The 123,926-nt window shown below is 43.3% G+C and overlaps 2 protein-coding genes across 2 annotated transcripts; one reads left to right on the top strand and one right to left on the bottom strand.

The window, feature by feature from the left end:
* Positions 1 to 9,952: 9,952 nt before the first annotated feature.
* Positions 9,953 to 31,503, top strand: tmem218 (transmembrane protein 218). The gene is made up of 4 exons (XM_033049998.1): positions 9,953 to 10,011; positions 16,932 to 17,052; positions 19,103 to 19,208; positions 28,587 to 31,503. Exons 2-4 carry the CDS (start codon positions 16,943 to 16,945, stop codon positions 28,719 to 28,721), a joined length of 351 nt encoding a protein of 116 aa, XP_032905889.1. The 5' UTR covers positions 9,953 to 10,011; positions 16,932 to 16,942; the 3' UTR covers positions 28,722 to 31,503.
* Positions 31,504 to 48,776: 17,273 nt separating this feature from the next.
* Positions 48,777 to 97,542, bottom strand: LOC116991388 (high affinity cGMP-specific 3',5'-cyclic phosphodiesterase 9A-like). Its single transcript, XM_033049997.1, has 18 exons — positions 97,476 to 97,542; positions 96,019 to 96,096; positions 88,792 to 88,835; positions 87,309 to 87,363; positions 86,418 to 86,488; positions 81,831 to 81,912; positions 80,124 to 80,205; positions 75,532 to 75,606; positions 73,772 to 73,858; positions 70,138 to 70,242; positions 64,433 to 64,515; positions 61,365 to 61,521; positions 60,032 to 60,145; positions 59,538 to 59,642; positions 57,835 to 57,963; positions 56,131 to 56,226; positions 51,692 to 51,747; positions 48,777 to 49,782 (listed from the first exon to the last, which is right to left on the bottom strand). Exons 2-17 carry the CDS (start codon positions 96,081 to 96,083, stop codon positions 51,700 to 51,702), a joined length of 1,398 nt encoding a protein of 465 aa, XP_032905888.1. The 5' UTR covers positions 96,084 to 96,096; positions 97,476 to 97,542; the 3' UTR covers positions 48,777 to 49,782; positions 51,692 to 51,699.
* Positions 97,543 to 123,926: the final 26,384 nt, after the last annotated feature.

Below are 123,926 nucleotides of genomic sequence, written 5' to 3' on the forward strand. Positions count from 1 at the left end.
AATAAATACTGGTTTAAATCAAGTATTACAACAACAAAATTGTAACTGAGAACTGAGATAAAGGAGAGCAGTGTAATGTATTCATACATATTCATGTGTATGTTAATGAGTTGGTGTTCAATATAAGCAGGGAATGCTGGGCAATAAATCTCTCTCTGTCATGATTCAGGCAACCAGTATGTAAGTCTTGTTCTTCATTCTGCCGTCCGGAATATAACAACCATCAACAATTGCAGATGAAAACAAATAACTCTTTCGGGATGGAGGCACACATCCCAAAAAAGCGAGCGTCACACTGTAATAAGAGTTTTGCCCAAACAGTCCGTGACTGATAGCGCTGTGGACGGTAGCGCTATGTTTAAAGCCCCATAGCGCTGTGGCCGGTAGCGCTATATTCAATGGCTGATAGCGCTGTGGCCGACAGCACTTTCGGCCGGTAGCACTATGTGCATTGCCTTGCGCGTCAAATCGGCGGCGGATAGCGCTGTACTCTCACGCAGTAGCGCTGCACTCTCTCTATTTTGTTCAGATTAGAGGAGGTGCCGGACCATCATTTACCAGAAAATCAGTGGTGGAACTGTAGCAGATTTAATAGAGTAGTAAGAGTTAATTTATTAGTTTGCATTGTTTGGGTTGTATTGTAAGTCTTGGGTTGTATTGTAATTTTGGGTTTGCATTGTAATTCTTATATTACATTCAGTTATTGCATACACTACGTTAGCATGTATACCAGTGCAATAGAAGGTCAGTTTACATATTAGATCAACAAACAAGATTGGGGGGATCTAATTTCTGGAATTTAGGTTGAATAGTTACCTTTTAGTTCTATAGACGAGTCCCACTCCAGTAGAAAGCTCATTAGAGGTACGATGTGACATTGTGATGGAACAATGATGCAACCTTTCTTGACATTGGTCTTCATGAAGATTGGGAACATATGTTTAGATAATAACTTCTATGGAATCATGAAACAAATATTAGATGTAGATGAATCTCTGTGGGCAGCAGAATCTGAGAACAATGCTCCACATTACGTCCTGGTAATGAATCAAAGGACATAGTGAGGTCAAAGAAGGCCAATACGATGGTTGATGCTGCTCTCTGAATTTATCTTGAAGCTGTTCCAGTGATAATCATAATGTTTGGGACAAAAACCCATCATTTTTTTTATTTGCCTCTGTACTCCACGATTTGAGATTTGTATTAGAAAAAAATTACATGTGGTTAAAGTGCATATTGTCAGATTTTATTAAAGGCCATTTTTATACATTTTGATTTCACCATGTAGAAATTACAACTGTGTTTATACAGCTGTAATTCTAGACGACCATAATGAGGCCGCGACTATTTCCCAGAATGTGGGAACTCCTCACGACCATGAAGGCGACTCCCCGGCAACCACCCGTGAACATGTGGCGACCATGTGGCGACTGCTTAGTCTCCTGCAGTTGCCTAAAAAGTTGCCTAAGTGGGACAGGCCCATAACTCTCCAACAGCCCTCCACATTCTCGACCTTCAAGGTCCTCCCCTTCTCGACAGCCTTCCTCTCTTGATGGCCCCCCTCACTCTCGATGACAATGCTCACCCTCCCTGCGGAGCCTCCCCTCACTCTCTGTGGCACTCCTCGCTCTTGACCTTGATGGCCTACCATGTTTTCCGACTGCCTTCTGCACTCTGGATGGGCATCATCACTCTCCGGTGGCCCTCGCCGCTCTCCAACGGCCTTCCTCGCTCTCGACCTCGGCGGCCTACCACTCTCTCCGAAGGTCCCATCGCTCTCGGGTATTGCTCAAGAGTCACTCCTCTCTCCCGTGGCCTGGGTCCTGACACTGGAGGCCCGGTTCTGACTTTGAAGTCCATGGTGGACGAGCAGGGCAGAGCGGATGGGTCCACTGTCCCCTTCTGAAAGGCTAGCCCCACTTACCGGGAATACTCCAACAGCCCTCTTCCCTTTCTGGCAGCTCTCTTTATTATCTGGCAGTCCTCCTCACCCTCCAGTGGCCTTCCTCGCTTTCCAATGGCCCTCTTCGTTCTCTGACGGCTTTCCCCAACGAGCCGGGGCCAGCTGGAGGGCTTGGCCCCACTTGCCTGGAACAGATCCAGCACGCTGCTATGAAGCTTCATGAGACAAGTGATGGCATTCATTAATCTAGCTTCCAACACAACCTTGATTCACTACAATTTGACTACTGTTGCAACAAAACCACATCAGGCACCAACTCCCTGGTCCTAAACTCATCTCTGGCACACCTAGGCAACAAGGACACCCACGTCATCCCATCGTACTTGGCCTACCCCGTTAATGGTGTCCCCCATCATTCTCGGCAGCACTTACTCTCCATCGGCCCTCCACGCTCTTGACCTTCACAGCCCTCCTCACTCTCGAACTCCTGGGCTCCCAACCCTGGCGACCGTCTTCGGAGTCTGCCCAGGCGAGCAGGGCATACCGAGTTGGTCCACTATCCCCAGCGGGCGGCCTGCGGCCTTCTTGAGGGCTAGCTCTACTGGCTGGGTACACTCCGAAGGTACTCCTTGGACTCAAGAGCAGGCCCCTCCGACGGCCTTCCTTGCTCCCAGTTGGCGCTCTTCACTATCCAGCGGCCCTCCTCACTCTTGACCTCGAAGGCCTAACTCACCCTCCCACAGTCCCCTCTTTCTGGACGGTTGCTTGTAGGTCCTCCCGTGCTCTCACAGCCTGGGACCAGATGCCAGTGGCCCAGATCCGACTTCGGAGTCTGCAGCAGGCGAGACGGGCGGGTCCGCGGCGGGCAGGTCAAAGGCCTGCAGGAGGGCTTGGCATACATTAAACTCAACAAAAGTCACCAACTCCCTGCTCCTAAACTCATCTCTGGAACACCTGGAGCAGTGATTCCAAAGTTTTCGTACCAGTTTACCCCTTTGTAAATTTTCGTAAGCATCTTGGACCCCTCGTTAAAAACTATATTCCATTGGAAAAGTCGATAAAATTGCATGCATTTTAATTTTCCACACACACTCACCCACCCCCACACACATACACACTCACACCCACTCAACCATTCGGTACCCGGATGGGCCGGGAAGGACATGAAGCCGAAGCCAAGAAGTGGAAGCCAAGATACCGAACGTACATCACACCGAAAAGCCAAGATACTGGACGGACATGACGGCTAAAGGATACGAAACCGAACGGACACGACGCCGAAAGGATACGAAGGCGAACGGACACGACGCCAAAAGGATACGAAGTCGAAAGGACATGACGTTGAAAATCCGTCGAATGGACATGACGTCTCCGGGGACGGGATTGGTCCAACAACTTGTGAGTCATCGACAAAGGTCAGCGATTGGTCTAGACTCCGCGTCCATCACTTCACTGGCCGGGGGGTGACGGGATTGTGGGGGGGGGGTCTTGATCTTGCGTTTGTAAAATGGTGGCAGTGACTCCAAGCTGCTACGATTGCCACAGAGGCTTTTCAACGTCATGTTTATTCCCCGTGAGATTTTAAGCCGAAAAAGAATTTGACGCCGAACGCACATGGAGCCGAAATGATAAATTGGTATGAAGCACTGAAACACAAAAAAAAATTATATATTTTTTCAGCTTTTTGACGTCATGTCTGTTTGGCATCAGATTGTTTTTCGGCTTAAAATCTGACGCGTACCCCGTGAAGACCTTTCGCGTATCCCTGGGGGTACGCGTACCCCACTTTGGGAAACACTGACCGAGACAATAAGAGCAACTACGTCAGACTCCTATTTATTGATTACAGCTGCCTTCAATACCATAAGCCCATCCAAACATCTCCAAAACCCTGGACCAAGGAGGTTCTCCATCAGTCCTCCATGCTCTTGACTTCCATAGCCCTCCTCACTCTCGAACTCAACAGCTTACCAGGTTCTCCGACGCCTTTTCTTCCTCACCGACGGCCCTCCTCGCTCTCTGGCGGCATTCCCTGCTCTCGACCTCAACAGTCATCCTCGCTCTGACCTCGTTCTCCGACTGTCTTCCTTACTCTACTCCTGGCTCTCGACCTAGACGGGTTTACTCACTCTCCGACAGTTCATTCGCTCTCAGTGGTTACTTGTGGGTCCCCATCGTTCGCAGCAGTTGCTTGTAGGTCCCCATCGTTCACAGCAGTTGCTTGTAGGTCCCCTTCGCTATCACAGCGTGGGTCCAGAAGCTGATTGCCTGGGTCCATCTTCGGAGTCTGGGGCGGGCGATCTGATCCTACCGAGCAGGTCCATTGTCCCCGGCAAGCGAGCCAAAGCCTGCTGGTGGGCTTGGCCCCGCTTGCCGGGACCACTCCCAGCATGCTGATGAGCTTCATGAGACTAGTGATATCATACCGTAATCTAGCCTCCCAGACTACCTTGATTCGCTGAAATTTGTCTAATGTCGCAACAAATCCACAGCAGGCACCAACTCCCTGATCCTAAACTCATCTCTAGAACACCTAGACAACAAGGATACCCACGTCATCCCATCATACTCGGCGCCCCCCATCGTTCTTGGCGGCCCTTACTCTCCTACGGCCCTCTTTGCTCTCTGACGGGCCTCTCACCTTTCAGGGCGACGCTCTCCATTGGTCTTCCTCGCTCTTCGACAGCCCTCCTCGCTCCACGGCAGACCTCCTCGCTCCACGACGGACCTCCTTGATCCCCGATTGCACTCTGCTCCCCAACGACACTCTTTGCTCCCCAATGGCCCACATCGCTACCCAGCCGCCTTCCCCACTCAGCAGCCCTCCTCGCTCTTGACCTTGATGGTCTACCATTCTCTGACGGTCCCATCGCACTCGGTGGCTGCCCACAGGTCCCTCCTCGCTCTCAGGGCCTGGGTCCTGATGCTGGTAGGCCTGGGCTGACTTCAGAGGGCAAGCAGGGCCTACTGGGTGGGTCCACTGTCCCCAGCAGGCAGCTGGAGCCTTCTGGAAGGCTAGCCGCACTTGCCGGGAAGACTCAGACGGCATTCCTCGGTCTCCAACAGCTCCCCTCGCTCTCTAATGGCCATCCTCACTCTCCGACGGCCATCCAGAGGAGGCCCCTCCAACGGCCAATCTCACTCTCCGATGGTCCCCTCGTTCTCAGCGGTTACTTGTGGGTCCCCTTCGCTCTCGCGGCACGGATCCAGATGCCGGTGGCCTGGGTCCAACTTCGGAGTCCACGGCGGGCGAGCCAGTGACTCCTGGAGGGCTTGGCGCCGCTAGTCTGGAACATTCCCGGCATGCTGCTTTGGGGGTTCAAGAGACTAGTGATGGCATACATTAATCTAGCCTCCAAGACAACCGTGATCACTGGAATTTGTGTAATGTCGCAACAAATCCACAGCAGGCACCAACTCCCTTGTTCTAAACTCATCTTTGGAATGCCTAGGCACAAGGACACCTACTTCACCCCATCATACTCGGCGTTCCCCGCGAACCGGGTCCCCCATTGTTCTCGGTGGCTTACTCTCCATTGGCCCTCCTCGCTCTTCGACGATCCTCCACGCACTCACCTTCGACGGTCCTCCTCACTCCCAACATCGACGGCCAGTCTCGCTCTCCTACTGTCTACCCCGTTCTCTGACAGCCTTCCTCGCTCTGGATGGGATTCCTTGCTCTCCGACAGCCCTCTTCACTCTGACGGCCTTCCTGGATCTACTCCTAGCTCTCGACCTCAAAGTGCTTACTCACTCTCCAACAGTTCAGTTGTTCTTAGCGGTTGCCTGGGGGTCCCCTTTGCTCTCCGACAGCTCTCCTCGCTCTTGACCTCGACAGCCTACAACTCTCTCCGACGGTCCAATCACCCTCCGCAGATGCTCATGGGTCCATCATCGTTCTCGCGGCCTGCGCCCCAACCCTGGCGGCCTAGGGCCGTCTTCGGAGTCTGCGGCGGGCAAGCAGGGCATACCGAGTTGGTCTCCCCAGCTGGCGACCCGCGGCCTTCTTGAGGGTGGGTACACTGCGAAGGTACTCCTTGGTCTCCTCTGGAGCAGGCCCCTCCGACGGCCTTCCTTGCTCCCAGTTGGTGCTCTTCACTATCCAGCGGCCCTCCTCACTCTTGACCTCGAAGGCCTAACTCACCCTCCCACAGTCCCCTCTTTCTGGGCGGTTTCTTGTAGGTCCTCCCGTGCTCTCGCGACCTGGGACCAGATGCCAGTGGCCCGGATCCGACTTCGGAGTCTGCAGCAAGCGAGACGGGCGGGTCCGCGGCGGGCAGGTCGAAGGCCTGTATGAGGGCTTGGTCCCGTTTGCCAGGAACACTCCTGGTGCACTGCTGTGAGCCTTCAAGAGACTAGTAATGGCATACATTAAACTAGCCTCCAAGACAACCTTGATTCACTGTAATTTGCCTACTGTTGCACCAAATCCACAAAAGGCACCAACTGCCTGCTCCTACCCGGGAAGGACAATAAGCCGAAGCCAAGAAGTGGAAGCCAAGATACTGAACGTACATCACACTGAAAAGCCAAGATACTGAACAGACATGACGGCGAACGGACACGACGCCGAAAGGATACGAAGGCGAACGGACACAACGCCAAAAGGATACGAAGCCGAAATGACATGACGTTGAAAATCCGTCAAATGGACATGACGTCTCCGGGGACAGGATTGGTCCAACAACTTGTCAGTCATCGACAAAGGTCAGCGATTGGTCTAGACTCCCGCGTCCATCACTTCACTGGCCAGGGGGAGGCGGGAGGGTGGGGGGGGGGGGGGTCTTGACCTTGCGTTTGTGAAATGGTGGCAGTGACTCCAAGCTGCTACGATTGCCACAGAGGCTTTTCAACGTTATGTTTGTTCCCCGTGAGATTTTAAGCCGAAAAACAATTTGACGGAGAATGCACATGAAGCCGAAATGATAAATAGGTATGAAGCACTTTAAAAAATGTATATATTTTTTCAGCTTTTTGACGTCATGTCTATTCGGCATCAGATTGTTTTTCGGCTTAAAATCTGACATGTACCCCCTGAAGACCTTTCGCATATCCCTGGGGGTATGCGTACCCCACTTTAGGAAACACTGACCTTGGCAATAAGGGCAATTACGTCAGACTCCTATTTATTGATTACAGCTCTGCCTTCAATACCATAAGCCCATCCAAACATCTCCAAAACCCTGGACCAAGGGGTCAGCACCTGCCTCTGCCACTGGATCCTTGACGTCTGACCCACAGTCCACAATTGGTAAGGAAAGGGGCATGACATATTTTCCACAATGATTTTCAATACCACTGCCATGCAAGGATGTGTTCTCAGTACCCTACTGCAGTATGCCCCCTTTCCGATCATGATTGTGTGGCCAAATTTAGGCCTAACTCAATGGTTCAATGGTCCTTTATTGATATGTGTACAGATGTACAGTGAAGTTTGATTTACCATAAAGTCATACCAAAAAAGCAACAAGATACAAAACTACATAAATTGTTAACATAAACAGCCACCATAGCGGCATGTGAGAATCCCTAGGGCACACAGCATAAGCGGAGACCCACAGTTCAATGTCAAGCCACACACGTTCCTTCACCATGATGTGACCAGATTTGTACCGACCGCTGTCACTCTCTCTGCAGTCCCTGTCCGCCCGAACAGTCAGAAAGCCGTCAACACTCGCACCAGACTTCAGGATGTTCTCATGGCGAGATGTCCCTGCAAACACCGAGATCACTGCACTCACGGCAATCCCTCCGAGTCCCCACCAGCGCAGGCAGCACGTCCATCTTGTTTTTTGGCAGCCTCACATTCCCCACTGTGATGGAAGGCGAATAACATTTACCTTTTTCCCTTTTCTCCCGCGGTTGGGGCGATAGAAACATCCGGAGTCGGGGCGATCGAAGCTCCCGCGATCGGGGCGGTAGAAGCTGCTGTGGTTGGAGCTCCCAAAGTCGATCCCTAACAAATGGACCGCCAACTCCACGATGTTGGGCCGCAGTGCGGAAAAAGTTGCATCTCTGTCGAAAGAGATAAAAACGTTTCCCCCAACTTCCCCCCCCCCCCCCCCTCCCTCCCCACACATAATACAAAACTAAGATACATTAAAACATACAAATAAAACAAACTAAAAACAAAAGAAGGGACGAGACAGGATGTCGGTGAGGATGCCACTTACGGCGCCACCCGGTGGTCTATCCACAAATTTGGAGATGACACAATTGTTCAAGTTACATTCACATGCACCAATTGGTACAGTGAGATTTGAGTTACCATACAGCTATACAATAAAAAGAACACAATACACGATAGAGTTTAACATAAACATCCCCACACAGCGGAATCAACGTTCCCACTGTGAGGGAAGGCAATAAAGTTGTGGGCTGAATGACGAGCATAAACGATGCCGAGCCAGAGTACCGAAACGAGATAGAGAACTTAGTAACATGATGTCAGGACAACAACCTCTCCCTCAATGTCAGTAAGATGAAGGAGCTATTTATCGGTTTCAGGTGTCCATGCCACAATCAGCATTAATAGTGCCGAAGTGGAAATGGTTGAGAGCTTCGTTCCTTGGTGTAAACATTACCAATAATCAACTGCACTGAAGTAACAGCCAAGAAGGGCACACCAACACCTTTATTTCTTCAGGAGACTAAAGAAATTTGGCATGTCTCCAATTACACTTACAAACTTCTACAAATGCACCATAAAAAGCATATTGTTGGGTTGCATCACCTCTTAGTTTAAGAACTCTGCCCAAGACCACAAAAAATTGCATAGTTGTGGATATAGCTCTGACCCTCACTCAGACCAGACTCCCCAAACGGCTTCTTCCCTTCTGTTATGGCCCTCACATAGGCAAGGAAGCAGTCCAAGTCTCCTCTACCTCTTTGTGGACATTGTACTTTGTCTCTAGAACTGTTGCCCTATCATGATTTGCATCGCCAGCAGTGACAATTCACATTACCGATTGCACTTGTGTTTGGCTTGATTACACTTATGTGTAGTATTATCTAATTTGATGGGATACCATGCAAAACAAATATTTTCACTTTACCTCAGTACAGGTGACAAAAATATACTTAAACCTTGTATGACACTGAGAACATTCACTCCGTGTATTGGGAGCATATCAAAATCCAGCATTAAAGGCAGAAAAGTCTTATGATCACAAAACTATCAATCACCTCATCCCCAACCAACTCACCACTGCCTCCTGCCCAACTGTGGCAGAGTCTGCCATTCCCACATTAGCCTCTCACTTCCAAACCCACAGAACAGGGTTGGAAGCATGAAGAAGTCACAAGAGACCACAGATGCTAGGATTTGGAGTAAAAGTTATTGAAGACATTTCTGTGGTCGAGCACCATCTGTGGAGGGAACGGGGTGGTCGACATTTCAAGTCGAAACGCTGCATCCAGACTGGAAGCAAGTCATCCTACGAAGTAGATATTATGTTATTTTGTATACATTTGTGGCATTTGATGTCACGGTGAACATTAGCAGACAATGTATGTCGGGTCACACCAGAGACTCTGTGTTTCTTATCGTCTCTCCCCTCAGACGCCCAAGGAGAGACACAAATGCTGGAGCAACTCAGCAGGTCAGGCAGCATCCCTGGAGAACATGGATAGGAGATTTTTCGGTTTGGGACCCTACCTCAGACTTCCTCAAGTGTGTCAGAGGTAAGGAAGGAGAGAAATGTAAAACCAGAGGGAGGGATATGAGGGAGGCAGGGGAAGGAGGCTCAGACTCCCCTCAGATGGCCTTCAGACTTGCCTCACACCGTCAGGCTCCCAACAAACTGATCAGACACTCCCCACACACATGCCCCTCACACAGACTCCCGTCCTACACACACACTCCCCTCGTACACACATTTCCCTCATACATGTACACACACTTCCCTCATACATGTACACACACTTCCCTCATACATTCACACACACTGCCCTCGCGCTATCAGACCCTCCGTCGCTAAGCGTTTGCGAACCTGCCAACGACGGTGCCTCTGATTGGTCGTGGCGCTGCATTGGCCAATAGCAGCGGCGTTTACTTGGCGGCGCGGGCAGCGCGTTGCTAGGGCTGAGGTGCCGGGGCGGCGGATCAGGTGAGCAACCACGATGGACGGTGCATGAAGTTGTAGGAATAATAAGTATTGGGGATGATGGGGAACGGCCCGGCCTTCACAGAGTAGCTCAGCGGGACAGGCAGCATTTCCAGAGAGAAGGAATGGGTGACGTTCGGTGTAAACCAGCATCTTCAGTTCCTTCCTACACATGTATCACAGTGTCAGGCCGGTCCGGCTACCCTTTACCACAGCATGTCCACCTGGTGAATGTTGGCACACCTGGTGAATGTTTGATTAACTCAGCAGGCCAGGCAGCATCCCAGACGTGGATTTAGTTTAGTTGGCTTAGTTTGTTGTCACGTCTACCGGAGAATCGTTAAAAGCTTTTGTTTCGTGCTATCAAGACCAGTCAACAGAAAGACAGCACACGATTGATTACAATCGAGCCACTTACAATGTTTGGATATCAGCATGGATATGTGTCTTTATGGGTTGGGATGCTTCTTCGGACTGATTGTAGTCGGGGGAGAAAGGTGGAAGAGAGGTGGGACAAAATGCTGAAGTAACTCAGCAGTCCAGACTATCCATTTTCTCCAGAGATGATGCCTAACCCGCTGAGTGTCTCCAGCATTTTGTGTCTATCTTTTGTTTTAACCTGAATCTGCAGTTCCTTTTTATCACGGGCAATGGGAGTTTACTTTGCAGGTGGGTGGGCAAAGGCTGGAGATGAAAAGGAGACAAAAGGGCAGAAATAAGGAACTGCTGATGCTGGCTCCAAGGATAGATACAAAATGCTGCAGTGGGGTCAGGCAGCATCCCTGGAGAAAATGGATAGGTGACCTTTCGGACTGGCACCCTTCCTCAAAAAGGTGTCAGATTCAGAGAGACAAGGTGTGAAATGTAAAGCAGAGGGAGGGATAATGGGGGTAGTTGGAATGGAATAGTGGGAGAAATTAGTGTGCATTGGGGGAGGGAGGGGGAGTGGGTGGAGGGCACAGGCAATAGCGAGTGCAGAGTAATTGGAGAATTCAATGTTCATGTTGTTAGGTTGTAAGCTACGTAGACGGAATATGAAATACTGTTCCAATTTGAGAGTAGCTTCAATTTGGCAAGGAGGAAACACAAGACAGAAAGCTCGGAATGGAAATGGGAGTTTAAATAGTTAACAATCAGCAGACCCAGTAGGCCTTAGCATACAGAGCACTGGTGTTTGATGGAATGATTGCCAATCTACCTACGCTTGGTCTCGCCAATGTAAAGTGGGTCGTACCAGGAGCAGCAAATGCAGTAGATGAGGTTTGAGGAGGTGCATGGAAACCTGTCTCACCTTGAATATCTGTTGGTGTCTGGATGGAAGTGAGGGAGGAGGTGTAGGTGTTGTCAGGTGTTGTGTTATGTCTCCAGCGGTTGCAGAACTGGGAGACACCAAGGGGACGTGGGTGAGGAATCCATCCACAATATCATAGGGGAAAACACATTTACTGAAGAAACAGGACATCTCAGATTTCTTGAGTGGAATGTTGCTGCTGTTGTTAGTATTAAAGAAGATAAAGAAATTACTGCCAAATGCTCCACTATCGAGAGTCATCGACATGAAATATGAAATCTCCCGCAGATGTTATATAGGAAAAGGATACAAAAGGATTCAAAGTAACATTAGCAAATTTGCAGATGACACAAAGCTGGGTGGCAGTGTGAACTGTGAGGAGGATGCCATGAGAATGCAGGGTGACTTGGACAGGTTGGGGGAGTGGGCAGATAGATATATCCTTTATTGTCATTCAGACCTTTCGGTCTGAACGAAATTATGTTGCCTGCAGTCATACACAGAATCAATAATAACAAAACATACAATAAACACCAAATTAAACATCCACCACAGTGAGTTCACCAAGCACATCCTCACTGTGATGGAGGCAAAGTCTTAGTCTCCGTCTCTTCCCTCCTTGTTCTCCCTCTGCGCTGAGGCGATCGATCCAGGCCGAAGATGCCGCTCTCCAGTCCAGTGGACCTCCGTGGTGATGTCGCCGCCGCCGAAAGCCGGAACGCCGTCTGCGCTCCGAGACGGCCCGCCACAGCATCAGCTCCGGGCAGCCGCCCCAGCTCCAGGTCCCGCAGTCTCCGCTCCGGGCCGCCGCCCCAGCTCCAGGTCCCGCAGTCTCCGCTCCGGGCCGCCGCCCCAGCTCCGGGTCCCGCAGTCTCCGCTCCGGGCTGCTGCCCCAGCTCCGGGTCCCGCAGTCTCCGCTCCGGGCTGCCGCCCCAGCTCCGGGCTGCCGCCCCACATCCGGGTCCCGCAGTCTCTGCTCTGGGCCGCTGCCCCAGCTCCGGGTCCCGCAGTCTCCGCTCCAGGCCGCTGCCCCAGCTCCGGGTCCCGCAGTCTCCGTTCCGGGCCGCCGCCCCAGCTCCGGGTCCCGCAGTCTCTGCTCCGGACCGCTGCCCCAGCTCCGGGCCGCCGCCCCCAGCTCCGGGTTCCGCAGTCGCCGTTCCAGGTCCCGCAGTCTCCGCTCCGGGCCGCCGCCCCAGCTCCGGGCCGCCGCCCCAGTTCCAGGCCGCTGCCCCAGCTCCGGGTCCCACAGTCTCAGCTCCGAGCCCCGCAGCATCAGCTCCAGGCCGCCGCCGAAAGCCAGAACGCCGCACCAGCAAGTCGGGCCACCGCTGCCTTAGCCCCAAAGACGGCCAGCCTCTCGTTGGTAAGTCCTGGCTGGCTCTGCCTCCGGAGCCTCGGGGTCGGTCGCAGGTTGGAGGCCGCCAGCTCCGCCATTAGGCCTCAGCGCAGACGGAGGCAGAGAAGGGGGATACGACACGAAAAAGTCGCATTCCCCTGAAGGAAGAGACAGAGAACATGTTTCACCCCCTCTAACACAACCCAACAAACTAAAACTTAACCAAAACAAGACAAAAAAAACAACAGAAAAAAGTAAAAACAGACGGACTGCAGGCGAGCCGCAGCTGTTAACAGCGCCGCCACTTCCGGACATGGCAGATGAAGTTTAATGTGGATAAATGTGAGGTTATGCACTTTGGTAGCAAAATCAGGAAGGCAGATTACTATCTAAATGGCGTCAAGTTGTGAAAAGGGGAAGTACAACGGGATCTGGGGGTCCTTGTACAGCAGTCTATGAAAGTAAGCACGCAGGTACAGCAGGCAGTGAAGAAAGCGAATGGCATGTTGGCCTTTATAACAAGAGGAATCGAATATAGGAGCAAAGAGGTCCTTCTGCAGTTGTACAGAGCCCTAGTGAGACCACACCTGGAGTATTGTGTGCAGTTTTGGTCCCCTAATTTGAGGAAGGACATTCTTGCTATTGAGGGAGTGCAGCGTAGGTTTACAAGGTTAATTCCCGGGATGGCGGGACTGTCATATGCTGAGAGAATGGAGCAGCTGGGCTTGTACACTCTGGAGTTTAGAAGGATGAGAGGGTATCTATTGAAACATATAAAATTGTAAAAGGCTTGGACATACTAGAGGCACGAAACATGTTCCCGATGTTGGGGTAGTCCAGAACCAGGGGCCACAGTTTAAGAATAAGGAGTAAGCCATTTAGAACGGAGACGAGGAAACACTTCATCTCACAGAGAGTGGTGAGTCTGTGGAATTCTCTGCCTCAGAGGGCGGTGGAGGCAGGTTCTCTGGATGCTTTCAAGAGAGAGCTAGATAGGGCTCTTAAAAATAGCGGGGTCAAGGGATATGGGAAGAAGACAGGAACGGGGTACTGATTGGGGATGATCAGCCATGATCACATTGAATGATGGTGCTGGCTCGAAGGACCAAATGGCCCACTCCTGCACCTATTGTCTATTGATATCCTGTGGGGTTTTCTGTAAATCGACAGATTTGGGGGTTGGAGGGAATGTATTCGGTGGTGGAAGAAAATTGGCAAAGTTACTGGGGTTAGGGTGTGAGATTAAGTTGAAGCGAGAGGAAATACAGCTAATAACGCGTGTTGTGGGGTGAAGGCTGCACAGTTTAAAAATAAGTAAGGTGTGAGAGTTGACATCAGCATTGCAGATGCAATGGTGATGGAGATACTTTAAATCAGAATAGTAGAGGTGGAATTGTGAGTCATTGGACATGTAGTAACTGAGGAGTCAAGCCCTCAGGCAGTCTGAGCAATGTTAGGGATCAAAATTAATTAATTTTAATCTAAGTAAGGGCAAGAGAAAGGAGCAGTACAGATGGAACCATTATTTAAAAAAACAATAAATACTAAATAGAATGAAAACAATATTCAAATATTGTTGCAAAAGGCAGGAATAGTTGAGCAGCTCCGCGCTGACTCAATGAGGGATGGAGAGAGCAATTAGGGGTGAAATTCTTGACATGTAACTGGACAATAGCAGGACAGCTACTTATTATTCATGCCTAAAGGAAGTCTGTGGAGCATATAATGGCAGGTTATTCACAATAGGTTATTTTACACAACAAAATTGCAATGTTCTTCCTTGTGAATCTTCAAGGAAACCAGATGATTGGGGTTAAGTAGAATTTGCTGAAGGTGAAGATGATTATGTCAGAATAATGATGGATGGAGATATGTAAAGATTAAACGGTGGGGTTGGATGGTTGAGAAAGAGATAAAACAAAAAAACAATGTCTTGACAGTTTGACAAACCTAAATGCTGGTCTTCCCCATGTTCTCGCAAGTCTTTTTGCATTGTTTTCTGATGCAAACTTGGAAATTACTACAAAATACCTCACACTCACTTTGATATTACCATGAAAAACAGTTAATTTGCCTCCTCGCTTTGACACAATTGTTTGCAAACAATTATTTTGAAGACTTTTAATCCTTCAATCCCTACCAACTTAAAAAAATAAATGTAAGGACATATAATAGTAACTAGACCCCTTGGGCCCCTTCCCCCAATGCGGGGGTGGCGATGAGAGTTTCCCTCCCGCCCGATTGACCCACGCTGATTCAGTTTGTGTGAGTTTATTGGGTCTAATGGCTTTGTGTTCTTCTTCCTTTCGTGTCCATCTTACAAATGGTGACCTCGCTGTCATCGTCCGTCCTGAAAAGGATGCAAGCTTCCGCGATAATCAGTGGAAGCCATCACTTGTCGCATTAGATGATGGTGGGAGCAGAATTAGCTCAGGATACTTCCAGTTTCCAGCCCCGCCACGTGGACCCTTCTGCTATGGGGTCATTCTTAATCATATTAATGTAACTAGTGTTTTCATATAGATTATTCATTTCTAAAGTATTAAAATTAATTAATTTCGAAATAGGCTTGAGATTATTCAGATAACACAGTGTCTACAAAAAGAGGTTGGACAAACTTGGATTGTTTTCTTTGGAATGCTTAAGGTTAAAGGGAAGACCTGATAGAAGTATATAAAATTATGAGTGGTATAGAGTGAATAGACATTCAAAAACTTTTTCACAAGGTGGACATGGCAAAAGACTAGAGGGCATAGATTTAAGATTAAGGGGTAAAGTTTAAAAAAGATCTGCGGGGCTAGCTGTTTACACAGGGTGGTGGATACCCAGAACGTGCTGTCAGAGGTGTCAGAGCAGATGCAGTAGTGGGATTTAAGAGGCTTTTAGATAGGCAGACAATGGAGGAATGTAGAAAATGATGTCGAGATAAACCGGAGGCAGTTAAAATTAGCCCGTCTTTTTTTTACACAAATCAATTTGGTTATCACCTTATCACCACCCAGTCTCTGTCTCTACCTCCACCCTGCCTTGCGCCATCTGCCCATCAACCACTTCTCACCTGGATACATTTGTTGCTTGCCAGCTCCTGCTGTGCCCTTCCCTCACACCTCTTTATGCTGGCTATCTTCCCTTCATACCTTTGAGTCAAAACATGACTACCCCTTTTCCTCCACCCATGTTACCTGACCTGCTGAGTCCTCCCATCAACTTTTTTTTTCGCTCCGGATTCAACCATCTACAGTTTCTTGTATCTATTTCATTCTTTGTACATTTGCAAACCTGGGTAATCAAGTTCTATTCAGTTTAGAAATACAGTAACAATCCATTAATAGCAGTCCTGTTTGGAAATCCCAATGGCTCAGCATCTGCCTCATCGAGTTTTGTTTGCCAACTGCTTTTAAACTCATCCCTGGGTCCTGTTTCAATGCTCCCTTTAAAGACAATGAGGACCAAGTTCTTGTGCCTCTTTTAAACACACTTGGGCCTTGTTTCCCATGTTCCCTTTAAATATACCACATTCCTGATTCCCATATACCTATTAGACTCACCTTGGCCCTGTTCTCCCTTAGTTTTAAACTCATAAGATCATATGTGATAGGAGCAGAATTAGGGCATTCGGCCCATCAAGTCTACTCCGCCATTCAATCATGGCTGATCTATCTCTCCCTCCCAACCTAATTCTCCTGCTTTCTCCCATAACCCCTGACACCCCTACTAATCAAGAATCTATCCATGCCTTAAATACTCCCCAGGGACCTGTTTACTGAGCTCTCTTTAAACATCTGATTCACTGTTAAAAATATTATTTCACTGTGCCACATTTAAAAATAGGAATTAAAAATGTCTTAATGTATTAATAAGAGTAATATCCTGTAGTTTGGAAAATCTACCAGTCCGAAGTTGCTAGGATCAAGATATATTTTCCTTAAAATCTATGTAACTAAGTTCCTTCCTGTTAGGATGATGTCAACATTGTAAACATATTTTCCTTCAGGCGAACTGCTAGTTTACAGCTTCTGAAAGATCAGAAGATGAGGAGACATATCTGGCTAATTGCATGCACCACTCATAGCCTTCTCAATATTCTTTGATACCTCTGTGTTAGTTAACGGTGCATTGCATAAAATAATTTGAGGAAAGAGAAAACATTTAATTAAAAAACATAATTGGGTGGAAAATCTAAGGAAGCCACTGAAAGGATGGACTAAGAATTATGGTGAGGCTGGAATATAAACATTTATCTACTGACATTTTTTTTTTCTTTCTAGAGCTAAAGCTCTTTTATTTTGCTTGCAGCAATCTTCACAATGGCTGGTATCGTGATGGGGGTAGGACCAGGGATTTTTATCCTTGCTGTCATTTGGGTTTTGTCTTTTTTGATATGTAACCTGCTGTCTCGATCAGGAGGCGTGGTCAGGTAAGGCACTATTTACTGCTCAAACCTTCCAGACAAATGTAACACACACACACACACACACACACACACACACACACACACGGAAATCGCTATCAAAACATGGGGGGGACAGGGGACACACCATTTGTTGACGGCCGCAAGCGCATGCTCACACACACACTCACACACACACGAGGCTTCGGAGGCTTCAGCCGTGGGCCCTATGGACGGTAATTAGTGATGGGTGCCAGCAGTCGCCGAAAAAATCGCGTAAGGCCCACATCCAGCGCGGAGAAGCAACGCTAAATGCAGCTCAACTCTGCTTGTCTCGCCGGGTTAACCTACAGCCCTGTCTGGACTGACGGGACACCAGTCCGGAGCCATGGAGCTAGGGCTGCTTCTCCGTGCTGGTTGTAAACCTGGGCCGTCGTTGGCAGGTAGAGTTGACAGGCAGAGTTGAGTTAGGTTTAGCGCTTCTCTGCGCTGGCTTTGGGGCTGGTGGCACCGTTCCCGCCTGACTACCGACGTCTCTGGCCACCCCCGGTCATGGGGCGGGGGGGGGGGGCACGGGTGGGGACGGGAATGGTCCAGTGGCGGTGCGGCAGCGATTGCAGCGCCGGAGTTCCGGGCTTGAACCTGGCTGCCGATGAGGCGCAGGTCTGTGTCCAGGACTGCCGAGAGTGTTTTAACTTGACGTGAGCATGCAATTCAAGCTCCGCTCTGATCTTTGCCCCACCAGGACGCCTCCCTCCTCCAATCACCAAGCTCTATCCTCAGTCCCACCCCCCTACTTCCGCCTCTGACCCACACCTCCCTCCTCCAATCATCGTGCTGAATGAACCAATGAAATTCGCGGTCAGCACCGGCTACCACCTACGAGAACCTTCAAGACTCTGCGACCTCCTGGCGACCCACCTACGGTTCGAGAATTCTTCATTTCTAGTCGCCGCTAATTTTTCAACATGTTTTTCAACATTTTCAACATGTTGAAAAATTCACGGCGACCATAATAAGGCCGTGACTAGTTCCCAGAATGCGGGAACTCCTCACTATGAAGACGACTCCCAGGCAACCACCCGCGAACATGTGGCGACTACATAGTCGCCTAAAAGTCGGCTAAAGTGGGACAGGCCCATTAGGCTAACCGTTTTTATTAGGTTATTGAGACACCTGTCCGAAATAGCTGATTTGTCCAAGGCTGAGAGCATAAACCAAGTTCAACATTTTGCACCAAATCAGATTCATTCTAAATGGTCAATGATTATTCATCATGAATCTATTTTTAAGCTATTTTAAACTTTTTTTGAGGCACAAGGCAAAACAAACATTCTTTCTTCCTTCAGTCCGATCTCTCTTTTTCATTTGTCTTTTGTGTAATGATGTTGAATGTTGCATAAGTTACACTCGACGAGCAATAGTGAATGGTTCTAGTCACGAAGCAAGGAGCATGGAGAGTGGGAGTAAGTAGGTCACGTTACAGAACAAGGAGCATAGTGAGCCCGAGAGAATAGGTCAGGCCACAGATTACGGATGGAGCATGGGTGACAATGGGTCAGGTCACTAAATATTGCTAACTAGCGGAAAACATGGCTACTCAACACTGTTCTGGCTGTTTGTATTATTTTTTTAGAAAAGCTCCTTAATATACTCTCAGAATACTTGTTAAGTACTTGCATTTTGTTTCACACATTTGCCACTGTTCAATATTCAAGTAAATTGCTTGCAATGATCTCTCTAGCTATGTTGCATGCACACACGAGTGCATACTAATCCACAGGCACAATTTTGCATTACAAATAGAGCAATAATTGCACAAAATATTAAAGTAAGATTGTATATATTGTACAAATGAGCAGCGATCATGTATTCAAGATTCTAGAAATGTATTAATTAGCAAGAATCAGTGCACCAGTGAAAGTTTACATTTGTTTGAAGTAAATTTGTCTTCCACTCAATAATTTTGGTCTCCGAGTACCTTGCATTGCCAGGTAGTTGAGAAACCTCTGAAATAAAATGGCTTCTGCAATATTGTCTGTTCTGTAATAAGGAATCGATGTGTTATTGTATGCAGCTGGCTTTCGATTGTATTGGTTTTCCTCCTGGCATTGATAATCACCATGATCCTCATCTTTTTTCCTCGAGCTAAGGAAACACCTGAACCAGTGACAGAAGACGTGGTAAGAACAGTGTTTGTGTCTAGTTTTATAACCTGCCTCTGAGCTTTTATTAAAAACAATGAACTGTGTGCAAGCAACAGAACTTTATCAAGCCTCGGGCAACCTCATTTTTCACATATGCAGTGCACAACATATTGATTTCCGTGTGAGATGAAGTACTGTACCTACAGCATAAATCCAGGAAAACTCCCAGAAGAATAAATCAAAGGTTTAAAGTAAAAACACAATAAACCCCAGCAGTAAAATAAATTCCCTTCACTATATCACAAGTTCGCTCAATCCATTTAATTACAGAGAATGATTTTGGGCTCTCATGTCATCCTCTGGTCAAAGAATCAAGGCTCACTTATTGAGGTCACCTGAATTGATGTGACCTCTGATCTTTGATTTATAAATTATGTCAGCATACTAGAGCCTCGTATTAGGATCTAAATTTTATTGTCATTAAATTTTTCTCGAATGATTTTCAGTTTCTAAAATTGCGAAAATTGGACCATGCTTATGCTGCAGGAAAAGAAAAATGGACAAAGAGAGCAAAGGCAAAATAAGAAGTTTAGTTTAGGTGATGTCACACAGTTTTTGTTAATAAATCATAGGAAGGGAAAAAGTGAGAATAAATACAAAGTTCCAAAACAAGTGTGGCACAGAAAAGAGGAAGAAAGGCACAGAGTATGTAAAGTTAACTTTACAAGTAATGTTTAGAGGGGCAATGATTGTAGAAGCATTAACAAAGTAGGAAGTTGGTGGTGGGGGTGAGGGGGGGGGGGGTTGTTTTGTGAAGGTGCAATCAGGATGAGGTGGGATTCACATGTTAGATGAGAAGCATGTCACACAATAACGCAGGTGTCGTAAGGAGGACAGAAACCTCCCGTGGAGCAGAAGGTCAGAATTAGGCCATTCGGCCCATCAGGTCTACTCCGCCATTCAATCATGGCTGATCTACCTTTCCCTCTCAACCCCATCCTCCTGCCTTCTCCCCAACCCTTTTTCTTTTCAAATTTTTGCATCTCCAAAAAGTGTTACTATTCCCATGGTAGCACCTCCCTCTTCTAGTTTGATATAATTGTCAGCTAAGGAAAAAAAATTGTCTTATGATTGTAAAAAACATATTTAATGAAGATAGTTTTTTTTTAAGTCAGTGATTGAACAAGAAAAAAGATGATGAAATACAATGAAATACTGAGATAAGTCTGACAGTGTTGGAATCTCATTGCAGAATCTCAATTTTAAAACATCTATAAATAATTAATGACCATTGAGGAGAATATATGAAGTTAGCAAGGAATAAGATCAAGTGTAGAATTTCATCTGAGGTCAGAGTAGAGATCATTTTCAACAATGTATATAAAGAGTCAAGAAATCACAGAGGGTGAAGTGATTTATTGATATGAGTAAGCTGAACAAACTGTAAAGAAATAAGAGAATCAACAATTTTATTAACTCATTAATTTGCTGGAATTCAAAAATTAAATGTTAATTTAATTACACTGCAGAGGAATGAGGATGGTTGCCTGAGGGTATGTGGTTTGAAAGAAGCTGCTGAACCTCGAGTCGAATCAGAAGCATAAGATTAGGTTGCATAATGAGTAGAGCTCATTGGTGTTGAAAAGGAACAACGTGACAGAGCCTGGAGGAATATTTGAGCTAATATAGTCTGAGGACTGAAAGCCAATTGTACAACGGATATAGAATTTCTTTGAGAGGAAATCCAGACAAGAGAACTTGGAAATACTCAATTGTAGGCCATGTTATGAAACACTGGAGTTGTTCAAGTTGATGACAGTGGAATTAACATGTTTGTGAGCTCTTTTCCAGATGTATTAAAAAAATTGCAGAATGTGACTAATGGTGTGGTTGTGCTAAAACAAATCTTGGTAATCATGTTTCTGTAATGCAATGCATGAGTTCCAAACCAAGCTAGCTGCCTTTGAGAGATTTGAGTGCTAATGGTCTCTAGCACTTATTAGCAGAATTATTTCAGTCATAGAGTTGTACTGCACAAAAATGCTCAGCCTACCACATCCACACTAATACCATTTTATGCATTAGGTTTGTATCCTTCTATGCCTTGCCTATTTAACTACATGTCTAAATGTCTCTTAAACATAGTGATTGTTTCTGACTCCGTCACCACCTCTGGTTCTCCGGCGTAAATGATACCTCAGATCACCTTTAAACCTTCTACTTCTCACCTTAAAACTATGCCCTCTAGTTTTTGATACCCTACCATAGGATGAGATTGTAGCTATCTACCTATCTATGTCTCTCATAATCTGAAATACTTTTATCAGATAACCCCTTCGGCTCTATCGCTCCAGTAAAAGCCAGCCCAGACTATAATCTTTACCTACAACTAAAGTTCTCCAATCAATGCAACATTCTCAGGAAAATATTTTAGTTGTGGAAAAACGCCCTTCGGCCCACCGAATCCCCGCACCGACCAGCGATCTCTGTACACAAGCACTATCCTACACATTAGGGACAATTTTGTACAATTTTACCAAAGCCAATTAACCTACAAACCTGCACGGCTTTGGAGTGTGGGACAAAACCAGAGCACCTTGAGCAAACCCACGCGGTCACAGGGAGAACATAAAAAATCCGTACAGACAGCATCCGTAATCAGGATTGAACCATGGTCTCTGGCGCTGTAAGGTAGCAACTCTAGTCACTGCGCCACCATGCCACCTCTATTTTAAGCACTCTGCTTACATTATTTTTTTTGGCTGGTATTGCTTTGGGATCAGAGTTGCATTTTGGTGTTGCAATTAATACCAATGGTATTAATTGAAAAATAAAAATTTTCAAAAGGTGAGTGTGACATGAACTTTTATAGCCATTTTTATAGTCAGTACTTCCAGTGGTCTCCGTTCACTGAGAGTTCCAGCAGTTTGCTTCCTCAGAGGAGGTTCAAAAACCCACCTTCTGACATGTTATAGGTGCTGATTTCAGGGAGGCAATATAAAGAGATATACTGCATCTGGGCTAGCTGCAGCTGCATAGAAGGAAATGTGCACGTTTGCCTTGCTTATAGATTGTTTCTGTTTGGTATTGGTGTCCATCGATTAAAAACAAGTTAGGAACAGGATGTCATAGAAAAATACACAAGATCTTAAAAATGATAGTCCCCTAATTTGAAAATAATTTAGCTGAGCTTGTATAGTTCACTAGATGACTGCAACACCACCCCCAGCTGATTAGATGTGAAATTTTACAAACCTGACATTAAAACGGAACTGTGTTGCAGTGAGCGTCGGCTAACTTCCACCTATGATCAAATAATAACTACCAGGATACCAATTAGCAGGGCACAGGGCAGGACCTCACGAACCAATGAACTATTAATATTACATGGCCCAAGCTCTCTGTACGGCTCACAGTACCAGGCCCCACTAATTGGCTCATTAAAGAATGAGGTGTGTTAAACGAGCACCCTGCTAGTCCACAGGAGATTTTGTTCTGCCGCTGAGGTGGAGTTTATTCTTCCTCAACATCTTTGTAGTGAATCAAGCTCCTTGTATTGCTGGAATAGAGTACACAGCCAAACACTCCTGGGGGGGCAATGATTACCATTCGTTAGCATTCTGTTTCTGTCTCTTTTTGGCTGTTTTCCTCTCAAACCTGATTAATATTTTAGACCGCACATGAAGTTGCAGATTTGCATGTTAACATTATTTAGATATTTGAGATAAAGCATTCTTTAAAACAGGATTGCAAGCAATTTTCAACGGCGAGAGCATGTAAATGGTTATAGAAATCTGTACTTATCACTCATAAACGGTAGATGATCAGAATAGCACAGGTATCTGGACATTGATGATTTCTTGTTAAATTTCATTTAGATTTTTAGGATTTGTGAAAAGTTGCGTAAAAAAATTATTGACATCTGTAGAGAAAATTTGCTATTTTGTCATGCTATTTCTGAATATCTGAAGCTCATCCACTCATTTGTTTCTCATTATTCTGAAATCTAGATTCCTTTCATTATTCAAAATGTTGATGAGGCTAAATTTAGAGTAACATGTTCAGCTTTGGCCACCCTGCTATAGGCAAGACATTGTTAAGCTGGAAAGAGTGCTGAGTAGATTTACGAGGATGTTGCCAGGATTTAAGATTTACGAGGATGTTTGCAGGACTTGAGGGCCTGAGCTATAGGGAGAGGATGGGCAGGATAGGACTTTATTCCTTGGAACACAAGTGGATGAGGGGTGATCTTATAGAGATATATAAGATCATGAGAGGAATAGATTGAGTAGATCCAGAGTAGGGGAATCGAGAAGCATAGAGCATAGGTTTAAGGTGAGAGGTGAAAGATTTAATTGGAATCTGAGGAGCATATGGTGGATATATGGAATGAAATGCCAGAGAAGGTAGTTGAGGCAGATACTATAACAATACTTAAAATACATTTGGACACATACATGGTCAGGAAAGGTTTAGAGGGATATGGGCCAAAAGCAGGCAGGTGAGACCAGTATAAATGGGGCAACTTGATCGGCATGGGTATTTTGGGACGATAGGCCTGTTTTTGTGCAGTACTACTCTATGAATCTATGTTCCTTTTTTTTTTTCTTTTTTTTTTTATAAAGGGCAGTCTCCTGGTCTCAACTATCCATCTGTTCCAGCTGTTGGTAGCACTCTATATTCAATTATGTTTTTCCATATTTTCTCATGACAGAGAAGGAAGTCAAATTGGCCCATCGAGTAATTTCTTTCCCAACAGTCATATCAACTCCCTCATAGATTCTGCCACACGCCCACACACTAGAGGCAATTTACTGTGGCCAACTTACCTACCAACTAGCGTAAATTTGTGATGTGGGAGGAAACAAGAGCATATGGGGAAACGGATACAATTACAGTGAGAAGTGCAAACTCTACACAGATTGTACCAGAGGTGAAGATTGAAACCAGTTTGCTGGAGTTGTAGGGTAGCACCAATGCTTATTGCACCACTGTGTTGCTTGTTATCTAGTACACATTGGTGTATGGTCTGCATTCTTCTTGCTCTCTCTTTCTCGCAGCTGAATCTTTAGGTGTCCAGCATTGTTTCCTACAATGAAACCATGCAGCTATGGTTCTATTGAACAGATGCCCCGTCGAAAGGATTTTATCCCGATGCATCACAGCATGATTTGGGAACAGCTCCAACCAAGGCCACAAGGAATTGCAGAGAGTTGTGGATGTAGCCCAGACCATCATGCAAACTAGCCCCCCTTCCATTGACTGCATTTACACCACGCTGCCTCGGGATCAAGGACCAGTCTATCCTTGGTCACTTCCTCTTCTCCCCTCTTACATCAGTCAAGAGGTACAGTAGTTTGAAGACGCATACCTCCAGATTCAGGGACAGTTTCTTCCCAGCTGTTATCAGGCAACTGAACTGTCCTCTCACCAGCTAGAGAACAGTCCTGACCTCCCATCTATCTCATTGGACACCTTCAAACCATCTTTAATCGGACTTTATTGGATTTATCTTGCATTAAACATTATACCCTTTATCCCGTATCCATACACTGTGGACAGTTTGATTGTAATCATTTATCTTCTTTTTATTGACTGGATAGCACGCAACAAAAAGATTTTCACTGTACCTTGGTACATGTGACAATAATAAAGTAAACTGTTAGGAGGTACACAAAATTGCTGGGGAAACTCAGCGGGTGCAGCAGCATCTATGGAGCGAAGGAAATAGGCGACGTTTCGGGCCGAAACCCTTCCTCAACCCTTCGCTCCATAGATGCTGCTGCACCCGCTGAGTTTCCCCAGCAATTTTGTGTACCTTCGATATTCCAGCATCTGCAGTTCCCTTTTGAATAAACTGTTAGGATACTTGTTCTAGCAGATTCCAATATATGAGAGTCTATCCATGTATGTAAATGTGAGTATGTTCCTTCTACATATTACCCAAAAGAAGAAAGCCTAATGCTATGAGCAAATAGTTGGGGTTTGAATCCTCACTGTCCACATTCAGAAGTAGCATTAAGATCATACTGATACATTCATCAATTTCAGTGAGTTTGTGAAGATACTGTTGTTCTAAGTTGCAAATACTGGGCAATGTGACAACTGAGATATGATTTGTATGGTACCATGTGTGATTTTGTTTATAAATTTGATTTTGTTTCTTAAATTTCCATCAACATTTACTATTGTTCAGTAGTCAGTCAGCTTTATGGGCCTGTCCCACTTACGCGACTTTCTCGGCGACTGCCGGCACCCGTCATAGGTCGTTGCAGGCCGCCGAAAATTTTCAACATGTTGAAAATTCAGCGGCAACCATAACAAGGTAGACTCTTTTGCCGACCATTCACGACCATACAGGCTTCACCCCGCGACATGTCGCCAGGGTGTTGCCTGTATGGTCGTGAGTAGTCTCCTTAGTCGCCCAAAGAGTCGTAGCGTATTTCTGGTCGCCATAGAATTTTCAACATGTTGCGTAAGTGGGACAGGCCCATTAGTCTTCAAATAGTATTTTCCATTCTCCAAATATGCGAGGGCACTGGAGATAGTTGAAATTTTGTCATTGATCTTTGCCTTGCGAGCAAGTTCTCCTGAATGTGATCCGTGTTTTACAGAGCTTCACCGAGAGTTTGATTGCTTGGGGTAGTTCTGTGGCAGAGGCAGAGGCAGCCTGGAGAGAATACAAGATATCATGGAAGGAGTGATATATCTTCCATTTGTAATGCAACTGTGCTAATATCCAGTGAGGTTCATAGCTTCCTATATTATAGGGAATAATAATAATAAATTTTATTTAATGGGCGCCTTTCAGACATCTCAAGGACACCTTACATAGTAATCGGAATAACATATAATCGGAATATAACAAGTAATAAAGACATCACAGAGACACAAATTAAAAACAGAATTCAATCCAAAAACAGAAAATCAAAAACACAGTGTGAAGAGAGAGCAGCGGCAGCCAAAGCGCGCCAGCGTCCACTCTCTCTTCACGGCAGCCATCTTGGAGATGTTGCTCTCGGCGGGCCAGAGCTCCAGCGCGTCGCTCCAGCGCGGCGAGCCCAGGCAAGGCGTCGCCCGCTTCGCTCCAGCGCTTCAACGCTGTGCCGCCGCCGAGGCCGAGGTGCTGGGCGGACCCCGCCAGGAAACGGCGCTCCAAGCCCGCAGGTAGGCCACGAGGACGGGTCGACGGGCAGCCCGGAGAAAAGGCTGCCACATCGACCAGGTAGGGACCTAGAAATAAAGTTTACACCTACCCCCCACGTTAAAAAGACCATATCCCCTACAAACAAAAAACAGGACTCACTTAAAACTATAAAAAAAAGGGAAGTCACCAATTGTCACAGAGCTGTCTCCTCATTCCATCTGCAGGTTTTTAGCAAGTGAATGACGTCTGTTTAATTACCTTGGAACACGTCTGTAGCTTCCATCCATCGTTCTGCCCCCCTCCCCCCTACTCCTTATACATTAAGTAACAGTGTAATGAGCCTGAAGAGGGGTCCTGACCCGAAACGTATTTTTCCATTTCCTCCAAGCTCTGCCGCCTACTTGCTGAGTTCTCCCAGCAATTTATTGTTTGCTCCAGATTCCAGCATTTTCAGACTCTTGTGTCTCCAAGGAAGAGCATACTGCAGACTGCCAGATCTTCAGCTTGTACCTGGGATGTAGAATTTCTTGGATGCCACAACCTATGCACACATTGTAATCAAAGTTGCGGCTGAGATACTTGGGAGTTCCCACTGAATTGACCTTACTGAAGCATAACCACCTGAAGAAAGTTTGAAGGGTCCCGACCAAATCACTGATCCATGTTTTCAAGAGGTGCTGCCTAATCCACCGTGTTAATCCAACATTTTGTGGTTTTTGCTCAAGATTCCAACATCTGCAGTTCCTTTTGTCTGACATAAATACATTCTCCAGTTCAGGAGAATTTGTTCTTGAAGATATTGAATGGATATGACCTCCCAATGAGAGTCCATCTGCTCATCATCATCATTGTTCCTAATCTATGACATCTTGTTAAAGGGAGGTATTTAGCTGCAGCTGGGATTGTCTCATAACGAGAGGAAAAGATGTTGCTAAGATATCTGCTTCTTGTCTTGCGAGTAGAAAGGAATGCTGGTTTATACCAAAGATGGCACAAAGTGCTGGGGTAACAACGTGTCAGGCAGCATTTCTGGAGAAAAAGGATGAGTTACATATCGGGTTGGGACCCGTCAGACTGTCTGAAGTGTACCAACCCAAAACGTTACCCATCCTTTTTCTACAGACATGCTGCCTGACCCGCTGAGTTACTTCAGCACTTTGTGTCTACGACTGCTTGTTGTCTTCCTTATTTGTCCTGTCATGAGGCACTCCTCGCAAATGCCAACTAAAGGACCCTTAACTGGTTATTACAGAGAGCTGCAGTTTCCCGTACAGAACTTTCTTGCATTAATCAAATCAACATTTCACACCGGCACATTATTTGCCTAGTCTGCTTATGTACAGCAGACATTATTAACTAGGTAACACCCTTTCCAATGTGATGACATGCTATAAATATGTGTATGTATTACATATTTTATTGGAAACAAATCAGCACCCTAACACCAAAATGGAATAAGCTCTGCAGACAAATTTTGTACATATGCCTTTTAAATTTGCTTTTATCAGTTTCTGTTATTAAAAGATTACTTCAGATACAACCAAACATGAATAATTCCCCTTCTCAACGGGGAGGGAAATAACAAAACAACTGTATAAAGCTTGCTTGGAGTCAGTCCATAAATTTGTTACATCGTGAAGAAAATTTACATTCAAGATTCCGTTCATTTTACTATCGGCTGCGTAGAATTAAACAACCTATCTTTGTACTCCTTACGGTGTAATTTCTTCCTAGGGTAAAATTACCGCTGGCACTATCCTTTCTCTGCAATGTTGGATATTTGTAGGCAGCACTCAAGACTGGGAGCTCTGTTTGTTTCTCATTCATAGTTTAGACTACTGAGTCCATTTTCACTGATGCTTCCATCAACCGGAGTCATATGCTAATTCAGCACACATTGGTAATCAAAACCTTGGCCTTTTAATTTGAGCACCTCAGGACCTCTGGGAAGGTTTATATTTGACGAAGTATTATCGCAGCATTTCTGCTTTGTCTGATTCAGATGAGCATTATTCGATGTAATATTCAGATGGCCATTTTTGATTTTGTTCACCAGCTCAGTTGATAATCTATGAGATCTTAATAAAGGGATGCACTTGGTTGCAGCTGAGGTTTTCCCATAAAGAGAGGAAAACAAGTTGCTAAGAATATCTGCTTGTTGCTTACTAAGCTGTTTGCTTTAAATATATTTGCAACTTGCTTGCTTTCTCCCTTGGAGGGAGAATGTATTGAAAGTTGGATCCATTCCTCTTTTCTTTATCTTTCAGATTTTCGACAATTTCTTCATTGGCCGCTATTGTCTGCTGTGTATATTGATTGTGGGATTCCTGGCAGGCTTGATTCTACTATTCCCTTATTACCTTGTGGAGCATATAGAAGCCAAACCCCTTCGAAGCTTCTGAGAAGCAATCCACAGTCCCTGGACTCCGTCTGTATTTGTAACTTACCTGAGTTTATTTTTGAGAAAAACATCGAGTGGATATTGAAATATCTGTTGAGGAACGGCAGACAAGCATTAATGCCAAACCTTCTTTAAAAGAAAAGTCAAAATGAATTGTCTGTTTTTATTTTTCTGCCATTTCCCAAGGGTCCGTGGTTTTTGTTGAAAAAGGAAATGAAAAGATTTTCTTTGAATTGAGCAGCACGCTAGTGAAAAAAGATTAGTATTGAGGACATGTAGTAATTAGAAGAGAAGGACTCCGAAATCATATAAATGTCAGCGCAAAATAAGTCCATTCTTGGTTGATATGCAGAAATTTTCAGCCTAATTTGTCCTTTTTCTTCTCGTCTCTAAATCCATGTTGTCTTTTCATACCCAGTGGCCACATGATACTTACCTGAACAATTCTGGCCAAGTGTAGTTGGGTTTCAATGATAAATATTATTGACGTTATCAAGGGTTCATGTGTATATTCAAGCAGCATCACTGAATAGTGATCAGATGTTGGCATTGCAGTATATTCTTCCAAGGATGATGAATATAGAGACCAGACCAAAAACCATTTCTGCTTTCTGTTTGAGAATACTGGAAAAATGAGCAATATCCTTTGTTTCCCACACTGCAAATTCCAAATATCTAGGTAAAATAAGATGTGGCGATGTACATAAAAAAAACCTGAACATGCATATGAGGCACGATAAATAGATATTCATGTCTCATCTTGACTTCTCACAAGCCTGATTCTGATTCACTAGTGAATTTCTACCAAAGGGACTAACCTAGTGAATCTATATTAACTGCAGACATTTTGCAATTTTGACCTGCACAACTTTTAGATATCTTGAGGCAATAGAAGAGAATACAGTACAGATTTCCTGTTATGACTGCTATCTAAACAAAAGGCTACATTAGATTTTTTTTGTTGGAATAGAGGAGGTTATTTACTGGTTTAAAATTATGACTGAAATGATCAGATTAAACAGAACCGACTGTTTCCATTGGAAGAGGTACTTACATTTATAAAGTGACCTGAATCTAGTCAATGTTTCAAGGGTCTTCAGATATATGTTTTCGCAAACAATTGACACTAAAACAAGAGCTAATAGACCAAAAGCTTTGCCAAAGAGATAGGTTATAAATGTTCTTTGGGAGAGGTAAGGAGGTAGAGTGGTTTAGGGAGTGAATTTACGAACTTGAAGGCGAGGATACCAATTATGAAACATTGGAAGGGTGAAAGTATTGGAATTGAAAATGAGGATGGGAATTTTTAAGATGAAGCTGTTGCACTACGGCATGCATCCTAGTAAGGATCCTAGGGTGGGAAATATAACAGGAGTTGGGATTCTAAGAGTTTGATTGAAACAAAGATTGTGGCAACATTTGAGAATTGCAGCTGAAGAGTTATATGTGGAAAGTAGGGTCACGACAGCATTTAAGAAGTGGCTTGATTAACATTTTAGTTGTTTAGGCATAGAGGACTATGGACCATGTGCTGAGAAAGGGGGTTAATATAGGAGAGGTGTCCATTAGTTAGTGTGGGTCCAATTACCCGTTTTCATGCTGTACAATTCGATGATTCTATGACGTGGAGCATGCAAGTGGAGTTGGAATGACTTGTGAACAGATTGGGCTGGACAGCCTTGTTCCCATGTATTTTAACCCTTCCTGCATTTTGTGGGGAAAAGGTCTCTGGCTTTACTGGATGCTGTTCCCCTATAACAAAGGGGCCGTGTTAGGAATGGCTGGCTGAACAATCATGAATCACTCCGAGGGACCAACCAGCCAAGATTTTTTGCGATTAACTATTTAACATGACTTTCTGTATATTACGATTATTTTAGGTTTTAGAGACCATTTGTGGCCATTATAAATAATATTTTTGTGGCCATTATAAATAATATTTTTTTTATTCTGTAAATATACTGTTTTATATCACAAATAAATGGTGGAAGATCTTAACCATCAAGCAGCATCAGTGTGAAGAGACACCAGTTAACACTTTGGGTCAATAACTCTTCCTTAAAATTGTTCCGAGAAAGGGTCATCGACTTTGAATATTAATTGGTTTCTCTTTCCACAAACTCAGTTTCCAGCATTTATGTTTTTGTTTTGGTTTCCAACATCTGCAGTTTTATTTGCCTTCCTTTACAGCTTTAAATGTGCTTATTAAAAACTGAAAATTCAGTAAACTATAAACTCTTAAAATAAAAAAAGCTGTTTCAACTCCCATATCTGAGCCTGGAACTTGTGAATCGGGTGGGATTTGCAGCTCTTTCCGTGTAGGTCCATAGACGTTCAATGATGAATTTGACACCAGGTGGCATTGCATTGCCACCTAGAGACCAAAATTATGAACTGTACTTGTATAATATTGTTCAGTTGTCGATGAAAAATGGGAGTAATGGAAATAAATTTCTAAATGAAGGCCATAAAAGTAAATGGACTATGAAAAAAAAAAGTCAAGGTAAAGCAATATAATGCATATGTTGTGCTGTCGTACATTATAACAATTCTGTATAATAATTATAGTTAAATTTAATCTAGACGCGACAGATTTATTCTGCTGTATGTGATTAGGTATTCTTCCTGTATGATTAATCCTCTTCCCTAATATGCCCTTTCTCACAAGTTCCAGAGCACAGCAAACTAATTTAAATCAAACAGGATACAATACCTAATACCTAACCTCTAAGTTTTTCTGGAATCAAATTGTATATTAAACTACATTAATCTTCTATTTATAATTCAGTGTTTTCCAATTTTTTTCCTTCTTTGACACATAAACGGTAATGTAAATGGACTTGATGTACAGTTTAGCCATGTTATAATTAAATGGATCGGGGGGTTGGAAATAACCTTTCATCGAGGATGTTTGAACTCTGCAGCAAGATAAAGTTAGGTTGAGTGGATGGGGAAAAAAACCTGGCAAATGGAGCTAAATATAGAAAAGGACACAAAGTGTTGGAGTAACTCAGCAACGTCAGGCAGCATGTGTAGGAAGGAACTGTAGATGCTGGTTTACACTGAAGCATCTTTGGAAAACATGGAGAGGTGACGTTTTGGGTCGTGACCCTTCTTAAGAAGAGAGGGTTGTCGAGAATTAGTGATCTTATTGAAATATAAGATCCAAAGGAGCTATGACAGACAGATGTTGAAATGTTTCCACAGTGGAGGGTCTCACATGAGGAATAATAATGGCTAGAAGATAATTGAGGAGCATAGGAATTTATTTTCTCTGGAATTCTAGAACTCCCCTGGAGGACTGCTACATCACTGGAGACATTTAAAGAGGACGTAAATACAATTTTGAAGGCAGAGCCCGAGGAGCAATGTAACTAGTACAGAAGAGGAGCTGTGGCCTGGGGCAGATCAGCCATGCTTATATTGAATAGTGGGCAGGTGGCCTACTATCTTGTGTTCTGTCATTTTTGCTTGAAGTTTAAGACTGCTGCTTTCACATTAGAAACATGTGAATGCTGGAGTTTATCACCAGGTTGTTGCCTGAGGGTATCTGAGTCAATATAGCATTGTTGCAATCTTTTTGATGATGGTTCAAAATTTAAATTGAGCTGCTAGGATATTGGACGGGTGCCATTTCTCACAGCGCCAGAACCCTGGGTTCAATCCAGACCTTGAGTGCTGTCTGTGTGGAGTCTTTCGCAATGTTTTCCTTGTGACTATGTGGGTTAGCTCCGTGTGCTCAGGTTTCCTCTCACATCCCAAAGATGTGCGGGCTTGTAGGTTAATTAGCCTCTGTAAAATTGCCCCTAATGTGTAGGGAGTGGATGAGAAAGAGGAATAACAGAGAACTATTGTGAATCGGTGATCAATGGTCAGTGTGAACTCAGTGGGCCAAAGAGCCTGTTTCCATCCAGTATTCCTAAACTAAACAACAATATGTTTTCCTGATGTCACATGCAATATTACTCCTGCAACCAATGCAAAAAATTGTAAAACAAAATGCCTCAGACGTTGGAGATTTAAAAAAAAACACAAGATGCTGGAAATCCTCAACATGTCGGGCAGCATCTGTGGAGAGAGCAATTAAAGCCAAGCTTATTGTTCCATGATCACATTCCAGTTTGCATTGTCTTGTTTGCAGTTTGGCCTGCATTACAGCGGTCATTGCATTTCAAGGTAAATTATAGAAAGTGATCTGAAACATTTATGAGGCCATTAAACCCTTCATATGTATGTCAATCATAGTTAAAACAATCCAGATCTAATTCTACTGCCCAGTAGTCTATTCACTGCACATCTATTATGCACCGTTTAAAATATTGATAGACTTTTCCTTTCAAAGATGCAATATTCTCTTGCTCGACTTGTACCCATGGCAAAGATTTCATGCTCCTACTTACTGTGCAGAAAGAAAACTCTACTAACCTTTCCTCACTTATTTAGTAACAGTTTAAAATGAATAGTCTCCCGTTACTGATTCTCCAACCAGGACACATAGTTTGATTCACGCCATCAAACACAACCTAATTTAAAAAGTCATCGTTAAATATTCCCTTGACCTTTATAAATGGAAATAAATGAGATCTGACATTATAGATAGAGGGTTAATGTGGGAAAGCTGAGAAGATAGAATGTCAGTTGTGATCATTGAATGGTAATGCAGGCTCAAGTGGGTCTAGTTTTGCAGCTATTTTTTAAATTGGAAAAAAAAGAAACCTTGTATTATATGCCACCTTAGACAACCTCTGGATGTCCCGACCCTTTTTGGTATTTATGACATGTAATCGCAATGGCAACGTAGCCAATTTGTGCACAGCACGCTCTCACTGACAGCATTGTTTTCATGACAATAATTTTAGTGATATCTTCCTTGGGGATAGCCGGCAGAATCTTTGGTTTAATATATTGCACCTAAAGGACAGTGCCTTTGTCGCATACAATAAAAATGTACATCTAGATTTTTATACTTGAGTCTATTGAATATGGAAGATGGCCAGGCTATTAGTTTTGCTTCACATTGGGCAAATCATTTTAGTTTTAGAGATACAGCATGGAAACAGGCCCTTCGACCCACTGAATCCGTGCCGACCAGCGATCAACATACACTCGCACTATCCTATACACTTGGGACAATTTACAATTTTTTCTACCACGGCCAATTAACCTGCAAACCTGGACGTCCTGTACGTTTTTGGAATTTGGGAGGAAACCGAAGCTCCAGAAGAAAACCCACACGGTCATGGGGGGGGAAATGTACAAACTCCGTATGGACAGCACCCATGGTCAGGATCAAAACCGGGTCTCTGGCACTGTAAGGCAGCAACTCTACCACTCTGCTGCCCAGTTCTACTTACTGAACTGTTGGTTCAAGATCCACCAGCCAATTGTTTCCCTTTGTTTTCCATAATGAATACAGTATCATAGAAGCAACATCACAGAAATACTCCCTTTCAGCCCAGCTCATCCATACCGACTGTGATGCTTATACATGCTCACCCCATTTGCCTTCATTGGGCTTGTATCCTCCTATCCTCCATGACTACTCCTTTCCTCTGCAAGTACCTGTCTAAATACCTTTAATACATTGAAATTGTATCTGCTACTACCATATCCATTGGCTACTTGATCCAGATATTCACCACTCAATATGTGAAAAGCATACCCAGATTCTCTTTAAATTTATCTTCTCACATCTTAAACCTATGCCCTCTAGTTCGAGACTCCACTGTAATGGGAGATATAATATAGCCATCTCTCCTATCTATGCCCCTCATAACATTATGAGGTCACCCCTCAGTCTCCAATGTGAGAATAAACTCAGCCTATTCAATCTCTCCTCATAACAACAGCCATCCATTCTAGTCAACAGCCTGGTGAGTTTTTTTCTGCACTCTCCATTGCTACACATTATTGCTTACTATATTGTGGCAACTAGAAAAGTACATAACACTCAAAGTGAGGTGTAACCAATATTGTACGACTGCGACAATAATTTTATTTGAGTTTTGTTAGAGTAGATCATCCATTAGCTAATTTAATGTCTGCAGGGGCTGCAAGAGCAAGCCAGGAAACTATAGGTTAGTGAACCTTTCAACCATGGTGGTAAAGCTGATGGAGGCCATTCTGAGACACAGGGTTCAATTTGCATTTGGAAAGGCAAAGATTGGGGATAGTCAGCAAAGCATGGGAAATCATGTCTCACGATTTTATTTAAAAGATGACCAACAATATTGACAAAGACAAGGCGTTGTCTACTTCTACTTTGGCAGGATTTTGACAAGGTCCCGCATTACGGTCAGAGTTAGGGGAGAGGGAGAGGGAGAGGGAGAGGGAGAGGGAGAGCGCAACACGGTTAGCTCTTAGAATTTTAGGTCTTATATTGTTTTGTCACATTGAATTAGCTGAATATTAATTTACATGTATTTTGTGCTATCATTTCTAAACCCCTCGATAAAAAACCACCAGACATATCGTACCCTACGCTCCACTAACAGCATTTTGCAAGGACCAGGGACTCCCTGGCCCAGTGTTATGTTTCCAATTACCCCATCCCTTGTGGCACTTGCAACTGTGGTTGACACAAAGTTTGTCCATTCAATATCTTCCCAATATCCAGGGAACCATACAGTCTAGGTATAACCGATTGTCAAAGATGAGAGAAATTTGTTCCAATAAAGAAGTCTGGGAAAGAGAATTGAGCTGTAAGATTGTGATCCGAACATTACAACTCCAGCACACTGAGCATTTCAGGGACCAGGTGAAGAAAAATGTCTACATACCTGTTTTCTCCTCTCTTCTGATACTCCTCATATTAGACAATAGACAATAAATAGGTGCAGGAGTTTGGCCCTTTGAGCCAGCACCGCCATTCACTGTGATCATGGCTGATCACCATATTCAGTACCCCATTCCAGCCTTCTCACCATATCCTCTGACTGCTATCTTTAAGAGCTCTATCTAACTCTCTCTTGAAAGCATCCAGAGAATTGGCTTCCACTGCCTTCTGAGGCAGAGAATTCCACAGATGCACAACTCTCTGGGTGAAAATGTTTTTCCTCAGCTCCGTTCTAAATGGTCTACCCCTTATTCTTAAACTGTGGCCCCTGGTTCTGGATCCCCCAACGTCGGGAACATTTTTCCTGCCTCTAGCTTGTCCAAACCCTTAACAATCTTATATGTTTCAATAAGACCCCCCCCCCCCATCCTTCTAAATTAAGTATAATTTAGTATATAAGCCCAGACGCTCCATTCTATCAACATATGACAGTCCTGCCATCCCGGGAATTAACCTCGTGAACCTACGCTGCATTCCCTCAATAGCAAGAATGTCCTTCCTCAAATTTGGAGACAAAAACTGCACACAATACTCCAGGTGTGGTCTCACTGGGGCCCTGTACAACTGCAGAAGGACCTCTTTGCTCCTATATTCAACTCCTCTTGTTATGAAGGCCAACACGCCATTAGCTTTCTTCACTGCCTGCTGTACCTGCATGCATACTTTCAGTGAGTGATGAACATGGACCCACAGATCTCTTTGTGGGTCCCCTTTTTACTTCCCCTTTTTCCAACGACACCATTCAGATCATAATCTGCCTTCCTGTTTTAGCCACCAAAGTGAATAACCTCACATTTATCCACATTAAACTACATCTGCCATGCATCCGCCCACTCACCCAACCTGTCCATGTCACCCTGCATCCTCATAGCATCCTCCTCACAGTTCACACTGACACACAGCTTTGTGTCATCTGCAAATTTGCTAGTGTTACTTTGAATCCCTTCATCTAAACCATTGATGTATATTGTAAATAACTTATCTGTGTATTGTCACCTTGTCGTGGTGGAGAAGCTTGTGTGGTCCTGAGATCCTGAGAGCGATGCCGTCTGGAGCTATGCTCCTGGTAGGGCCACACATGGCGGTAATGTCTAGGGGGAGGTCTCTGATAAAGAGCAATCCAACCAAGACGTCAACGGTGGAACAGGCGGAGGATGATGGCTGACCTTCGTGGAGCATCACATTGGCGGATGAAGGCTGCAGCAGAAAAGGGTCTCCGGTCGTCTTGGACTCCATGCCATGGATCCTGACCCAGATCTGTCAAGAACTGTGGGGTGGCTGTCTGTGGCCAGTCTCCCCACGTTAAACATAGTCATGCACAGGCATCCTCCATATAGGGAATAGCACCCTGGAGACACCCATGGTCAGCCATGACCGAAGATTGTAAATAGCTGCAGTCCCAGCACCGATCCTTGCGGTACCCCACAAGTCAGTGCCTGCCATTCTGAAAGGGACCCGTTATACCCTACTCTTTGTTTCCTGTCTGCCAACCAATTTTCTATCCATGTCAGTACCCCACCGCCAATACCACGTGCTCTAATTTTTCCCAGTAATCTCCTATGTGGGACCTTATCAAGTGCTTTCTGAAAGTCCAGGTACACTACATCCACTGGCTCTCCCTTGTCCATTTTCCTAGTTACATAAACATTCCAGAAGATTAGTCAAGCATGATTTCCTCTTCGTAAATCCATTCTGACTCGGACCGATCCTGTTACTGGTATTCAAATGTGCTGCTATTTCATCTTTTATAATTGCCTCCAGCATCTTCCCCACCACCGATGTCAGGCTAACTGGTCTATAATCCCCTGCTTTCTCTCTCCCACCTTTTTTTTAAAAGTTGGATAACATTAGCTACCCTCCAATCCACAGGAACTGATCCTGAATCAAGAGAACATTGGTTCCCTCTTGAATCCCATGAGCTATTCATTGTTCTCTCCCTTTACATCAATTGGCAGAATTCAATGACTCGTTATGATTCTTTCCCCATGCCCACCTCTTGTTTCTTTTGCTGCAGCATCTGACCATCCCATAACACCAGTTTGGCTTGCACTTAATCAAGATAAAACTCTACATGTTTCCTGCAACCATTTCCCTCAAAAGATTCACTTTTTGGGGGAATTCCAGATCCTTTCTTCTTTCTTTAACTATGAGAAAACAAGCATCCTTCACAGCCAATCGTAAAACAAATCCATCCCTATTTTGGGGAAGGGACTGTAAAAGACAGATCAGACACACTGAAGTGTTCCACAGGGATTCTGGAGCTAAGCGGTAGGTGCAAAACCTCTGATGCTTGTTATTTTCGTGGCCCATTGAGTGCGACTGGTTTGCTTATTCTCAGTGCTTCAATTTCAAAATCCTTTTTTGATAAATATGATACGATATGATAGAACTTTATTTATCCCAGGAAGAAAATTGGTCATAAAACACAACAAGATACATGAAACTTGAAATTAAAGCGACGAGTGGGAAGTCCAGGGTTGGGGATGTGCAAAAATTGGGGAGTGGCGGGCAGGGGAGTCAGTCTACCCCATGACAGAAGGGGGAGGAGTAGTACAGTCTCCACCTATCATGCCACCAACAGCCCCTGCTCTTTTGCCCATCATTGTTTGAGTTTTATCTTCCAGTTCAAGTTCCAGTGAAAACATCAGTCTACAATATTACCTCTCTTTTTCTCTTTATAGGTAACAGCAGACTTGTTGAGAATTTCCAGCATCTACAGTTTTGGCCCATTCTCTCCATTCTTGAATTGGTTGTAGAACCTTCGATATCTTGACTTAACCTCTGTTGGTCTTCTGTTGGTCTGTCGCTCCCTCCAAATAATTAATCCCAACTTTTAAGTGCTCTCTCAAAACATACCTATTCAGTTCTGCCTTTTGCTGGCTTATTATCCCAACTCATTCATCATTTTCACCCCTGTGAAGTTGAATAGGACCACCGTCCGGGTAAAAGACCAAAATGTAATGACATAATTTACATCAACTTCAGCTAAAGGGCATGGATATTGTACATTATCATGCAAGGATGCAGAAGTTTACTAAACGAAGAAAACAATTAATTCAAGAAACCTTGGAAACCATGGTGTCCTTTTGCCAAGGTATAGCAGTGACTAGCTGCAAGATATATAAAAAACCACAATCTGCTGAGCACCGAATTTAGCTGTGGAGTGATAAACCAAGTCCCCACTCTCTGAGTTGCGTTCAAAATTCCTGTTTTCATTAATTGGGTATGTTAGATATTTTATAAGCCACTAAGAGGGCAGGGATCAGCTTTGTACTGCTGTGAAGTTTTCACAGACACAGTTTTTGTTCTGATTTATTGTATCATTATGGGAATCACCTCTCATTAAAAATGCCACTGCTTCTGTATGGCCTTAAGGCAGTATCTCAGATTGTTTAACACAGCAACTCGTGGAATATTATGTGCTGAAAGGAGGTTCTGTTTGTTTTGGAGCAATGTTATCAACTCTTACTCGACACCCCTCATTTACCTCACTCTAAAATAATATTTTGTTCAACGTTGCCTCAGCATTTGTAACCTTATCCTCCAACATTAACTGCTCCCAAACATGCTCCCCCCCCCCTCCTACCTTTGATCTTTCTTCTCCCCAAACCAGTTTGCTTTGTTCTCCACCTCCATTCCCATGAAGTTATTTATTTGATTTTGAGTTTATCGCATTTCTTCCAGTCTCCTGATTAGCATCGCCATAACCTCCTGTAGGATAATGTTTCCCCATTTGCTCCTTTGATTCTTTTCATTACAGCAGCGAGCGTATTTCGAAAGTATCACTGTGACTGCAGTTGGGATGTGAAAGCATTATGTAATTACTAATCTCTTCTTTCTCAGTAATGCATGTTGTTAGAGCTGAGGTTACAATCTGTTTCAAACACTCAGAACTGCAAGTGATCAACCTAATGTAAGAGCTACTTTTAAGGAAGGGTTGCTACAGTTACAACATTGGTTAATTAAAGCAAATTGGCTGCCACAGTGAGGTACCATCAAGTAAATTATTGGACGTGATATGCTTTGGGAACATTGTATTATACAAGATATTACATGATATAAAGGATAATTAAATAAACACAAGGGAGCAAGCAGAAGGTTATACTGATAAAGTAAGATGAAATGCAGTAGGAAAAGGTTCATATGAAGCATAAATCACAACACAGACAAGTTAGCATGAAAGCAATATTAAGGCAGGATATACTGTAAGCAGTAAGCAAGTCAGGAAGCATCTTTAGACTTTAGACTTTAGAGATACAGCACTTCGGCCACCGAGTCTGCGCTGACCAGCGATCCCCCCATATACTAGCACTATCCTACACCCTAGTTTACAATTTTTATCAAAGCCAATTGACCGACAACCTGTACGTCTTTGGAGTGTGGGAGCAAATGGGGAAGAAAACCCGCATGGTCTCAGGAAGAACGTACAAACTCCATACCGACAGTACCAATAGTCAGGATCGAACCCGGGTCTCTGGCTCGGTTAGACTGCAGCTCTACCGCTGTGTCACTGTACTGCCCTGTAGACAGAAATTGAATGTATTAGGTTGACGATCCTTCTTCAGAATTGAATGCAGTTTTTTGGTTCTGTATTATTATATATAACTAAAATATATCAATACGGGTCAGTGCAATGACACCAGGTCATGAGGTGAAAAGGCTCAGGGTAAAAAGTTGAAATGTGAAGATAAGCAGGAAAATTGACCCTAGTTCCTCATCTTAGCCAGCAGTGCAACACTGTGTAACAACGCAGACACAAGAAATGACGGATGCTGGACTCTTGAACAATACACAACGTGCTAGAAGAAATCAACGGGTCAGGCAGCATCTGTGGAGGGAATGGAAAGATGACGTTTTGGGTCAGGACTGCTCCTCAGATTCGCTCTGACCGAAATGTTGTTGTTCCATTCCCTCAACAAGGCCTAGTGAGTACCTCCAGCACTTTGTGTTTTGCACTATGGCACTGCAAGTGAGAACTACCGAAAGATGAACCAACCAAGTCTACTGTACTGAACCTTATGATGCTTAGTTATTGAAAGAGAAGGATAGGACTTCCCCTATCATTTATTCGTGGTTATTATATCGTGTTTGTTGGATGAAGGAGAATGGTGGCTGCAGGGAAAGCAAATAGGGTGGTGGGAGATAATATTAAAACTAAATAAGTGCATAACTGCGTCACCGGGAACGAAATATTTTTCAACCTGAAGACTGGAAACAAAATAAATATGTAACAATTCCATTTTATTGGATTCCGAAACACCTCATTCTGTAAATTATTGTTTCCCCAATTTAGAATATTGACAAACTAAAATATACCCTGCATTTTACATCCCAGGTTGTCCCTGTGCTTTATAATAAATGTAATAATTTTATAGAAACATGGAACTAGAACTGCTGGTTTATTAAAGAAGAACCACAGTACTGGAGTAGCTCAGTGGGTCAGGCAACATCTGAGGAGAACATGGATAGGTGACCTCTCGGGACTATGATAAAACCCAATGTTTCACCCCACAGATCTTCGGAGTCTCTGAGCAGGTTTCTTCCTTATTTCTGCACTTCAATGTAAGTAGATGCAAACATTGACCATTCATAGATACATAGATAATAGGTGCAGGAGAAACATACTTTGATATGTTTCCATAAGATCTCCTCTCATCCTCCTAAATTCCAGTGAAGACAAACCCAGTCACTCCATTCTTTCATCAAATGACAGTCCCGCCATTCAATGTGATCATGGCTGATCATCCACAATCAGTACCCCGTTCCTGCCTTCTCCTCATATCCCTTCATTCCGCTAGCCCTAAGCGCTCTATCTAACTCTGAATGCATCCAGTGAATTGTCCTCCACTGCCTTCTGAGGCAGAGAATTCCACAACTCTCTGTGTGAAAATGTTTTTCCTCATCTCAGTTCAAAATGGCCTACTCCTTATTCTTAAACTGTGGTCCCTGGTTCTGGACTTTCTCAACATCGGGAACATGTTTCCAGCATCTAGCAAGTCCAATCCCTCAATAATTTGATATGTTTCTATAAGATCTCCTCTCATCCTTCTAAATTCCAGTGAAGACAAACCCAGTCACACTATTCTTTCATCATATGACAGTCCCGCCATCCCGGGAATTAGCCTCGTGAACCTATGCTGCACTTTCTCAATGGCAAGAATGCCCTTCCTCAAATTAGGAGACCAAAACTGCACACAATACTCCAGGTGTGGTCTCACCGGGGCCGTGTACAACTGCAGAAGGACCTCTTTGCTCCTATACTCAACTCCTCTCGTTATGAAGGCCAACATGCCATTAGCTTTCTTCACTGCCCACTAATCTCCTGTGTGGGACTTTATCAAAGGCTTTCTGAAAGTCCAGCTACACTATACCCACTGGCTCTCCCTTGTCCATTTTACATGTTACATCCTCAAAAAATTCCAAAAGATTTGTCAAGCATGATTTCCCCTTTGTAATCTATGCTGACTTGGACCGATCCTGTTACTCTAATGCAAATGCGCCGCTATTACATCTTTAATAATCGACTGCAGCATCTTCCCCACCACCGATGTCAGACTAACTGGTCTATAATTCCCAGCTTTCTCTCTCCCTCCTTTCTTAAAAAGTGGGATAACATTAGCTACCCTCCAATCCACAGGAACTGATCCAGAATCTATAGAACATTGGAAAATGATCACCAATGTGTTCACAATTTCTAGAGCCACCTCCTTGAGTACCTGGGATGCAGACCATCAGGCCCTGGGGATTTATCAGTCTTCAGTCCCATCAGTCTATCCAACACCATTTTCTGACTAATGTAAATTTCTTTCAGTTCCTTCGTCACCCTATGTCCTCTGTCCCCTAGTACATCTGGGAGATTTTTTGCACCTTCCTTAGAGAAGACAGAACCAAAGACCCTGTTCAACTCGTCTGCCATTTGCTTGTTCCCCATAATAAATTCACCCGGTTCTGTCTTCAAGGGACCCACATTTGTCTTAACTATTTTTTTCCTCTTCACATACCTAAAGAAGCTTTTGGAGGAGCAGCACCTCATATTTCGCTTGGGCAGTTTGCACCCCAGCGGTATGAACATTGACTTCTCTAATTTCAGTTAGTCCTCACTTTTTCCTCCCCTTCTCAGCTCTCCCTCAGCCCACTAGCTTCACCTCTTCCTTTCTTCTTCCCATTCCCCCACCCCCCCCTCACATCAGTCTGAAGAAGGGTCTCGACCTAAAACGTCGCCTATTTCCTTCTCTCCATAGACGCTGCCTCACACGCTGAGTTTCTCCAGCATTTTTGTCTAACTAGGATTTAAAGGCATCAGTTTTCAATCTTTTGTTCAAAAATATAGTTTTTATTGTGGAGTTAAAGAGGACTTTGGTTGGAGGAAATAATAAACATAATAATCTGTAGGCTTTTGATAAGTACTGTAATCTTGATATATTCCATTTTAAACACAAATTGCAAGGCAGTTGTTAATCTAATACCTGCAGCAGTAGGGGCAGATGCTATCAGTCAGTCACGGTGCCTGATTTGGGAAAAGAAGATGTTGAGGGATAACACTGGAAAATTAATGAGCAGTTAATGATGGCAGCTAGTTAGTACATTCTGTTCAGTTTGTGAATTGCTAATATCTAATTTCAAAATGTAAAATATGAATGTCTTGCACTAAAAACTTACTGCTGCTCTGCGCCCATCATGACAGGGACATACTTTTGATTTTTTTTTTGCAAAATCCCTGGTGTAATTTGTTTCTTCTTGCCACAGGGAAGCCATTTTACCATCATCAAAGTACATGGTTTGTTTTAATTACCTGATAGAAATTCAAAGTATGTCATCAGATTTTCAAATTGGCTAAATTATCAAAGGCTCACAAAATGCAACTCACATCTATTGCTGGCACAGATTCTTGCAAATGCATTTTACATTTGGAATTGTTAAATGACTTCAATGTCGTAATTTACCAGTTAGTTTTGAAAAATATTGGAGTCCCACAAGCCAAAACTGAGACTTAAAGTCAATTTGGAAAATGCATCCATTTGACTTAAAGATGGCAGCATAAACTTTGCAAAAATCTCATTAATCTTGGTAACGTGAAAGCACATTTCATAGAAAGGATTGTGTCTCCATTAGAAATCAGTTGTCTATTCTATTGGTGGAGGTATTGGACTTTGATCTCATCATATTACTAAGCAATGATAGAGCTCAACATCATTTATATCTAATCCACTTCAATGTCAACATCATTGAAAAAAACTCCCACTTTAATCCAAATTAAGCTCTGGATAGTGTACGGGGTAACACTTTGATTACCTTATTTCCGATTCCATTATGTTTTCAGAGTTATTACACCCACAAGGAGATTTCACATTATGAATGAAGTACCATGGAAAAAGACCAGTGAAACTATAATTCTATAATTCACCACAGATGTCCCAGTAGTGTTCCGTGCACATCATTAACCGTTTTACAGATATTACTGCGGAAAATGGGCAAATCGCTCCCGGATGCCAGTAATTTAGGAACAATGTGATTGGGGTTATTGCCTGTTTTAGTTGAAACTTTAAAGGAAAATTTTCAAAATGAACAGAGCAAGGGGAGCAATTGAGGCACCAGGGGTGCCGTTGGTACCTCTGAGCACTAAGAAATTCCTGTGCCAAATTGCTAATCAGTGACCCCTGCTGTAACTGTGCTTGTGTGGGCATTCAGTGATGACAGGATTCAGCTCAGTTATGATGCTGTCAGCAGTTCAATGGTCTACCAACTTTTCCTGCAAGGCTTACGCACAAGGTTATGCCAAGGCATAAATGATCAACAGTGGGCCAGCTAAAGAAGGCGAGTGGCATTCTTGAACTCCATTTCAGCAACAGTGAACACTTTTGGGTGAAACAAGATAGGGAGAAATGGTAAGGATTAAAGCTTTTTATAACATTGATAATTCAGTTATGAATCTATAGTGTGAGTCGAGAGGAAAGTGGTTCAGTGAGTGATTAAATGAGTAAATAAGTATTGCTGTGAGTCTGAAGAAGGGTTTTGACCCAAAATGTCACCCATTCCTTTCTCCAGAGATGCTGCCTGTCCTGCTGAGTTACTCTGACTTTCTTGTGTCTATCTTCGGTTTAAATCAGCTTCTGCAGTTCCTTCATACACAAGTAGGTATTGGTGGTTATGTGGTGCTAGCTTGTGGTACTGAGAAACTTAATCAGGGCATGGCTCCTAATGCAAGGCCTTGAAACCTCCGCCATCCCAGTGCCTCCACAGATTCTGCTAGGCCCTTGAATTCCTTCAGCATTTTTTGTTCCAGATTCCAGCATCTGCAGTCTCTTGTGTCTCCACGAATAATGCTGAACAGAGGCGTGATGAATTGAACGATTGAGTTATTGTGAAAATGGTTAGTTATTTGTGGAGTGATTGAGATATTGGATGACTTAATCAGGATGGAAAGAGTGGGAGGATGGAGGTATGAGATATAATTAGTTATTGTGTATAGAGTCATAGAATCATACAGTATGGAAACAGACTTTGCGGCCTAACTTAATGATGCTGACCAAGATGCCCCACCTACACTAGTCCCACCTGCCTGCATTTGGCCATATCCCTCTAAACCTTTCTTATCCGTGTACCTCTCCAAATGTCTTTTAAATGTTATTATAGTACCTGCCCTAACTACCTCCTCTGGCAGCTCGTTACAAATTCCCACCACTCATCCAACCGCCACCATCATTGGGAACAGCTCTGTCCAAGACCGCAAAAAATTGCAGAGAATTGTGGATGCAGCGCGGGCCATCACGCAAGCCATCCTCCTTTTCATTGACTTCTTCTTCACCTCACGTTGCCTAGGCATAATCAAAGATGTGTTTCACCCCGGACACTCCCGTTTCCTTCGCTCCATAGATGCTGCCTCACCCGCTGTGTTTCTCCAGCATTTTAACCATATAACCATATTTTGGTTCTCCCTTCTCCCATCAGGCAAGAGGTACAGAAATGTGAAAAACGCATACCTCCAGATTCAGGGACAGTTTCTTCCCAGCTGTTATCAGGCAAATTAATCATCATATTGCCAACTAGAGAAGTCCTGCAATTCCATCTACCTCATTGGAGACTCTAATAAAACCTTTAATCAGACTTTTACTGGGCTTTACCTTGCACTAAACATTATTCCCTGTGGGTGTCTTGATTGCAATAATGTCCAGTCTTCCCCCTGACTGGATAATACGCAATAAAAACAAGCTTTTCACAGTACCTCAGTACACGCGACAATAAACTAAATTTAACTAAACCATAGTCAAAGAGATATTGCACAGTTTCTTATCTGTGTCAGCAGGCTATGATTTTGAGTCCTAAACCACAAGTTGAATAATTAATCTGTGAAGATTCTGTTGTGTATTACTGAGGGAATACTGCACTACTGAAAGTGTTGTTTCCTGGTGAATCATTAAAACACATCCAGGTGGATATAAAAAAGATCACAACAATACTTCAAGGAAACCTTTAATCCTCAAATGACTGCAGAAAATTAATTATTTGATCCTATGTGCCTCTCTGTTTGTGGAATCTTATTGCATGCAAATTAGTAGAGGTGTTATACGACATTGTGACATTTCAATAGCACTTAATTTTCTGTGAAACACTAAGACATCCAGAGGTTATATGATGTACTAATTAAAGGTATAAGGTAGAAACAAAGAACGGCAGACGCTGTTTTTACTTCAGATAGGCACAAACTGCTTGAGTAACTCAGTGGGTCAGGCAGCATCTCTGGAGAAAAAGGATCATTGACATTTCGGGTCAGACCCGAAACGTCACCTGTCCTTTTTCTCCAGAGATGCTGCCTGACCCACTGAGTTACTCAAGCACTTTGTGGTTATCTCGAATTAAAGGTATATTATTTTTGTGGTGTACAATTATTTATTGAGCAAATTCTTTGATAAGAGATGGAGCTTTTTGAGTAGTTATCCTGAGGTAAGTTGTTGGCCAATGGCTCCAACACAATGCCACCACCAGGCACATCCTCCCTTTCACTTTTCCAAAGAGATTATATGTCTCTCAGCTCTCTTTTATGTCTGGCTGTAGCAGCTTTGACAGTCCGGAGTCGTCTTCAAAGAGTTTGTGGCCAGGGTGAGAGGTGTCAGAGATTATCTTACCTGCTCGCTTCCTGGCCCTTGCAGTGTACAGTTTGTCGATGGGGAGAAGGTTGCAGCAAATAACCTTCTCAGCTGACCAAACGATGCACTGCAGTCTCCGGATGTCATGCTTGGTGGCTGAGCCAAACCAGCCATAATGGAGACCGATTGAAAATGTCTGTGTAGACTGGTGCCAGTTGATCGGCATAGAGCTTGAGGGCAGACGGGTAAACATTGTCCGGTCCTGGAGATTTCCGGTTTTTCTGTCTTCAGAATAGCTTTTCCACCTCCTGTTGTTAGTGATGGAGAAGTGGCCAGACTGATGTTCGGCAGCAAGCAGGGGGTGGGTCATGGACGAGGGCTCAGTCTTTGCAGACTGGATTCAGGCTGTAATTAGGTGTGAAGTGATGATTGAAGAGGAGTCGGTGGGGGGGGGGGGGGGGGTTACCAGGGTTATGTTTCTGTCTATCGAACCTGCAGTAGAACTCGTTCAGGCCGTTGGTCAGCTGACAATTGCCCAAGGAGCATAGGATCCACCTTGGAGCGCTGTGGTCAGGTTTCATATTTTCCCTTAATCATTTTTCCCTGTTTATACAGAATTGATGCTGAAAAACTTTCAATAAGACCATGAACAAGAAAAATGCTACCTTTTTAAGAACTGGTTTACTAACTTCTGGAAACTCATTTCCAGCAGCAAGAATCCTGAATGATAATGGAAACAGAGAAATAGTTCAATGCCATTTCTCCAGCAACGCACCAGTCTTTACAGTTAATTAGGATTAGCAAACAAGGCTTGAAGTTTCTTAAAACTGGATATTTGAACTTTTGAGCAATGGTTCTGCGGTTTCTTGCAGTACAGTTTAAATCTGAAAGACTGGTTTGGTCATTGCTAAGGTACATCATTCCCATCTCCTTGGTAACTGAGAACAATCATGGCATTGTGTCTTTCATGAGCCATTCTGTAATGGAGGGGTTCCTTCCTCAAGAAAAAAATGGTATTACAAAGCCTGTGCCTTGCAATAAAACATTGTGAACATTAAAAAAAAGAATGCAAAAGTTTAAGCAGCAACTCTGATCACAAATCGCTACATACGATATGCAGTCAAATTTGATTAGTAAACAGAAACTATGGCAGAGAGCCAAATTCGTGGAACTCCCAATTTTCTGTGTTGTGTGTTAAAAAATCTCTCCAATCTACATTATTAACAAAGAAAGCCATGCTAGACTAGGCTTACAGTTTGGGGGCTACATTATATTTCCACATTGTATGAGACTTCAAAGTTTTATTTTGAAATATTGCATATTTAGAGTCTTTCCTCAAAAAAATTCTTATTCCACGTAACTGTATTAGATAAATTCCATCTTCATCTTAATCTTTTTTTCATCTCAATTTAACCTTCCTCTTCTGAAGAGGCTGACATGGGTCAAACTACTGTTTCGTCAATATACCACAGCTCAATTTGTAACTGGATTGTGGACAAGGGAAAATAGTTGAGCTGAACTCACCTGAAATTTGCCCATGCAACAGAAAATGGATTGTTGTTTCTCCATCCTCCACTAGGATATGGACAAGAAGGCTTGTAGAAAAAACCCACGCAATAATGGACCACAGGAGGGATGGTGGGAGTGGTGTCTATTATTGCCAATTGTTCGCTATAACGAGGGGGGTAAACCGAAGGCCGGGAGGGAAGAAATGCGTCGTTGGGAGTGGGGGGGAATTAAACAAGCAGGAATTCATTGGGGGGGCACAGAGCCCGCGGCCCCACATGCAGTGCACCAAGAACGGGTCCGATACACGTGCAGTCTTCGTGCTGCTCACTCTCTCCGCTCACACAACTGGAAGCACGCTAAGTTGACGTCAGCGCACTGGGTAACTAGTGGAAGTGGGGGTGCGGTGCAAGGGGAGTCTTGGTCCACTGCAACCCAAATCCGCTATGTAGCGGTCTGTTATCACAAGATTTACTGTAATGGTTTTTCCATTACTCCCCTTCCTCACATCAGCTGAGAGTGGACTGTAATGTGGGTGTATGTTTTATAGAAGGTGCAGTATGAATTATAGTGATGCCTGTGTTCAGAACAAGACATTTTGTGCTTTTAGAACATCATTTATTGTGTTACTTTCTACAACAATGTCGTGGGAACAAATGCCTGTCATATCTAAGATCAAAACAAATCTACTGTAAATATATCAACATTAATTCCATCTGTACCGATCGACTCAAAAATCTTTGAATTGCAAGAACTATCAATAAATTAAGTATTGGTTTAGGGAGTGTATTAATGAATGTAATATTTAGAAGTTGAGCAGCTAGTTTCACTGTGCTATGTTTTCAATGCAGGTGGTAGAGAAAATGGGCTCTTTGCTTGCTGTGTTTAAAGCTATCAAGTGATTCTGTCTCTCTCAGAAATGAGAAAGACATTGCAAACATTTAATGGTGTTGTCAAACAGATTATCCCTGGAGTCTGAATCCTAATCAGACTGAAGAAGGGTCCCGTCCCGAAACGTCCCCCATCCGTGTTCTCCAGGGATGCCGCCATACCCGCTGAGTTACTGCAGCATTTTGTGTCTTAGACCATCTCTAAAGTTGAAGAAGGGCCCTGACCCAACCATTGCCTATCCATGTTCTCCTGAGATGCTACCTGTCCCGCTGAGTTACTCCAGCACTCAGTGTCTTCTTTTGGAGTTTGAATAACTGTTGTTGTATGTTAGATTTGGGGAAAGGGACTGGACCAGATAGATTCAAGACCAGATAGTACCAGGCAAGGGACTATTTGTTATGAATATTTAACTTGTGGAAAAGTTGTTTGAATTCTTCCACTATGTGTTTCCAGTGTTAAAAAAGAGAGCAAAAATTTGAGCAACACAATCTGACGAGTCAGCACAGTTAAAAAGATATGAGGGCTCTAAAATGTACAGTGCAAAAGTAATTACGTGCTTCAAACAGTGAAAACATAGATGCTGTTTGCTGAAACAACTTGAGATCAGACTCTGATGCATTGTCCATGGAGGTTAAGGGCAGATTGACATAACTTCACTCCACATGATAGATTATACACCATTGGCAGCCAACGTTTTCTTCAAGTCAAAAGCTGTGGGTCCAAAGCCGTATTTGTGGGTTGTACACCTATAAAGGAGAATGTTTAAAAAAACTATTTAGCTTTGGATAATTGAAACAAGAAAACAACCCCATTTTAGTTCTGTTTGCTTTCCTTCCCCAATTCCCAGGACCTCAATATTTTCAATGGTCTTGGTTCAGTTGGTGCTAACCAGCTTCTGGGCATTTGTCCAATGACCAGTCCCAATTATGGTGTCAGAGTAAATGGAGCAGGGCATTCATCTGTGAGAGTGTCAAGAGCCAAATCTGGCCAATATTATAAGACCCCATAAGACATAGGAGCAGAATTAGGCCAAGTCTGATCTATTTTTACACTTTAACCCCATTCTACTGCCTTCTCCCCGTATCCTTTGGTGTCCTTATTTGGGTGATGTTAAATATTTGTTCAAAGCAATTATGCCCACCAGGGGGGCACTGGTTCTTGATCAGGACTCCGTCCAGGCTGATGTATTTCTCACACCACTGCAGGGACTCTCTAGCCAATGTAATATTCCCTAACACCATTCTAAGAAGATTAAGTAACAGGATCATATCTATACCCAAGACCTTCCCTACTGCACAAAATTACCCTGGTATTGTGCATTTTGTAAATCTAGTAACAGAGTCCCAGGAAGACAACATATTTATGTTGCTAACCTTTTTGAAGCATTTGTACATATTAATTTCCTCGGGACCTGACTGTATATTTGTGAAGAATACATTTCCAAAACTTTTTGGACAAATTATAGGGATAATTGTTAAAATATTAACACTATAAAGTGTATCTAGACCCTCAGCTCGATAGAATTAATAGCTGCTACTGAATCCAATGCTGAACCTGGGAGTGTATTGCAAAGTCCAATATTCTGCCCATCTGGTATTGATTCATTGTCTTGAGGATGGGGGGGGGGTCAAAGAAAGAGCGTTCATGTCACGGCCCTGTTTTCACCAATCTTTCCACCACCACGCACAAGAAGTGCAAGACAGACACCATTGTATGCAGATGCCAAAAAGTGTGTTCAGCTCTGACAGAACAAACCTCTAATCTTGTGTGTGGACTCGATAAGAAGAAGATCTTGAAGATTGACAAAACAGCTGGAGTAACTCAGCGGGTCATCTCTGGAGAAAAAGAATAGGTGACGTTTTGAGTCTGAATCCTTCTCCAGACTGCAATCTGAAGACGGCTGACCGCAGTCTGAAGAAGGGACTCAACCCAAAACATCACCGATTCCTTTTCACCAAAGATGCTGCCTGACCCGCTGAGTTACTCCAGCATTTTATGTCTATCTGCAGTATAAACCGGCATCTGCAGTTCCTTCCTACAATCCAAAGACGTACAGGTATGTAGGTAAATTGACTTGGTAAATGTAATCTTGGTCCCTAGTGTGTGTAGGATAGTGTTAATATGTAGGGATCGCTGGTTGGCGCGGACCCGGTGGTCCAAAGGGCCTGTTCCCATGCTGTATCTCTAAACTAAACTGTTCATTATCTTAGGTACACAAAAATGCTGGAGAAACTCAGCGGGTGCAGCAGCATCTATGGAGCGAAGGAAATAGGTGACGTTTGGGCCGAAACCCTTCTTCAGACCTTGTTCATTATCTTGTTGGTATTACTATTAATTCACATTTTTATTGCTCATGCTATTTCTCTTTATTTGTGAAGATCAAACGGTGAAGAGCAATTACCTCATCCCTTATCGACAAATCTTCTCTCATCAATCAAGATGAGAGTCCTTTTCTGGTTAGCAGACCATTTCTGGTTCCATCCATCATAAATGATTCTCATAATACCAATAATTGTTACAGACTGATCCATAACAATTGCAAATGCAAAACTTTGTTTCAAATACCATAATACAACAAAAGTATTTAAACTAATATCATCTCATGCTTTCCGATTGATATGTATCAGAACTCCAGGATCGTAGAAATCTACTTACTATGAAATTTAGTTCTTCTTCCATCCAAGGGGAATATTTTCAGTTTTCTTCCGCAACTTTTAAAGTTAAACAAAGAAAAGTTATTGTAGTAATTGGCATGCAAATGTAATAAATCAAGCATTGAAACATTTATTTAACTTTACATTGTAAAGTTAAATAAAGGAAGAGGATAACATTCTAGACATCCCAACGAAACTAATGCCGAATCAAAGAGGGAAGCAACAGAAGTAATCTATCTGAAATGAAGCAAAAGACTTCACCAACGCATGACAAATCTCAAGGGTGTAATGGAAGTAGCTTTGAGTGTATTTGAAATGCTCGGGTTATAAACTTTCCAAGTTGTCTTGATTTGAGAACAATTCATTTTTTGTTTGAAAATCTTATGTCACCCTTCAGTTTGGGAAAGATGAAGGAGAAAAATTGGGTTATTATGTACAATTTAGCCAGAAATCTACAGTCAGGATATTACTTGGATCCATAATTATGGGTATGTATGCTGACCACTGGACAATTTTCAGAGAGCAATAATGGAATTGCGAAGAGGAGATTGTGGAAAACCTGACCGAATATTCTGAGGTGACGTCAAATGTAATGGAAAATGGGACTTGACAAGATATTGTTTTATGAACATTTAGCCACAGGGGACTTCTGGAAGCCAACATCTTTCACAAGAAACCATCGGCTTCAGAATTAAAGGCAGATTATTAAGATGGTTAGGGCATTTGCTGAGGGTGGAAAAAAGGAAGCAGGAATAATGAGCAGGTATTCTAACTGACAGGTGTGACTATTGGTATCCAGTCAAATCAGTATTGCAACATCGATGATTTGCCACATGTATTCATGATTTGGTGGGTTAGGTCGATGTGAATACCAGTGACACAAAGCTGGCCAGTATTGGAAGCAATGATGGAATTACCAAGAGATACTAATAGAACATTAAACAGAGAACAGTGCAGCACAGAAACAGGCCCACAGTGTCTGTGCCGAACATGATGTCAAGTTAAACAAATCTCCTCGGCCTGCATATGACCCATATTCCTCCATGCGCTGCTCATCTTTACTCTCAAGCCTTTCTTGACGTCCCCTAAGGGAAGGCTATATGTATGTACTAGACTAAGTGGGACCCGTTGGGTCCCATGTTCACACGGGAGGGCTTGTCCCCCGACTCAATATTCCACCTCTCCACCAATTCCAATATTGGTGGCCAGTGGGGGAGCTTTCTGGAGTGCTGGTATGGGTTCTTGGGGTGGCAGCTCAGTCCCTCAAGCCTGATCTGCTGGCAGCTCACTCACGGCTGGTGGGCTGGCAGTTGACTCATGACTATTCCTTGAAATTCCATTTCAAGCAGGGTGCAAGTCCACCAAATTCAAATCCATGTTCCTACCATTTCAAGCAAGGTGCAAGTCCACTAAATTCAAGTGCAGTTTCTTACCACTATGAGCAGGGTGCAAGGCCACCAAATTCAAGTGCAGTTTCCAACCACTTCAAGCAGGGTGCAAGGCCACCAAATTCAAGTGCAGTTTCATACCACTTCAAGCTGGATCCAAGGCCACTAAATATGTGCAGTTTCATACCACTTCAAGCAGGGTCCAAGGCCACCAAATTCAAATGCAGCTTCATACCATTTCATGCAGGGTGAAACCACCATAAAACCACACAAAACACCAAACTCACAGTTCAGTAGACATTCAGTGTGTTCAGTTGATTCACAGCTCAGACAGAGTCATGACCTCTCCCTCCCCCATCATGCAGAGACTGAGCCACACCCACACTTCCGGGTTTTACAACCCCTCCCCCTCCCACCGGAAAAGGTGTGGCTTTCAGGGCGTGATTGACAGGAGAGAGATTCTCAACATTTTTTAAACACTAATAACACTTTTATTTTTCATTGATGGGAAGAATTCTCGGCACCTGCTCAGCGGAGGGGGGACTGAGTAAGATGGCCAAAAATCACAGCCGTAAGTGTAGCGTTTTATCTAAAATCAATATACAGTGCAAACAGGAAGTGCATTTGCAGTAGTGCCTTTTAACTTCGCCAAAGCACCCAAGCCGCCATTTGCAGTAAGTAGTGGCTTTCAACCTCATGCCACCATTTGCAGTGAGTAGTGTCTTTCAACTTCAAGCCAAAGCACTCAAGCCACCATTTGCAGTAAGAAGTGCCTTTCAACTTCAAGCTAAATCACCCACCACCATTTGCAGTAAGTAATGCCTTTCAACTTCAAGCCAAAGCACCCAAGCCACCATTTGCAGTAAGTAGTGCCTTTCAATTTCAAGCAAAGCACCCAAGCCACCATTTGCAGTAAGTAATGCCTTTCAACCTCAAGCCAAAGCACCCAAGCCACCATTTGCAGTAAGTAGTGCCTTTCAACTTCAAGCCAAAGCACCCAAGCCACAATTTGCAGTAAGTTATGCCTTTCAACTTCAAGCCAAAGCATCCAAGCCACCATTTGCAGTAAGTAGTGCCTTTCAACTTCAAGCCAAAGCACCCAAGCCACCATGTGCAGTAAGTAATGCCTTTCAACTTCAAGCCAAAGCACCCAAACAGCCATTTGCAGGCAGTGCCCTTTTACTTCAAAAAAACATATTTTCATTTTCAAACCACATTAATGGTACTCAGTTGTGTAGACATTTGTTCAGTGTCATTCAGAGCTCAGAGAGACGTGACCCTTGGCTTCATCCATCTTGCAGAGAGTGAGTGAGGCACACCACTTCCTGGTTTTATAGTCCCTTCCCCTCCCTCCAGCAGGTGCAGCAGAGAGCTTGGTGATTTTTTTTAATTTCAAGCCAAAGCTCCCAAGCCACCATTTGCAGTGTAGTGCATTTTGAACTTTAAACCAAAGCTCCCAAGCCACCATTTGCAGTAAATCGTGTATTTCAACTTCAAGCCAAAGCACCCAAGCCACCATTTGCAGTAAGTGGTGCCTTTCAACTTCAAGCCAAAGCATCCAAACAACCATTTGCAGGCAGTGCCTTTTTACATCAAACAAACCATATTTTCATTTTCGAACCACATTAAGGGTACTCATACTTGTGTAGACATTTGTTCAGTGTCATTCAGAGATCAGAGAGACGTGACCCTTGGCTTCATCCATCTTGCAGAGAGTGAGTGAGGCACACCACGTCCTGGTTTTATAGTCCCTCCCCCTCCCTCCAGCAGGGGCAGCAGAGAGAATGGTGAATTAAAAAAAACCATTAATATCACTCTGATTTGTCATCGATGGGAAAAATCCTCCGCACTCGTAAGGCGGACGGGGGCACTGGGCAAGGTGGCCAAAAATGACGGCCGTAGGTGGCGGCTTTCTGTTGGAAATCGCAGCACAGTAGGCCAAAAGCGGTCAAGATCAGAGATTTAGTAATATAGATTTATGTATGTACTTAATCTATGAACCAATGTTGTATAACATTAGTACCTCCAATGTACCACCAATGTAAAGCACTTTGGTCAACATGAGTTGTTTTTTAAATGTGCTATAGAAATAAAAGTGACTTGACTTGACTTATCCATATGCATATTTAAAAGCCTCTAAAATGTCACTTTTGTATCTGTCTACACTGCCACCCTGGCAGTGCATTGTGGATATCCACCAATCACTGTGTAAAAAAACTTGCACCATACATCCGTAAAACTTTGCCTCTATCACCTTAATATGCCCTATAGACTTTGATATTTCCACCCTGGGATAAACATTCAGCCTGTATTTATACCTCTCATGATTTTATATATTTCTATCAGGCCTTCCCTCAGCCTCCATCATTCCAGATAAAGCAATACTTATGTATGTCCAACCTCTTCTTATGGCAAACACCTTCTTATCCAGGCAGCATCTGATAAACCTCTTCTCACATGGGACTAGATTCATAGAGTGATACAGTGTGGACACAGGCCCCTCGGCCCAACTAGCCCACACCGGCCAACATGTCCCAGCTACACTACTCCCACCTGCTCGCTTTTGGTCCATGTCCCTCCAAACTTGTCCTATCCACAAAGGACTAGGATTGCTCTTTGAAAGGAGCATCAGAAACAAAATCTACAATTTGAATTACTTACATGGTGTCACGGTGGCGCAGCGGTAGAGCGGCTGCCTTCCAGCACCAGAGACCCTGGTTCGATCCTGACTACGGGTGCTATCTTGTACGCTCTCCGCATGGCCGCATGGGTTTTCTCTGGGTGCTCCAGTTTCCTCCCACACTCCAAAGACACTCCACAGGTTTGAAGCTTAATTGGCTTGGTTAAATTGTCCCTAGTGTGTGTAGGATAGTGTTAGTGTGCGGGGATCACTGGTCAGCGTGGACTCGGTGGGCCGAAGGGTCTGTTTCCATGCTGAATCTCTGAACCAAACTAAACTACATATGTAACTGGTGCAGAGAAAAAGTCAGTTGTGGAGTTCAGATTGCAATGTATTTTCAATAACTACAAATCAGTGTCTGTATCCATTTACCTCGTTCATAACATCATCAATCTGCTTCAGCTCCTCGTAACGATCCCTGGAATCTCGCAGTGGCTGTACTGTAGCTTCTTCAATCTGTGGGAATAACTAGCAGCAGAATATACAATGATTAGTGCAATGTAATTCACATTATAAGTGTGGTAAAGTGACCAGTAATGGTCACACAGCCATTGTAAAGTAATGCATGCCAAGTAATTTAAGCTATTGACTTCCAAAGATATTTGAAAGTATTTTTCCTTTCCTCTTATATTGTATAATCTATTATTACACATTTGTAATGCTGATTAAATTTATTTTGCCCAATCTTTAAAACATGCATTGGGTCTAAGCACACCTCTGCAGTTTACATTCCATCATCCCCTCCTCATACCATGCTCATCAACCCCACTCCCTTCATGATACAGAGCCTTCAGAGATACAAGCATCACTCATGCCAGAAATTGCCAGTCATACTCTGGGGTGAAGTAAATGGCTCGGAAATGGGCATTATTGGGTTTCATTTGCATAAAGTACATTTTTTTTAATCTTTACACTGAAATAAACAGAGCTACTTGATTTAATTTCTTGACCAATATTGAACATTTAGGGGAATCATTTATCCAATTATTGATAATTTTATGCAATGTAACCCCATCTACCAAGATTTTTGTTAGAATTACCCAGATTTCCTAATCTCAGCTTTTACATGCCATAGACGAAGGGTAAAATTTAAAAAGCTTATGATTCATGAACTGGACATTCCAACGTCCCTTAAAGAAGATTTGTTACAAAGTCAGAATTGCAGGCGATTCTTCACAACTTTAGCACAAATTTAGCGATTGCTTCCAGCATCGTGCAGTATTGTGGAAGAATTCAGAAGATCTCCAGAGTAGTAGAAGGATGTGCGATAGTTGGATAGTGAGATAAAAATACATTTTTCCAGATTTGACGTTACATGGTTTGAATAAATACTTTGACTGGAAGGAGTTTAATACATTTTCTTTGACAGTGTGTGCCCATGACATCTATTCATGTAACCAACACCAACGATTGCCTAGTTAGTAGTTTGAATATGCGTAAATGCAACTTTTTGAATGGCCATTGTGATATTGTCCAGATTTTCTGTTGTAACTCAAATCCTCAAAATACAATGTAAGTGGCCAGAAACAGACTCGTTGTAGAAATAAGGAACTGCAGATGATGGTTCACACAAAAGGACACAAAATGCTGGAGTAACTTAGCACGTCAGGCCATATCTCTGGAGAACATGGAATAGGTGACGTTTCGGGTCAGGATCTTTATTCAGAAACGGATAAGAAACAGTCTGCTTATTGCAAACTACCCAACCAAAAGAGAAGAATAAAACTTGTGGAAATTCAACAGAGCTATCTTTGGGTTGATTAGAACAAAATTGCAGTTCCCCAATAATTGATTGATGTGGGGGGTTTAGATATTGGTTCCCATTCCAGTCTGATAGGATGTACCAGCTGAAATAAGGTTGGTTAGTTTTAATCTAGTTGGAGGTAGGCCAACAGCAATAATTATTTGTACTATGCTGGCAACCCTACTCTCAGAATGGGCTGTATGAGAAATAGACAAATATCAAATGACTGCAGCTTAACTCACCTGGAAATACTGCTGAGTGGCAAAAATAAATTGCCATCCATCTCCCATCTTGATGAGGTGAGAGAGACTTGTATTTATTATTTAGCTTACCTTCATTAGCGTTTCAAATGTTGGTATGAGGACAAACTTGATGAAACCAATCTGGGCTGTGGGCTTGGTGACCTTATCCCGATCCATGAATGGGGCAACTGGGAGACCTTCAGATTTCTCTCTGTCACTCTGCAGTGAAACGCCAGTGACAATATTACACATGCTTTCAGAGAGAAGTTACGGTAAGATGGTCTCAAGACAGGTTTTAATGCAGTTAATTTTAAATACGAAGCCAACTATAAACTTTTTGCCTTCAAACCAACTAAACTTTGATCTAAACCAAAACTGGCTAACCCATAACATAATTTCAATCTGAACATAATCGGGTTTGAATCTTAGTTTAGGATATAACCTTAAGCTCTAAACTGACAAAACACAACCCTTCACTTAAACTGCATGTATGTTTCAGAGCCAAAGCAGAGCTTCAACCAATGCAAAAGATCAACAGCTCCATGAATTTTAATCCAAACCTCACATCAATCTAAAAAATACTAACGAGTTTTGATTAACTTTTAGAGAAAGATGCCAAAAATGCATTCCTAGAAGAGACAACTAGCACACTAAGTAAATACTATATTGTAATTGGAACTCATAATTCCAAGGGAAATGGTGCAGAAGAATGATAATTTGTTGTTAAATACATCCAGATGTGATTGGAAGAGGGAGAATGGGAAGAAATTCAGATGGAGGATAAACATCAGGATGGCTTCTTTCTTTCCTATCAATTTCACTTAAAATCAGAAAAATAATGGATTGGACAAAGTGATGTTCTCTCCCAGAGATATTCCAAAGATGTTAGCGGAATGTAATTTACAAAGTTAAAGGAAAAAGCTGAAAGGAAAGATTCGTTGATTGAAAGATGCAGCAGGGAAACAGGCTATTCAGCCCACTGAGTCCACCCCGACCATCGATCACTTATCCACACTAGTTTTATTTTACCCCACTTTTGGATCCACACACAAGGGCTATTTAACCTACAATCCCAGCTTTGGGATGTGGGAGTACCTGGAGGAAACCCACGCAGTCACAAGGAGAAAGTGCAAATTCAACGCAGACAGCATCAGAGATCAGGGTCAAACCCAGGACTCGAACACTGTGTGACAGTAGCTCTACCAGCTGTGCCACTGTGCCGCCTTGTTATGTCTGAAGTATATGGAAGAAAGTGGTAGATTATGAATGAACACAAGTGCTGGGCCTTGAATTTATCAACAAGGTTTTGAGATTATATAGCCAATTCAGCAAGATAAATTTAGAAACTGTTTTTAAGGTAAAGCAAAGCATGATAAGTGTAAGGAGCAATATGCTAGATAAGGTAGTAAAAAAATAAAAAATATAGAGGCTGAAAGGCAGGCAGCCAACAAGAGGCAACTAGGAGAAGGAGGAAGTTCAGTGAGATAGAATGTACAACATACTACAGCACAGGAATTAGCCCTTTGGCCCATAATGTCTATGCCAAACATGATGCCAAGTAAAACAAATCTCTGCTACCTGCATTTAATCCATATCACTACATTCCCTGCATAATCCATGCATCTATCTAAAAAAACTCTTAAATGGCAATATTCAATCTTGGCATTGCCACCCCTGGCAGAGTATTCCAGAGACCCACAACCCACTGCATACTCCTTATCATTGCCCTGTGACTGAGATGATGGGCTTTCTACTTGACCCACACCATAATGTGCCTTGATGATGCCATTTACCTGTGTGAAGTACTCTTCAAGCAAGCAGTCAACCCAAGGGTCTGCCACCTCTGTTGGCCGCACTTCATTGGAAATATCGCAGCATTTAATAAGGAGCATTTTCAGCTGCGGAAAGAAGAGAGGTACATTTTGTACAGGTTAATATTTACATTTCTGCATTGTCACAACTTTGAGTTCAACAGTCTTCTCCCTCAACTTTCAGCTCACTTTAAAACACAATTTTTTAGATTTGAGGCACCAAAGTTATAAGCACCATCAATCCTCGCTTAATACTACGAGGTCTTGCAGCAGATCAATGAAATGTTTGCTGATAATGACACAGTGCATTTATATTATTTTGAGAATGTTGCAATTGAAGTTTGACATTTTTGTAACATTTTAAATTGTAGCTGATTTATAGCAGTAGTAAAAAGGAAGACAATTCTATGCCAATAACTCTCAATTTACAAACTAAAAAGTCCATAATTGCTCTGAAGTTTGTTTATTTTACTTACACTGATTTTATGTTCTTCATTCGAGAAATCAAAACTTTCAACCTTTGGCTTGAACTTATCCAGTATCTCTCCGTGTCGAGCCATGTCAGTTGCTAGAATAAGTGTAATAATTCCCTTTAAGGAAGAAAGAAGTCAGGGAGTTAAAAAGTAAATAAAGACAAAATTTCATTAAACCAAACTTAGATTTAATCTAGAACAGCAGTATGTTGAACTATCTCAATGTATGTTTTATTGTTCAGTGTCACAAACAATAAAAAATGGGATTATGCAGAAAACAAATTTAGATTAAAAGACAACAGTGAATGTGTATTGGATAAGTAATGAAAAAGTCATGAAATAAAATCCAGATGCATAGAAAAGGATTGAATGATAAAGATTCTATAAAGAATGAAAAAAGGACACAATGTAACTCAGTGAGTGGGTCAGGCAGCATCTATGGAGAAGATAGATAGGTGATGTTTCAGGTCGGGAACCCCTTCTGACTGAAGAAGGATCCCAAGCCGAAACGTTACCTATCCATGTTCTAGAGAGATGTGCTGCCTGCAACACTGCGTTACTCCAGCTTTTGTGTTTTATTAGTATCTCTGCAGTTCCTTGTTTCGACATCTTAAATAAGATCAATACTCTTTACATTGTTTAGGAAGGAACTTCTGAAAAAGAGTCTCGACCCAAAAAGTCACCCATTCCTTCTCTCCAGAGATGCTGCCTATCCCACTGAGTTACTCCAGCATTTTGTGTCTATCCACTGTTTACATTGTTCCAGCAGAGGTCTCACCATTACCCAAGATAACTAAAGCACAACAGGCTTTTAGGCTAGTAATTTAAAAAAAATAACTTTCTATAACATTATTTGTACCTCTATTCTGCTTGTTATGCCAGCAGATTCAAGCCTAGCACATCAAACATTTCCTTATTAGATAACCCACCCATTCCAGGTATTAGTTTACTAAACATATTGTGAATCTTTCCCAACATATTAACATCCTTCCTTAAATAAGACCAAAAAAAGGCACAAAGTGCTGGAGTAACTCAGCAGGTCAGGCAGCATTCCAGGTGACATTTCGGGTCAGGACCCCCCTTCAGACTGAACCCAAAATGTCACCTATTCGTATTCTCCAGAGATCTGTCTGTGACGTTGTTACTCCAGCACTTTGTGGGGTTTTTTTGTAAATCAGCATCTGCAGTTACTATTTCAATGTAAAGAAAGACTTTGAGTGCACAGAGCCCAAACTGGAAAATGACATTAGATCATAAAGATTTACAAGAAGTTAGCCTATTGTTTCATCTTTATTCATCGATTGATACCGTATCACTAATTACTGTGATCTCTGACCTGTCTGATCTGTTTAAAGACATCCAGATTCACATTGGCGAAGATGTTACATTCGGGCTGGGAAAGAATCTGGAAGGCGACAGCACAGTGATGATTCTCCAGTGGGGAAATGTCATTGTATCGGACAGCAAGGTCAGTGCGGGCATTGATCTGATACCTGCACAGTATTTGGAACACAGATACCAACTTCACTTAAGGTTTCACCATTAATGTACAAGTCATGCCACAGACACAGGCCATGCTGTCATCTATTCCTGAGATAAATTTCTAAATGCATTCATAAGTAGATTTGAAGCAACAATAATCAAGAAGATGCCCGATTGATAGTCACCGATCTATAACTATACACTCACCTCTAGTGAGACTGAGCAGGTGCCTTGAACATATAACGGAACTGCAGATGCTGGTTTAACCCTAAGATAGACACAAAGATGGACACAAACATGTCCTAGACACCTCACACGTCCTTCGTCTCTTCAATGACTTCCGTTTTCTAGGCCCCCACTCCCTCATCTTTACTATGGATCTTCAGTCACTCTACACCTCCATCCCCCACCAGGAAGGTCTAAAAGTCCTCGACCGCAGAACCAGCCAATTTCCCTCTACCAACACTTTCCTCCGTCTAGCAGAGCTGTTCTTTATCCTCAACAACTTCTCCTTCGACTCCTCCCACCTCCTCCAAATCCAAGGCACTCGCATGGCCCCCAGCTATGCCTGCCTCTTTGTAGGGTATGTCACTGTTCCAGGCGTACACTGGCCCTATCCCCAAACTCTACCTCTGCTACATTGAAAACTGCATCAGTGCTACCTCCTGCACCCTTGCTGAACACACTGACTTCATTAACTTTACTATTAATTTCCATCCTACACTCAAATTCACTTGGACCATCTCCGACGTCTCCCTACCATTTCTTGATCTCACCTTTTCCATCACAGGAGACAGACTATCAACTGACATCTACTCTAAACCCACTGACTCCCACAGCTATCCAGACTACACTTCTTCCCACCCTGCTTCCTGTAAAGACTCTATCCCACACTCCCAATTCCTCCGTCTACGCCGCGTCTGTGCCCAAGATGAGGTGTTCCATATCAGGACATCTGAGGTTCCTCTCTTCCGTCATAGACGAGGCCCTCACTAGTGTCTCCTCAATATCCCGCAGCTCCGCTCTTGCTCCCCATCCCCCCAGTCGTAACAGGGAGACAGTTCCCCAAGTCTTCACTTTCCATTCCATCAGCTCGGAATACAGCTCATAATCCTCCGACATTTTCGCCACCTCCAACAGGATCCCACCTCCACATCTTCCCATCTCCACCCCTTTCTGCAGAGACTGTTCCCCCCGCAACTCCCTGGTCAACTTGTCCCTTCCCACTCAAAGCACTGTCTCCCCAGGTACTTTCCCCTGCAACCGCAGGAGAACACCTGTCCCTATACCTCCCCCCTCGACTCCGTCCAAGGACCCCAACTGTCTTTTAGGTGAAGCAGAGGTTCTACAGTATTCGCTGTTCCAGGTGTGGACTCCTGTATATCGGCGAGAGCAAACGCAGGCTCGGCAATTGTTTCACTGAACACCTCCGCTCAGTCTGCCTGAAACCTATCTAATCTCCCGGTTGCTTTAACTCCCCCCTCCCTTTCCCACATTAACCTTTCTATCCTGGGCCTCCTCCATTGTCAGAGTGAGGCCCAGTGCAAATTGGATGAACAGCACCTCATATTTCGCATGGGTAGCTTATCCCCAGCGGTATGAACATTGACTTCTCTAACTTCAAGTAACCCTTGCTTTCCCTCTCTCTCCATCCCTTCCCCGTCCCAGTTTTCCGACCAGTCTCCGACTACATTTTGTCTGTTTGCTTTGTTGTTACCTTCTCCCAGCTACCAATGATTTATTCTACATTTTCCTTGATCTCCATTCCCTTTGCCCTGTTTTCACACCTTCACACTTCCTTATCTATCTATCTCCCTCCCCCCTGACGTCAGTCTGAAGAAGGGTCTCGACCCGAATAGTCACCCATTCCTTCTCTCCAGAGATGCTGCCTGTCCCGCTGAGTTACTCCAGCATTATGTGTCTATCTTAGGATATATTTTGTTTAGTTTATTGTCACCAGGTACAGTGCAAAACGTTTGTGGCGTGCTATCCAGTCAGCAGAGATACATATTTTTATATACATATTTTATACACATATATTTTTAGGCTGGAAAGGTTGACAAAAAAACTCATCAATAGATTCCTGGGATGGGATGGCTGAATTACGAGTAGAGATTTAATAGAACTTCAATCACTCCTTAAACTATTTCTATCTTAAACTCTAGGAACAATTTTACAGAAGCCAATTAACATAATAATAAGAATAATATTAATAATAATAATAAACTTTATTACAGACTCGAGGTCCAGACAAGGGGCAACATTACATAAAAATGCATTGCATATTAAAAAATATCATAAAATACATATAAAATCTTAGTATATCACATACTAATAATTATAATTAACCTACAAACCTACCAATCTTTGGAATGTTGGGGAAAACTGGAGCATCCAGAGAAAACCCAAGCGGTCACAGGGAGAATGTGTAAACTCCATACAGACAGCACCCGTAGTTAGGAACAAACCTGGGTCTCTGGCGCTGTAAGGCAGCAACTCTACCACTGCGCCACTGTGCCGCCCAGTTTAATATTCTTAGATTTCAACTATTTAATTTTACTGCAGGTATGTGAAATTCCTTTAAGCTGTTGGCTTATTGAATGGCAGCGTACACTCAAAGAGCTCAATAACCAACTGCTGCTATTTCTTATATCAACATTGTTTAATCCAGATAGATTGTTGCACAGTACATTAAATCTCACAGTTCAACGTGTAGCCAAACTGTTGAATCTAAGAGCTTCAGTGCCTACAACGCCATGTTAAATCTATACAACTCTTTTCAGAGTTTACTATTCCATGATTACATTTCCCAGTGTACAGTGGAACATACAGTTCTCAATATAACGCAGTTGGTCAATTTTCCTCACGTTGAATCCCTATTGAAATAGCTCGCCAGTAGTTACAGAATACATTCAAACTCACGCATTGTTGTAGCCAGGGTGATCCAGATCATGACAAATAGCTCCAGTCATTAAAATCACCAGATCTGTTGGAGTCACTCTCTCCTGTTCACATGCAGTAAGAACAAGGTTAACACAATTACTGGATAGTATAGACATTTAGAAGGTTATTCTATCTCTTCAGGAGGCATGGCACATGGTCTGAAGATAGCTTATATCTGAACTCATATGAACAGCAGAATAAATGCAACGACTGGTGGGTTTTCATTCAAAGCAGTGGCAACAAGACTGATGCAAAGGAATTAGTGCATGGTTGCACACGCAAAGTATTGAGTAAACATGTTATCATGCAGGTACACAAAATTGCTGGGGAAACTCAGCGGGTGCAGCAGCATCTATGGAGCGAAGGAAATAGGCGACGTTTCGGGCCGAAACCCTTCTTCAGATGTTATCATGCATGTGTGTGTGTGTGTGTAGTTGTACAGCTACTCAAATGCTCTATCCACGACTTGGTTTCTGAATGCAATTCTCTTTAACATTTGAAAAAATCCCTTTATATCAATATATCAGATAGGCTAAAGATTGCCCCCACAGAACAAAATGGCAATAGTTCTGATCAAAAGATAAATTGGTAAACATTGTTCTATAATTGACTCAGGAAGACACAGGTAATAGACTTTGTTGTTTGAAGGGTAGACAAGGATTAAATAAAGCTTGTTGATGTGCCATTCTTGAAAGAGCCTTCATAAGGCAAGGCTCCGTGTTACATTGTTAGATTAATGAATGGTTCCAGAAGCACAGCTTTGGCTGGATGGTCGTGCCAATTCTTCTGATCGACAAAGAAAAAGACTCTTATTCCCAGTTGAGACTATTGATATTATCTAAAGTTTACAATCTAAGGCAGTGATTCACAACCTGGGGCCTTATGGCCCCAAAGGGGCCATGGCAAATTTCAGGGGGGGCCACAGAAAAATTTTGGGATTTAGGGGGCCACAGAAAGATTTTGGGATTTAGGGGGCCACAGGTTCAATGAAGGGGGCCACAGAGCTACAGGCCACAGAGTTGCCTCCTAAATTTCAGTTCTAATAAATTTAAATCTATGTAATAAGGTGGATGAGTTGAATGTGCAGATAGCTATTAATGACTATGATATAGTTGGGATCACGGAGACATGGCTCCAGGGTGACCAAGGCTGGGAGCTGAACATCCAGGGATATTCAATATTCAGGAGGGATAGAGAGAAAGGAAAAGGAGATGGGGTAGCGTTGCTGATTAGAGAGGAGATTAACGCAATGGAAAGGAAGGACATTAGTTTGCAGGATGTGGAATCGGTATGGGTAGAGCTGCGAAACACTAAGGGGCAGAAAACGCTGGTGGGTGTTGTATACAGGCCACCTAACAGTAGTAGTGAAGTTGGAGATGGTATCAAACAGGAAATTAGAAATGCGTGCGACAAAGGCAAAACCGTTATAATGGGTGACTTCAATCTACATATAGATTGGGTGAATCAAATTGGCAGGGGTGCTGAGGAAGAGGATTTTTTGGAATGTATGCGGGATAGTTATCTAAATCAACATGTAGAGGAACCAACGAGAGAGCAGGCTATTTTAGACTGGGTATTGAGTAATGAGGAAGGGTTAGTTAGCAGTCTTGTTGTACGTGCCCCCTTGGGCAAGAGTGACCATAATATGGTTGAGTTCTTCATTAGGATGGAGAGTGACATTGTTAATTCAGAAACAATGGTTCTGAACTTAAAGAAAGGTAACTTTGAGGGTATGAGACGTGAATTGGCCAAGATTGACTGGCAATTAATTCTAAAAGGGTTGACGGTGGATATGCAATGGAAGACATTTAAAGACTGCATGGATGAACTACAAAAATTGTTCATCCCAGGTTGGCAAAAGAATAAATCAGGGAAGGTAGTGCATCCGTGGATAACAAGGGAAATCAGGGATAGTATCAAAGCGAAGGATGATGCGTACAAATTAGCCAGAAAAAGCAGCATACCGGAGGACTGGGAGAAATTCAGAGACCAGCAGAGGAGGACAAAGGGCTTAATTAGGAAAGGAAAAATAGATTATGAAAGAAAACTGGAACATAAAAACTGACTGCAAAAGTTTTTATAGATATGTGAAAAGAAAGAGATTAGTTAAAACAAATGTAGGTCTGCAGTCAGAAACAGGTGAGTTGATCATGGGGAACAAGGATATGGCGGACCAATTGAATAACTACTTTGGTTCCGTCTTCACTAAGGAAGACATAAATAATCTGCCGGAAATAGCAGGGGATCGTGGTTCAAAGGAGTTGGAGGGATTGAGTGAAATCCAGGTTAGCCGGGAAGTGGTGTTGGGTAAATTAAATGGATTAAAGGCCGATAAATCCCCAGGGCCAGATAGGCTGCATCCCAGAGTACTTAAGGAAGTAGCTCCAGAAATAGTGGATGCATTAGTAATAATCTTTCAAAACTCTTTAGATTCTGGAGTAGTTCCTGAGGATTGGCGGGTAGCAAACGTAACCCCACTTTTTAAGAAGGGAGGGAGAGAGAAAACGGGGAATTACAGACCAGTTAGTCTAACATCGGTAGTGGGGAAACTGCTAGAGTCAGTTATTAAAGATGGGATAGCAGCACATTTGGAAAGTGGTGAAATCATTGGACAAAGTCAGCATGGATTTACAAAAGGTAAATCATGTCTGACGAATCTTATAGAATTTTTCGTGGATGTAACTAGTAGCGTGGATAGGGGAGAACCAGTGGATGTGGTGTATCTGGACTTCCAGAAGGCTTTCGACAAGGTCCCACATAAGAGATTAGTTTACAAACTTAAAGCACACGGCATTGGGGGTTCAGTATTGATGTGGATAGAGAACTGGCTGGCAAACAGGAAGCAAAGAGTAGGAGTAAACGGGTCCTTTTCACAATGGCAGGCAGTGACTCGTGGGGTACCGCAAGGCTCAGTGCTGGGACCCCAGCTATTTACAATATATATTAATGATCTGGATGAGGGAATTGAAGGCAATATCTCCAAGTTTGCGGATGACACTAAGCTGGGGGGCAGTGTTAGCTGTGAGGAGGATGCTAGGAGACTGCAAGGTGACTTGGATAGGCTGGGTGAGTGGGCAAATGTTTGGCAGATGCAGTATAATGTGGATAAATGTGAGGTTATCCATTTTGGTGGCAAAAACAGGAAAGCAGACTATTATCTAAATGGTGGCCGACTAGGAAAAGGGGAGATGCAGCGAGACCTGGGTGTCATGGTACACCAGTCATTGAAAGTGGGCATGCAGGTGCAGCAGGCAGTGAAGAAAGCGAATGGTATGTTAGCTTTCATAGCAAAAGGATTTGAGTATAGGAGCAGGGACGTTCTACTGCAGTTGTACAGGGTCTTGGTGAGACCACACCTGGAGTATTGCGTACAGTTTTGGTCTCCAAATCTGAGGAAGGACATTATTGCCATAGAGGGAGTGCAGAGAAGGTTCACCAGACTGATTCCTGGGATGTCAGGACTGTCTTATGAAGAAAGACTGGATAGACTTGGTTTATACTCTCTAGAATTTAGGAGATTGAGAGGGGATCTTATAGAAACTTACAAATTTCTTAAGGGGTTGGACAGGCTAGATGCAGGAAGATTGCTCCCGATGTTGGGGAAGTCCAGGACAAGGGGTCACAGCTTAAGGATAAGGGGGAAATCCTTTAAAACCGAGATGAGAAGAACTTTTTTCACACAGAGAGTGGTGAATCTCTGGAACTCCCTGCCACAGAGGGTAGTCGAGGCCAGTTCATTGGCTATATTTAAGAGGGAGTTAGATGTGGCCCTTGTGGCTAAGGGGATCAGAGGGTATGGAGAGAAGGCAGGTACGGGATACTGAGTTGGATGATCAGCCATGATCATATTGAATGGCGGTGCAGGCTCGAAGGGCCGAATGGCCTACTCCTGCACCTAATTTCTATGTTTCTATGTTTCTATGTAGTTGAAATATTTTTGATGTTTGTGAATAGTATAAAAAAGAATATATGTGCAATTAATAGACAATGATATTTTTATGGAAGGTATTATAATATTGAAGTACTTTTATTCCGCTAATAATGTCAGGGGGGACCACAGAAAAATTAAAAGATCCCAAGGGGGCCATGAGCTAAAAAAGGTTGGGAACCACTGATCTTCTTTGTCTTGAAGAAAAAGAGAAAATAGTGCAAACATTGCAAGTCAGACAGCATTTGTGTAAAGGTGATCTTCCTGAAACATTAACTTTGTTTCTCTTTCCACAGATGCTCACTGACCTACTGAGAGTTTCTGTGATTGTTATTTACAATATTTCAGTTTTACAGCTTCCGCAAGTTTATGTTTTTCAACCTTTTCTAATTTTAGTTTAGTGTTTTAGTTTAGAGGTAGAGTGTGGAAACGGGCCCTTCGGCCCACTGAGTCCACAAAAAAACATCGGTCACCCGTTCACACTAGTTCCATGTTATCCCACTTCCTCATCCACTCCCAGCACAGAGGCAAATTAACCTACCAACCCGCACATCTCCGGGATGTGGAAGGAAACCAGTGCACCCGGAGGAAACCTACGTGGTCACAGTGAGAATGTATAAACTCCACAAAGTCAGAATCGAACCTGGGTCTCGAGTACTATGAGGCAGTCGATCTATCAGTTGTGCCATTGTGTTGACCACATCTAAATATTCTAGAAGTTGCTGCTTTCTAGACATTGTTGAATCAGAACGGCGGGAACAATTTGTTCAATTATTGCATGTGATTTTTATTGTTTGCATGTAGTCAATTTTAATCGTTAAAGGGCCTGTCCCACTTTCATAGAAACATAGAAACATAGAAACATAGACCTAATTCACGATGTTTTTTACTCGTGGACATTTTTCATCAGGCTAGAAAACCCCCCCGACCTGCTTGATGCCATGAGTACCTACGATTAGCATCACGACCTGCTAGGACCTACCTAGGACCTCGTGACGACCTCGTGACGACCCTGCTGCGAGTATGAGTAAACTCGGCAGAAGTCGTGAATTAGGTCGTGAATGTGGGACAGGCCCTTTAGGCATCCTATAAGAGTTTAGTCTTCACACAAACTTTCCACTATTTTGCTGCATCTAACCCCATAAACATATCCTTCCAGACCTTGTGTTCAAAAGGGAACTGCAGATGCTGGAATATCGAAGGTACACACAATTGCTGGGGAAACTCAGCGGGTGCAGCAGCATCTATGGAGCGAAGGAAATAGGCGACGTTTCGGGCCGAAACGTCTGAAGAAGGGTTTCGGCCCGAAACGTCGCCTATTTCCTTCGCTCCATAGATGCTGCTGCACCCGCTGAGTTTCCCCAGCAATTGTGTGTTCCTTCCAGACCTTACTTCTTTTTATGGGGTTTTTCTTCCCCCAAAAAAATCAATTTTCTTCCTTCAACCACTTTTCAACCATTCATTTGGTAAGTAAGTTTGTTATGAATTTCTTATCGTTAATCGGTAACTATAATCTATGTTTGTTTTACTTCACCATGTCCGCTACTCCATTTGAATCTCTTAATGGGAAGTGAGTTAGATGTAAATGTTCCGATTATAATTGTTGGCAGATGCAAAAGGTGATTGTATTCATTGCATCACCAGCACAAGTACATCCAACCAACAGTCTCCTCTTTCCAAACATGTGGCCATAGGGGAGACTGTTGGGTGGATGTACTTGTGCTGGAACGCAGGCTAATTGGCAATCTCCACTCACCTGTAACTCACACAGATGGATCATACCGTACATCATCTGAGTCACACAGAAGCAGTGTCGGAAGTTGTGGAATGGGTTGTTTCTGTAGTTCTCCTGAATGCTGAGCTGGATATACAATATAAAACCGGCCCAATTAATACAGGTGATAAACAAGTCACAACCTTTCAAACGGAATTGGAGCAAATTAGTTGGAGCTGTCATCACAGTCTTAGAATGAGGCTACCAGTTTAAGACTGAAATGAGGAAGAACTTCATGCCTCATAGGGAATTTTTTGCCCCTGTAAGATATGAAGGCTGGGTGCATAAATGTTCGATCAACGTACGACATACGCTTATCCAATTCAAAACATTACATAGACTATATTATTCAAAAACTAAATTAAATAAAATCTTTCCTAATGTTTCACCAATCTGTGATAAATGTCTGTGTCAAGAAGCTACCATAGCGCATTCTTTTGTCTTTTGTACAAAAATCCAAAAATTCTGGTATGGAATATTTGATATTTTTTCAAAATTAATTAAAATTGGTACCAAAACCAGAATGGATAATTTTTGGAATATCGGAAGGTATCCCTGAATTAAACGTGTATCAGAAGAATTTATTCAATTACGGGCTAATAATGGGAAAAAAGCTCATACTTAAATTTTGGAAAAATGCGCCCACACCAACAATAAAAATGTGGACATCAAATATGTTTGAAACATTACATCTGGAAGAGATGAGATTCCTCTTAGCAGGTAAAGCAGACCAATTCCAAAAGACGTGGTCTACGTTTATGGACCTATTACAAGCATGAGGTGCAATAGTAATTTAAAAAATAAATAAATAAATATATGGTATCAGGACCTGGCAATGGGAGGTAAAACAACAAAAACAGACTTGGTTGGTAGTCCCCTTTCTGCGGAGTTTAATGTTATAATAGAGCGATTGTCCCTACTTTCTTTTTCTTTCTTTTCTAGGGTCTACTTTCTTACTTTACTTCCTTCTCTAACTTCTTTTCTAAGGGGCTTTCTTTTCCCAACACTCTCTTGCACTTCACGACTCTTGCGCACTTTCTTTACTTTCCTTACTTCTATCTTTTTCTTAAAGCTCAAAAAAATGAAGCGGTATAAAAAATGTATTAAGATATGTGTTGTGTATTATTGTAATTTACCGTACTTCTAATAAAAAAAAAATAAAAAAATAAAAAAATAATAATAAATAAATAAATAAAGATATGAAGGCTGAACCCTTGAATATATTCAAATCTGTGAGGATTGGATTTTAGTAAGTCAAGAAATCAAAGATTATGAGAAGAGGAAAATTAACCTGAGGAAATTGAGATGAGCTACTATCTTATTGAATGGGGACCTGATGCCTACATCTGTTCCTATCCCTTATAGTTTTATCATTCATTGTGAGGTAGTTGGATTAAATGGACAGTTCTTTCAAAGAACAGGCGGAAGCGCAAAGGCTGAAGAGTTGCAGTTCCAAACAGTGTGATTCTAAAAGTAGTCTTGTTCAAAATGCTATGGCCCAGAAATTCAATGGCACAACTATTCTTTTTAGCATTGTGTGAATGCAAATCAATATTTTTCAGAGTCAAATGCAATAATAGCATCTTCTGGATCATTTCACTTCACTCTAAGAATTTGGCCGGACAGTGTTTCTTAACATTGCATCGAATGACATCACTCATTTAAGTGTTTTCAAGTGAAATTAAGTCCCATTGTTGCAACCAGCATTTGTTGTTGGACACTCAACACAACCCTGCCTGTGAATGTGGTCTGTCGCTTCATTAGTTAAAGGGCCATTCTCGCTATCGGTCTCAGGACCCTTCCTCTGACCAATGTTGGCCCAGGTTATGAGATGATAAAAATAAACAAGGGGCCTCCTTGAACAAACCATATAATTTAAGTAAGTAAGTAAGTTTATTGGCCAAGTATTCACATACAAGGAATTTGCCTTGGTGCTCCGCCCACAAGTAACAACATGACATACAGTGACAGTTACGATGACTCAGAAAACACTAAACATTAATAATAATAAAACATTAATGATAAAACACCATTGATCAAGCATGTGAACCAACAAAATACCAGATCAAAGGGAGGCTACAGATTGTTGGCTGTTGAGTAACAACAGCAATTTATCTACAGCAAGCGGGCAAATCATTCCTGCATAATAATTTTCACCAGTAAATGTAATGCAGAATATTGCAGAACTTCCTGTGTGAGATTCTTACAACAGCTCCAGAATTTTGAACTTCAGGTATGTCTCAATGTTCTGACAAACTGTCTTTGACCAGTGTTATTAATTCTGTTCCTCTCCCGTCAGATGCTGCCTGACCTGCTGAATATTTGCAGCATTTTCGATTTTTATTTACAGAACTTTCAGCACCTGCTCTTGAATCAGTTCCAGATAAATCTCCTTGCACATGCACAGCTAATTTCTATCAGCCCCATTGTGAGGAAGATATCTCTGCTGATGCAGGGTGACAGTTCTTTCATCAAATAGCAATTAGTCTCAGTAAATTGTACACACCAGGGATGAGATTAAGACTGGCTGATTTCATTTCACTCAGTGCCCTTATATCTAACATAATTCTCGATAGCTAAGCATTTGGAATTGAATTTAACCTAACTCATAGAAATGCATAAACAGCTTGTAGCTCAATTTCCAAAGTGTAAAGTTTAATTATTTTCAACTTTCCCATTGGGTCTTCTCAATGCAGTAGAAGCTGTCTGCTATTTGAGACCTATGTATATTGCATGGATCTCCATTATCAATGCCTTCCTGTTCATCCATGTAGACAGTGCAATTTCATGCTCTTTCATCATTCCTTCATCATGGAACAGCAATAAAAACAGGCAGTAATTTTGTGCTATTTTATACATTGGCCATGTATTGGCCATTCGGTCTGCCTTCATGGTAGATAAGGTGGTCAAAAAGGCTCTTGGCACTTTGGCCTTCATCAGTCAGAGTATTGAGTATAGAAGTTGGGAGGTAATGGTGCAGTTGTATAAGACGTTCGCGAGGCCGCATTTAGAATATTGTGTTCAGTTCTGGGCACCATGTTATAGGAAATATATTGTCAAGCTTAAAAGGGTTCAGAAAAGATTTACGAGGATGTTGCCAAGACTAGAGGGTGTGGGCTATAGGGAGAGGTTGAGTAGGCTGAGTCTCTATTCCATGGAGCGCAGGAGGATGGGGGAGATCTTATAGAGATATGTAAAATCATGAGAGGAATAGATCGGGTAGATGCCCAGGGTACGGGAATCGCGGACCAGAGGACATAGGTTCAAGGTGAAGGGGAAATGATTTAATAGGAATCCGAGGGGTAACTTTTTCCACACAAAGGGTGGTGGGTGTATGGAGCAAGCTACCAGAGGAGGTAGTTGAGGCTGGGCCCCATCCCATCATTTAAGAAACAATTAGACAGGTACATGGATAGGACAGATTTGGAGCGATATGGACCAAGCGCAGGCAAGTAGGACTAGTGTAGCTGGGACATTGTTGGCCGGTGTGGGTGAGTTGGGCCGAAGGGCCTGTTTCCACACTGTATCACTCTATGACTATGCCTCATTCTCTGTTCCATCCTGTAATGTAAAATGCCAACAAATACCAAGTTTGCTTCAAAAGCAGCAAACTTACCAGCCAACGTTTCAGTATGATGGGGTTCATGTTAAACTCTTCCACCAGTCCAAGGTCATGGAACATGTACTCAAGGCAACTGAGCATCTGCCAATAATTACAACATATAGTTAGTACACATTTAAACTTGTTTCTCCTACAATATGCTATTACTCAATATTTTACTGGAAACATTCTAAGTGTTAAACTAGCAAAGGTGTGATATGCAAGCATGATCATACACTTCCTCTGACATTGTGACTAGTGGGTCAGTCACACTAGAGAGGGTCTCTACCATTATCAGTTCATTTCTAACTGTGGTGGTGCTACTGAAGGTCAGTGTCCATTACATGATTACTGTGGCATCACTACAAGCCTCCTTGGGTTGCCCGAAGGCATCTCGGACAGTGTTACTGCAGAGGTTGTGGTGGAGGTGGATTACACATCCAGCCCAGTGGCCAACCCTTCAGGTTGCTCTGGCACCTTCAGAAATTAAGGAACAATCTCCACTCAAGGATGGCAACATGGACAATCCAAGATCAATGGAGACAATTACTATAGCTGGAGGCACCCAAAAATAAACACTGCTGAGCTAAACAAACAGATGAGCGAAATTCTCCAGAAAATGATTGTTAGTCAGCTGTTACTCTGTTCCTACATGTCATGGAAGCAGTCAAAGAGTCGCACTGTGTGGAAGCAGGTCCTTCAGTCTAATTTGGCCACTCTGACCAACATGCCCCATCTAGACTAGTCCATCCTGCCTATGTTGGCCTATATCCCTCTAAACCTATCCTTTCAATGTACCTGTCTAAATGTTTCTTAAACTTTGCAATAGGACCTCCCTCATCTACGTTGTCTGGCAACTCGTTCCATACATCCACCACCCTTTGTGTAAAAAACGTTACCCCTCAAGTTCCTATTAAATATTTCCCCCATCACCTGAACCCATGCGCTCTGGTTCTCAATTCCCCTACTCTGGGCAAGGGACTCTGTGTGTTTACTCGATCTATTCCTCTCATGCCTCTCCTTTGTGATTATAGCCGCAGCAACGAAGAATATAGACACAGCACAGGAACAGACCCTTTAGTCCATCTCATTTGTCCTGTTCACAATGTTCATTTAAACCAATCCCATATGCCTGCTCATGGCCTATATCCCTCCATTCCTGCGTGTCATGTGTCTATAGAAATGCATCTTGAACATTGCTATCGTAGCTCCTTCCACCACTATCCCAGGCACCTACCACGCTCTGTGGAGAAAAAAAAACCTGCTTCGCAAGTCTCCTTTAAACTTCCCCCAATCACTTTAAAGCGATACCTTTTGATATTTGACATTTCCAAACTGGAAAAAAGGCCATCTATACATCTCATAATTTGATTAACTTCTATCAGATTTTCCCTCAGCCTCTAATGCTCCAGAGAAAACAATCCACATTTGTTCAACCTCTCCTTGTAGCCGGTACTCTCTAATCCAGGCAACATCCTGGTGAACTGCTTCTGCACCATCTCCAAACCCCCACATCCTTCTTGTCATGCGGTGACCAGAACTACACACAGTAACTCTTCTGTTCTGAAAAAGGGTTCCGACCCGAAACGCAACCTATTCCTTTTCTCCAGAGATGCTGCCTGACCCGCTGAGTTACTCCAGCATTTTTTATCGATCTTTGGTATCAACCAGTATCTGCAGTTCCTTCCTACACAGTACTCCAAACATGACCACCTGTGTTATTTTGACTATTTTCCTAGCAGCTGCAGTGTCCAGGTAAGACAACTTCATGGTACCTCATTGTACTCCCAGTGCCACACATCAAACGTTGGCTTCTTCAGTGCGTCGATGGTCTCCTGGGACAGTGTATACTGGTAAAACAGAAATAAAGCCTCATGATCAGCATTCACTTTCTCTTGCAAGCTCTGATTCACAGCATTGTCTACAGGCCATAGACACATAATGCTGGAGTAACTCAGCGGGTCACGCAAGATCTCTGGAGAAAAAGGATGGGAGACATTTTGGGTCGGGACCTTTCAGTCTGAAGAAGGGTCCCGACCCGAAATGTCACCCATCCTTTTTCTCCAGAGATGCTGCCTGACTTCCTGAGTTACTCCAGCACTTTGGGCCTATCTTCAGTATAAGCCAGCATCTGCAGTTCCTTTCTCCACACATTGCCTACAGGCACTTTATTATAGAGCCACTTCTTAAAGTGAACGGGAACCTACCATTGCAAAACACATTATTTCAACTTGTGACAGGTGCAGTTTAAGACGAATCCCAACTGTATCATGGAGAGCAAAGTATATGCCTCTTATGCATCCTTCAATTTAAAAAGAAAATCGGCAAGCTGGAACCCAAGTTCATGAATCTCTTGACGATATAGAGTGCTCGAGTAGCTCAGCAGATCAGGCAGCATCTCAAAAGAACATGGATGGCTGATGTTCAGGGTCAGGACCCTTCTTCAGACAATCAGCCTGAAGAAGGGTTCCACTGGCCTAAAACGTCACCTATCCATGTCCTCCCGTGATGTTGCCTGACTTGCTGAGCTGTTCCAGCACTCCATGTAAACCAGCATCTGCGGTTCCTTGTTTCTTCATGCATCTCTTGCTTCAATCTCTCCACCTCTATCCCTAAAAATGCATTAATCGCTTCTGAAGCCGTTTGCCAAATGTTTGTGCAGTAAAATATCAAGACATTTTAACAAGTTAAACATATTATAATATGTTTAACATCTGTATTATAATATCACACTCCTTTAGAATCCTAATATTGCTAAGTGAATCAAAAAGAGGAAAATATTTCAAGTCTCAGGGATATTATTTAAAAATAATTAAGTTTAAACTATTTCACCCATTGGGTCAGAAATGGGTGGAATAATTGACTGATACCAACAAGTGGAGAGTAATAGATTCAACAAATATTTTCTTCTGATAAAAGAATAAGTGCGATATGTATTCAGAAGGTGTGATTAGGATGTATATTTGGGGCCCACAAGGCATCATCATGGTGCAGCGGTAGAGTTGCTGCCTTACAGCATCAGAGACCCAGGTTTGATTCTGACTACGGGTGCTGTCTGTACGGAGTTTGTATATTCTTCCTGTGACAGCAATTGTTTCCTCACTTTCCAAAGACGAGCGGGTTTGTAGGTTAATTAGCTTCTTTAAATTGTCCATAATGTGTAGGATAGAACTAGTATACGGGTGATCATTGATAGTCTCTCAGTCAACCGAAGGGCCTGGTTAAATAGAAACATAGAAACTAGGTGCAGGAGGAGGCCATTCGGCCCTTCGAGCCAGCACTGCCATTCATTGTGATCATGGCTGATCGGCCCCTATCAATAACCCGTGCCTGCCTTCTCCCCATATCCCTTGACTCCACTAGCCCCTAGAGCTCTATCTAACTCTCTCTTAAATCCATCCAGTGATTTGGCCTCCACTGCCCTCTGTGGCAGGGAATTCCATAAATTCACAACTCTCTGGATAAAAAAGTTTTTTCTCACCTCAGTCTTAAATGACCTCCCCTTTATTCTAAGACTGTGGCCCCTGGTTCTGGACTCACCCAACATTGGGAACATTTTTCCTGCATCTAGCCTGCCCAGTCCTTTTATCATTTTATATGTTCCACGCTCTAAACACAAGGCTATTTCAATTTATAATCTCTTCGGTTGTGCAGAATATCTAATAGATATTCCTGCAGTCATGACTCTATTGCACAATGTATTCACAAAGATACAGATCTCAATTAAATGCTGCATTAAAATTCACAATGGCACCAGATCTGCATTTGATTTTCAATGTGGTTTTAACATATTAACTATCTCAATAAGAATTCTTCAGATCTATAAATAAATTGATCTAAACCACAGTGTAGCAGTAATGCCACTCATTAATTGAGCTTTGCACGTCAGTGTATGAATCAGATTTATTTGTAATCAATTATACATTTTTAGTAGGCTGTATTTAAAAAATTAAGAAACTTCAGAAGCTTTGTTAAGATGGAGAAACATTGAACTTATGAAGAGAAAGCGAATTGCTTTCATATTTAAGGAGTTCATTTTAAGAAGGGTTCTGACCTGAAATGTTATTTTTCTCTAGAGATGCTGCCTGACCCACTGAGTTGCACCAGTACTTTGTGCCCATCTTCATTTTAGGTGATACAGACTGCAGTATGGACAGTAATCTACCTTGTTATCTTTTCAATGTATCTGGATATTACCTGCTAACTTTAATTTGTAGATATTTGAACATTTGGCTGTATATGAAACATATAATTTTGCAACCAGTTTAATTTAGTTTAGAGATTTCGGCCGACCAGCGATCCCCGCACACTAACACTATCCTGCACAAACTCGGGATAAATTACAATTTTACCAAGCCAATTAGCCTACAAACCTGTACGTCTTTGTAGTGTGAGAGGAAACCAGAGCATGCAGAAAAAAACCCATGCAGGTCATGGGGAGAATGTACAAACTCTGTACAGACAAGCACTCGTATGATGCAACCTTCATGATACAACCTTCACAGACAGTGTAGAGAATTGAAAGTTTCATAACATTTTTGAAAGAAGCCATTTGTCGTCTCGCTCTTAAAAGGGCAACACACTCATCCTGAGATTGCATCCAAGTTTATTTTCCACATTCACACCCTCTAAGGGACCAGTGTTTATCTTACCTACTCTATTGCTTGCTGTACGCTTGCAGGTGCCCCTTCTGATTGTATATTTCTTGCTTTCATAATCTATTTTCTCCCTCTATATTCTCTATCAGCTTTTGTTGGCTTATAAAATGCATGCTATCTAGATAAATCATCCAAACAGTCAAATACACGAGTACAACATCTAGTGCCAAAAGAGAAAGGAAACAGAATGCAGAATATAGAGTTCCAGCTACAAAGAAAGTGCAGATAAAAAAAAGCGCAAGGGCCACAACGAGGTAGATTGCGAGATCAGGAATATATCCTTAGTTTATGTGGGGTCTGTTCCAGAGTTTGCAGGGAAGAAGCTGCTGTTGAATCGTTCAAGCTGTTCAAGGAATAATGTATCATGGATGTTGCCTGGAACCATTGCATTAACCATGAAGAATAACTAGTGATCCAGCATGTGTGAGGAGGAACTGCAGATGCTGGTTTACACCAAAGATACTGCATAGTAACTCAGCGGGTTAGGCAGCATCACTGAAGAAAAGGAATAGATCTTGTTTTGGCTTGAGACCCTTCATCAGACCCTAGTAATCCAGCACGTTGAGTGAATGGGAGAATTCATCATTGATCTTTTAAGGGAACACAAGTATAGTAAATGGCTGCTAGTGTTTATGGGAAGACAGTGTTTTTTTTTGTTGCAAATCCCACAGCTCAAGATATGGTCTTGCCAAAATAAAAATACATAAATACATCCTCTCATGAGTAATCCTCGCGTAACCTCCATGATGCATTACCCTTGTCCATGTGCAGTTTCCACAGTCATTTCAGGAGTCCCTGTAGCACCAAAATGGCTACCATAGCTTCAGCAAATCTAACTCACTGGTGCTTAGAAGGGGAATAGGCCATTTGGCTCATGTGGGTTCTTCCCACATAACTCTGGGTAATCCACGCAGGACAACCCCACAGTGGGTGGCAGCAAATTGCACCTGTAGTTCATAGGGTTTAGGTTAGTTCAGTTCCAGCTACATTGGTAATTCACCTTGCTTCAAATATTGCCAACTTCAGTAAAGGGGCAGAGATGTGGATTCCCCATATTGGGCAGTCTGAGTAATTTGAATATAACATTAGATTTAGTATGTTAGGCAGCAGGATGACAAGATACGCATTAACCACACAGAAAGGGTTTACCTGATTTGTACCCTTTCAATTAACAATTCAAACTGGTCTCTTTTTCCCTGTGAATCCACCCCATTATCTACCCTTTCTTCAACTATATTGGGTCCTTTCTGCCCATCTTCACCCTACTCTCTTACACTTTCTTCACTCAATCAGCCAAGGTTGACGGTGTCGCTTCATTAGACAGTATTCAATATGTAAGCTCTCTCTTATCATATTACACATGCTAAATTGCAATAGATTTATTTTAGAAACAAGGAACTGGAGATGCTTGTTTACCAAGGAAAGTTGCAGAATGCTAGAATAACTCAGCAGGTCAGCCAGCATCCCTGGAGAACATGGATAGGTGATGTTTCTGGTCGGGACCCTTTTTCAGACCGAATCAGGCAGCATCATCCCTGGAGAACATGGATAGGTGACGTTTCGGGACAGAACCCAAACTTAGACCGAGTCTGAAGAAGGGTCCCGACCTGAAACATCATCTATCCATGTTCTCCAGGGTTCCCGCCTGACCTCCCGAGTTCTCTAGCATTTTGTATCTCTCCACGGATTTACATTATTTGAAAAAGTACCTTAGGATACTTGGGTAAATCACGTTGTGGGGTCAGCTTCCTTGGGTCTTCCATGATGGTGTGTTTGCTAGGTGTGTTTGACCTGGCAACAATAAGAATGATTCGAATTAGAAACGCTCAGCTGTTTTCCAGCATGATGCCAATGATGGCCAAGTGCAAGTTCTCTTTTCTCCAAGTTACAAGGTTATAGATTCAAAGCCCATTCCATAAACACATCATCCAACTAATACATAGTGGTGAAGGACATCCTTGTGATTGAGGCAGTGCAGCGTGGGTTCACGAGATTGATCCCTGGGATGGCGGGACTGTCATAGGAGGAAAGATTGAAAAGACTAGGCTTGTATTCACTGGAGTTTAGAAGGATGAGGGCAGATCTTATAGAAACATATAAAATTATAAAAGGACTGGACAAGCTAGATGCAGTAAAAATGTTCCCAATGTTGGGCGAGTCCAGAACCAGGTGCCACAGTCTTAAAATAAAGGGGAGGCCATTTAAGACTGAGGTGAGAAAAAACTTTTTCACCCAAAGAGTTGTGAATTTGTGGAATTCCCTGCCACAGAGGGCAGTGGAGGCCAAATCACTGGATGGATTTAAGAGAGAGTTAGATAGAGCTCTAGGGGCTAGTGGAATCATGGGATATGGGGAGAAGGCAGGCATGGGTTATTGATTGGGGACGATCAGCCATGATCACAATGAATGGCGGTGCTGGCTCGAAGGGCCGAATGGCCTCCTCCTGCACCTATTTTCTGTGTTTCTATCATGTGGACCTGTCAAAAATAAATTATAAAGCTTCAAGAAGACAGCAAAGGATAGGGATAGGTGGAGCGCTTAAAAATATTTCAATTCGGCTTCAAATGTTATAATAATTCTGTGCCTTAACGAAGGTTGAAACTGAGCATGTGTAACTGACACTTACTGCAGTCTACTTTAGTCAGATTCTGTTCTCTGTTGTCAAAGGACAAATGTCAATCATAAACCATTAAAACAAGGTTGAAAGGGTAATGCCCCTGTCCCACTTAGGAAACCTGAACAGAAACCTCTGGAGACTTTGCGCCCCACCCAAGGTTTCCGTGCCGTTCCCAGAGGTGTTTGTCAGTCTCCCTACCTACTTCCACTACCTGCAACCTCTGGCAACCACCTGCAACCTCCGGGATCCGCACGGAAACCTTGGGTGGGGCGCAAAGTCTTCAGAGGTTTCCGTTCAGGTTTCCTAAGTGGGACAGGGGCATAACAGGACATTCGCTTATCTGTATTGGGGTGGAATTGGGCTGTTTACTCCGCTGTGTCTTTCGGAGGTGCTTGATGTATATTTGTTATAAGACCATTTGGACAGAGGAAAATTCTAAAATGCATTCCACAATAAACAACACACCCAAAGGAAAATTCTATATAATTAGATGAATCTTTGTTCAGAGAGCAATCTCTTAGATTGTTCCCAGTGATCTCTGTATTTGGCGCTCTTAAATAAAGTCTTGATTGTCTTACCCGATCTTTGTGTTGTGTTTTAAAGTTTTCTTTAACAGACCTCACTGATGGATATTCAAGTTCCCACAGCATTACCTGAAGATGATTTGTGGAGTTCTCCAGAAAAGGTTTAATATTGCAGCCTATTGCCACATGTTGTACTGTTGCCGGAATTAGCTTTCCCCTCCAATAAACATTCATCTTCTTGGATGAACTGCTATTCAATTATTGAAGACTCTCACCTGTTTCCCAAGGACAGTTCATCTTTAAGTATCTTCAAATCATTCTTACATTTCTCTATCTCCACCACCTTTAATCCTTCCACTGAAAACAAAACGAAAAAAGAAAGAAAATCAATGTATTAAAAGATGCAACCAGAAGATTTGAAGTTCACCTTTTGTCTAAGATAATATGAATTGAGTTTTGTGATGACTTGCTGATGGAAGCCAGGGCGATATCTCCACCTGGCAGTGCTCCACAACTCATGAGAGGAAGGCCACTATCGCCCTCATCTACTGGGTTAAAGAAGAGGAAGAGAGAAGAAATTGGTGATGCATTTCACTACTTCATGTAGATTATTGCCAAGGTCATTACTGGTTGAAAAAGTCTGAAAACGGTAATGTCCAGGTTCAGAATATAAACACAAAAAGTTGGAGTAACTCAGCAGGACAGGCAGCATCTCTGGAGAGAAGGAGTGGGTGACGTTTCGGGTCGAGACCCTTATTAACGTCATCCATTCCTTCTCTCCTGAGATGCTACCGGTCCATTCCAGCTTTATGTGTCTTCACTTTGTTGCATGTTACTACTGTACCATGCAAATGCAAATAGAACAGTAACGTACGGTACAGTAACAGTCCCGAACATCTGCAAACCTGGCACCGCTAATGTCCCAGATTATCAGAATGTTACTGTAGGAAGATGTCTCATTGTTTTGCAATAGCCTCAAATGAGAAACAATATACAAACCAATGGCCCATCATCATAGACAGACACAAAATGCTGGAGTAACTCAGTGGGACAGGCAGCATCCCTGGAGAAAAGGAGTGGGTGACGTTTTGGGTCGAGACCCTTCTTCACCCGAAACGTCAACCATTTCTTCTCTCCAGATATGCTGCCTGTCCCATTGAGTTACTCCAGCATTTTGTGTCTATCGTCAGTTTAAACCAGCATCTGCAGTTCAGTCAGCAGGTCAGGCAGTATCTGTGGAGGAATGTGGCGAGGGCATTTTCAGTAGTAGGAGAGTCTAGGACCAGAAGGCACAGTTTCAGAATAAAAGGATAGGAGATGAGGAAGGATTTCTTTGTCCAGAGGGTGGTGAATCTGTGGAATTTATTGCTATCGACAGCTGTGGAGGGTATTTTTTGTTTTTTATTTTGTATTTTTAAAATGGAGATTGATAGGTTCTTGCTTAGTAAGGGTGTCAAAGGTTACGGGGACAGGACAGGAGAATGGGGATGAGCGGGAAAAATGACGATTGTATTTATGTATAGTATTATCTAATCTGAATATAGACATAAAAAGCTGGAGTAACTCAACGGGCCAGGCAGCATCTCTGGAGAGAACGAATGGGTGACGTTTGAGACCCTTCTTCAGAGTTGTTTTGTTTCTTCAAAACAATGAATAAGGTCTATAGAAGGTTCAAAAGCCAACATGGAGGCAGTTTGTTCATAACGACTGTGATTGACAAGGTACACTGCAGTGAAATCAAATCTGGTCCTTCAATTTGAATCTAACAGCTGTATTTGATTTGCCTTATACTTAACCTGATTTCTAAATGCTTTTGATTGAGGTTGTTGCGTTCCTGTGAGATGGTGCCCTTGTGACTCATCCATCTGTTGTATTATGTAAACAGGAGTTTTATGCAATAGCTGTGTCATAGTCATAGAGTGATACAGCATGGACACAGGCCCTTCGGCCCAACTTGCCCATACTGGCCAACATGGCCCAGCTACACTAGTCCCACCTGCCAGCATTTGGTCCATATCCATCCAAACCTGACTTATCCATGTATTTGTCTAACTGTTTCTTAAACGTTGGGATAGTCCCTGCTTCAACTATCTCCTCTGGCAGCTCATTCCATACACCCACCACCCTTGTGTGAAAAAGCCACCCCTCAGATTCCTATTGAATCTTTTCCCCTTCACTTCAAACCTATGTCCTCTGGACCTTGATTCACCTACTCTGGGACTCAAGAGACTGTGCATCTACCCGATCTATTCCTCTCATGATTTTAAACATCTCAATAAGATCAGTGGTTGTGGCTGTGGTTGCAGTTGTTGGTATAATTAGGTTTCACTCTGAGGCCAGTGGGTTTTGATGCTAATTATAGTCTGGCCAACAGGTATGAAAATCACAGTAACAAAGCAATGAGAAGTAGACCCTTCAATTCAGTCAACACAGATCGCCATCAGTTTCACAGCTCATCTTCGTTCTATACCCATATAACCGTCCTATAATAAGCTTATGTCTGAAAATACTGGAGTCTCAACACCTCTTATTACACTTGGGTAGCTCGCAACCTAATGGTATGAACATTGATTTCTCAAATTTTAGGTAACTAAAGGGCCTGTCCCACTTGGCCGTCATTTGCGCCTCATTTACGCGTCATATGTAAAATAGGTCAACGCATCGTGATGCGCGATGATATGCGCGCCTCCGCATACGATTCCACGCCTCACCATACGTAATGCATGCGTACCCCACGCATCACGACGTGTCGACCTAATTTACATATAACGCGTTAATGATGCACAAATGACGGCCAAGTGGGACAGGCCCTTAATTTACCCCACCCCCACCCCTTCCCTTTACCCCACCTGGCCTTGCACCCATTACTCCCCTCCCCTCCCACCAATATTTCTTCCACCGGCTTCATAATTTGCACTTATATCACCTCACTGCTTTTATCTTTTCATCTCTGGCCTTTGTCCAACCATCTGCCTATTAATTTCTCCTCTCCCCCACCCCCATCTATATCTGAAGAAACGTCACCCATTCCTTCTCTCCAGTGGTGCTGCCTGTCCCACTGAGTTACCCCAGCATTTTGTGATATCTATGTAACATTCACCAGGCTTTGTCCTCCCCCTCCTCTCTACCAGCTCTCTCACCACAACCCCCTACTATCAGCCTGTAGCAGGGTCCCAAAACCACAAAAAATCACCTATCCAGGTTCTCCAGAGATACTGTGTTTAAGAAGGAACTGCAGAAGCTGGAAAATCGAAGGTACACAAAAATGCTGGAGAAACTCAGCGGGTGCAGCAGCATCTATGGAGCGAAGGAAATAGGCAACGTTTCGGGACGAAACGTTGCCTATTTCCTTCGTTCCATAGATGCTGCTGCACCCGCTGAGTTTCTCCAGCATTTTTGTGTACCTTCTCCAGAGATACTGCCTGACCCACCGAGTTACTCCAGCACTTTGTGCAGTTCCTTGTTTCTCTAAAAATTGGTTGCATTTGCACCTGTTTATGTCAATGATAGGTGAAATAGCTTTTCCCAAATCACCTTGGAGAACGTTTCATAGAATGGTTACAGTACAAGAGGCCAATTGACCCATCACATCTGTGGCAGCCATATGCAAACAGAGCTTATGAAAATTCCTTCTTCAGATAACAGCTACCTTTTCGAATCTTACCACAAAATCCGACACCACCGACAATAAATTCCATATTCTAACTACAATCTTCTATATTCTAACTATTTATACCAATAGACTTTCCTTGTTACTTTTGATACTTTTGCCAATCACCTTCATTCAATGTGCCTTCTCCACTGATCGGAGCTGTTCCTCTATCCACACTTCATGTCTTTAACTATCTCTCGGCTTTACTTGTATCCTTCTTGAGTCTCAGGAGAGCAACCTCCACTTCCACTCTATCCGTGCCACAAAAGCCCGTCATCTCCAGAATATATATTTTCTCATGCTCTCCAAACCCTTCACATATTTCCTAAAGTGTGATGCCAAGATACATTCTTCCAATTGTAGCTAATTCAGTGGTTCACCATTCCTTCCTTGCTCTTGTACTTACCTATGCCTCTACCTAGAAAGCTCAGGATCCTAAAGCTTCTTTAACCACTTTTTCCAAGTGAAATATCACCTATTCTGTGAACCATATACATAAGTGCGTCAGGTATGCATCTAATCACATCCTTAATACTCTTTTCTGCCCTTGTACATGCAAATTGGATCTTTTGGTTGCAACCTACAACCTTTGTTAAACATTGTGGTACACCTACTAACACTAGACATCGTGATAAACTTACCAACATTGAGCATAGTGGTACAGCTACCAACACTCAACACTGTGATACTGCTAACAAAATTAAACATTGTGGTACACCTACTGACACTAAACATTGTGGTACATCTATTAACACACCAAATTACTTTGTTCCATTCTCTGTTAAGTTGAGGGAACACCGCTACATAAGGAGACCTGAACTGAGATCTTCATAACTCGCTGCAGGTTGCTCAATTGTCTTCCAAAGTCTACTCTACCGACTGAGTTACTCATTCAATGGGAACTGCAGTGGTCAGCCGAGGAGGCATAAACATGCCAACAAGATGCTCTCAAAAACCAAAGACTTTACATTCTACTGGACCTTCTCGAAAAACAATGCATATGCAAGCTTAGGTTTTCCAAGGATGTCATCATCGAGTTGCTACGAGAGGTTCCTCAACACCATAGCTGGACTAGAATCAACAATTTGAGTATCATTAATCTACCTGCTGTAAGCATGTGCAAACCTTAGCAACAAATAGTCATCCTGTTCCATAATATTCATCATTAGCACTAAAATTGGATCTTATATTTAATAACGTGAAAGCTTACGTTCAACTCTCTTCTCCAAAGCCGCCAACCTGCTTGAGATCTCAGTTTTCAGGTCATTGACTTTAAAAATTCTGTAAGAGAGGAAAGCCATCACCAGCATTGCAAACTCTGTGCATTCAAATCATGTATTTATGAGCCTTCTGGACAAAGATCACTGGTGCTCCAGAAGATCATGCGAACTTCCTTTGCTAATTGGGATTTGCAATAGGGAAGAGGTTGTGTTCTCTAACATAGAGGGAGGGAAGAAGTGTTGTGGATCTCCTTACCGGATTGCAGATTCGGTTCAGAGATAGATAAGAGATTTGCAATAAAAATATTCTACTTAACTTAAGGGCGGCACGGTGGTGCAGTGGTAGAGTTGCTGCCTTACAGTGCTTGCAGCGGGTGCGATCCAGACTACGGGTGCTGTCTGTACGGAGTTTGTACGTTCCCCCCCGTAACCACATGGGTTTTCGCTGAGATCTTTGGTTTCCTCCCACAATCCAAAGACATTCAGGTTTGTAGGTTAATTGGCTTGGTATACATGCAGATTGTCCCTAGTGCGTGTGTAGGGTAATGTTAATGTGCAGGGATCACTGGTCGGTGTGGACTCGGTGAGCCGAAGGGCCCACTTCCGCACTGATTCTCAGAACTAAACTGCAGTGTCCCTTGAACTAGGAGTGGAAAGACAAATTATGCATCCATTCCCATTATTGACCCAGGCTGATTATGGACTTGGACAACATTCAAAGACAGGAACAGGTTTAATTGTAGTTTGATTGGTTTCTGGCATTCGCTCTTCCAATTTATGGATGAAAGCTCTTGGGCCACTGGTGCCAATGGATCCACTCTGCAAAATAAGTATTCTTGGCATGAGAAAATGCTCTAATTAAAGCACTAATTACAGATTACCTTGAAAACTGGTCAGCCACTTGGGTCAGAACATTCTGCAGTAAGTCTTCTTCTTCTGGGAATGGAAAGAAACTGGACGTTAGCAACTATGAGTCTCCTTCAACATATTAACTACACCCACCTTCTAAGGATGCCCCTGTTTGCTTCACAAAGCTAGTGGATTATACGTAATTGATTTGGCATCAGGTTTTTGTTAGCAGGGATCTTGTTCAGATCAGTCTGAAGAAGGGTTTTTGCCCGAATCGTTGCCTATTTCCTTCTCCATAGATGCTGCCGCACCCGCTGAGTTTCTCCAGCAATTTTGCCTACCTTCGATTCTCCGGCATATGCAGCTCCTTCTTGAACAACTCAGTAACAATACGACCTGGAGTTTCCTCGTCCTAAAGCTACACTTCACCAGGCCAATATCAAGTAATGTTCAATTATCTACCAAATCGGGATAAACAATCTGGCCCCCTGAAACAACCCCCGACTTATGTTAAGGGGTAAGTCCCACAGACCCTTGAGTATGTCGGATGTTGCATAATTGGGAACTGAAGTGCTACAGCACATGCATAAATTCACTATTTGATGTGGAGACCAGGGGGGGTGGGGGTGGGGGGGGGGCGCTCCAATATGGGGCAACGTGGGTGTCAGTGGACATAAAGATTGCTTACATAAGAGGTTTATGTTACACAATTTTATCATAGCTTGTACGCAAGCCTACAACTGAGAATATTTTCCCGTTTTTAATTTCATCGATGCCACAGAAAACCAAAATAAATAGATCTTAGAATGTAGATCAGGTAAAAAAATCTCAGCTAGATAAAGTTCCAAGTAGGCCTGAAATTCTGTTATAAGAATAAAAGACCCTGCATTCTCCTGACACCTCACATGTCTGTGTACATACAATTAGAATATATTTCTGATGCAAGGCACGCCTACTTATGGGGATCCTCTGTAAAACCTTCTAAGAAATGATTACAATTTAATGCGACACTTCTACACCAGAGAATATTGACTCTCTCTCTTTAATCTCCCCGCACTGAACATTAAGCTCATCCAGAAATCAATCTAGTGAAACCACATAAATCTTTTTGTACTTTATCATCAGTTGCTCCATTATTTAATAGATGTGTCAATTGATGTGGCTATCAGTACGTGAAGAATTAGTAGGAAAAAAGACGAGCTGTTGGAGGAACTCAATGGATCAGGCAGCAACTATGGAGAGAAATGAATAGTAAATGTTTTGGTTTGGGACCCTTCATCTAAACTGAGACCAGAGGGGAAATAGCCGGTATATAGAGCGCTCTCCTCTCCCCACCTCTTTACACTGGCTATTTCCCCTTTGCTTTTTCAGTCCAGATAACGAGTCCCAACCACGACCATCCATTTCCCTCGATGGCTGCTGCTTGGCGCGCTGAGTTTCTCCAGCAGCTCTCCTATTTTTGCTCCAGATTACGGCATCTGCAGTTTCTTGCTTCTCTGAGCGAGGAGTCAATACCTGTAAGCTGTCCAGCGCTGAGAGGAACCACTTTGTAAGGTGAGCTAGAAGGAAATAGAGAAAAAGTTTCAATTGATGTGGTTATACCCCGCAACACTGCTCTCTCTCCCCCATCCCCGCACTCACAACAAGGGCAGAGTCCCCCTAGTCCTCACCTTTCACCCCAGCAGCCGGCAAATACAACAAATAATCCTCCGCCATTTCCGCCACCTCCAACGTGACCCCACCACTCGCCACATCTTCCCATCTCCCCCCATGTCTGCCTTCCGCAAAGACCGCTCCCTCCGCAACTCCCTTGTCAATTCTTCCCTTCCCTCCCGTACCACCCCCTCCCCGAGCACTTTCCGTTGCAACCGCAAAAAATGCAACACCTGTCCCTTCACCTCCCCCCTCGACTCCATTCAAGGACCCAAGCAGTCGTTCCAGGTGCGACAAAGGTTCACCTGTATCTCCTCCAACCTCATCTACTGCATCCGCTGCTCTAGATGTCAGCTGATTTACATCGGGGAGACTAAGCGGAGGTTGGGCGATCGTTTCGCCGAACACCTCCGCTCAGTCCGCAATAACCTACCTGAACTCCCGGTGGCTCAGCACTTCAACTCCCCCTCCCATTCCCAATCCGACCTCTCTGTCCTGGGTCTCCTCCATTGCCAGAGTGAGCAACACCGGAAATTGGAGGAACAGCAACTCATATTCCGCCTGGGTTGCTTGCGTCCGGATGGCATGAACGTTGAATTCTCCCAGTTTTGCTAGCCCTTGCTGTCTCCTCCCCTTACTTAACCCTCGAGCTGTCTCCTCCCATCCCCCCACCCTCGGGCTCCTCCTCCTCCCTTTTTCCTTCCTTCTCCCCCCCACCCCCCATCAGTCTGAAGAAGGGTTTCGGCCCGAAGCGTTGCCTATTTTCTTCGCTCCATAGATGCTGCTGCACCCGCTAAGTTTCTCCAGCATTTTTGTGTACCTTAGAGAAAAAGTTAAATTGGAGACACCAATACACTTGCATCAGGCTGACTGCACTCTGTAACATAACTTAAGTGAATAAATGCCAACTGAGTATCCTTGTTCAGGATTAACATATAGATCATGTCTGAAGAAGGGTCTCAACCTGAAACATCACCCATTCCTTCTCTCCAAGTTCAAGTTCTAATTTATTGTCACATGCACCAATTAAGGTACAGTGATATTTGAGTTACTACCTGAGATGCTGCCTAATTTACTCCAGCATTTTGTGTATATATAGATCTCGGCCTTGGAATGAACAGCTTGCAAAAGATTCAACACCATGAGGATTTTGTGAAAGCATTCAAACAGACCCATTTTAAAGTGTAAGTTATTTGAAACTTTCCCCTATAATTCTTAATGCAGACATTTATGCTGCATATGTAAATTTGAAATGTTATCAGGTGAGGGGGGAGGAAAAATACGAAGTTGGCATCTCCCTTTTAGCTTTTTTTTAACTTTTAACATATCTTCTGTTTTCATTTTCTCTTTTTCCTTTTCTATGGCTTATTTCTTAACTTTTTTTCCCCGAATTTTTCATGTATAAGGGTCTTTTTTTGATCACTCTTTCACACACTCACTATGTCTGGCCAAGCAAAAAGGGATTTACAGTGGCCACCAAAAATAGTCATTTTAAATAATTTAATGACAGGGAGCAGGAGGCGCAGGAAGGAGTTTGCAGTTGTTTTTTAAAGGAAAAGACTACAGGTTGTTTCATACCCATAGTGTACATTATGTAATGTAGAGATACAGCCTGGAATCAGGACCTTTGCCCAGCAAGCGCATGCCAACCAGCGACAACCCGTACACTAGTTCTATCCCACACACTAGGGGCAATTTGCAGAAGCCAATTAACCTACAAACCTGCGCTTCTTTGGAATTTGGGAAACATACAAACTCCGTACAGACAGCACCCATAGTCTAGTGCTACTCCGCAGAGCGTTGCACTCTTGGCCCTCCTGTCTAAAGCTCACACATATGTGTTACTTTGCACTTAAACAACCGGGTCTGTGTGTTGCTCTGTTGTGAATCTGATGCACGTCCCTGCCCTCTGCTGGCAGTCCTGCCACATTACATCATCCCATGGATGGGTATGAAGAGACTGTCTGTTGGGACGAGTGTCGGGTGAGCCACAGTGAGTGATGTAGCGACTCTGCACCAAGACGTTGGCTCATAAGCTCATATGTAATAGCAGCAAAATTAGACCATTCGGCCCATCAAGTCTACTTCGCCATTCAACCATGGCTGATCCACCTTCCCCTCACAACCTCATTCTCCATGTGTTGAATGTAATGCAATTGCTGCCTCAACCTCATTCAGAGACAAATAGCAAAGAAACAGACCCTTCAGTCCAATGAGTCTGTACTGGCCAACAACCATCCATTTGCATTAATTCTGTATTATTTTCATTATTTCTTTGTATTACCATGAACTTTCACCATATTTTACCAGTCAGCTTTATGACCATGTGAGGGGCAATTAACAGCAGCCAATTACACATCCGGTGCGGCACGGTGTCGCAGCAGTAGAGTTGCTGCCGTGCAGCACCAAAAACTTCGGTTTGATCCAGACTACAGGTGCTGTTGCGTTAGAGATACACCGTGGGAACAGGCCCTTCAGCCCACCGATTCCGCACCGGTCAGCGATCCCCGCACATTAACACTATCCTACACATACTAGGGAGCGTTTACACATACACCAAGCCAATTAACCTACATACCAGTACGTCTTTGGAGTGTTGGAGGAAACCGAAGATTTCGGAGAAAACCCACGCAGTCACGGGGAGAACATGCAAACTTCGTATCTCCCTACCTCTCCCTATAAACGTGTGGGTTTTCTCCAGGCGATCCGGTTTCTTCCCACACTCCAAAGACGTACAGGTTTCTAGGTTAATTGGCTTATGAAAAAGTTGTCCCTAATGTGCAGGATAGTGCTATTGTAAGGGGTGATCGCTGGGTGGCGAGTCTCGATGGGCCGAAGGACCTGTTTCCGCACTGTATCTCTCTAAAGCCTAAAGTCTTTGGGATGGGTGGAAAACAGAGCACCTGGAAGAAACCCACATGGTCATGGGAAGAACATGCAAACGCCACACCGGCAGCAGCAGTTTGAACCCGAGGTGGTGGTGTTATGAGGCAGCCGCCTTCAAACTATCACAAGCTGTGCCACTGATCCATCCCCTCTATGGTTACAAGCTCTGAGGAGAGACATCGTGTTCAACAGAAGGGTGAGGAGAGGCACAGTAGGTCACGGAGACACAAGGAACTTCTCATAGGCAACTTCTCCACGCGATGATTCACTGCTGGGGTTCCAGCCAGGGTCCAGGCACAACAGTGTTGTTAGCAATGCATCTCTATCTCTACACAAAGATGGACACAAAATGCTGGAGTAACTCAGCGGGACAGGCAGCATCTCTGGACGGAAGGAATGGGTGACGTTTTGGGTCAAGACCGTTCTACACAATGATACAGTGACCAATTTTAAATGCCAATTCCAGCAATGCTTTTGTTCCTGGGAATACAGAGGGATAAGCAAGGCACCTTCAAACAGTGCAGATCTAATTCACCAGCTGACTGTAGTAAGCAAATCTCGTAAACAAGCTGTTAAGAATCATCAGAAAAGGCATGAATACTTAATAGTACACCACTCACTGCCGCAGCTTATTGACTAACCATGTCCTGGACCCTGCTCTGTTCTGTCTAATCTTCACGTTGGAACGCTGCTTAATAGTTCATACACTGGGCTGCTTATGTATAAATCTTTGCAATGTGCCAATCTGAATTTCCATCCCCATTTGGGACTGATTTATTCACTGATCTAATCACCATGGTAAAGTATTGCCAGGGGCTTCCTGCTAGCAAGGCCAAACACAAATATCAGGCAAGGATAGAACTGTGTCCAGCAGCACCCTCCCTCGTGGTTGAATAGGCTGCTGTGCAGAGAAGAAGCAGATGTTCCTGGTAGCTGGTGGCACGCAAGGACCATGCTTCAGCTCATCAGTTCCTCAGGGAACGAGAGGAAAAGATAAAAAGAGATGCTAAAATCTAATAACCCAGGTTGAAGAAATTCCTCATGGAACATAGATCATTACAGCACAGGAAAAGGCCCTTCAGCCCACAATGTCTGTGCAGAACATTATGCCAAGTGCAATCCTTATCTGCCTGCACATAATCAGCATCCCTTCATTCCCTACAGCCCCATAAGTTCATGTGATAGGAGCAGAATTAGGCCATTCGGCCTATCTAGTCTAGTCTGCCATTCAATCATGGTTGATCTACCTCTCCCTCCTAACCCCATTCTCCTGCCTTCGTCCCATAACCCCTGACACCCGTACTAATCAAGAATCTCTGCCTTAAAAATATCAATTGACTTGGCTTCCACAGATTCACCACCCTCTGACTAAAGAAATTCCTCCTCATCTCCTTCCTTAAAGGAACATCCTTTAATTCTGAAGGTATGACATCTGGTCCTCGAATCTCCCACATGTGTCTATCCAAAAGCCTCTTAAAATCATTATTATATCTGTCTCCACCATCACCCCCAGCGGCATGTTCAGCACCACCCTCTGTGTAAAAACATGACTCTCACATCTCCTTTAAACATTGCCCCTCGCATCTTAAACCTATGCCCTCTAGTATTTGATATTTCCATCCTAACTACTCAAGTCCTCCAGAACCTGGCCCACTGATTTACCCCAGCAATAGAGATTGGGTTATTTTAAAGGAAAATCACAGATTTGTCGAATACGTTTTTGAGAGACTTTTGATGATAAAGAAGGACAATGTTTGTGACTTGCCTGTGAGACCAACAATGGAATAAGAGAAGGACTTTGCTAAATACTTAACCTAAATTAGCCAACAATATTAAAAAAATATATATATTGGCAATAAAACCGCACAAATACAACGTTTTAAAAGAACTTTGTGAGACATTCTAGAAGTGTTGCCTATCGTCTTTCAAAGCTTCTGATGCAGGAGTTATTCCATATTTTGTAATATTAAATTGTAACTGCAATAATCTAAGAAAAACTGAGGGAAAGGGGTGGGAATTATATAATATGATTCGAGAAACTTATTAGAAGCTTTAATAAAGGCAAAAAGACTGAGTATTTAAGAAACCTGCTGAATATGGAAAGTAAACATGAATTTTTAAAGATTTTATCATATTTGAAAAAACAAATTGAACTTTAAGTAATAGACTGGGAAATACATATCTGTTAATGTCATTTGTACTGATCCAGATTTCATAACAGACTTAGCTCTGGAATTGGTAGCAAAGTATTGGCTTTGTTAGACAGAAGTGAAGAAGTATAAACTGAAGCTGGCCAAAATGTTGCAGTGGTATATCTTTCGCAAGACCTGAAACATTTATTATATTTATAGTTCTCAAATACACAGTGAAGAACCATATATCCAGCTAGACTGGAAACATAGTCGCATGGTCCTAAACTGTGTCATTGCCTCTCCTTTAAATACACTCTCAAAAATGTTCTTCTCTATCCTAACACTAATATCTACAAGATTGATTTAGTTGTTACAGTGGCTTCTTATTCTCTGTTCCATTAGTATCTTCACTCAAAGATGATAAGCAGATCATTTCTCATCATTACAAAGTTCCTACTTGGTGCCATATGTAATTCAGCTCCATAATTGAATGTAACATTGATTATTGTCCTGGGTCATCTCACCTGGATGAGCAAGATTAAGCACAGTTGCTCAGAGAGTAAAACTTACAGACGCTGGAAACAAAAAGCATTGCATGCTGGAAAGCAGCAGTGGATGCTGGAAAGCAGCAGTGGGTGCTGGAAAGCAGCAGTGGGTGCTGTTTTTTATGGGGGGGGGGAAACAATTAAACATCGTTCTGACAATAGATCGTTGATTTGAATCATTAACTATGTCTCCCTCCTCAGATGTTGATTTCTTGATTAGTGCGGGTGTCAGGGGTTATAGGGCCAAGGCAGGAGAACGGGTTTGAGAGGGAAAGTCAGGTCAGCTGTGATTGAATGGTGGAGTAGACATGATTGTTCGAATGGCCTTATTCTGCTCCGGGAACATGAATTTGTGAACATGCTGTTTTCAAGAGTGTTAGATTTAGCTCTTAGGGCTCAAGGAATCAAGGGATATGGGGGTAAAAGCAGGAACGGGTTACTGATTTTGGATGATCAGTCTCGATCATATTAAATGGCAGTGCTGGCCTACTCCTGCACCTATTTTCTATGTTTCTAACCTGTGAGTGTTTCTAGAATTTGCTTTTTAGTTCACTTTGGAAGTTTGGTTTGCTTTGGAAGTTCTGATAAAGACAGTACTTTTGATGAAATGGTTTCATTTTCAGAACACATGTGTGATTACTGTGTTTGTAAAGTATTTGAAACTGCTCCAACTAAAGATATCACATACGCCAAAGACATAATGTGCACACAGATGGGAAAATCTTTATGTGTTTCACCCAGTGAAGGTCATGCCACATGTTTTTGAAGTTATGGAACTGTACTTTAGACGTTAAATTTTGGACTTTAGAAATACAGCGTGGAAATAGGCCCTTCGGCCCACAGAGTCCGTGCCATCCAGCGATCATCCCATACACTAGCTCTATCCTGCACACTAGGGACGATATACAATTGTACCAAAGCCAATTAACTTACAAACCTGTACGACTTTGGATTGTGGGAGGAAACTGGAGTATCCTGTGAAAACTCATGCGTTCACAGGGAGAAGGTACAATCTCCATACAAGTCGCATCTGTAGTCAAGATCGAACTCGGTTCTCTGGCGCTGTAAGGCAGCAACTCTACCGTTGCATCATTGTGCCATCCTGTGCTGCCACTGAGCTGCTATATATGAGTAAGGTTTCAGATTAGCTCAATAGTTAATTTTCCTACAAATTTAGCAAACATTGATGCACCAATATTAATTTCTCTGCACTCGTTCTACTACAGAAATATCAGTTGGGTTAATATTGAATATCCAAGCAATCATACCTATTATTCTTATCTCTGGCCTTTGTTCCAACCATCTATCTGCCAAAAAATCCCCCTCGCCTGCGTCAACATATTACTGTGTCCTGCCTCTCCCCTTTTCCATTCTTGCCCCCACAACAAACAAGGGGTGAAAAAGGGTCTCGACCCTAAACGTTACCTATCCATGTTCTCCAGACATGCTGCCTGACTTACTCCAGCACTTTGTGTCCTTTTGTGTTCAAAACCAGCATCTGCAGTTATTTGTTTCTACAATCCTACCTTGGTGTGTTAGATGGCATAGTTGGGTCAATGGATATAATAGCATCATCTTGATCCATGAGCATAATCAAGGTGTCTCTAAACAGTGAGGCAGAACAGAGAAAGACAAGCATTTAGTGAACAGATCCAAAACACATTGATCAACATTATATTCAGCAATTGCATTGGATCCGAAATTCAATGATTCTTGACAAGCATAATGCCCAATGAGTACAACTTGTCATTGCCCATTTTAGAGTACACGTATATAGCTCCTTGAAGGTGGCAGCACAGGTAGATAGGGTGGGCAAAAAGGCTTGTGGCACATTGGCCTTACTGATGAAGCCTGTCATGAATCATAGTTGGGTCTAGAAGTATTGAGTATAGAAGTTGGGACATCATGTTGCAGTTATATAAGACTTTAGCAAGACTGCATTTAGAATATTGTGTTCAGTTCTGGGCACCATTTTACAGGAAAGATGTTGTCAACTTGCAAAGGGTACAGAAAATACTGTAGAACTCTATACATCCGAGCAGTTGCAGGAATTTCAACTGGTATGCTTTTGGAAGGGCTTGTTAAACAAGTTGTATACATTCCCATGTATGCATCCTTAATATATTAATGGCCATTGGGTGGGCCTGGACATTGCCGTCTCCCACACCAGCTTGTGCACATGTGACCATGCCGGCAAAGAAAAATCATAGCTTCAGATTTGGACATACGGAGGGCAAGGCTGCAAGTTCCTCTTTTATCCGAGTAGTTACAGTTTGTAGAGTCATAGACAGAGGCGGGATAGAAACAGGCCCTTCAGCCCACCAAGCCCATGCCAATCCTTGAGCACCCATTTTTATAATAATCCTACCCCCAACCCATTTTGTTCTCTCCACGTTTCTCCCAACATCCCAGATTATGCCATTCATCGGGGCTCTTAGTTGCGGAGTAGCATACTGCACAGGGCATCTTTGGATGTGGAAGAACATTGGAATATCTGGAGGAAACCCACAAGGCCACAGGGAGAACATAGAGTCATAGCGCCATACTGTGTGAAAACAGGCCCTTCGGCCCAGCTTGCCCACACTGACCCCGGGTGTCAGGGGTTATGGGGAAAAGGCAGGACAATGGGGTTGAGGGGGAAAGATAGATCATCATGATTGAATGGCAGAGTTGACTCAATGGGCCAAATGGCCTCATTCTGCTCCTATAACATGAACTTAACTCAAGAACTAGAGTGTAACACAGTTGTTTCAGTGAATCAATGTGCAAACTTAAATTGCCATGTGCATTATAGATGTAGAACATAATATTGTTGAATTTATTTATTTATGATCATTAATGTTTTATCTGTTTAAGTAATGTATTCAACCAGTTTAGAATCAATATTACAATGAAATTTAATTTACATTAATACATATCAATGCAATTCAACATCAAACATTTCTTGCTTAACTGTACAAAATAGTAGATTTCTTTGCCTGACCTGCTGAGTCCAATAGTTGTGCAGAGAAGCTCCTTAATATCACTCGGTCTGCAGTGTCTGCTGAACATAACCTGCAATGGGTAGTATTATAGATGGGTTAGTGTCATAGAATTAGTGATGGAGAATAAAATGGGCATATAATGGATCATCTGCCCCAACCTCAGCCTGGAAACAGGCCCTTCGACCCATCCATTCCATGCCGACCATCGATCGCCCATGCACACTGGTTCTGTTATTCTACTTTCTCATCCACTGCCTCCACATGGGGGGGGAGGGGGGGGAGGGGGGGGAGGGGGGGGAGGGGGGGGAGGGGGGGGGGGAGGCAATTTACAGAGGCAAATTAAACTACAAATCTGCACGTCTTTGGGATGAGGGAGGAAGCCAGAGCAGCCGGTGGAAACCCACACGGCCACAGGGAGAACGTGCAAACTCCACACAGACTGCACCTGGTGGTCAGGATCGAACCCAAGCCTCGCGGGCCGAGGCAGCAGTTCACCACTGGGCCGTCTTAATGCAACTTTGTATTGTTTTTAATTCAAAAATAAAATAAATATATACTAAACAAAAGCTGTGCAAAGTCCCACTGACATTCTCGGCGACTATACATTCCATTCATTGGTGTTGTATTTGGTAGTGTTCGGCGAACTATCATTACACCTGGCTCCCTTGCCACTCATTTGGCCCCCTGCAGTGATATCCCTTCCCTGTTTCAGTGGCGTACGTATTTGTATTTACCTGCAATGGTATATTTTCCATTCTAAACACTGAGCAATGAAGACTCTGCCAAATGCTATTTGCATTCGTGACCACTTTATAGTCATGGTGCTTTGGGCAAGTGGAAACAATACCTCCTACCCTATCAAACTACTTCAGATTTATTTTTTTCGACGCCCACCTCTTAGCCTCATTTTATTTGCTCAAAGAGACCAACCAGTTCCATTTGCACCTGTATTAATTTTATAATATGCAGTGCCAGTCTAAATGTCTTTAACATTGTTATTGCACCTACCCCTACCCCTACCCCTGGTAGCTCATTATACGTAACCACCATCTGGTGTGAAAAACGTGCACTCAGATCCCAACTCTCCTTAAACCTATGACCTCCAGTTTTAGCCTCCCCTACCCTGGGGGAAATACAGACCATCCACCTTGTCTCTGCCTCTCATGATTTTATAGCGCTCCAAAAATTTATAGGGCAGCCCTGGTGTCACAGCGGTAGAGTTGCTGCCTTACAGCGCTTGCAGTGCCAGAGACCCGGGTTCGATTCAGACTACAGGTGCTGTATGTACGGAGTCGTACATTCTCCCCGTGACCGCGTGGGTTTTCTCCGAGATCTTCGGTTTCCTCCCACACTCCAAAGACGTACAGGTTTGTAGGTTAATTGGCTTGGTGCATGTGTAAATTGTCCCTAGTGTATGTAGGGTAGTGTTAATTTGCGGGCATCGCTGGTCAGTGCGGACTCGGTGGGCTGAAGGGCCTGTTTCCGCGCTGTATCTCTAAACTAAACTACGAAGGTCATCCCTCAGATACTTTCGCTCTTGAGAAAAACCCAGCCTATCTAGTCACACCTTATTATCAAGCCCTCCAGTCCAAACAAATCCTTTTGAATTTTTACTGCACCCTCTCTATCATCCTTCCTCTACTTTGGCGACTAGAAATCCACACAATATTGCAGGTGCAGTCCACGTCTTGTGCAGCTGCAATATGCCATCCCAACTGCTCTACTCATTTCCCCAACCAATGAAGGCCAGTGTGCCATGTGCCTTACTCATCACCCTGTCTAACTGTGTTGCCATTTTCAGGGAACTATATGCTGGTTGTCGTTCCCTTCTGCAACACTCCCCAGAGCCCTGCCTTTCACCGTGTATGTCCTGTCCTGCTTTAACTTCCCAAAGTGCATCACTTCGTATTTAGTTTAGTTTAGAGATATAGCTCTGAAACAGGCTCTTCGGCCCACTGAATCCATGCCAAACACTAGCAATGTCCCACACTCTAGGGACAATTTACAATCGTTAAGGGCCTGTCCCACGATACGAGTTTACCCAAGAGCTCTCCCGAGTTTTAAAAAAAAATCAAAATGGTGGAAAGTACGTAGAATGTACGTAGCGGGTACGTCGGAGCTCGGGACGTCTCTTAACGGCTCGTAATGCTAACGGCAGGTACTCGGGAAACGTGGTAAGCTCGTGAAGTTTTTTCAACATGTTTAAAAATGTCCACGAGAGCCCTGAGTACCTACGAGCGGCTATTACCGTAATTCCCCGAGTTCGAATCAGGGGAAACTCGGGAGCACTCTTGAATTACCTCATACAGTGGGACAGGCCCTTTTCCGAAGCCAATTAACCTGCAAACCTGCACGTCATTGGGATGTGGGAGGAAACCGGAGCACCCAGGTAAAATCCACACGGTCACGGGGAGAACATACAAACTCCGCACAGACAGCACTCATATTCAGGATCGAATCCGGGTGTCTGGCGTGTTAAGGCAATGACTCTAGCACTGCGCCGCCTACATTTGTCAGAGATAAATGCTATCAGCCATTCCTTTGCCCACATTCCCAGCTGTAACCACAGAGGACCTTCTTCACTGATGGCACCTACATTCTCATCAAAAAAAAAATATATAGAACAAACGGGGGACCCGGCACTGATCACTATTACTGGTCACGTGGGAGGAAACAAAAGATCTTGGAGAAAACCCACGCAGGTCACGGGAGAACGTACAAGCTCCATAGTCAGGATCAAACCTGGGTCTCTGGAGATGCAAGGCAGTAGCTCTACCATGCCGCTGTTCCAAGTAACCCCAAATCCAACACATCGTTTACCAGGAGAAGTGACCCTTGGTCTTGAGTGCACTTTGAGAGCTGGCTGCCTGAAGGAGGCATCTCAAACCATTAAAAAGATGCTGTAAATGCCATCTCTGCAGAATCCTTTAAGTCCACAGGCAGTCCTCCATCATCAAGTTCTAATCAATAAGCAGATCATGTTACACGTAGGCCCAGAACAGAATCCCCAAATCGACAGTGTTCCAAGCTCCATCAAGTAGACAGACAAGATTTAAATATATTGGCAAAATCTCCTCACAAATATATAACATCCCCATCAATGTGTGGGAATCCTGGCCCAGGACCACTAATAATTGAGAAACAAGGAACTGCAGATGCTGATTAACAAAAAAAGATGCTGGTGTAATTCAGCAGGTCAGGTAGCATCCCCGAGGATATGGATAGGTGACATTTCACCGATCCTTGGCAGAGAGGAAAATCAGTTGCAAATTCTGGGGACCTCAGACTATTTAGAGGCAAAATAGATAGAAACGTCACTTATCCATGTTGTCCAGGGATTCTACCCAACCAGTTGTGTTACTCCAGTACTTTATGACTTTTTTTTTTTTAAACGTTAACAATGCATTGTTTAACAGCATCCTGCATGGCTTTGGAAACCGTCCAGTTACACAAGACACCAGCATAATGAGGAAGGAGCACGCCACCCCCCTACCTACACACCTGTCATTTCCACCAAGTCCCATCTTCCCACTGCAGCTCACACAATGGCCTCATCAACCACCTCAAAACTGGAGTGGAAGCATGTTACCATCAATCCTCATGGGCCGTCCAAGTTGTAGGCTTCAGAAACCAATGCAAAAACACTGGTCTTATGAACCGCCCAGCCATGAGGTGATGATTGTGATGTTGTCATCACACTCGTACCAGTATATGCAAACAAGATTATCTTAATTCTGCCCCTCAAAGGGATGCATGTTTTTGTCACGAAAAAGCCACACTTGTGACTGTCATTAAGAATGAGCAGAAGGGAGGCTTTCGGTAACCTATCACCCTCTCCAGCACAGATTAATTCTAACAATTAGCATTCAATGTTTGCAACACATGTATGTTGGCCATCCTGATCTTCCAGTTGATCTGCAAAACATCATTTTTTTGATCATCGGTCCAAGAATACCTTGATGCACTATTGAATGAACACATTTAAAAAAAATAAAACTCAATTTTATAACATTCAAGACTTCTGATCAATCTTTTAGTTCTTTAATACTGAATGAATGAATAAATGATACTTTATTGTTACATGTGACGAGTCCCAGTGATATTCTTTGTTTTGCATACCCAAGGTATTCCAAGAGTCGACACATAAAGGGCGATGACAAAGTTAAAGTATTTCTTTTACACACTCTGATATGGAAAAGTCCCAGACCTTCGGGAATGTGTTTAACCTCCACTTTAATTGTTTCTTCCATTTGGATCTCTTATCAATCAGTTAAATCTCCTAGCATCTTTGTTTCCACTTCATGAGGACCAAATACATTTTCAATTAAACATCAATTATCCCTCACCTCGAGTTTGATCTTCACCGTTAAACTCGGCAACAACTCTGAACCTAATTATATTTTCATCGCTATTTCCCATATGCTCCACATTCTCCGGCAATGCCTCCGATTTTGTTAGACTGATAATATTTTGATCAATAAAGCTGCGCTGTAGACATTTCAGAAATTTCCCAGACTTCTTGCACTCAGCATAAGATTTTTTTTAATCAGCCTCTAATAGGATACATTTTAATTTCCTTATTATTGTTGTTACACGACTTTCCAAAATTCATTAAACTTAGTAGTACCTCCTCCAGTACTTGCTAACTTTAGACATACGGCACAGAAACAGGCCCTTTGGCCCACTGAGTCTGCGCCAACTAGTGACTATCCCATACACTAACACTATCCTCACACTAGGGACAATTTATAATTTTATCAAACCTGTACGTCTAGAGTGTGGGAGGAAACTGGAGAACCCGGAGAAAACCCACGCGGTCACGGGAAGAACACACAAAACACATTCCAACAGCACCTATGGTTGGGATCGAACTTGTGTCTCTGGCGCTGTAAGGCAGCAACTATACCCTCTTCACCACTGTACTGCACTTGTGTCTACATCAACTCTTTATTATCTGACTGATGTCATTGGCATGAAACATTAAAAGCTTTTGTCCTTTGAACTTTTTGGCACCACCCCTTTCCTTGGTCTAGAAGAGTCTGTGAATAGCATTATCAAAAGTAAATACTCACACTTTTATTTTGTTCAGGCTTCTAATTTATGTTTTCAAGAGAGAGTTAGATTAAGCTGTTAGGGATAAAGGAATCAAGGGATATGGGGAAAAAGCAGGAACGGGTACTGATTTTGGATGATCAGCCATGATCATATTGAATGACGGTGCTGGCTCAAAGGGCCAAATGGCCTACTCCTGCACCTATTTTCTATGTTCACCCCAGGTGAGAACCAGTATGTGCATCTCCACACATTTATGCACATGTGCTCATCTTCACTTTAGTCTACTCTGCAGTATTCCTACATCTAGAATAATCTTTATTCCAATAAGATTCTCTCTTACCTACTGTCAATGTCCTCTGAATCACAGTCCTGTTCAGCTGCACTTCACATTCTAAAACCCCTGTCTACCCCAGAGCAAGTTTCAAGGACCCAGGAAAATGGAACACTCATTGATGTATCATTTCTCTGACACTGGAACCACCTGCTTAACATCTACTCGCTAGAATAATACAGAGATGACCAACTCTGAACTAGGCACAAAATACAGCGTCAACTCAGTGGGCCAAGCACCAACCCTGGAGAAAAGGAACAAGTGATGCTTTGGGTCGGAACCCTTCCTCAGACACCGAGTGCTCAGATACAAAGCTTTCTGAGGATGGCTTCCAACCCAAAGTGTCACCTATTCCTTTCCTCCAAGGATGCTGCCTGGCCCAGCATCGTGTGTCTATCTTTGGAATAAACCAGCATCTGCAGTTGCTCCCTACACATGTAACCAACTCTGAGATCCTGGTATGTATCTTCCCCCTTGTTACAGAAACTCTCGCGGTGGGACATATTTATCTGTGTTTTGTTCTGCCTTCCCCACGTGAAGCGTAGATTCTGACTAATCCCTATCACTTGCACCTGTTGGCGATGTCTCTTAACCTGGCACCAGGAGCATCACGCCATGGAGGACTCACATCAGTAATCGCACAAACTGCTATCTATCCCTTGGCTTTCCAATCATCTGAAACACCTGGTGCCTCCTGTGTCATGGGTTGCTCAACCTGGCACTGTCCGTCGCACCCAACTCCCAGTTGCCATTTCCTTCATCCAATCTAAAAGCCAAATTGCAACATATCTACGCAGAGCATCGCCATCCTGTCTGCTTCTTTCTACCCTGCTGATGCCCACCTACCTTACTCGGAAAATGTGACTCTGTGGTTACCAACACCTGCAAGGTGAACCCTCACTGGAATGGGATATCACCTGGAGTTCAGTAACCCTGGACTGGGACTTAAACAGGCAGACCTCAGAGATCCAGCGCACACAAAACATCCTGGAGGGTCCATATATCACAGGATCACACAGATGATACGTCCCCAACCATGTACCTAATGTCTGAAGAAGGGTCCCAAACCGAAAAGTCACCTATCCGTTCTCCAGGGCCACTGAGTCACTCCAGCACTTTGTGTCCTTTTGTGTAAACCAGCATCTGCAGTTCCATGTTTCTACCCAATGTTCCTGCCCGTTTACTTAAAAGTATAGTACAGTCTGAAGAAGGGTCTCGACCTGAAACGTCACCCATTCCTTCTCTCCAGAGATGCTGCCTATCCTGTTGAGTTACTCTAGTGTTTTGTCTCATTTGTGTAAACCAGCATCTGCAGTTCCTTGTTTCTACTTAATGTTCCTGTCTTAAAGTTATAGCTTACCTTTTATTATAAAATATTACGTATAGTCATAGAAGATTATAATTTGTCTGATAACTTCATGCAAACTTCATGCCCACACGATATTAACAATTACCGCCCCATCTCAATTATCAACTCGGTGGCTAAAATCCTCGAGAAACTAGTGTTCAACCAGCTATCACATTATGTCTCAACTTTCAACATTCTATCTCCATGCCAGTCTGGGTTCAGACCTAATTACTCCACAACTACAGCTCTGTTAAAACTCACCAGCGATGTGTTCACTGCTTCTGAGGATGGTAAACTCACCGGTGCCATCTTTCTTGATCTAACCAAGGCCTTTGATGTTGTTGACCACTACCTACTGCTTGATAAACTTTACTCTATTGGTCTTTCTCAAAACAATCTAATGTGGTTTAACTCATACCTTCATAACAGACGCCAATGTGTCACCTTTAATGGAAGTCAATCCAATTCCTTAATTGTTGAGAAGGGGGTCCCGCAAGGTTCGTCTTTGGGACCACTTCTTTTCTCTATTTTCATAAACGACCTCCCTAATATCTGTTCTGACTGTCAAACACAACTATATGCCGATGATGCAGTGCTATATACATCTAGTACTAACAAGTCTGAAATTGAAAGATCCCTTCAATCAGATCTTACTTCTGTTCAGAAAAGACTATTATTTAACAAATTAATTTTAAATAAAAATAAATCATGCAGTATGTTATTTGGTACCAGACAAGGCCTTGGTAATTCTGTAGATCTGACTATATCATTTAATGAAGGATCACCATTAGAACAAGTATTGAACTTCAAATATCTTGGTGTTTGGCTCGACCCAACGCTTTCATTTACGCAGCATAGTGAGACGATTACTAAAAAACTCAGCTGTAATCTAGCTATTCTTTACCGCCATATAAATTGTTTCACCTTTCAGATGAGAAAAATAATTGTCTCTCAACTACTACTACCAACACTGGATTATGCTGATATTGTCTATCAGAATACATTTGATACACATCTTCAACCCCTCAATGTAGTTTATAATAGTCTTTGCAGATTTATTTTAAGGTGTCCATATATAACTCACCACTGTTCTATGTACGAAACTCTAAACTGGTTATCCCCCCACGCTCGAAGATGCTACCACTGGTTTAAGTTCATCTTTAAATGCATCCATCTCAATTACCCTTATTATTTAAAACAAGACCTATTACCATACACACCCTCATATTCACTAAGACATATTCAGCAACCCTTCTTTTTCATTCCAAGAACTAACAAATAAATTGGGAGACGTGCATTTAAATTCAAAGCTCCTTCTGACTGGAACACTCTGCCTAGTACCATAAGAACTATTAGCTCATTTCGTCTATTTAAAAATACACTTTTACCCTTCCTTATAAAACCATGTACCTGTTTCTAGTATTAGAGTCTTCGAGCTCCTTTATCTAGCTTGCTCTGTGTGTGATCATTTGGCATAACTATTGTATATGCATGGCCATTACACTTATGTATTATTGTATTGCATAGTGTAACAAGGTCTTATATTGTATTATGTCACAATATCATGAAATAATATATCATGTAATAATGTTGATAGTATGTATTAACGTATGATGTATGATAGGTGGTATATGGTATTATGCATCAACATTATGCTGTAACACATAACTATTATTATTATTGGATATGTAAAACCAATTAACAATTGTTATAAACTATAACAAGTGGGGATGGAGGGGTTTTGGGATTGGTGTGTGGGTAGGTGGGTGAATGAGAGCCTCTATGTATGTTATGTCTTGTGCTGTATGTTCTATGTTGGACCCCCTCGAAAACGAGATGACTGTCCATCTCAAGGGGTTATCCATGAATAAACTTGTTTCAAACTTGTTTCAAACGCACAAACAAAAAAAGTCAAATCATTTTATGCCAAAGCTAGTGAGAAGCATGCTTAATAACACGAATGATTCATGCCTCAGTGCAAATGCGTTCTTAATATAAATCCTGTAAGTGAGAACCGAAACAAATACGTATCATGCTTTAACATAATATCACTCCTTGACAAATCTTGTAAGTGAAAATCTCACCTAAACAAAATGTGCCTCCGAATCAATTTTCACCCTCAAATGATAGCAACAAGCTACAGAATGAAGATATTACCTTGCGTGAAACATTGTCTTTCTCCAAGTAGATAATCTTTGATACATTGCCAGAGGAGGAGGCTGATCCCATTTCCTGTTGACTCGGCTGGAGAACGTCAGGTATAGCAGAAACGGGAGCAACACTGCGACTGTCAGCCCTCAGAGCCCCTCCTGTGACCCAGCAAACTCAAACAGGTGCGACTGAAATGCAGGAGGCTAGAAGGCTGCGATCTACCAATCTGTCTCCAGCTGGGTATTGTTGCCTTGGCAAACCAAAGTGATTCCAACTGATTAATAAACAGCCATTAACTGCATCTTGAAATTCCTATCACCACGGGTTCTGTTAATTACTGGCCTCATTAACACAGAACCAAATTAAGGACATGTCTCCAAAAGACGCCAATTTAAATTAGAAGGAAATTAGGAGGATATTTTGAGCAAGATTTTCACTCTTTATTTGATTGAAGTGTTTTGTACTATTTTTAATCTAAATTGGTGGATTTTATGAAGAACAGCAGTGTTGACTAAAACATAGATGCATAGACAATAGGTGCGGGATTAGGCCATTCGGCCCTTTGAGCCAGCAACGCCATTCAACATGATCATGGCTGATCATCCTCAATCAGTACCCCGTTCCTGCTTTCTCCCCATATCCCTCGATTCCACTAGCCCTAAGAGCTTTATCTAACTCTCTTTTGAATGCATCCAGTGAATCGGCCTCCACTGCCTTCTGAGGCATAGAATTTCACAAATTCACAGCCCTCTGGGTGAAAATATCTTTCCTCATCTCAGTTCAAAATGGCCTACCCCTTATTCTTAAACTGTGGTCCCTGGATCTGGACTCCCCCAACATCAGGAACATGTTTCCTGCATCTAGCATGTTCAATCCCTTAATAATTTTATACGTTTCTATAAGATCCCTTCTCATCCTTCTAAATTCCAGCGAATATAAGTCCAGTCATTCCATTCTTTCATCATATGACTGCCCCGCCATTCCAGGAATTAACATCATGAACCTACGCTGCACTCCCTCAATAGTAAGAATGTCCTTCCTCAAATTAGGAGACCAAAACTGCACACAATACTCCAAGTGTGGTCTTACCAGGGCCCTGTACAACTACAAAAGGACCTCTTTGCTCCTATACTCAACTCCTCTCGTTATGAAGGCCAACATGCCATTAGCTTTCTTCACTGCCTGCTGTACCTGCATGCTTACTTTCAGTGACTGATGTACAAGGTCACCCAGGTCTCGTTATACTTCCCCTTTTCCTAACCTGACACCATTCAGATATTAATCTGCCTTCCTGTTCTTGCCACCAAAGTGGATAACCTCATTTATCCACTTTATACTGCATCTGCCATGCATCTGGCCATTCACCCAACCTGTCCAAGTCACCCTGCATCCTCATAGCATCCTCTTCACAGTTCACACTGCCACCCAGCCTTGTGTCATCTGCAAATTTGCAAATGTTACTTTTAATTCCTTCATCTAAGTCATTAATTGTAAATAGTTGTGGTCCCAGCACCGAGCCTTGCAGCATCCCACTAGTCACTGCCTGCCATTCTGAAAGGGATCCGTTAATCCCTACTCTTTGTTTCCTGTCTGCCAACCAATTTTCTATCCATGTCAATACCTTACCCCCAATACCATGTGCTCTAATTTTGCCCACTATTCACCTGTGTGGGACCTTATCAAAGGCTTTCTGAAAGTCCAGGTGCACTACATCCTCTGACTCTCCCTTGTCCATTTTACTTGTTACATCCTCATAAAATTCCAGGAGATTAGTCAAGCACGATTTCTCCTTTGTAAATTCATGCTGACTTGGTTCGATCCTGTTACTGCTATCCAAATGCGCCGCTATTACATCTTTAATAATCGACTCCAGCATCTTCCCCACCACCGACGTCAGGCTAACTGTTCCATAATTCCCTGCTTTCTGTTGATCTTTAAAAGTTGCCCAATCCTCTGGCTTCCCGCTCATCTTTGCAATGTTATACGCCTTCTCTTTTATTTTTATATACTGTCCTTGACTTCCCTTGTCAGCCGCGGTCACCTCTTACTCCCCATAGAATCTTTCTTCCTCTTTGGAATGAAATGATCCTGCATCTTCTGGATTATTCCCAGAAATACCTGCCATTGCTGTTCCACCGTCATCCCTGCTAGGATCCCTTTCCAGTCAACTCTGGCCAGCTCATTCCTCATGCCCCCATAGTCCGCTTTGTTCAACTGCAATACGGACACTTCCGATTCTACCTTCTCACTCTGAAATTGCAGACTAAAATTTATCATATTATGGTCACTACCTCCTAATGGTTCCTTTACCTTGGGTTCCCATATCAAATCCGGTTCAAATCTGGTTCATTACATTAGAACTAGATTTTAAAAATCAAAGGGTTTAATGACTGGTAGACACAAAGTGCTGGAATAACTCAGCAGATCAGGCAGCATCTCCGGAGAAAAAGGATAGCTGACATTTTCCCAGTTCCCCAGAGATGCTGCCTGACCTGCTGAGTTATTCCAGCACTTTGTGTCCTTTTGTGTATGAACCAACATCTGTCGTTCTTTGTTTCTACGGTTTAATTACCAAGTTCAGGATGAGCTACAGATATGATTTGGTCTTGATCATTTTTATTCTGGCAAGTTTAAATCAGGGATTCATTCTGCTTTACTGTTGCACAATAGCCAATATCTCTCTTTAATGTAGTTCCAGAGTGTCCATTCATTACCCAAGAGCTTGCTGTGATGAATGTCACTGCATGCTATTCTGTGTGCAGGATTAGGGGCAGCATGGTGGTGCGACAGAGACCCAGGTTCAATCCTGACTACGGGTGCCATCTGTACGGAGTTTGTACATTCTCCCAGTGACCTGCTTGGGTTTCCTCCAAAGACGTACAGGTTTCTCGGTTAATTGACTTGGTATAATTGTAAATTGTACGCAGTGTGTAGGATGGTGTTAGTGTGCGGGGATCGCTGGTCGGCGCGGACTTGGTGGGCCGAAGGGCCTGTTTCCGCGCAGTATCTCTAAACTAAACTGTGAGAGACTTCACAGCTCCTTGCCTCACACACTGCCATCCATGCACATAAACAGGTTTTGCTGCCATAAAATCAACAAAAATAAAATCAATATTACTATCAATTTAGAGTCAAAAGATCAGCCAAGGTTCTTGGCAACACTTTCACCTTTGAATTGGATGTTAGTTGAAATGAATCCTGTGAGACTGCTGCAACTAATCCATTGCAATGCACGTGGAAGAACTAAGTAGTCGGGCAGCCTCTGTGGAGGGAATGGATAGGTAAAGGACAGGTGATATTTTGGGTCGGGACTCTTCTTCAGACTGTCAAGCCACCTTATGTTCTTATGTGAATAAGGTCGCCCCTCGCACACTAACACTATCCTACACACACTTGGGACAATATTACATTTATACCAAGCCAATTAATTTACAAGCCTGTACGTCTTTGGAGTGTGGGAGGAAACCGAAGATCTCGGAGAAAACCCACACAGGTCACAGAGAGAACGCACAGACTCTGTACAGACAGCACCCGTAGTTAGGATCTAACTCGGGTCTCTGCCACTTTGAGGCAGCAACTCTCCCACTGCGCCACCATGCCACCAGTTTGTTTTAAAGAATGGAATAGTTTGTGCTGCAACTATCATTTGAACGCAAAGCATTTCTTATTACAACTTCCATCACAAGTAAAAATCGGTCATTGGCTTTGGATTAGAGGAAATAGTTTCTACTTATTCACTTCAATTTCTCCTTATCGGCGATCAACAAAGGAAATCAATGTTGAACGAGTCGGAGGAAGGGTCTCGACCTGAAACGTCACCTATTCCTTTTCTCCGGAGATGCTGCCTGACCCGCTGAGTTATTCCAGCATTTTGTGTCTATCTTTGTTGAATTGAGATGTTAGGTACACAAAGTGGCAAGGGTTATGGTGGGCCAGAGGTGTGAAATGTGCTGTCGATTCCAGTGGTGAAAGACAAAAATGTTCCCGAGAAGGAGGAACTCTGGTGTGCAATATTAAAACAAACAGTAAGAGTTTCTATGGATATATAAATAGGCCAGCGGCAGCTGAGGTAAATATGGGACCTCTAGTAAATTAGGCTAATTAATTAATAACAGGAAACAAAGCAATGACAGATAGATCAAATCTATATTTTTGCATTGCTTTTCACTGTGAAGGACACTGCAAATATTACTAAAATTACAGATGGACTAATTACAAATAACTTGGATGAACTTGTAAAAATCCCAATCACAAGAGACAAATTTGAGAGAACATTACAGGATGTACGGCAAACAGGTTTCATGCACCAGAGGGTTTAAAGGTTTGTGGTACATACACAGTTTGTGGTACATACCCACTGGTTGAAAGTTTTCGACATTTACTAGATTCGAGGACGGTATCAGGAGACTGAAAAACAGCCAACGTGACTCTATGGTTCAAAGAGGGAGCAAGGCAGGTAACTAGAGGCCTGTTAGTTCACACAACCATTGCTGGCAAATTTCCACAGTCAATAACTAAAGAGGGAAAAAAACAAACTCATTCTGGAAAGCAGAATATAATCAAATCTGTCAACATGGCTTTATGAAAGGTAAATTATGTTTGACAAACCTGCTTTGAGGATGCAGCAGGAAGACTTCATGAAGGGGAATTGTAGTCAGTTTGAGTCTATATTCCTTGGAGTTTAGAAGAATGAAAGGTGACCTTATAAAATATCATTGCCTTAGCAGTCTAGACAGAGTAGATGCGAGGATGTTTACACTGGAGTGAGTCATGAACAAGAGGCATAGTTACAAGATAAGGTGGCAGAGTAGCTCAGCTGCTGGATGTGCTGCCTCACCGCACCAGAGACCCGGGTTTGATATGGACCTCGGGTGCTGTCTATATGGAGTTTGCCTGTTCTCCCTGTGATGGCATGGGTTTCTTCTGGGTGCTCCAGTTTCCTTCCACATCCCAAATACATTTTGAGTTGGTGGGTTAACTGACTGCTGTAAAAGAAAATTGCCCTTAATGTGTAGGGAGTGGTTGAGAAAGAGGCATAACATGAAACTAGTGTGAATGGGTGATCGATGGTCAGCGTGGACTCGATGGGCTGAAGGGCCTGTTTACGTGCTGTATCTCTGAACTAAAACTACACATTATGGGCTGGTCATTTTTAACTAAGGTGCATAGAAATTTCTTATCTTGGTAGGTAATGAATCTTTGGGTCTGAAGAAGGGTTTCGGCCTGTTTTCTTCGCTCCATAGATGTTGCCGCACCCGCTGAGTTTCTCCAGCATTTTTGTCTACCAATGAATCTTTGGAATTCAGTGTCTCTGAGGCTAATGAAGGACAGATATATTTAAGATGCAGATAGATCTGTCTTTTATAAAGATCGAGGAATTGAAGGTTATGGAAACTGAGGGTTGAGGATAGGGAAGGGGAGTTGAGGTCAATATAGATTAGTTACGATCACATTGAGTGTCAGGGCAGCCTTGAGGTCTGCTCCTATTTCTACTTTCTGTTGTTAATGTGTTCTTAGAGTTTAAGAGGTTAGTTTATTGTCACGTGTACCGAGGTACAGTGAAAAGCTTTTGTTGCGTGGTAACCAGTCAGCGGAAAGCAACACATGATAGCATGATAACAGGTGTCAGGGGGTTATGGGGAGATCAGCCATGATTGTATGGCAGAGTGGATGTGATGGGCCAAATGGCCTAATTCTGTTCCTATTAATTATGACCTTATAACAATCGAGCCATCCACAGTGTATAGATACACGATGAAGGGAAATAGCATGAATAATATTTAGTGCAAGATAAAGTCCAGTAAAGTCCAATCAAAGATTGTCCGAGGGTCTCCAATGAGATAGATAGTAGCTCAGGTTTCTTCTATAGTTGTTGGTAGGATGGTCCAGATGCCTGATAACAGCGGGGAAGAAATTTTGATATAATTTGATATAATTTAATTGCCACACAACCAAGGTCGGTGGTATTTGGGTTGCCAGCGGCGGTACAATAATAAAGAACACAACCACAATAAAAATTTTACACAAACATCCACCACAGCATTCATCACTGTGGTGGAAGGCACAGAGCTTGGCCAGTCCTCCTCCATTTTCCCCCGTGGTCGGGACCACCACCCTCCACAGCCGTTGCTGCGGGCATCCAGATGGTAAGGGACAAAGTCAAAGTCAAGGTGAGTCCAGGATCGGCTCTTCCCAACCAGAGACCGCGGCTTCAGGCTGGTGAAGGCCGCAGGCCGGCGGTCAAAGTTTTAAAGTACCTGCCGTGCCGCAGCCGGAAGCACCGCAGTCTGCAGGGCCGGCGGTCGAAGCTCCCCTCCTGGGGTGATGTTAAGTCCATGCCGCACCCGCGGTAGAAGAAGCTTCTTCTTCCCCCCGGGTCCTCCACGAGGGATCCCGGGCTGTAGACGCCGCACCAGCTGGAGTTCTGCAGACCGCGGCTTCAGGCTGCTGGCTGCCGCGGGCCAGCGTAACGGAGCGCTCCCCTCCAGCGAGGTCTCACCCGCTCCGCGCCGAGAGTCCACGCTGCGCCTGCCGCTGAAGCTCCGGGCGCGTCTCCGGGAAAGTCCGCGCCGATCCTTGCTGTTAGGCCACGGGGGAGGCGACCTGAAAAAATCGCCTCTCCATGGAAGAGGCGGCCGAAACGGTTTCCCCCTTACCCCCCCACACCACCCCCCACACATAACACACAAAGAAACATTAAAAACAGACTTTTTAAACATACCTGTACTAAAAAAATTAAAAAAGTTGGGGAAAAAACGGACACGCTGCCGACAGGCTGCTGCCAGTGCAGCGCCCCCTTTCAGGACTGGTGTGGAGGTGTGCGTTTTCACACGACTATGCCTTTTGCCCGATGGGAGAGGACTGCGACACGTCCTTGACTATGCAGCTGGCCTGGTAGTCTGATTTAATCTTTGCCTGTGGAAATAATTGTTGTATTTTACAACTCCCTGGTGCTATAGTTTCCTACAAGGCATATTCTGCATCTATCCAGTAGATTGATGCTGGATAACCACTGTGGTGTTGATGCTTTTTCAGCAATGGGGAATACAAACCGCATAGCGTGCTCAATATGTGGACTCATCAATACTCTGTGTAAATCCCCCTCCAAAATGTGGAATACAGGAGACATCTTTTGGACACCCATGTGGCACAAAACATTTTTAGCCAGAGAGTTGTGCATCTGTGAAATTCTCTGCCACAGATGGCAGTGGAGGCCAATTCACTGGATGCATTCAAGAAAGAGTTATATACAGCTATTGGGACTAACGGAATCAAGGGATATGGGGAGAAAGCAGGAACAGGGTACTGATTCTGGATACAGCAGCATCTATGGAGCGAAGGAAATAGGCAACTTTTCGGGCCGAAACTCTTCTTCAGACTTTGTGTACCTTCGATTGTCCAGCATCTGCAGTTCCTTCTTAAACACTGATTCTGGATGATCAGCCATGATCACATTGAAGGGCGGTGCTGAATCGAAGAGATGAATGGCCTTCTCCTGCACCTATTTTCTATGTTTCTATCAATCCCAATATTTGTCTTGCTGCAAAATGTTGTGGCCATTTAAACTATGTACTGTGGCATTGATGTAGTTAGAATAGCAGAGACAAGCTCATTATAGTTGGGAGCAGAGAGAAATGCAACGTCATCTCTTTGCTACTTAGGATTAGGAAGGGAAATAAGAAACCAAAGAATATGTAGGAACAAAGAACTGCAGATGCTGGTTTACAAAAAAAAGACAAAGTGTTGGAGTAAGACAGCAGGTCAGGCAGCATCTCTGCATGTGACGCTTTGGGTCGGGACCCTTCCTCAGAATGATGGAAACCAAGGAATGTTGCTCCTGGTAGGAGCACCTGGAAATTCCATGCCAGGATTATTATACAGTAGCAAGATGCCCAAGAGTTGTACTGCAACACAAGGTTTATAAAGATCATGAGTTTCTGCAACTTATCACCAGTTCTAATGATCTGCAATTGAAAAGCAAAATACTACAGATGCTGTGAATCTGAAATACTCAGCAGTCAGGCAGCAACCCTGAAGCATCCCAGTAATCTCTTCAACTTCTTTGATGGATTTGGATTTAGCAAGCACACTCACTCAGTTGGCATTTCTACACAAGAGCAATTCCCAATTTATCACATGAGCACCTTGAACATGATCACAGAAGACTCACAGAAGACTCTTGAATTCTTACTAAATTGGTACAGTCCATTACATTGGTTTGAGTTTGGACACAAGGAAAGATCCCAGGTTCCTCCCAGAATCGTCACCCAGTTTCAGATTCCATGACAATATAATCAAAGCAAAAATAAATCCATTGTAGAAACAAATTAAAAAAAATATGAAAATGAAAAAATAAATTTAAATTAAAAGAAAAAAAAAAAGAAACAAAGAACTGCAGGTGCTGGTCTACCAAAAAAAGACTCAAAGTGCTGGAGTAACTTAGCGGGCCGAGCAGGATCTCTGGCAGGATAATTCTCCAGCACTGAGTATCTTCAGCACATTGTGTCTTTTTTAAAAGTAAATCCTGACATCCAGTGTTGAGTTCATCCCTAGTGTGAGCTTGGTTTTAATAAGCAAGCAACAACATCCTGGAGGGCCTCAGCAGATCAGGCAACATCTGTGTAGGAAGGAACTGCAGATGCTGGTTTAAACCAAAGATAGACACAAAAGGCTGGAGTAACTCAGCGGGACAGGCAGCATCACTGGAGAGGAGGAATGGGTGACGTTTCGGGACGAGACCCTTCTTCAGACCGAAGAAACGTCACCCATTCCTTCTCTGCAGAGAGGCGACATCTGTGGATGGAAAAGGAGAAATGATGGTTCAGGTGGGAACCTTCTTCAGACTCAAGGTAGTCTGCCGCATTCCTCCAGCACTTTGTAGTTTGCTTAAGATCCCATCATTTACAGTCTGTTATGTTTCCTCTTGGTTTCCATAATATGACACTAAAAGATGCCTCCAAAAAAAATATTTCATCCGATTATTATCCATTTCAATTTCTGAATATCCTTCATCTATTGAGGTCACATTGACAGAGTCGTCACCCAGCACTTCACCCAATCTCCCAGACACTACTTCCAGTGATGGAGATGGAATTTTTCTATATTTAGATATGATGCATTCTGTGTCTTGACATGCTGGTCTCCAAGGAAACCAATTCCAACTCACAGGTTTAATGCTGAATGAATGGCTCATACACCATATTCAGATTATTTCCCCCTGGTCCAATGGAACTGCGAGTTCCTTCCTGTGTGAAATCTTAAGCACAGAGGTGCAACACATTCAAATAGATATTTTAATTAGCGGCGGTAAGTTTTCTTACTCAGCCTTTTTAATTAATGCACTTGGGGATCGGTGCTTACAGAAAGAAAGACATGTTTATCATCCAAGCTTCCACGATCTGAAGAAACAACAGTGCTGCCTCTGTCCACAGGTTCGAAAGAGTGTCTATGTATATACACTCTGCTTTCAACACAAGAATTTTGACTTGGCTTTTGACTTTGTCAGATATTTAGTTTCAGCGAAAATGATTGACTATATATATTTCTCGCTGTATTGCAGAACAAAATGGCATGATACATGCCTGGGTTATGATTAGAATCTAAATAACAGTAAGCTTTGCTGGTTTCAGTAGTTCAGGTAAGACTTCAGTATGCCGTCACAACATCCCTGCACAAATCAAAGTAAGTGTTTTCATCTGACGTGCATTCTGGCAGTCTAGAGATAATAAGGTGATATTTATTCTAACACTGACCCCAGCTGCTCTGGTTTTGCACAGTGATAACACAAGACGTGTAGGAAAGAACTGCAGATGCTGGTTTATACCGAAGGTAGACACAAAATGCTGGAGTAACTCAGCGGGACAGGCAGCATCGCTGGAGAGAACGAATGGGTGACGTTTCGGGTCGAGACCCGTCTTCAGACAAGACGATCATTTACAAAGAGAAGATGAAGCCTAAGAGTTAGTGATCCATTCAACTTAAACTAGGGTCAGCAATAGTACATTGGTACATGGATCGGACAAGTTTGGAGGGATATTGGCCAAGCGCAGGCAGGTGGGACTAGTGTAGTTGGGACACATTGGCCAGTGTGGGCAGGTTGGGCCAAAGGGCCTGTTTCCACATTGTATCACTCTATGACTATTTCTGCAGACATTTGTACCGTTATTTTGTCTGGCTGGAAATGTGACAAAGCAGTAAAGCAGATAATCCACCAATAGTTCAGAAGTCCTGATAGTCTGGTATTAGGTTCACATTAATCGGGAATGGTGAGCTGGAGGACTAGAGTGCAGGCAGAGTGTGCAGCCAGAGCTGCAAGAAATTACTGAGTTGTGGACACAGCCCAGTCAATCACACAAACCAGCCTCCCTTTCCATTAACCATCTACATCTCACAACAACACCGCCGAACACCTCCGCTCAGTCCGCAATAACCTACCTGACCTCCCGGTGGCTCAGCACTTCAACTCCCCCTCCCATTCCCAATCCGACCTCTCTGTCCTCGGCCTCCTCCATTGCCAGAGTGAGCAACAGCGGAAATTGGAGGAACAGCACCTCATATTCCGTCTGGGGACCTTGCGTCCTTATGGCATTAACATTGAATTCTCCCAATTTGGCTAGCCCTTGCTGTCTCCTCCCCTTCCTTAACCCTCTAGCTGTCTCCTCCCACCCTCCCATCCGCCCGCCCTCGGGCTCCTCCTCCTCCTCCCCTTTTCCTTCTTTCTTCCCCCCCCCCACCCCCCATCAGTCTGAAGAAGGGTTTCGGCCCGAAACGTCGCCTATTTCCTTCGCTCCATAGATGCTGCTGCACCCGCTGAGTTTCCCCAGCAATTTTGTGTACCTTCGATATTCCAGCATCTGCAGTTCCCTTTTGTACACCTCATGCTGCCTCGGCAAGGCCAGCAGCATATTCAAGGACGAGTCGCACCCCAGACACTCCCTCTCCCATTTGGCATTGGGTACAGAAGTGTGAAAACGTACACCTCCAGATTCAGGGACATTTTATTCCCAGCTGTTATCTGGCAACTGAACCGTCCTACCACAACTGGAGAGCAGTCCTGAGCTACTCATTTGATTCCATTCCTGAATGGCTTTTATGTGTGAAAGTGGTTGGCATTTGAGTCCCTCGGACTATCTTTAACTGGACTTTGTGTTGCACTAAATGTTATTCATGTTATTCCGTTTATCATGTATCTGTACACTGCGGATAGCTCAATATTAATCATGTATTGTCTTTCCACTGACTGGTTAGCACGCAACAAAAACTTTTCTCTGTACCTCGCTACATGTGACAGTAAACTAAATGTGGGAATGAGTGTGTGGGGAAATCGAATTTCACTGTACCTTAATTTGGTACATGCGACCTTGACCTTGAAAGCTTGGGGTGCATCTGGATTATGGGCTGGATGTCAGGTTGGAGCTGGGGTTTGTGTATGGAACACTGTGTGTGTGAACTGGAATCCAGAGTGCTATATATTCAGTTTAGTTTAGAGATCCAGATATTTCCCAATCCCATTAAAATCACCGGCATCACCGGAATCTTTATTATACCATGGGACCCGGCGGACGAGGACCGGTCATGTAAGTGCTAGGAGTTGACAAGGACAAGGGGGGACAGTGTGGGGATTGCTGGTTCTCCCATTCTGCAGACTTGTTCTGAGCTCATCTTAAATTCTCTTTCTCAGCAAACTATTTTTTCTCTCTGGCCTATTATCTTCTGACACCATGTTCGATAATGCACAAGGTTCTGACTGTCCACCCTATCAATGCCTCTCATAATTGTGTATACTTCTATCAGGTCGGCCTGCAACCTCTGCTATTCCAGAGAAAACAATCCAAGTCTGTCCAACCTCTCCCTGTAGCCAATACCCTGCAATCTAGGCAACTTTTACTGCCAACCACTTTCACACATAAAAGCCATTCAGGAATGGAATCCAATACTTGGCAGTCAGATGCTCATAGGCACTTGTGTTTGGATCCATATATATTAACATAACAACACACACAAGTTTGTCATGATAATCATAATCATACTTTATTAGCCAAGTATGTTTTGCAACATACGAGGAATAAAAAGAAACAGAACATATAAAATACATTTTAACATGAACATCCACCAGTGACTCCTTCGCATTCCTCACTGTGATGGAAGGCGAAAAAAAGTTCAATCGCACCCATTTTTGTCCTCCAGCGATCAGGGGCCTCTAACCTTCCGTTGACGGAACCATCTTGGCTCCCATAGCCATTGGTGGGCCTTCTCGTCGGGGCGATCAAGCTCCTGCAACAGGAGGGGGGGGGGGGGGGGGGGGGGGGGGGGGGGGGGAATCTCAGCTCCCCCGCGACGGGCGATCTATCCCTGGTCGGGGCTAGTCGAACGTCGTGCGGCTTTTGGAGCTTCCCAACATCGTTCTCAACCCTAGACTGCGAGCCCGTTGATGTTAAAGTCCGCAGGCTGCGGTTGGAGTGTCGATCCCAGGTAAGGAACTGGCTCTGATGGCAAGTCCACACCCCGCGGTGGGGCTCAAAGTCAGTCCCGAGCAAGGGCTCCAGCTCCACGATGTTAGGCCGCATAGCATCTGGAGATACGACCCAGAAAAAAATCGCATCTCCGGCAAGGTAAGAGATTGAGAAAAGTTTCCTCTGAGCCCGCCTACCACAACCCCCCCCCCCCCCCCCCCCCCCACACACACACATAAAATAAATCAGAGAATATTTACACATACTTTATAAACACACTAAAAATAACAAAAAAAAGTCGAGAAGGACAGGCGAGGCTGCCACTGAAGCGCCACCCGGTGGATATAAAGCATACTGGTATGAAGCAACAGTGAGGCAATAAAACTTTAGTGCTTATAGATAATTAAGTAAGTTTATTGGCCAAGTATTCACATACAAGGAATTTGCCTTGGTGCTCCACCCACAAGTAACAACATGACATAGTGACAGTTACGAATGACTCAGAAAACACTAAACATTAATAATAATAAAACATTAATGATAAAACACCATTGATCAAGCATGTGAACCAACAAAATACCAGATCAAAGGTAGGCTACAGATTTTTGGCTGTTGAGTAGAATAACTACTCGTGGATAAAAACTATTTTTATGTCGGGCTGTGGCAGCTTTGACAGTCCGGAGTCACCTTCCAGAGGGAAGTGATTCAAAGAGTTTGTGGCCAGGGTGAGAGGAGTCAGAGATGATCTTACCCACTCGCTTCCGGGCCCTTGCAGTGTACAGTTTATCAATGGAGGGAAGGTTGCAGCCAATAACCTTCTCTGCTGATCGGACGATTTGGTGCAGCCTCCAGGTGCCGTGTTTGGTGGCTGACCAGACCAGACCAGACCATGATGGAGAAGGTGAGAACAGACTCTACGATGACCGTGTAGAATTGGACCATCATTGCCTGTGGCAGATTGTGCTTCCTAAGCTGCCGTTGGAAGTACATCCACTGTTGTGCCTTTTTGACACAGTTTGTATCAGTTCACAGGACAATTCACAAAGTGACGTGATCCCGGGAAGGGAAAAAACAAACCTGTTGGATACAATCCACCAGAGGAGGACACATCTAGCTACTTTTGAGAACGTGGAAATGAAACCCAAAGACTGAGAAGGAAATACATTCTTTCCATCCCCAAGGTACAAATGTAACAGAATTGCACAACCAAAATCTTCAACAGGGGTAGAATGTTTTATTTAAAAAACAAATCAGAGATATGGGCACTGCTTAACTTGTGCATTCAGACCCTGGCATCAAAGCCAAGCCCAATCTTGATCTTGCCACATGGGTAGAGATGAACCTTTCACATTGTCATCCTCCATAACACAGGCAACACTAAACTGCTCCTTGAGACAGAGATTAAACGCGGTTTACAGAAGAATCTAGAACGAGAAGTCACCGTTTAAAAATAAGGAACCACCCATTGAAGACGAGCGTTTTCTCTCAGGAGTGTTGTTAGGTCTCTGGAACTCACTTTCCCAAAAGTACAGTGAAAGCAAAACAAACCTTTCCTATCCATGTACCTGTCCAAATGTCTTTTACATGTTGTTATAGCCCCCGCCTCAATTTCCTCCTCCGGCAGCCCTTTCCATATACTCACCACCCTACCTCAAGATATCTTTTGTTTAAGAAAGAACTGCAGATGTGGGAAAAATCCAAGGTAGACAAAAATGCTGGAGAAACTCAGCGGGTGAGGCAGCATCTATGGAGCGAAGTAATAGGCGACCTGAAGAAGTTTTGACCCGAAACGTCACCTTCAAGATTTCTTCTAATTAGTTTAGAGATACAACATGGAACAGGCCCATCAGCCCACAGAGTCCACTCCAACCAATGATCATTAGTATACTAGTTCTAAGACATACTATGGACAATTTATAAAAGCCAATTAACCTATAAACCTACATGTATTTGGAATGTAGGAGGAAACCGGAGAAAACCCACGGAGTCACAGGGAGAACATATGAACTCCGTACAGACAGCACCCATAGTCAGCATCGAACCTGGGTCCCTAGCGCTGTAAGGCAGCAACTCTACAACTGCGCCACCGTGCCGTCTGTTTTCTTCCAACCGGTTCTTGGTGCAAGCCCTGGCTTCCCGGCACCTTCTTGTTGTAGGAACGAGGCGGTTAACACAGTCTGGGTCTCTGGCGCTGTAAGGCAGCAACGCTACTGTGCCACCAAATCTTGCATGACAAACTCTTCAAAAATGTTTCAATGACTGGTCAGAGTTTGGAGATGCCAATGCTGTGAAATCTAATTCAAAGCTCCCCCCCCCCATATATTAATAATAAGAATACTGCCAGTATTGACACACAAAACTTAGCCAGCCGTGGCCTTCTTTCCAATTCCCCAATGTTGGGCCATTAGTACCAAAGACCATTTATCCAGCGGAACAGTGAAGAGAGTGTGTGCCAAAGATTGGAGCACAGTACAGTTCCTTCTGTTCATTCCTTTCTATCAAGAAGATGTAAAGGCTGGCAGGAGGCTGTGGTTTAGTGCTGCTGAGCTGGCAGCTTATCAGCTCAGCTAAAGATAAAGACCATCACATAGTATTAACATGAATGTCAAATTCTGTACTCACCCAATGACCATTCGTGCGAAAATCGTGATTCAATCATTATCCTTGCTGATCTTCAGCCTCAGCACGTAGGGCAGCATGGTACAGTTGCTGTCTAACAGCGCTAGAAATCCAGGTTCGATCCTGACTACAGGTGCTGTCTTTATGGAGTTTGTACATAGTGTGTCTTAGTTTGTACATTCTCCACGCAATCTGCGTGGGTTTTCTCCGGGTGCTCCAATTTCCTCCCACACTCCAAAACCGCACAGGTTTGTAGGCTAATTGACTTGGTCAAATTGTAAATTGTCTCTAGTGTGTGTAGGATGGTGTAAGTGTGCAGGGATCGCTGGTCAGTGCGGACTCGGTGGGCTGAAGGGCCTGTTTCCGCGCTGTATCTCTAAACAGTTCCCTGCATCATTCTCAAAATCCCTTAATATCCAAACACCTATTAATCTTGGTTTTGAAATTTTGGTTCTGCAATTGAACTGCACAGCCCTCTTGGGGAGAGATTTATGAAGATTAATACCTCCCGTGCCAAAACAAAATCTCATCTCAGTCTTGATCCCTTCTTTTGAGACTATGGCCCTCGGTAATAGTCAACACCAGCCAGTGGAAATATCTACCCTGACGTCCCTCAAGAGTTTTGTAAGTGAAAATGAGATCACCTAATTTTTCTAAAATCATGAGCACAGGCCTAGTCAATAGACAATAGGTGCAGGAGTAGGCCATTCAGCCCTTCGAGCCAGCACCGCCATTCAATGTGATCATGGCTGATCATCCCCAATCAGTACCCCGTTCCTGCCTTCTCCCCATATCCCCTGACTCCGCTATCTTTAAGAGCCCCATCTAGCTCTCTCTTGAAAGTATCCAGAGAACCGGCCTCCACCGCCCTGAGATAGAGAATTCCACAGACTCACAATCTGTGAGAAAAAGTCCTTCCTCGTCTCTGTTCTAAATGGCTTGCCCCTTATTCTTAAACTGTGGCCCCTGATTCTGGACTCCCCCAACATCGGGAACATGTTTTCTGCCTTTAGCGTGTCCAAACCCTTAGCAATCTTATGTTTCAATAAAATTCCCTCTCATCCTTCTAAACTTGAGAGTGTACAAGTCCAGCCGCTCCATTCTCTCAACATATGACAGTCCCGCCATCCCGGGAATTAACCTTGTAAACCTACGCTGCACTCCCTCAATAGCAAGAAAGTCCTTCCTCAAATTAGGGGACCAAAACTGCACACAATACTCCAGGTGTGGTCTGACTAGGGCCCTGTACAACTGCAGAAGGACCCCTTTGCTCCTATACTTGACCCCTCTTGTTATAAAAGCCAACATGCCATTTGCTTTCTTCACTGCCTGCTGTACCTGCATGCTTACTTTCATAGACTGATGAACAAGGACCCCCAGATCCCGTTGTACTTCCCATTTTCCCAACTTGACGCCATTTAGATAGTAATCTTCCTGTTTTGCTACCAAAGTGGATAACCTCACATTTATCCACATTAAACTTAATCTGCCATGCATCTGCCCACGCCCCCAACCTGTCCAAGTCACCTTGCATTCTCAGAGCATCCTCCTCACAGTTCACACTGCCACCCAGCTTTGTGTCATCTGCAAATTTGGCTAATGTTACTTTGAATCCCTTCATCCAAATCATTGATATATATTGTAAATAGCTGCTGTCCCAGCACCGAGCCTTGCGGTACCCCACTAGTCACTGCCTGCCATTCTGAAAGGACCTTGTAAATCCCTACTCTTTGTTTCCTGTCTGCCAACCAATTTTCTATCCATGTCAGCACCCCCAATATCATGTGCCCTGATTTTGCCCACTATTTTCCTATGTGGGACCTTATCAAATGTTTTCTGAAAGTCCAGGTACACTACATCCACTGGCTCTCCCTTGTCCGTTTTCCTAGTTACATCCTCAAAAAATTCCAAAAGATTAATCAAGCATGATTTCCCATTCGTATATCCCTGCTGACTCGGACCGATCCTGTTACTGCTATCCAAATGTGCGGCTATTTTCATCTTTTATAATTGACTCCAGCATCTTCCCCACCACCGATGTCAAGCTAACTGGTCTATAATTCCCTGTTTTCTCTCTCCTGCCTTTCTTAAAAAGTGAGATAACATTAACTACCCTCCAATCCACAGGAACTGATCCCGAGTCTATAGAACATTGGAAAATAATCACCAATGCATCCACGATTTCTAGAGCCACTTCCTTAAATACCCTGGGATGAGACCATCAGGCCCTGGGGATTTATCAGCCTTCAGTCCCATCAGTCTATCCAACACCATTTCCTGCCTAATGTGGGTATCTATTCTTTCCGCTGTCTCCTCCTCCCTCCCACCTAGACTCAGGGGGGCGCAGCGGTAGAGTTGCTGAATTACAGCGCTTGCAGCGCCGGAGACCCAGGGTCGATCCTGACTATGGGTGCTGTCTGCATGGAGTTTGTACGTTCTTCCCATGACCGTGTGGGTTTTCTCCGAGATCTTTGGTTTCCTCCCACACTCCAAA

Source organism: Amblyraja radiata, chromosome 33 (genome assembly GCF_010909765.2).
Source record: "Amblyraja radiata isolate CabotCenter1 chromosome 33, sAmbRad1.1.pri, whole genome shotgun sequence".
NCBI lineage: Eukaryota > Metazoa > Chordata > Chondrichthyes > Rajiformes > Rajidae > Amblyraja > Amblyraja radiata.

Coding starts and splice junctions, on each gene's coding strand:
- tmem218 (XM_033049998.1), top strand. CDS start 16,943: ATGGCTGGTATCGTGATGGGGGTAGGACCAGGGATTTTTATCCTTGCT. Junction 17,053..19,102: donor CGATCAGGAGGCGTGGTCAG/GTAAGGCACTAT, acceptor TATTGTATGCAG/CTGGCTTTCGATTGTATTGG. Junction 19,209..28,586: donor AACCAGTGACAGAAGACGTG/GTAAGAACAGTG, acceptor TTTATCTTTCAG/ATTTTCGACAATTTCTTCAT.
- LOC116991388 (XM_033049997.1), bottom strand. CDS start 96,083: ATGCTCATGGATCAAGATGATGCTATTATATCCATTGACCCAACTATG. Junction 87,364..88,791: donor CAGCGCTGGACAGCTTACAG/GTATTGACTCCT, acceptor TTCCATTCCCAG/AAGAAGAAGACTTACTGCAG. Junction 60,146..61,364: donor TCTTTAAACAGATCAGACAG/GTCAGAGATCAC, acceptor TCTTCCTTAAAG/GGAATTATTACACTTATTCT.